The 115,911-nt window shown below is 44.5% G+C and overlaps 4 protein-coding genes across 9 annotated transcripts; 2 read left to right on the top strand and 2 right to left on the bottom strand.

Annotated features, from left to right (window-relative positions):
• Positions 1 to 47,323: 47,323 nt before the first annotated feature.
• RAF1 (Raf-1 proto-oncogene, serine/threonine kinase) lies at positions 47,324 to 85,747 on the top strand. Of its 4 annotated transcripts, none has more exons than XM_083869415.1 (18): positions 47,324 to 47,615; positions 57,200 to 57,255; positions 65,403 to 65,618; positions 66,390 to 66,502; positions 67,528 to 67,630; positions 69,179 to 69,336; positions 70,232 to 70,330; positions 71,771 to 71,924; positions 75,212 to 75,239; positions 75,334 to 75,461; positions 76,475 to 76,592; positions 77,801 to 77,885; positions 78,713 to 78,889; positions 79,998 to 80,044; positions 81,382 to 81,500; positions 82,758 to 82,889; positions 83,440 to 83,574; positions 84,669 to 85,747. In XM_083869415.1, the coding sequence occupies exons 1-18, from the start codon at positions 47,372 to 47,374 to the stop codon at positions 84,807 to 84,809; spliced, it is 2,253 nt and encodes a 750-aa protein (XP_083725541.1). In that variant the 5' UTR covers positions 47,324 to 47,371; the 3' UTR covers positions 84,810 to 85,747. The 4 variants fall into 4 exon arrangements, with proteins under 4 accessions (XP_083725541.1, XP_083725542.1, XP_083725544.1 ...); XM_083869418.1 differs by lacking the exon at positions 47,324 to 47,615 and adding an exon at positions 48,131 to 48,237; XM_083869417.1 differs by lacking the exon at positions 47,324 to 47,615 and adding an exon at positions 55,067 to 55,652.
• A 114-nt stretch (positions 85,748 to 85,861) lies between these two features.
• On the bottom strand, positions 85,862 to 94,801 carry MKRN2 (makorin ring finger protein 2). The gene is made up of 8 exons (XM_083869429.1): positions 94,752 to 94,801; positions 94,161 to 94,289; positions 92,942 to 93,087; positions 91,988 to 92,313; positions 91,032 to 91,246; positions 90,034 to 90,144; positions 88,896 to 89,040; positions 85,862 to 88,451 (listed from the first exon to the last, which is right to left on the bottom strand). Exons 1-8 carry the CDS (start codon positions 94,775 to 94,777, stop codon positions 88,308 to 88,310), a joined length of 1,242 nt encoding a protein of 413 aa, XP_083725555.1. The 5' UTR covers positions 94,778 to 94,801; the 3' UTR covers positions 85,862 to 88,307.
• Positions 94,802 to 94,920: 119 nt separating this feature from the next.
• On the top strand, positions 94,921 to 98,879 carry MKRN2OS (MKRN2 opposite strand; the record flags this gene model as incomplete). The annotated part of the gene is made up of 4 exons (XM_083869430.1): positions 94,921 to 95,117; positions 95,810 to 95,859; positions 96,503 to 96,665; positions 98,623 to 98,879. 4 exons carry the CDS (start codon positions 94,921 to 94,923, stop codon positions 98,867 to 98,869), a joined length of 657 nt encoding a protein of 218 aa, XP_083725556.1. The 3' UTR covers positions 98,870 to 98,879.
• A 764-nt stretch (positions 98,880 to 99,643) lies between these two features.
• On the bottom strand, positions 99,644 to 109,685 carry TSEN2 (tRNA splicing endonuclease subunit 2). Of its 3 annotated transcripts, none has more exons than XM_083869428.1 (12): positions 109,638 to 109,685; positions 108,051 to 108,240; positions 107,230 to 107,311; positions 106,515 to 106,551; positions 104,358 to 104,862; positions 104,190 to 104,267; positions 103,687 to 103,737; positions 102,629 to 102,767; positions 101,595 to 101,631; positions 100,855 to 100,966; positions 100,362 to 100,451; positions 99,644 to 99,912 (listed from the first exon to the last, which is right to left on the bottom strand). In XM_083869428.1, exons 2-12 carry the CDS (start codon positions 108,222 to 108,224, stop codon positions 99,853 to 99,855), a joined length of 1,365 nt encoding a protein of 454 aa, XP_083725554.1. In that variant the 5' UTR covers positions 108,225 to 108,240; positions 109,638 to 109,685; the 3' UTR covers positions 99,644 to 99,852. The 3 variants fall into 3 exon arrangements, 2 of the variants coding, with proteins under 2 accessions (XP_083725554.1, XP_083725553.1); XM_083869427.1 differs by lacking the exon at positions 109,638 to 109,685 and adding an exon at positions 109,307 to 109,355 and having other exon boundaries at positions 99,646 to 99,912; XR_014590901.1 differs by lacking the exons at positions 99,644 to 99,912; positions 101,595 to 101,631; positions 109,638 to 109,685 and adding an exon at positions 109,307 to 109,355.
• Positions 109,686 to 115,911: the final 6,226 nt, after the last annotated feature.

Raw genomic sequence — 115,911 nt, 5'->3', positions numbered from 1 at the left:
AAATGGAGGACGCGGGGCCGGGGGCGCTCCCGGGGCTCCCTCAGCGCCCACAGCCCACAGAACGGACGGGGAAATAAAGTTCTTCGAGTTGCTGAACAGAATTTGCTCTCAGTCTTCGTGCGTACACGAAGCTCAAAAGTAATGTCACCGCTTAGTTCAGCATTCTGAGGATGTTTTAAATAAATCTCTTTGCCTGGGAAGTTTGTAAATGAATCAGTGGCCGGTTATTGCCCCAAACTGCACTCGTGCGTGCAGACTGCAGCAAGTAAAACACACCAGTGTTACCCACAATTAGTTGTTATCCTTTTGTTTAAATGTCTTTCCCTTCCTGCCCATCAGGTACGAGAAACCCCCAGCGAGCCCCCGGGCCCAGCAATGAAATGTGTGACAGATCGTGGAGACACTTCGGATTGACCTTTCCTCAAGCTGTAAATCTAATATTATAGCACTGTTAAGTTGCTTTAATTAGACTATGAGTAACAACGTGTGTCTTTTCCTCCCTGTTAAGTGCAGCTCGTTTAAGATGGACTTGGGTTTATTTGTGTTTTGAGTGCTGTGCTTGCATGTCTGTGTGGTGTGGTTTATAACATGCTGTATTTTCTACAGAACTAAACCCATCCCGAGCTGTGAAAACGGGATGAGCCTCTCAATAAAACAGCAGCATTGCCAATGGGCTTTGGACTCGTAATAACATTTTCCCCAGTTACAGCATTTCTTCGCATTAATTACTTATAAAATCTCTATTGTCATAGTCCTAGTCCAGCATAATTTTCATGGCCTTTGGTTGCCTTGGATACATTACAATCCTGTTCACAAGTAGTCCCACTTTTCGTTTCAATCAATTATTGCTGTTTCCAGGTGATAAAAGGAAGAAAAATAGCATGTGGAGCTAAGGAAGTGCTCAGAGCTTATAAATCAACATTTTTTTTCACTGCATGAAGAAAACCAGCAAATCAATGTCACTCACAAAGGCTGCAGAAACAAAATCATATATCATTTTTTTTTTTTTTCATCAAATCTTTGATTTTTCTGGCTTCTCTCTGAGTCTTTGTAATAGGACTCAAGAATTTCAGACCAACAAATCCCTTGTAATAAAACTTTTCTAATTTCTTGTGTTTTGCTGGTTGTCCTTCTGGAACTGTCCATGAGCCCAGGAAACCCCGAGCTTAGTCTTGGTGGCACCTGTTGATTTACTGTCATAAAAAAGTTTTTGTGACTGATAGAGCTGACAAATTTCCCTGAGCAAATCAAAACTCTTTATCTAAAAGAACTTCAAATCATCCCCTGGACTCTCCCTTACGTGAAGTGGAACCAGGGTGCAACAGTGAGTGAAAATGCTTTACTCAAGAAGTGTTACTGCTGGTGACACATCAGTTAATCATCCTCTCTAAGTGTACTGCCTCACATTCAGCTCCAGTGTTCTTATAACACAGGATATTTTTAGCTATGTTTCGTTATAATGGAGGGAATTCTCCCCCAGCAGATAGTACAAGAGTCTTTCAACAGCATTTAGTTTGTGTACTTGCTTCAAGAATTAATCTGGCTTCTTGTATCTTCCTAAAAATTGTAATTCTTATTTTGTAAGTTTCTCTTTGATATTTAGGCAAAGGATAGTCTTGCAGTTAGAGAAGAAAAGTGAGGAGCATGATGTCTATTCCTGGCTCAGTACTTCCTAGAGAAAACAGAAGAGACAGAAAATAAGGTGGAAATACAAAGGCTTTGCATTTCTTGCACACAAGGAAAATGCAATTTTATGTCAGGTCCAGTGTCTGCCCCAAAAATCCCAAAGCTCAAGAGCAATTTGCCAGTAGCTGTGCTCAGAGGTGCTCCAGTGTCTTCCCAGCTGAAGGTAATCTATTGGTTCAGCAATCTATCCTTCCTAACACAGACAGCTCTTAGAAGTGTTGGACAAAGAGCCAAATCATTTTAAGACCAAATAAAACAACAAATCACGTTTTGCACCCCGTGTTGTTGCATTGTTTTCCTTGGAGCGGTTGGAGCTGTGGGTAGAGAACTGTTCTAGTTGCTGGCTGATTGTCATTCTTTTTCTTGAGAGTGTGTCTATGCTAAATTAGCTATATACAGTGTTCTAGGGCAAAATGAGTCTGGTTGAGGAGAAGCAATCATACTGATTCCAGATGTTTAGTCCTTTTTGATTTGTTATATTTAGGTGATGAGATTTCCAATAATTACGTATTTAGTGTATATAACAATACAAGAGTGATGAGTTAGCTCATGGCTCTTGCACAGATATCCACATTTAGAATCGGGCAAAAAGAACTTGCTTTGCTAACTAAGAACTGCAGCTACACAATCATCCCTCTATTTCTCTAAAGAGATTGAAATCAGTTATTCAGGAAGTCCTGTGGAATAAAGAGCCACAGCTTACATGGTACAAGAGGGGTCCTGCAAGACTCTTGGAGCAGCAGATCTTTGTCCCATGAGGACGGGAAGGTAAAAGTGCGCATGAAGTCACCATGAGGCCATACTGACATAACACAGGCTGAGGCATGCCAAAAAGTGTCTCAGTAAAATATCCTCCAAAGCATATGCTGTGACATGGCAACCCTCCTTGTGCTGGTCTGTTATTTTTAACCTCTGGAATAACCTGCCGGGTACCAGCTGCTTCGGATACTTTTTTTACACCTTCCAGGTGTCATTTCCTTTGGTCACAGGGGCAGTTCAGCTCCCAGCCCAATGCTATGTCTGTTAATTTGGCTACAGTGTTAAAAATCACAGCAGCATTTGATGGTGTGCAAAGACCTCTGCTGCAGGATGACTCTGACACCACACACCCCCCAAATATTTTAGGATAACCTCCAAAACCTGGAGTGCCAAAGGCACTGTGCCACGAGAACAGCAGAGATGTTTATGTGCACAGTGTTGATGGAGTTCTGGTGTCCCTCTAAAATGAGAGATTCGACTAAAGGGGCAGATTTGGTCATTCTGCTGCTTCTATTTCTGAGCAGTGCCCCGGGGTTATCCAGGACAATGTGGAGCCCCGGTCAGGAGGTGCCTGGATTGTCCCCGGAGTGCAGCACTCCCTGGCTCTGTTATCAGCTGTCTGGCCTCAGGCAGCTGCCGCAGTCAATCTGCAGCCCGGGCTCCTCCCTGCTTTAAATGCTTCTCACACTGCTCCCAGCTACTTACACCGGTCATTCCAAAATTTGAGTTTTACTGATGAGGAATTAGTGAGCAAAAGTCTCTATGCAGTGTTTATTGCAAGCACAGTAAAAAAAAAAAAAAAAAAAAAAAAAAAAAAAAATCACTTATTAATTTAACATGATTTGACTCGATGAGCCCCGGCATTCCGTGATGCTGATGACACCAGTTGAATCCTTGTGCCATTCTGTCTACTCTGACAGGGCATCTCCTGAGCTGGGACTCCAGAGGAGGATCGACCCCACAGCTAAACCTTCTTTTTGCTGGACACTCTGACTGGGCTGGGTCAAATTTGGATTTTGGAACCTCCACTTGAGATTCATAACCAGCCCATCATTTATCAGTGTATGTTTGACATCGAGCAGCTGTACCTGGACACCAAAGGCTTTACCTTGCTGAGGGACCATCCCCTCATGACTGTTCCAATTAACTCTGGGAAGGAAAGAGATTCCTAGGAAAAAAATAAATAGTATGTCGAGAGGCAAAGCAGAGACATGCAGGTGCTGGAACAGCTTTACCAAGTTTTCCAGAGCTGGACGCAGAGGAAATGGACTGGTCTAGGCTGACTTGGCTGAAGAGAGTTAAGGCAAAGCTGCCTTGTCCTCTGGCACTGCCGTGGCTCCCAGCAGCAGGTTCCTAACCTGGTTTGGATGCAGCAATCCTCAGCTGGGATCCAACACTGAAATGAGCTCTTTATCTGTACTTGACCAGGCTCCAAGTGATTTCAGTAAGAGGAGGCTGAGTCAGGACTTGGCTATAGGTGGATCAGAACCTTTGCAGTGTTTATTTATTAAATCTCTCCCATCTGGTGTCCTGTTTGCAGCCTGCCAAAGCAAAAAGGATTAAAACCTTGCCCCCCCCCCCCGCCCCAACATCTCATTCCTGAAGTAATGAGTAGAACTTTTTTTCCCCTCTACATTATTCCTGGAATAAGCTGTCAAGCAAGCAGTTGAGTTGTTGCACCTTACCACAACCTTTGCCAAGAAAGATTTAGCAGCATGATAATTTAATGGAAAATATTATAGCCACATTCCTTTCAGACATAAATTCTCTGCAGAAAGATAGATATCTAATGGGAAAAAATCTGTGTTAAAATTACAGTGATTTATCTGCTTTATTGTTTTTTCCAGTGAGGTGTTTGACCCAAAATAGTGCAGAGGATATAGGAGAGTGAGCTAAGTGAGGTTATCCCACCTCAGATTGAAATGTGGATACAAACCTGACAACATCCTTTCAGCTGCATTAAATAATACATAGAAGTACAAAAATAATGATGAGAAATACTCTTTAAAAAGAGTGTTCACCTAAAGCTGTGCAAAGCCATGTTAGGGATATGCCTGTCAGGAAGGAGCAGTGGGAACAACTCACAGGAGAGGAGAAATTATCTAAGAAATGTAAGCATTGCTAACAACAAAAAGATAACTGAATTCCATGGTGATTTCAACCAAGCAACAAATGAAACCAATTGGGCTCTACCAACAGAGATGACAAACAGTTCTGTAGTTCCTAGAATATTTGTACATGCTAAAAATAGGTGTGGCTCACTTTAATTGCACGAGAAGCTACAAGCTGAGGATGAGTAAAAGGTCATAAAAAAGGTGCTGGCTTGGAGGTAGAAAAGCATAGGAACAGGCATATCACAATTCACAGTTGTGACAAAGGTGTGTGTCTGAGATAATGCTGTTAATAGAGTTGCTTTAATTATGTTATAGGCTCAAAGTTGCAGTAATAATGCAGCTCAGGCAGTTTTAAAGGTTAAAAAAGTCCCAGATACTGCAGGGTTCCCCAGCAGTGCAAATATACTGTGTTTGGAATTGTGAAGGTGAAAATTTACAGGTGAAAACTCCTGTAAGTTGCTCTCACTTTGACTCTTTTCATGTCAAGTCCATATAAATTAAATATGGAATGAAACAATTTTCTCCTCATAATTGTATCATCATATAATTTTTCAGTGCTAAATTTACAACGGTAATTGTTATTACAATACAAAACAATTACAATATTTTTCACAATTTTCAGTGCTAGTTGTTTGATTCAGCCAAATACAAAGAATCCTCAGCCTAAATGCTCTTGGTGACAACATCCTAAACACATGAAGCAGCTTTTTCTCCACAGTGCACACAGCTGGGTCCTGCTCTTCTTCCCTTGGGATGTTCTCAAGTTGTTTTAAGGATTTCAGTCCCAGAAATACAAATGGACATTGCAAAACCATACTGAGGTCTTGGGGTTTCACTGGTTTAAGCAAGACTTTTACTTAGGAAGGAACTATTCTCATTCCCTAGGCTTCTCCTCATTAACATGTGTAAAGTTTAACTTTGTGAACAGCTACCGAAGTCTTGAGTCTCAGAAAAGGATTTATTCATGAGCACATATGGCCTGCTATATAAATGCACAGTTCATAATTCATAAGAGGTGTGATCTTCTCTGTATAAATAAATAAATTTCTCCTGTTTTCCAGCTTTTTGAATTGATTACTTATAAAATCTTGTGATGCATTCTTAGGGAATCTAGGAATAGCTCTCTCTGGCACATACACTTAACACTTTCACATAAACTCTGCTTTGAATGCAGAAGGGGCTCCCATTCAACCTCTCAGGATACATTTGCCATTGCTCTACTGTCGTGACAGGTAAAAGAATTATAAAAGAAAGGCCTCAAAAAATCAGTCCTGCTCTGCTAAATTGCCAAAGTTACTTCTTCTGTAATGTGCAAGTTCTGTCACTTCTAAGTAATCTGCAAGTTCCCATGCAAAAACAATCTTGGTATGAAAACTGGTTAGCATAAGCACCTATTCCTGGGTTGAAAAACAAATGCATCTGCAATAACAAGGGATTTGTCCCATGAGAATCAGTAAAGAAAATATGTAAACAATCCAGGAAGAGAGATTTGATGGACAAGTAGAATACCTTTTACTAACCAATAGAGTAATTGGCAAGAAAGCTATTGACCAGTTAAAGTTGCACACAAGGTCTGTAAAAACTGTATAAAATGAGTTGTAATAATAAAAAATTGGCTTTTGCTGCATGAAGATAATGAAATCTCAGCTAACTTATTACAATACTCTGTCACCTTTTTTTTTTTTTTTCAGGAAGGTAAGCTTTATTTTAAAATAAATGGCTACACAAAACCCTACTCCAGAGCATCACCCATTTATGCATGATCCAGGTGATTATGCTGCTGCTTTTATTATTTATACAGAAATTTCCCATCACAGAAAATGACTGTGATTGCTCTCATAGTCCATTGAGGAGGAGGAGGAGGAGGAGGAAGAGGACTATAACCCTCAGACTTCAGAAAACAAGTTTGATGGCAAAAGGCTTCACCCAGAGCAGCCTCTGCATCCACAGTGGGTGAACTCAATGGTTCTGCCCATTTCCACCTTGCTTTTGGGGACCCTGCAGATGCAATTGGTCCCTTTGAATGGAAAATGTAAAACCCCTACCCCCAAATTATTATAACTTTGAAAATAGGGACTCTCAGGCAAAGATATGAGAATAGAAATGACAGTTCTTCACTAGGAAAATTAAAATAAAATGCAGTAGTAGAAAAGACACTGGCAGAGTTAGAATACAACCTGACACCCTGTCAGACAAGGTGTTTTTCCCCAGTGCTTCATCATTATTTGACCAATTTTACACCACTTTGGGCATGGAATCAAAGAATCATAGAATGATTTAGGTTGGAAAAGACCTTCAGGGTCAGGATGTCCAGCCATTAACCCATCACTGCCCCATGTCCCCAGGTGCCACATCCCCAGAAGAAGATAACCAGGGCTTGGTGTATTTGCAGTTTATTAAATTGTGTGTGTGGACTTCAGAGCTGCAGCCACTGGGCTTTCAAAACATCCCTAATTCTTGGTGGATGGTACAACATACATTATACTGGTTTGGAGTTCATGTAAACACTATAAAAGCAGATAGAGTCACCTAAGAGAAGGATGGCGTTTGGTTCCTGCGTTTGTTATTCAATAAAATGGAGTATAAAGCTCCATTGCTCAGAAGTGTGGCTTGTTTTTCCTCACTGCCATACTATTTTGATAATATAGTAGTTAAATATGCAATAACTCATCTGAGACTCATATTATTCATATTATCACCAGCTTTAACAGGCATGCTTCATATTAAAGTCTTATTTAAAAAATTCTTCCTTTAAGATTCAGGCAGCTGGAAGTCTAGTCATCATTATATCATAAATATCTGTCTCCAAGGTTAGTCACACTAATGAAAGGAGTCATCCAGAAGGATGTTTTATCCATGGGAGCCTGAAAATGGCACAATACTGGTGTCTAGCAAAAGATAGGGAAAAGGAGGTTGTGTGTGAAAATAGGAGAAAAATCAGCTGTCCCTGAAAACAGAAGAATAAATAGAATTGATTTTTTTTCTACAGAAGGAAGATGTTATTTTTCAGAAATTATCACTTATTTTTCTCCTCAGTGAACACCAAGATAAAACACATTATCTGCCCTGGCCGTGGTTATTTTCCTGGAAGCAGCTCTCAGTCAGCTCCAACCTGGGAAAAGCGATAGAAGCAATAACAAATGGAAAGTACCTCAAGAATGTGTTTTCTTATTTGGAGTTGGGAATGACCTTGGGTGTTGGCTGCTCCCTCCATTGTTCCCAGGGTTCATGCAGTGAGTAACGTTGACACTGCAGCATTCAGAAACAAACACATCCATTACCAACCTGATGAGCAGGTTTGCGGGCAGGGGAACTCCCCTGAGTAATGAAAACTCGGGTTTTGGGTCGGAGGCAGAGACCTGCACTGCAGGGAATGTGTTGTGGGGCGGCTGGAACCCGCTGCTGTGGCTCTGCTGGGGACACTGGCCCTGATGGCAGCACGGTGCTCCCCTAAGTGGGGCTGGGCAGCTTTTCAGGCTGAAGGAAGAACTGAAATCAAACAGCTCATTGTTCCTCACCTGCTGGCCACGGGGATCTCTTCCCCTATACAGGTATAAAGGGAATGTCTGAGAGCATTCCATTAAATTTTCATTGAATGAGATGGAACCTCCTGCTACAAGGGCAGGAAAGGGGCTTTGGGGCAGTCCATTAGTGCTGGTGAATAAAATTGTTAATTCTTCCTCATACTTGAGCACTGCTACAACTGCAGACTGTTGGTGAAGTGTGTGAATTCTTAGACAAATCTCATCCAGAAAACACAATTATTAATTAGAACACAGATCAAAACTGGGACATGCTAGGGTTAAGTTGGTTTTTACAGACTCGATTTAGGAACCTTGTGGACAGAATTACAACAGCCCTCAGTGAAACAGTTCAGGGCTGCTTTTTCCCCTCCTCCTTGGAGTCAATCAGGGTTGCTTGCTGATGGAGCATTTACCTTGTTGGAAAAGCTGGGAGATGCACAAGGAGACTACAGGAAATAGGAAAGGACAATTTCATGGCTCAGAGAACCAAAGCTTGTCCAGGATGACTGAATTCTGTCCTTGTCTGACAGATCTCAGGTGTGATGCCACACAGGTCACAGAACCTCTTCCCAGCTGGTGGCAATGTGTATGTGCTGCATTTCCAGAGGCTCTGTATGTGACACACTCAGGAGTCAGGAATGACCACAATGGTCAGCAGGTCCTGACCCTGAAGCACAGGAGCCCTGGAGTTACCAGGAAAAAAGTCACAGGAACTTCTTGTGAGCCAAGGCTCATCCTCGGAAATCGCTGAATCAGTTTTATTTGGTTGTCTCAATGTTAACTGAGTGTGTGTCTCACCAGGTGGAGGGACACATATATCTTAAAAAATGTATGAAAATTATTGAAATTTGGGAGATTCCTGAACAACCCATCCCAGAGCCTTCCAGAGGAAAACTTGGGGTAAATAATCCATGGTGCTCTGTCAGTTTTTGGACTGCCTTTAGAGACAGGGGAGCCAGTGGGAGAGATGGGACTGAGGGAAACATGCTGCCCTTCCAGTTTTAAAAAGTGAGACACTGATACAGCACAGACTAAACAACGAGGTTTTAGGGAAGGTAACATTCCCTTAACTTCTCACACCAGGGTCTCCGTGCTGATAATGCCTCTGAAACGGGCTACTCCAGTGCCTTTCTGCCAGTACACATCCTAAACCCCCTTCAGATGTGTGTCCTGCAGCTGCAGGCACTGTTCAGCTTTCTATCTGCTTCCCGCGGTGACACCCGAGTGTCCTGACGCTTCATTCCAAATTCCAGCCAGGGCTTTGACTCACTCCAGCCCAGGAGCTGGAGGGGAGCCGTGCCAAGCCCTGGGCACACCCGTGACATCCCCGGGAGTGACCCTGGCTACAGCCCCATGCCCTGAGCATGTCCCTCCTCCTCCTCCTCCAGCTCCATCTCAGGGCACACTGAGCTGGGAGCAGCCCCTGGGCTGGGCAGCAGAGATCAGTGTTCACAGTCAGGAGTCCTCTGTACAACTCTGATTGTCCACTCTGCTGTGGGGATCTGACAGCCTGCAAAACTCCCAAGTTTTGCTTCGTTCCCCTTTCTTTTCAAAGAATAACTTGATAGAAAAATGGCTCCCAAGTAATTATTGTGGAGCACTTGGACACTGATCAAATGAATTGCAAGTCAGTCTCTGTGCTGCAGTACAAGTGGAAACACAGACTCCTTGGCAATACTAAACTTGTCAAAATCAAATCTAAAACTCCTGGTTTGTTTTTCTATTTGACATCTCTCTTTCTGGGTTTTACACAGAAACTCAGGAGAAAAATACTTGTGGAAAAAGGGTGAGTGAAAACTGATAAAAGATGTTAAGCAGAGCCAGGGGAATCCTTCTGTACAAATCAGCCTTGCTCCTGTTATTTCTCTGAGAACAAGACCACTGTCCACATCTCATGTCCTTATTTTTGCATTGTCTCTGAAAACAAGCAGTTTATTAAACAAAAGAGGACACTGAGATAAAGACTTTCTTTAGCCACTCACTGGCTTCCCCATCTCAAATCAATTTAAACAAACTAAAATCCCATCCTGTTTGAGGAGTAACTTTAGAGAGTTCTCTTAAAGTACAACCCAGCTTCTTTTCATTATTATATCCTAGAAAGCCACTGGTCTAATTTTGCACTTGGGAGTGTGGCTGGATCAGGGGAGTAATTCTATATTTGAATAATGACCAGGCAGAGCCCCGTGGTACAAGATGTGACACTGGTCCATCCATGCAGGAGGAAATCCAGAAAGTGCAAGGGCCCTTCTCACCCCGTCCCTACCACGGAGACCGGGATGTGTGAATTCCAGCAGATCCCATTTCAGGTTAACTCCATATTTATACTCCCGGTGCTCATCTGTTCCACCAAGAAAAGATCAGCTGAAAAATGTGATCCCTGTTAAAAGCAGCTAAAAGGCTCATTCAGCTCATCAAGTGGAGCAAGCAGAAAGCTGCTGGCAGGACCAACAGCTGTATCCCTGACCTTTCCCCATTCCCCCTTTTCCCTCCCTGCACTCAGGACCAGGCTCAGGCATTCCTAGGAGCTGTGTATTTGGAAAAAGAGAGCTATTTTTATTCACCCTGTGGTTTCTCATCAGAGAGGTCTTCAGGAATATTTCCTTTCACGTCAACCCCTTTAAACATTTTACAGAGCAGAGCCTGTTCTGGGAAGTCAGTAAATTTGAATTTGTGTTTTGAAGTTTCATTGTGGCTGGGAATATAACGTGCAGAAGGCAGCCAGCAGGGCTGATGAATAAAGCAAATGCAGGCTGTGTAGTCCTGCTGAAGCTATTACTAGACTATTTTACATTTTCTGTGCACCCAAATTAAACCCTTTACACAGGCAGAGTAATCCAAAACCATCTGGCACTAGAATTTGGGATTTCAAAATACTTTAATGCAAACCATGTGAGCAGGATGTCCAGAATGTCTGTGTCACTGGGTTGAATGTAGGGATGTGAAGAAGATGAACCCTGCAATGGTTTTGTCCAGTTTTCATGTGTCCAGTCAGTGCCTGCCTTGCACCACTGGGGTTGAGCAGGGATAAGCTCTGCATTGTCACCTCTCTTTGCCTGGGACTGAGCACTTCTCTGCTCCTGGACATGGGGGAAAAATTGTGGCCTTCCAGTGCCTGAAGGGAGCTACAGGAAAGATGGAGAGAGATGGTTTACAAGGGATGGAGTGACAAGGGGGAATGGCTTCCCACTAATAAAGAGTTTAGATCAGGTATTAGGAAGAAACTCCTCCCTGTGAGGGTGGGCAGGCCCTGGCACAGGGTGCCCAGAGCAGCTGTGGCTGCCCCTGGATCCATGGAGTGTCCCAGGCCAGGTTGGACATTGGGGCTTGGAGCACTCTGGGACAGTGGGAGGTGTCCCTGCCATGGCAGGGGTGGCACTGGATGAGCTTTAATGTCCCTCCCAACCCACACCAGCCTGGGATTTCTGTGATTCCATACCAGCAGCCAGTACATTATCAATTATACAGTGACTTTACCAGCAATGCTTGCTGGTAATTTCGCAGTTACCTTATTCCAAAATGATTATAAATTCCGTTTGTCAAATGATCGACTTTGGAGTATTTTGCAATTCTCTCTTTATAAAGCCGCCTTTCTAAATGTTCGAACACAGAAACAACAGCCGGGTTCCTGTCCCTGCTGCCGGGGATTGCTCGGCAAAGAGGAATGAATCAGTTTTTGGGGCTGGGGATGCCCGAATCCACCACGAGAGGGAGGACGTGCCCTGTGCCAGGCTCAGCTCCCAGCCCAGGCACACACTCCTTTACACTGAGCTTCTATTTTAGAGCACTGCAGCCAAAATCGGTGCAAGATGTTGGCTGACATTTGTAGTCGAGAGTAAGAATAGCTTATTTTGGGTTGCCATAAACACATCCCCGAGCTGACATAAACTAAACGAAGAGCCTTTACAAAGTGTTTATACCAGTTTCACTGGGCTGGTGGAAACCTCCGTGGGAGATTAACCAGTGGGGCCTTTGTGTTTGGATAAACATTGAGCCTGAAATACACTCATTTAGCTCCGAGTGGGGATGAAAAACTCTGGTTTATCTTCAGAAGTAAACGGTGCACTGCATTCAGCAGCGGCTTCACAGAAAGCCCTGCCTGAAGAAGAGGCTCCTCATCTGTATTCGATTGCTTTTTTGAATATTTTGCATTGATTTTTGTTGTTAGTTCTGCTTCCAGACGGTCTCTTACCACTGGGGCATGCTGTGAATGCAGCCACACGTCTGAGGACAAGGGAGAAGAGATGTCCCAGCACTTGGCTGCTTGAGAACTTTGCGTTTAAAGCCAAATCTGTGGCTGAAAAATGTACTGAGCATTTGTTTCAAGGATGGTGCTGAGGTCTGTTTGCTCAATTGCAGAGGGAAATCACTGTTCGGAGCAGTTCAGGTTTGAAATGTCTGGATCTGTACAGTATCTTCAGAATAATTTTTCCCATCCCTTGCTTCTCTCTCAGTTAAGATCACCTCGTTCCTCCCTTTCACACACTTCCTCCTGGGCTTTGTAATCTCCATTGCCCCAAGGAAATGCAGCTGTCATGATGGTTCACAGATCAAAATTCAGCCTTTAATGTAGCTAAGGCTTGATCCATTAGCCACTTTGAAGATTATGACCAAAGCCTGTAACTGGCATCTGAAATATGAGACTTGAGCAGGAGTTAATGAGGCCCAGGAAAGCTGCACAGCAGCTCTGCTGTCCCGTGCAGGGGAATTAGGGAGAGACAAAAGCAGCCAGCACTGCAGCAGGGCCAGGGACAGCCTCAGACATCCCCAGCAAGGTTAAAAAGCAGAAAATTTAGAAGTGAGAAGGGGATTTTTGGCTACAGTATTAAAAAGGAACAAAGTCTGGAGATAGGAACAACATGACTGTGCTGAGATTGCCAAGTCAGTGTGATCAGGAGTTTCTTCCTGAGAATTTCTTTCTGAGAGCAGTGGAGACACAAGGAGAGGCTGTCCTGGAAGCAGAAGGATGCACAGTGAGATTCCCAGGAGGCACAGGAGGAAGGCTCTGGTGATGTAAATGGCAATAATCCAATTTATACACCCAGGTCGTGTCAGAGGGAATGCAGGGATATAACCCACACTGAGCTGGGATGGAGCACTGACAACCCTGTGCTCAGATCTGGGAGCTTCTTTGGAGTGAAGAAAGATCTCCAGTACTTAAAACTCCTGTTAAAAGTAAGCCAAAGGTGAACCCAGGGTTTTCCTGAGCTGCAGGAGAAAATGAGCAAGAAGGAGCCATCCACAGCATCAATTAAACAGGATTCATTTCACATCAGCATCGAGAGAAGTGCTAAGACCAAGGATCCACCAGAAATAGTGCAATAAGCTTCCACTGAATCAATATTTTCTGATGGAAAACTCAGAATATTCTGTGATTCTGTCCTGTCTGGGAGAGTTGCAGCATCTCAGATTGTTACATTGAAAGCAGCAGTTATCATTTCTCCATTCCATGAATACCAAATGCTCACAGTTGCTGCCTTTTTGAGTTATTATTATTCTAAATATGATCCTGCTGTGACCCATTGGAACAGAGAAAACGGCAGAAAATGCAAATTGACAAAACTTGGAGATGTAGGCATTAGAATTATTCCATTCAGTGTACAAGTCAGGCTTTCATTACAAAAATAACTTAAAATCTTGTTTTCAAATATTCACCTCTACTTGTGCAAGGCAAAGTCAAGTCACTACAACTTGGTTGTGCTCTTCTGTTTTACACTTCACCAGCTGAGTGAACATATTTCCATCTGAATATTAAAGAAAACAGCCTCAAAAGAAAAATAATTAGTCAAAGTTTTGTATTTTCAGTTGGGTAAAGTATTCATGAGCAACCAAATTTTTACCAGCTGATGCAGTGAAAATGGAGATGGCCTTGTTCATACAACTAATCCTAAATGATTCTTCAGCCTTCCCCACTGAGGATTCAGGATTGAAAAAACAACGTATTTGAGGTGGCTCATCCTCACCCGACTGATAAGGAGCAATTTTTCTGGGATAGGAGGAGCCCTGAGCCTGAGTTTTGAGAGATTTCTTTCCAGTTTTATGCCCTAATCTGGGCAATCCTATAGATGGACTCAGCCCCTCAGCTCTAGAGGATGAACTGATCCCAGCAGAGCTGGGTCACAGCAGGTTGGCACTGCCAGAGCAATTACATCATGATCATCCAGGCCATGTGTAACCTTCTGTGCAGGGGACAGCTCCCACATGACTTCCAAGAAATGAAACTCCGGTTTAGAATTGGCTATTAACTGCTTGCTGCTGGTACTTTTGGTTTGAGCAGGTGTTTTTTTGGTTTCATTGTTGGGAGCTCACTGCTGAGTCAGGTTTGGCTCCCTGTGGCTGGGAAGCAAAATGTGAAATGCAGCTGGATTTGGCATAGTGACTTTAGGGGTTTTTAAATTTCTTTGGCTTTGGTGGCTGAAGTTTGGGTGAGAGGTGTAAATGTTTGTGCTGTTTCCCAGGCCTCAGCCCACAGGTCATCACAAAAACACATCCTTTGGGTCATGGACCCAACAGCTCAAGGTGCACAACTGGCTTTGAACAGCATCTGTGTCCCCAAAACAGCACAGCCACTTGTGCCACCACACTGGCTCAGCCCCACAGGCTCCAAAACCATCCCAAAACGTGGAGTCCTCACTCCACCTGCAGCTGTGCTCACTAATGACCTGCAGCACCTCACACCCTCCCAAACCCAGATGCGCATTCTGCTTTATGGCTCGCAAGCACTTGGCTGCAGGAGCTCCCACATGTTCTTTATGTCCTTGCAGTTGGAATTTTTTTAGTCCAGAGCCACAGACATGCCAGCTCCAGCACTCCTTTAGCACCAGGGAACTCAGCACTGGGACTGGGGTTGCTTTGCTTTTGTTTGCTTCAGCATTAACGAGCCTTTGTGATGCAGGATTTGAATGAAGTAGAGAGGGAGCCGCTGACAGAGGGACTGAAAGAGTGACTTCAGATCCTGAACCCCTGAACCTCTCCATCCCTCCATTCTTGGCTTCACAGACAGCCAGCAGAGGAATTTGCTGCTGCTTCTCAGATGCCCCCACGCTCCTCTACCTCTGCAGGTATTTCTTTCTAGCTGCCTGCAGATATTTTGCAGGAGAATTCCCTGCAGAGCAGCAGAGAAATTACAATTAACTCTCCCCAGGCCAGTGTGTAATCTGGACAGAAGGCATAAATCTTGGATTAATGCCAGAACGTCAGTGTTTTGTTTAGGAGCTCAGACAACCAAACCCTCTGGAGCATCAAGCAAAGCCCTTGGCACTGTGGGTGCTCCCTGTGGGAACACTTGGGAGGTTGGCCCAGGCAGGATTTACCCTTCCTGGTGCCCTGTGTGAGCTCAAATCTGAAACTTTGCCGTTTTTAATGAACTTTCAGGCGTGTTTCCAAAAGTCTGCTTGGGCTGAGGGGAGCAGCTCTGGGTGACTCTGGGTCCAGGACTGGTTGGGGCTGCTTTGGGAGACTGTCCCAGCTTTATCGGGGTCACTGCTGGGGTGACACAGAGCCCCGGGGGTTGGATGTCACAATTTCCCGGGGTCAGCCCTCCTGCTCTGCTCGTCTGCACAGACCAGACCCTGCCCCTAGAAACCAAGTATTTCCTTCCTCAAGGTGGAGCAGGAGCTCTCCCCTCGCTGTCTCTGCAGGCCTGGGAGGAAGGGGCATGGGAAAAACCCTGGAATGACCCCGAACCCCACGGGCTGAGCCTGCAAACCTCAGGGACTTTGTGAAGGTCACCTTGGCTCTGGCTGTGGGCATTTCCCTCTGCAAGGTAAACCTCAGCTGAGGCTGCTGTTTGCTCTCTGCATACACCATAAAGTGTCCAGGATATGAAACGTGGAGAGATGCAGGAACACCTCTCACTGGAGGACTTTTCTGATTTAATCCTGCACAAAGGTGAAAAAAGCTTCACTCTGGTGTGGCAGTTTCGCTCAGTACCTGAGTGAGGAATGACCCTGCTTCTCTTCTGGAGCCTTTTGGGCACAGAACTCCCCCCGAGAGCCCCAGAGCTGGGGCTGAGTCAGCAGCTGCCTGTGGCCTGTCAGACAGTCTGGCTGGAGAGCAGGAAAACAGGCAAAGCAGATCAGCACCTTGCCATATCTGCAAGCTCCCTTTATAGAAAACCCTTAGGCGTAGGTGTCATCTGGAATTTAGGCCCGGTGTGAAATAGGTTTAGGCAATAAGTGAGTCAGGGCTGGTGGCTCTGGGCAAGCCCTGTGTCCCCACAGGCTCAGGTGCCTTCAGAGGGCTGGCAGCTCTGCAAGGGGCATTTCCTGTCACAACAGAGATAGACAGCACTCTTGTTTCTTCATCAAAAAGCTGAATCTTTATTGCATAGTTCATATTTTGATAGGAATATTAGAAGGCACCGTGTTAAATCTAATTTGCTGACAGTACTGAAGCTCAGTTCATTGGTTAGAAGGTGTTTGTGTGTGGACATGTGAAGAGTTTTTCTTTACACAGGTGTTTATAGATTTTCTTTATGGATTCTCATGGGGACTTTTTATATTTTACAAGTGCAACTTGTTTTTCTCATAAGAATAGACTGTTATGCAAACTGATTTTCATTCCTAGAATTTATTTCTTATAGAATTCAACAGGCTCACTGTTAATTCAGCTGAGCAAGGCCTGATTTTATAAGGAGTTTATTTTATAGGGTTTTACCTGTATGCAACAATTTTCCATCTCAGGTGTGACTCTGACAGTGACACTGGGGACACTGCTTTGCTTTTCTTTTTCTTGGGGTTCCAAACTGTCTGAACCCCAGCTCTGGCTTTGGAGATGTGGAACTGGGACTCGTTTAACCCCTGATGAAAACTCAGCTCTTTTCTTACTAGAAAACACCTGGCCCAGCTGTGCACACACTGATGGGTACCTTCCTCCCATCTGAGGAGCCTCCCGAGTGCTTGGAGCTGACTGAAGTCCTGCACAGAGACCCAAAGTGTCCCCACTAGGGCAGGAAAGAGGTTTTACAGTTGCTGTCACTGTTAGGAATAACAGGCTGGCACTGGCATGGAGGAATCTAAACATTCAGATTGACCAGAGGCTCTTTAGACCATAAATTGGTTTTCTGCTCTGTTCTTCGAGCTTGGGGAAATCTCATTTTAATCAGTATTTATTTCATTCTTTTCTGGATTTTCTGTTCTCTGTATTACAAACAGCAAGGAATGAGTGAAAAAAGTTCAGTACCTGTTACACATTTGAACTCAAAAACTGCAGAAAGTTCCTATTCTCACCTGTGTACTGCTCTTACAGTGCTGCACAACCTTCTGACCAACAACTGGCTTCACTTCCCACCTGTCTCTGAGGAAAGTTCTGAGCAAGACACGACTCCCCTAAAGCCACACTAAAAAACTCTGTGGCTTTGTGTGGAATTCTCTGGCTCTGGATCTGTGCAAGAAGCACCCTTGAGATGTCAGGGGTGGCTCTGACTGTGAGGGTCTGAGGTGACTGCATGGAATATCTGGAATATTTGGAATATCTGACTCCAAAAAATGAAGTTCCTATTGTTACTAAGTGGTTAAATTCTTCAATCTGAAACTTAACTGCTGTTTTAATTTTGATTAGACTCTCCAAGTCCTGCACAAAGCAAAGCTCCTCAGCTTTTGGAGCCCTCTGTAGAGGTTGGAGCCAGCTCCAGCAACAGGGGAATATTTCTGCCAGCTGATAACAGGAGATGGAGCTCGGGCACTCCTCCCACCTGCCACATCAAACCAGCTCCCAGCACCGAGGATCCAGTTTCAGCCACAAAGCACCGGCTCCTTATCAGCACCAAGGAGTGCCTTTGTTCTCTGCTGGCTCCTGACCTGCAGCAGGAAGGCAAACACGATGCACAGTTGCCTTTCCTGTGTCTGAGGCATGAAGGAACAGCTGGGCCGGTCTGAAGTCCCTGTTCCAGCACAGTTTTCTCAAAATCACAGTGATCTGTGTCTGTGCTGCTGCCCCGTGCACTTGGGGTCCCTGTTTGCCAGGGTAACATCCAATTCTCTTATTATTTGATAAATTAGGGCATCACAGAGAATTCATCCATGGGCGTGGGATGGTAGAGAGAACAAAGACCAGATTTTTTGCCCACAAATCTTGATTTTAACCCAGGTGTAATTATTGACTGGGATACTCCCTTGGTTCTGCCTCTCCTGAGCTGCTCAATTGCTGCTCTCAGGGCAGTTTATAAATCCAACAGTTCGATGCTTCCCGCTGCACTCCTGAACTCCTGACACCCCAGCTCACCCCAAACCATCAAAACATCAGAATTATTCAGGTCATCCTTTTTATGAGGTAAGAAAAAAATTAAAGAGTGCTTTTTCTCCAAAATGAAATTACTTCTGCGTCGTTTTCAGGCTCAGCCCTGTCCCAGACGTACAAAAAAAAAAATCCATTTTCTGCTTAGCAAGATGCTGTGATTGCTTCCTTCTGAAAATGAGAGAGGCTGGTGATACTCCTCAGTGATGTAATGGTCACAGGGGAGTTCACTCCCCTGCTCAGACTTGGCTCCTGCTCTCCAGTGTCTCCTCTATAAAACAATTTATGTTACATGGAGGCTTCAAGGGCGTGGGAGCCTGTGTGAGAAAGGCAAACAAAGTGACAACTATTGCATCATCCTCCAATATCCAAGTGACCAGGTACAGCAATTGCTGTAAGAAACACAGGATTTGGGTATTTTACTTCTAATTTTGTTGAGTATTCAGCTACAAGAATGAAGGCATATTTTAATCAATAGGATTTGTAGTTAAATCAATCAGAAGGTAAAAGATGTAAAAAGAGACCAGCTAGAGTGGCCTGCTTTGATTCTGAAAAAGAAATACTTCTTCAAGCACTGTAATAAACTATCCAAGTAATAGTTTATTATTATATAGAATAGTATAGAATATTATTATTCTATCTATTAATAGAAATACTTCTTTAAGCACTGTAATAAACAATCCAAAATTAATTTATTTGCTTATTTTACTAGTGACATCCTTAACTGCGGGCAGTATTCTGGTTTGCTGCAGACATCCAAGTTGGTACCTGCAAGCACTGGCCTTCCTCTAAGCTCCATAAACAACCAAAAGAAATCAGACCCCAAAACAGAAAGAAACCAAGTGAAAACACTCGATCAAGTCCCAAGAAGCAAATCCAAGTCAGTACCAGAGTGGTGTTGAAAGGAACCTGAGCTACTTCAAAATGGTTTTTGTATAAAAAATGCTTTTTCATCAGTCAACCAATTCAGGTAATTTCCCTGCACACAAAAAATAAAATCAAAAGTAGTAAAAAAGTGAATGTTATTAATGATTGTTCAGTTTATGGATATGTCCAGACCATGAAACATAAAAAATAAAGGGTACATTTCTTGCCATATTTAAGAAAACACTTAAGAAAGTAGATATTTCAGCATTTTGGCTGATGGCACAAGTGACAGGCACATTGTCAGCTGAGAGCTGGAACTGCATATAAAAAATGTGTCAATGAAAACCACAGATTGAGCAAAGCAGCTCAGAGAGCTGGATCTGCTCAACATTTGACAGAGGAGCAATTTTTCTCTTCCAGTGAAACAAGAGAGAGGAGATCACAGCCTCCCCAGTCTGCAGTAAAATCCTCATATTGAAGGAATTAATGTAAAATGGTTTGGCTCTGCTCGTCCTGGCACACTCTGTGCTCAGCAAAAAAGAGACAAGATCTTCCATAAAGTATCTTAAATCAAAATTGAGAGTCCACTTCTCTCCTGAGAGACCCCAAATCAGACAGTGTGGATACTCTCCTCTCTGCTGAAAAACATCATTAAAATTGCTCTCTCTGAAGTTACAGGACCGAGTAAAAACCTTTGGATTTGAACTTGAATTATTCACAATTATCTCAGTGTAACTGGGTTTAAACCCTGCCTTCTGCCCAGTACAGATTCCCAGATTAACGGTTTTCACTATGTCCAAGAAAAAGAAATAATAAATCAACAGAGCAAAGAGCAAAGTGCCTGCAGGGACATGTCAGGGCAGGTAGGAAACAATCTCTTTGTAGACATTGGTTGTAAATCAGATGGTTTTGGTGGCAGCACCATAGATTAGGGTTTGGATAAAATACCCTTGTGTTGGAGAACAGACAGAATTTCTGTTTATACTGATGCACAGGACTCACTCTCTGCTGTACAAATATTTATGTGGCAGCAGCTTAAAGCTTCTTGTGTGTCCTGCACTCAGGGACTCCCTGGTCCGTATTTCTTGCTGAAAGAAATGCAAAAAGTGGATGAATTAATTCTGACAGAAGTGGTAACTCTGTGTTCCATCATCAGCACCCCCTTTTCTCTCCACACCTGCCTCAGGCTGCCCTGTGCATGTCCTGGAACATCTGCCTGCTCTCCCTGCCCAGCACAAACACTTCTGCACATCCTTCACCCCAAAAGCACTGCCCTGCACGTGCAGAGCTCTATAAACACAGAGCACCCTGAACACCACTTTTAGCAAGGAGATTGATTAAACAGGTTGTTATTAAGTTATCTGTTATAAATATTATAATGTTTATAGTAGATAAATTAAATCTATATCCCCCCCCAATCACACTTTGGGTTTGTATTGTGGCCATCCATGGGATTCCTCATGGAATATTCTGATGGAATTATTCTTCTCAAGCAAGACAGTGTGGTGTCCCATATTTTTTATTCTGCTGCTCATTTCTGTTTTGGGGCCAGCCCAGAGGAGGCCACCAAGTTGATGAAAGAGCTGGGATAGCTCTGCTGTGAGGAAAGGCTGAGGGAACTGGGATTGTTCACCTGGAGAGGAGAAGCTTTTTGGGGTGACCTCACTGTGGTGCTCCAGTGCCTGAAGGGAGGATGGGGCAGGATTATTTACCAGGGCCAGGAGGGACAGGACAAAGGGGAATGGCTTTAAATGGAAAGGGAGTAGGTTGAGATTGGATATTAGGGAAAAAAACCCTCTTGACTGTGAAGGAGGTGAGGCCCTGGCACAGGGATCCTGACTCTGCATCCTTGGAAGTGTCCAAGGCCAGGCTGGACGGGGCTGTGCCCACCTCAGGGGGCTCCTTGGTGCTGGATAGTCCAGAGCTGCTCCCACTTGCCCAGTCTCAGCACTCACTGGATTTTCTGCCTTGATCCCCTTCTCCAAGCCCTGTGGACCAAGCTGAGAAATTTCTGAGACAGTTGTAATATTCCAGAGCTCTCTGCCAGCTGCTGTGTCAGCTCACACTCCCTGGCACAGTCTGTGCATCCACAATGTCAGAAACCAGAAAAATTAAAGAGCAGATCAGAAATTCCCTTAACAAATCACCATCACTCTTCTACCACTTAAGAAAAAAAAAAAGAGCAAGGCAATGGGACATGGGCAAATTGCCAGTTTTTGACTCATCGTTGAGCTGAATCTGAAGCACTTTCAAGGAGGTGTCTCAGGCTGCCAGCCAGCAACAGGAAGAGAAAGTGAGGCTTGGGTCACTTCAGGAAAAAACTGGATGAGAAGAACAATTCTATGGAAAATTTGCATCAGCATGAAAGACAAGCAAGTTTTTCACTTCAGTTGTGCTCGATGAGATGAGACACTGCAGCATCAGAGAGGCAACAGCAGCTCCTGAATTCTGATATGCAGCATTGAGGGTAAGAAATGTCACTTTTCTTGTGGCTCCTTTTAGGAGTTCCCTAATTTGGACAAAGGGTTCGTCAGGAATGAGCAGGACCAAGGAGAACCAAGAGGAAATGTGATTCAAAGAGTATCTGAGAAGCCAGAGGATGAGGACACAGGAGGGTGCAGGAGGTGTGTTTTTCCAGGCTTTTCCCAGTCAGTGAAGGCAGAACACCTCCTGCCTCCGTGTGAGGTGACAGCAGGGACAGCTGGCAGAACTGCTCCCAGGTAGGTGAGCAAATACCAAATAATGCCATAACTTTGCCACGGAAACGTGCTCAGGTTACTTAATTTGCCCAAACCAGTTTTAAATACACCAGGAATAAAAAACCCCAAACCTGTAAATTTTATGCAGTGGAGAAAATGGACAGGTCACAGTTGCTCTGTTAAGATCTCTGCTTTCAACCTGTTTTCCTCTGCATTCGTTACTTATGAAGGGGCAGAGAAGCTGCCTTGTAAAAAGTTAATTTTTGAATGAACAATGTCAGTGTCACTGGATATCCAGGAAATCTCTCCTGGCAGCCCAGCACTGCTGCCTCCCCATGTGCAGCTCAGTGCTGTCCCTGTTCCACACTGGGCAAGCCCAGTGCTTTCTGTTTTCCTGGATTTCTCCTCTTTCCTGGCAACAAACACCGAGCCCTGTCAGAGCACAGCACCCAGCAAAGGGCAGGAGGGGAGCACTCCCAGCTTTTGGACTTTCATTCCCTGGAGGCTGCAGCAGGAGCGGTGAGCTGCACTTGGGATGGGCAGACTGAACACTCCAACCCAGGCTCTGCTGCTGCCTCATCCTGACACCTTTGGGAGGGAAAATGCCTCCATGTGTTAGATTATCCCTTTTTCTGACCCAGAGATGGGGTAGCTGAGAGGTGTTTTAAAAACTTTAATTCCATTTTCAGTTTCATGTGAAGGGTGAGACAATACAGATGTTACAGTTCACACCATCACAATCAGAAGCCAAATTATTTCCTAATTACAAAACACTATAAGTGTTTCTTGGGCTATCAGCTTTTGCCACACAATGCTGTAAATGCCTTAAAGCCAATCATCTGAAATTACTCCTTGTGGGTCCTACTACAATGCATCTTTCATAGTTTTATTTCTCCAAAGTACCCAGTCTTATTTGCAAGACCATCCTTTGGAACTTGTTCCTAGTTCCATTTCTCTCTCAACAATGTCTGTCCTATTCCATGGCATTTCTAAGTCAGCATTTTCTATCTGAAAGTTTGCATACAGATGTGAGCCTTCTGTCAAGCTTTAAAAATTCTCTACAAATCCATTTCCCACGTCCAGACACTCGTGTTTTTGTTCCTTGGAGCATTCCCACTCTGTTGTAGACACGTCATCATGGTTACAGATCCTCCAATAGTCAGGATGAACAAATTCTCAACCAGGTAAATTGGCAATCCCTGACTTGGTTCTCTGCCACAGGGCCAGAACAGAAGACTAAAAATTAGGTTCAGGTAAGGTGATTCAGCCAGGTTTATTCCAGTGGTACAGTGTGGAAGGGGAAGGTAACAACCTGACAGCTGGGTGGGAGCTGTGGCCCAGACTGATCCGGATCAGGCCCGGGGGCCGCAGTTCTGTGGGTTTGGAATGAGCTGTGAGAGCTCACGGAGCCGTGCCCTGGAGCTGCTGTCACCTGCTGCCCTGTTCTTATTTATCCACCCAAACCGACCCTGCTGGGGCAGCCCATTCTGGAGGCAGCCCGTGCTCTGTGCATGCCTGGCCTGTTTCTAGAACACTGCAGTGAGATATCTCAGCTTCCCTTCTGTAAACTCCTTCTGCTTTTGGAGCCCAGCTCACACAGACCTGTGTGAGGCCTCTTTGCACCTTGGAGTTTTATTTGCTTTACCCCTGACCCTTCCCAGCTCTTCTCCCCATTCTGGTAAGTCCCCTGGCTGTTTTCCCAAGGCAGGAGCTCAGTTCAGGCTCAGGCTCGGGGGTTTTGCCCGGGGTTTGTGCCGATCCCGCTGCAATCCCCGGCCCGCCGCTCCCGGCGTCCAGTTACACTGCCTGGCGTCAGCCGGGCCCTGCACAGCGCTGCCGATAAAAATAAACCTCCAAAAAGCGCAAACCCCGGAGAGAGCGGGATATTAAAATTCCAGGAAAGCTGTAGGAAAAGCTGGAGGAGGCTCACCGGCGTTGGGGTGGGGGAAACACCAATATTTTGGGGCGGTTTAAATGAAACCTCTCTGTCCGGCCTGTTTTTAGCGCTGTCACCCCTGTGACCCCGCGGGGCCCGGGCCGTGCCTCCAGGTATTTGTGCTCGCACAAGGAATGTGCCGGGGCTTTTTGGGAAGCAGAGCCATCCCCGGTGTCCCAGCTGTCCCCAGGAACTCCTGACCCCAGGTACACCTGGCCCAGCAGGTCCCTTTTGGATTTTCCTTGGATCCGAAGCTCTGGGATGGGACCGCGGTTCTGGTGAGTCCTCGGAGCCCTCGGGGGTCGGGCTGAGGGGAACGGGCTTTTCACAGCTTTTAGCAGCACTTTTAATTGTCTGGAAGGTTCAAACTGCATCTGTGAGTCCGAGCTGAAGGGTCAGGATTAAATGCTTACCCAACCTGCTTCCAAAGGTTAAATTAATTAGTCTGCAATCAGATGGAAAAGCCCCGGTGCTATTTCTAAGGGAAGGTTTGTGAATTTTGTGTGAAGGATTGGGTGGAAAATTCCACATTTTCTGAGCAAAAAAAATAATAATCTAATAATCTTTGAGGTTGTCGTTTTCTATTTAAATATTAGATAGATACAGGGATTAATGTTTACCTCGCTCAAAGCTGTATTTTGAAGTTGCCCTTTCCTGGAGCAGCCCAGCTCCAGACTCTCAGGCTTCCAGCCTGCTTTGCCTTTGACTTGTCCACAAAATCCCTTTCTAGATTTAATCGAAGCCTCTTTATTGCTGCCTCCCTTTTGGATGCTTTGAAACGAGCCCCGCCAGGAGTGTGAAAACGAGCTTTAAAAGCATCTCTGTGTTTGCATAACAATGAATTATATCCACACGGTCCTGGGGCTCCCGGAGTCCATCTGCTCCTTGCAGTGGCTCAGGAGTTTCCAAATGGCGGCTGAGATTAACTTGTGTAAAGGCCTGGATTTTCCAAGTGTGCCACAGTTTAATCCTGGCTCTCGGCAGGGTCCTGTCAGTGCCAGGAATCACGGAATGACCCGGGTTGGAAAAGAGCTTTAGTGTGCTCTGGCTGTGCCCGGCCTGGAGCACAGGGGCAGCCCAGGGGTTGCAGAGCCCGGGCAGCGGCTCAGGCTCCTCAGGGGATGGAGCACTGGGGCCCAGCGCCTTCCCCTGCTGGGCACTTTTAGGGATTTGCTTTGCTTCTTCACCTTTAGAACAGCAGCTGTTTCAGAGGAAAGACGGAGGTGTTCTCCTGCCTGCATTATTGGGGTGTTTGAAACTGCACAGGGAGTTTTAATGGGATCACAGAATATCTGAGCCAGGAGGGGCCCCACAGGATCACCCAGTGCAGCCCCTGGCCCTACAGACCCCCCAAAACCCACTCTGTGCATCCCCTGGCTGTGGTTATGTCAGCCCTGGGATGTGCAGTGTATGATGTGTGTCACCTTCCAAACCTGCCTGGCTCTTCCTGTGCTTCCTGCAGCTCCATCCCCTACCCAGGACTTCTCCTCTTGGTTCTGTTTCAGAGAAATCAGCTCAGTTTTTGTTAAATCAGTTTCCTGATACAACTCAGGTTGTCTCCACATTCATTTTCTAGCAGCAGGTGCAGGGAGCAGCTTCAAGGCGTACCCAGGGTACAGTGAGAGCTACCAAAATCCTCTGGTTATTGGACAGAAAACCTCCACTATTAATATGCAATGTTTACTGACCTCAAGATTAGCCCTGTGTTGATGTATTTTAGGCTCACCTCACCTCTCCAGCAGAATTAGAATTAGCCCTGCAAAGACCTGGCCCAGACTCACTTTTACTGCTGAAGTCATTAATTAAGGTAACAGCTAATTTTATATGGGATCCTTTATTTTTTTTTTTGCTGTATTTTATAGAATGATTGCTGGAGCACGTTGGATGTGTTGCATCTTGAGTATTACTGAGGCTGGAAATCAGCCAGAACAACCAAAGAGCAAAACTTCCAGGCAGTTTTCCATATCTGCAGTAAAACTCAAGTCTGCAGCAAAGTTATCTGAGGAATTCAGGCTGTGAACAACAAATGGAAAAGGGAATGACACAGATATGAAGGGGGAAAAAAAGAAAGTGAGGTATTTTATGATTTTGGACAGCTTCCTGCAGTTATATCACTGCATTGCTATTATTCCTCAGCAAAATCAGAGTGAACAGATTGCACTGGAGCAGCTCCACTCCTATTCTCATTCTCTGGCAGCCTGGGGAAATCCAAGTGAGCTGAGAGAGGTGGATCAGAGGTGATTCCCCACCCCTGCCCATTCATTCCAGAGTGAAATAGCCAAGGAAAGGAGCAGCTGTGGATATTCCCCAGTATTTTAAATTACTTTGTGCCTCATCTTTGGTACAGTTTGTTGAGTATTCCATGGTTTTTCTAAGAACAAGGAGACTGAGCTTACTGTGTTCTGAATGTCAGAGCACATTTTAAGGAGAAAAAAACCCCAACCCATTGCTCCACAAACAGCAAGACTAAAGCAGTTCCACTACAGATTTATGTAGTCTCATCCCTGAAGCACCTCTGCTGTGATAAATAGGAATATCTTAACTGTGGTTCTCATTTCTAATGAGGGCAAACCCCTCATTAGTGCTGGGGCTAATTCATCCTCAGGAACATGGGCACTGACCAGCCTGCTGCAGAAACATGAATCTTTGGTGCCTGAGCTCTTCCTTTCCTTCAGCTGAGGAATGAACGTGGCTCCTTTTTCTGTCTTCAGCTGCTGACTTCCAAGAAACTTTAGAAAATTAATTCTTCTTGAGGCCTTGACTCATGTGTCAAATATGTATGAAATTTGGAGCAAGACATAGACTGGGCCATTACATAAGCTTCCTCTCCTTAGGAAAGCAACCTAATCAAGCTTGTTCCAGAAAAACTCCCCACCCAAGTGACTGGAAATGGAGATTTTTTACAAACACAGACCTGTGCCAAACAACAGCCATCAGAACCCCTTTGCCCAGCGTCCTTTTTCTTGGCAGAGACACCTGCTTGTGTTGGACAATGGAACACATTTTATCCTCTGTTTTGAAAGAGGAGTTTACAAGTTAAATCTAATGTCAAGTTATATCCCCAATCCAAATCCTTCATCAACTCCCATTAATCAGGCTGGAGGAGAAAGAATAACAAAATAGAAATGGATAAAGTTTTTTTTCCCCAAATGTTATATTGCTGTATTTTCCCCTCTCAGCTCCAGGGCCACGCTGCATTTCCCTTCACTGACAGGTATCCCAAACTTCCTCAAAATCTGAAGCAAAAGGTTGGGATGAGTATTTTGGGCATTTTAAGTTGGATGACTGTAGTTAAGGAGTGTAGTTAATGAATGCAGGCTCCCTACCCTGCACTCCCTCAGCTCCTGCTCTTGTAGTTGATGTGGTCTCTGCCTCTTTCATTTCTGCAGCCCAAATGTGACATTTCCCCCATTTTTTTAGACGTTCCTCTGTGCTGCTCCTTCCTCTGCATGGGGAGAAAGCCTTAAATAGGAGCAGAGCTGCCAGCAAAGCCCAAGGATGGAGCAGCATTCCCTCCAAAATTCCCTCTGCCTCTGCACCCACTGATCCTTCCACAAAACCCTGTTGCAGTTACACAGTTCCCCCAAAAAAGATGTGTTCGGGCTTATTTAATCTTTAATCAGAGTGCCCTGGAAGTTTAATTAAATACCTGTTGATTTTGATACTCAGGATGGTATTAACTTTGCAATCAATTGAACACCAGCAGATTCATTTGGACTCTCAGGTTTAAGATTTGCTCATTTCGATCCCACAAGGTGTCCAGGGGTCCCTGCTTAAAGAACCTCATATCTGAGGCTTGTCCCCTCCTGTGAATATTTCCAGCCAGGAATCATCACTCCTTCTCCTTGCCTCAAATATGTTGTTACCCTGGTAGCAGGAAGTGTATCGGGGGTCAAGAGAGAAACCTTTTTCTTTGGACAAAAGTTTCTTCTTCTCTTCTCTTTGGAGGCTGCAGAGAAAGAGTCCAGAATTGTGTCACAAGCTTTTATTCTATTCTGTGTTGCCCCCTTATCAAGAAGAAGGTATAATAGTTCCATAAAGAATGTGGACTTTTATACTTTTTTGGTGCACAAACACTCTGGTATGTGAAATGATTGTTTGCTTAATAAAAGGAAAACAAAAAATGCAGAGTTTTGGCAAGCCCTGGCTTTGCGTGCCCCAAACTCTAGCTAGGCACCTGCACAAATATTGTTTGCATACAAATAAATCTGTGTATACAGAGGTGGAGAAGAAAAAAAAAAATCTAAAAGCTGAAGCACTCTATAGGAGCCAAGGCCCAGCTCTCCACTCTTACAGTATGTAATTACTGAAATAATTACTGAAGGAACTGTATTAAAGGAAAAAGAATAAACATTTTTAATGAATGCTGACAGATTCACACTCTGGGGCTTCACTGGCCTTTTTAACTCGTTGACTGAATTTGAAGCAGAGTATTTTTAGCTGCACCTGTAGGTTGTTTTTGCTTTTGTAAAACGTCTCCACACCCCCTCCAACCTCTCCACCCACTGTCTCCAGTGCTGATGGAAGCACCTCACACACACAGAGTCACCCCACAGACTGGCTGATTTTTTTCTCCCTTTCACTTCTTAGCACATTCATGGGAATAATTTCACTGTTTCACTTGAATTTCTAATCTGTTTGTCCACCAATTCACCAATACCTAAACCAGCTGGCTAAAACTTGAGTATCCTCCCAGAACTTCCAGAGAGAAAATCATTTCACCTTTTTTTTTTTTTTTTTCGTTAGGAAATTTGTAGTGGATTTGAAATGAACTTTGTAGTTTTGAGCACAGGGCAGAGTTTTGGGTAGAGAAGCTTGACTGTTGAGGCAGAGAAAGCAGCGCTGCTGTCTAGATAAAGGTTATCGCAGACTTGGTTACAAATCCTGTCCTTCCTGTGCATTGTAAAGCCAAACCCCAGGTGGTTGGCATTGATTATTTCCCTGGTGTCACACATGGAACAAGGCAGAGGCCACAATGAAGGAAGGGTTTGATATCAGGATGCCAGCAGGGAGGAGTTTCTCAAAGTGAGGGAAAGGAGAGGAGTTGGTATTTTCATATTTCAGCCCAAGCCCTATTTTTGGTGGCCACAGACCCACTCTCACTCTGTGCTGATCTGCATTTAATCCTGCAGCCTCCTCCCCACTTCTCCACAGCCTTGGCCTTGACCAGCTCCTTATGAGCAGCAAATCTTGTCAAACTGAGGCAGTGGAGGATCCATGGGAATGCCTGTCAAGTGCGAAGTGCCAAAAGCAAAGAATAACCCTGATTTTGCAAAAGGGGGAGCAAAAAGTGTGTCAGGCCGAAGGTGCTGAATTGCTTAGCAGCAGCAGTTGCTCTCTGAAGCTCTCCTTGCCTTGTTAAATCAAGTCAATACTTGCTCAATGATCAGAATCTCTCCCAGTTTCAGTCCTGTGCTGGAGCTCAGAGGAGGAGGATCCACAAAGGCCTGGCTGTTCTTCTCCTCTGAGCTCAGAACCAGGGCAGAAATGGAAGCAGGAGGGATCCCTCCTGCCCGGGGATATTATTGAAACCTGGCTAAATCCATTTCTCCTTGGTGCTGGCACCTCCCAGCCTGAAGTCACCTGCAGCAGATGAGGAATTCCTTGGGTGTACCAGATACTTCATTTCCCTTTGGGCAGATAGCAGGAGAAATTACAGCTCAGTGAGGCAGTTCAAAAGGGAGAAAACCCAGGGCAATTAGAGAGCCCTTCATAAACAGCAGATGAATTCCTGCCAGGCTGCATTCTGGGCTGCTGGGATCAGCTCCCAGTGCCAGCAGATGACATCCAGAAGAAGTGCAAGGCTTTGATTTGGAAATTATGCACATAAATATATACACACACACATATGTATTTTATCTGAGGGAAGATTGTAATCATTGTTTAATCAAAGGTGAAGTTTTCAAGGTGCAGAAGCAACTCTGCTCTTCAGATTCTATATTAAAGTTGGATGTACATTTCTAAATCTTGTTTTGTTGTTTCAAAACGTGGGCATGATTTCACTTTTACTTCCAGCACATAATATACTGGTGACTACAAAAATATATGAAAGCCAATTAATGCATGATAAATTTGGGGCTGTGTTAGTTGTGAAAAGCATTTAAATACCACAGTTAACTTTACACATGGACTGGAGACAGCTTTAGTTCTTTGTGTGGAAACACGAGGTAGGCAAGAGACCCTTGGGACAGTTTTGTGTCCCTTTTGAAGGCATTCAGCTCATGGAATAAATAAATAAATAGTGCTTAGAACTAAGCAGATACAGAGGCCTATGTTGAGCAGCCAGAACTGGGGTGTAGTTTTGGTTTGTGCTTGAGATGTTTTGATTTTTTGAAATTCTTTTTTCAAAGAATTTTCTATAAACAAAAGACATGTTTTAGTAACTGTAAACTTAGTTTTCATTCTTTCACTAGGAGGCACTTCTTCTTGATGTCCCTCTGGTCTGACCAATGTCATTGAAAAGGTTTATCTTTGTTTCACCAATCAAACTGGTCTGTGTAAAACAGTATATAAAAGAGACACATCTCAAAAATAAAAGAGTCATTTTCAGCCTTCTGAAGTCAGAGTCTTTGTGTTGTTGTCACTGGGGAGTTTACCCAGTCCCTGCAGTTAATTCACACACCAGGGATGTGCAGTCTCATTGGCTGTTTCAGCTCTTCCTCTTGCCCAAATTAAGTCCTTCCATCCAAGTTTCCATCCTGCACTGAGGGCTGGGTGATGCTGTGGGAGTGTTTGGGCACATGGAACAAGGGATTCCTGCAGCAATTTTATTCCTGAGAAAATGTTACCAGACTCCATTACAGGAGTTCCCATGTACTGAGATTAAAAAAACCTTAATAGATTTGATAATCATTCCTTTCTCCTAATTCAACTGAAGGAACCAGTGTTTGAAAGGCTACCAAAAATGATCAAATTCATTTCATGCTACTTTATTATTCATTTATTATTCTTAGGTTTTCACAGGATTCAGTTCTCTCAGAGGAGTTCAAATCAGTCTAGAACCAGATGAGTGCAGTTTTTTTGTGTGAGTGAATGAAGTAAAAGAATTTCTCTATTCTGTGCACACAAACCTTTCTCTGAGGACACTCTAATCCCCAGGGCTGAGATCCCATTAGAAGTGTCTTGCTCCTGTGTTATTTCCCCAAGGCTGCTCCTGTCTCCTGCACATCACAAGCTGCAGCCAAGGGATGGATGTAGGAGTCACTTGAGCACTTGCTGGGGAAAGTGGCTGCCATCTGAAGGAAATGTTTTTCCCTGGCTGGTAACCGCTCTGCAGACAGTCAGCCCTCAGTTTCTGAACTGAGTTCAGAGTGTCCTGCCCTGCAGGGTAATGCCATGGCCAGGACGAGGCTGTCAGGACCAGCTCGGTGTGGAGCTGTGAAAAACAACCCCAAAGCTCCCTGAATTTCCCCCAACCTCCCACCTCAGCCTCCCTGGCAGCTTCCTGGGCTTCATCACTCTCCATCTCACCAGCCAGTGCCTCCTCCTGGTTTCCAGCACCTTGGTGAATCTGGTTTCTCTCACAGGTTTTGCATTTGGATTCCTTCACCCTTTGCCAAAATCCCACAGTCCTTTCCTCAAACCCTTAAAATTCCAGAAGAAGGCTTTGCTTACCTTTTCCTGGTTCCTTCTTTGACCCAGTTCTACAAACACAGAGCTGGAGGAATGCAGTGACAGCCTCAGCTCTGCCAGGAGAATTTCACCAATTAATATTGGTTCAGGAGCTGATGAAATGTGGATGAGCAGATGCCACTCCAATTCAGAATTGATGTGCTAACAAGGGCTTGTGGGAAATTTATTATTTCACCAAAGAATTACTCGAATTCTTGAGTGCAGACTAATGAAGAACTACTGGTACACAAAGTTTTACACATTTAGGTCTTAATCAGAACCTTGTGCAATGTTGTTTACAGAATGGTCCAGATTCAGATGTGGCTGTTAAACCACTTTTGTTGAGACTAAATAGATGCCATGGCACAGAAAAAATCACTGAGATCTGATCAGGATCACTGGAAATGAAGTGATTACTGACCAAAGTGTTTATTTATGGACAAAGATACACCATGGAGTCAGCAGAACCATCATTCTTTGATACAGCTGGAATGAATCCTTTGTGTGAAATGAATCCTTCCCACTAATATAAAATTTCTTATCCCATGTTTGCCTCTCTTCCTATTTTCCACACCTTTATATTATCAACTACCAATTTATATGGAAAATGTTCCTTAATGTATTGCTTTGTGTCCCTTTGATGGTGCTAAACTGCCCCAAATCCCACCTTTCTGCATCCTGCACCTCCAAATGTGAATGGATGCTCACTCAGCAGGGACATTCTGTCATCAAAAGGCAATTTTTTATCCTCCTGGTTTCAATTACACACTAAATACTGAGATTATAAAAAGATATGATCTCATTGCTGAGGTGTCTCCAACCACCAGAGAACCGAAATTGTTTTTCTTATTCAACAAGCAAAATGCAGCATTTCATAGCTCCTTTGAACACAGTTGTGGAACTCTGAACTCAAGATTAGCAGCTTGTACGCTCCTATTTACAGAGCTGCATTTTAAAAAGGCTGGAGGGGAGATGAAAATTGACTGGCCGTTTTAGCAGAGGTGTGGTGCTTCCTCTTCTCTGCTCTGAATAAGACACAGGATGCTCAAGTCAGGAGAGAAAATTATTGAAGAACTGGGAATTCATGGTGCTTGTCTTGTCCACAGTCACTTTTGTGCAAATGGTGACCAGAGAGCATCCAAGAAAAATGCATTGCCCAAGTCTCAGGGCCAGTACCTGTGCCCAGAGACTGAACTAAGCAGTAAAGTCCATGAGCAGTAATTCCTGAGCTGTTCCTACATCACCGGCATCAAACCTCTCCAGATGCTGCCCTGGAGTTACACATGGAGGGTGTTTCAACACTCCCAGCAAAGCCTCCCTATGTGGAGGCACCTCTGCTTTCATTTTGTTCCATCTAGAGGTCAATGAAACTCACTGGAATCATCTCCAGCAGAAATATTCAGAATATTAGGGGATATGTATGTATTCTATACATTAAGGCTGCTTTCTAAGTTGACCTTCATGATAACTGCTGCTTTAACTTGATCTCCCTGTACAAAACCTGGCAGGGCCATTTTGTGATCACATCTCCTCTTGCAGTGGAGCAGAAATTGTGAGCATTCAACTGCAAAAAGCCTCTTCATGTATCAGGTTTGAAGTGAGCACAAAGATAATACAAAACATTCAGCTTCTCTTGTGTTCCTCTAAATTCAGTGCGTGCTCAGAGTCCCATAAATTATCACTTGATGGGCCCTAAAGATTCTGCTCCAGTGGAATTTATTGGGCAATATCAAAAGCAAGCAAACAAGTTGGGAATGAAACCCAGCTTCCAATCTAAGGGTAGTGTTCCATGCTGAATTGTCCACAGAAATTGTAATTGCTTTCTAGCAGGAAGCAAAAGATGTTAAATCTCTTTCAGAAGTAGAAATTAGTCATGCACAGATCAAAATCTATTCATATGCAAAGACCACTCATCAATAAATTGCAGCTGCCTGAAAATAAGTGCAAGCCAGTGGAGAATGCTTCTGTATGATTGTCAAGTTAATTACTTACATAAAATTGCATCTGTTGGATGACACTGATGAAGCTCAAGATTTTCAAACATTTCTTTGGCCTACAGAGTGATTATTCAAAAAGCATTTATTCAGAAAAAGAACTCATCAGGGATCTTTTTGACAAAATGCTTTTTCATTGGAAAATGAGATTCACACCCAGTTTTGCATGGAAAGTTGAAAGTTTTGCATGGAAACCAATTTGTTTTGGTGAAGCTTTTGTCAGGGAAGGTCTCAGAGTTTTAATGCAAAGTTTCTGGTTTAGATGAGGCCTCCCTTCGTTCCCAATTATCACAGAGTCTGGGCCAATTGCTCGGAACAAAGAAGTTCCAGGATTTTACTCCTATTTTTGTATATTTATACAAAGTAAAGCAGTTCCATCAAGAGAGACTTAAAGACAAAAAAAAAAAAAAAAAAAAAAAAAAAAAAAAAAAAAAAAAAAAAAGGGAAGAAGAAGAATCAAGAAAACCCAGCCCCCAGAGATGTGGGAGGTGCCTTGAGTGGCTCTTCCAGAGCCCAAAATCCAGAGGTACATGGAGATCTCACGGCAGAGCTGGAGGTACCACCTCAGCCTTTCAATGTCACCCCATCCTGTGACTGCCTTGGGTCATGTGAGGATGGGCTTTGGTCTCGTGAGGATTGGAGAAGTTCAGCTCCTCTGGGGATGTCAGGGGGGACAGGACAGGAGCCCTGTGAAATGCTGATTTCCTCCTTGCTGGACACTGCAAGCAGCAAGGCTGGGACAGCGCACAACAACCCAGAGTGAAATGTGGGGCACTGGAAGAGCTCTTGAATTTGAACTGAGAGTGATGGTGATAATGGAGATATCCCCTCATCTTCCAGGCACAGAGGGGAAACCACAAATAGCACTAAACAGAATTATCTAATGTTATTTTAGTGTGATCTCACAGTTCTGATTTGATGCTTTGGAAGCTCCAGGTGGACAATACAATAAATAATCCCTGTTTTTATTCCTTGCTACTTCACACCTTTTCCCAGCTGGTTCCCACTATCACTAACAAAGTCATCTTGCCATTCTTGGAAATCTCTTTATTGCTTTTAACTTCATCTCAGAGCCAGTAAAATATTTAAGATCTGCTAATTTCAATTAACTCCCTTGAGTGACTTGGCTGAGGAGTTTCTGGTAGAGCCACAATTTGAGCCCTTCACTGCTTTAAATCCAAAGCCTTTGTAGTTGTTGCTCATTATAATCTAAAATTTGCCACGATATTGTTGTGTATATTTTTATTCTGTATTCTATCTTAAAACCACATTATTTCCTTATTAACACATAGCTCTATGAAGGGAATTAAGTGGCATAAGGCATCACACTTGAATATTCAGGTAGTCTAGAAAAGAAACCTGGAATTAATGGAGCTGGATAATGAGGGTAACTTCAACAAGCAGGAGCTGTGACAGGTTCCTCAGCCAAAAGAGGCTGTTGCTGAACTCTTCACTGCTGCCATGACGGGGGAGAAATGCAGAATCAATTTCTGGGCTTAATTTAAATTCTGGGCTTGGATTTAAAGTCCAGACCAGTTCTAAAAGACGGACCCTGCCAGTCACGTTCAGCCCATAGCAGACCCACTTCATTGTTTTGGGTTTTTTTCATAAAGGACATTCTAAAAGATTTTTTTCCCCTTTCTGGCCATATTCCATGCTGGAAGGAGCAATACTTCTCTCATGTGGTTAGAAATACCCACTTGGCCAATGATCTCATGCAGCAGGGCTATGGAATGATGCTCTTTGCTGCCATCAGTGATTAACACAGTGCATCCAGCTATTAATTATCTTTAACCAGCTCAGCACTCTGGGCTTTTCCAGGGTATTCTAATGGAAATCTCAAAAGTTGTATTTTTTGAATTACCTTTAACCAGTCACAGCTCAGCACTCTGGTCTTTGCCAGTGAATTCTAATGGAAGTCGCTGTATTTTCTTTCTGGCTTGCTTAGAAATGGTTCAGGATTATATTTTTAATAAAAGCTCTTTGAAATACTTGAGATTTTGGGAAACCTTGTCGTGGAGCAGGTTACTGTGGGAGTGCAGGCTGGCCAGACTGAAATGCCATCACTGTCCTGTGCTGCACCCTGATTTCCTGGCTACCTTTATTTCCATCATAGGACAGAAAAGCAAAATTTCTTTTGTATTTGAGAAGTCATGAAGTGCCTTCCTGAGGGCAGAACCTCAGAGTGGGGTTGCTGAACACTCTATATCCATTCCCTCCTGAGACAGAAGGAATTCAGAGGCCTTGTGATGACACATTTAATCAGAAATCAAGGTGTCACCATCACTTCCATGCAGGGATTTCTCTGTTCTGCCACAGGACACTGGCGGAGCATCAGGAGGGCACAGCTGAACTGCCCTGACCTGGGGAACTGCCCTGACCTGGGTCACTGCCCTTTGTGCTTTTCCCTAGAGATTGGCTGAATATAAATTTTTCAGTTTAAAAAAAGCAAGGGTTTATTCCACGTTTACATGACATCACTCCATGTGACCCCTTGAGGAGTTATTTTTGTAGCCTGTGATGATATCACTGAGTTCCTAGAATCAGGCTGATAAATTTTAGCACTGACCATTTATTTAGTTGAGGAACTTCTGCATTTGGGTTTTTTTTTTTACTGCAGAGTTCCTTATTTTACTTCTCTTTTAAGCCTGGCTTTCTGCAAACTGACTGTTGGGTCGAGTCTGCTGTTCTCTCCAGAATACCTGATGGGAAAATGTTATTTCTCTTTCCCCTCCCATCCTCTCTCTCTCTCTCTCTTTTTTTTTTTTTTTTTTTTTTTTTTTTTCTCCTTAATTTTATTTATTTGTGAGAGATCTGGGATGACATCCCTGCATGTTTCAAACTTGCTTTTTAAAAACACATTGCACACTTTCATGGGGCTTTGTGTTGCCAAGCTCTCTATAAACAAAAACTCTGAGTTCAACATCTTTTTATATACTCTGTGCACCTTCATTCCAGAATTAACACCCCAAATGTTTCTTTAGGATTTAGCTGTCAAGGATTTTCAAGTTATTTGTAGAATTTTTGTAAACAGCACAGCTTCTTAACCCTTCAAATTAAACCACAGGGGTTTTCTGCTTTACTGTCAAAACCCTTGTAAGTGTTGTTATGTCCCATTGGTATTTTTTCTGCGTTGGAGAAATAACTCTGTGTTTATCCCACTGAATTAAACAAAGGTCAAGCATGGCAAAATGTGCTCTCCGGGATTTTGGGAGGGAACAAGAGCATCACTAAAGCTTGAGCCATAATTATTTTGAAAATCCTAGGCTGTCCTGGCTTAGCAGATCCAGATTCCAACAGCTATGGAACATTTAGAGAACAGATCTGCAGTTAAATCTTGTGTCCTAAATACAAGTCCCAGGAGATGCACAAATAATGTATATTATAAATATATTACTTATTTTTCAACAATAGATTATTGATTTTATCAATCTCTGTCTGCATCTTGAAGTGACAGCTAAAAGGATAAAATGCTTGCAGGTTGTTCAGAGATTCAACATGATCTAGGGATTTTTATTAGAAAAAACAAAACTAAAAGGATCTTTCCCTCCAAATCTAAACAGGATAAACAAAGAGCAATATTAGCTGCCAAGAAGTCATTAGTCACAGTGTAAGTTGTTTTTAAATGACAATTTAAAAGCTCTTGGCTCTGCTATTTCAAATATAAAATCATAGCAAGCTGCACACAAATGCCCAAATGGCAATTTAGAGAAATCACAGAAAATTTCAAATGCCCAGAAATAGAAAATCAGCCCCAATTCAGGAAAACCTTTCACTGATTGCAGCAACACTGGAGGTCATAGTGGGAGAAAATTCACTTTTGTGTTTGCTTGCAGCTCCCTTCCTGATCCCTTTCACTGGATTTGGTAGAGAATATCCACAAATACCCAGCACAGTCCCTGTTTTCTGAGTTTCTCCATTTCTTACCCAAATCTTCTCAGTCCCTACAGGATGACTGCATAGGCATGTGAGAGGTGCTTGTCTTATGAAAATCACTTTATTTTTTCTCTCATCCTTTTCTCTCCCCAGCTGAAGAGTCCTAATGCCTTTAGCTGCTTATCATGTGGGAGCTGGTTTGTATCTCTGCAAATCCCTGGTGCTCTTTTCTGTTCCCCTTCATTTTGTTTCACATAAATGGCAGTGCAGGACCAGACCTTCATGCTGCGTTCAAATTGTGGGAACATCCTCAAATTCTACAATTTAGGTTAAAACTCTCTTCTGTTTGTTGCCGTTTCTCTCCTGTCCTAAACTGCTGATGTTGTTTCTTGTTTTAACCATTGCTGAGCACTCAGCTGGCATTTTTAGGGAATAAAATGTAAATCCCACCTGTCTTTATTTAGTTGACAAGAGCTCAGAACCCCTGACTGATAACACAATTTAGATTATCTTTTCCTAGACTGTTGCTTTGCATCCACTTTCATAAGGTGTCATCAACAATTTTTTATTCATCTAATATTGCACTTTTTCAACGTCTGCATTTCAGTCTCAAGTATCTCAAAAATTCGGTTTATCAAAAACTTGTTTAGCAAATTTTCTTGCCTCCCGATTTCCTCCCTCTGTTATTTTTTGTATCGCATTTTGGAGAAGCCACACGGGCTTTCTTCGGGCCGGCAGGTAAATTAATTATAATGTATATTAGAAATTCGAACAATAGATTAAAAAATAATTACCGTCTTGAGCTGTGCCTGCACGTAATGCTATTGCTGCTCATGTGAGCGCGATAAAGAGCTGAGTAAGCAGGGCCGGCCTTTGAGATCGACTTTGCATATGCAAAAGCTGCTCTTTGTGGGATCAGTTTCCAGCTGCTCGGGCTGCACTTCCCAGCCAAGAGCTCGGCTCCGTGGGCTGCTGCCAAATGGGGAGATTCCAGTCCCTGCACACCTCAGCCTGCCCTGGGACGGCGTTAGGCAGGAGAGAGAAATAAAAAATAAAATCTGACTCAGTGAGTGCCGTGAGCGCTGCTCCGGGGTGAGAGGGGCTGCCAGGGGAAAAGGGGCTTGTCCCTGTGACACCCTTGCGATTTGATACCCTTGTCAGCCTTCTCTTACAAAATGTTACCTTCGGTGTGTTCTTATTTTTTGGAAAGACTTGCCAGGTTTCTGCTGCAGCAGGACATTGCCATTTACTCAAGATATGATTAGAGATACGCGTACTGTTAAACTGCAGCTCAGCCCTAAAGCAAAGCGCTGCTCCTGCTTTGTGTCCACAGAGGAAAAGATGAGGTTCAGAGAGTTTACTCAACCCCTGCTTTTCTCCACCTTGTCCTAACCAAAGCCTGCTTTTCTCCGTGTTTCCTTACCCCAATCCTGGTTGTCACGCTGCTGCCGAGTGAGATGGGAACCTTAGACAAAGGCTGTCAGAGCCGTGACTTGCTGCGAGCACATCACCTGGGAGGAGGTTCCCCTCGCACCGCCCGTGCCTGTGCCTGGAAATTAAGCCAAAAAATATTAAAAGTTCTTTAAGGAAATATGAAGCCTGACTCAGTTAATCTGTCTGATCGTGTGAGTCTAGCAAGAATTACTCACCAAACTGTTCTAGCTTAACCCTGTGACTCCTCTGCGGGGAGCCCCAGGTGGTGGGGAGCTCCTGGGTGGCGCAGAGCAGGTGGGGCACTCTGATCCAGGCTCTTTGTTTGTACACGGGGAAATCACAATATCAACAAAGAAATCACAATAACAGATTCAGGAGAAGCTTAAAAATCCCGCAGTTGAGGCTGTTGGGAGGTAGGTGTTGGTGGGACTGAAACAACTGCACGGCGCAGCAACAGCTGCCTGGCTGTGAAGTGAATTATGCCTCACACCGCCTTTCCTAATGACAGTCATTAATTTGAAAATGCTAATGAAGAGCAGGGCTGTTATGCCTTGTAGTGAATAGTTGTGGTAAGAATGGTATCTATAGAGCTTATTGCTTTGAGAGTTTTCTGCTGCACTAAGTTGCTGTGAAAGGGTAATCCTGTATTCTCGCCTTCTGTGATAAAAGTTTTCTTGGAATTGCTGTTCCTTCAGTGAGGAACACGGTGGTGAATGGAAAAAAAACCCCCAATTTTCCTAAGAAAATAATTGTTCATTTCAATAGCCGGCATAAAGGATTATTTACAATGGAGTTCAACTTTGGCTACCTAGGATTTTATATCCTTGTGAAGTCTTTTCCAAAATAATATTTTCAATAATTCTTATTTTTTGAAAGCCTGCCCAGGTTTCTGCTGCAGCAGAACAATCCCATTTACTCTGGATTAGTGAATTCCACAATACCAGCTACTTCCAGGCCCAAAACTGCACAGTAAAGGTAATTAGGACATGGTGGCTCCTTGCCAAATTCCAAAGCAGCCTTCCTTGGCAATTATCATCCCAACTGCTTCATGTGAGTTGTTCCACAGCAGTCCCACTTTCCTCTAGGAAAAGCCATTTTATAGAAAGGGAGTCTGAGCAATTTCTACCTCTTGCCTATTTTATTATTTATTGTTCCATATCACTACCCAGCAGTGGCATATTTTGTGTAAATTCCTTCCATTACTCACAAAGCCACGCAAACAGCTCGGAGCTTTCCTCAGAGAATTCTGAACTTCCTTCAAAAACAAGGAACAAAAAGCTACCAGGAAAAGTAACCAAAGACTTTTAATTGCTTGAGTCTATTTCCTATCCCTAAGAGAAACTAGGATTTTCCACCTGCTTAAGTTAAATACTCAAGTGAATTACCTTATATTAAACTAAATAAATCCCTGATCTTTTATTGTCAAATATGAGAATGGATCCTATTTCTTATCCTTACTCAAAGACTTCCAAGGATAACTCCAGAAATGGCCATTCCTCTTGAGAAGGTCTGTTTTATACAATCTCAATAATATACTTTACTCTGATAGCACTAAAAATCTGAATTTAGGCATTTGGCTGTAATGGAAATATCCTGAACTCTCCTGGTATAAACAAAGCACAAGTGAAAGTTTATTTTATAAGATATTTAATATCTAATAATACATATAACTGTATATTTGAAATATTATTAAATTTGCATATAAATTATGCATTTTTTATTTTGAATAAAACTATGGCTATAACCATCAATACTTCTTTAAGAATAAGTGCAGTTGGCTGATATAAAAAGATAAATGAAGAGGGAGAGGGGAAAAAAGAAGGCAAATAATTTTGCCTGCATTCTTGTCAGCCAAGAGCGTGATCCTACTTGAAAACTTGATACATCAAAATCCATTTCTCGAGGAAATAATTTATTGCTTTGTACTAAATGTTTCACCCAAGAATTTAGTTAAAATAGGTATTTTTGAAATCTGAAAGCTACAAGAAGTTAGATAATTTACCCAGAGACTGCTGGGGCAAAGCATCTGAAGATTGCCTGCACCAACCTAAGACATTTTTGATTATGCTGTTCCTTATTTACAAGGATAAGGTTTTCACAAGAGGAGGGGAAAATCCATCTTGGTTTATTTTCAAAACACAGCCTTGAAAGAGGTGAAATCTGTCAGGTGTGTCCTGGGGAGATGTCTCAGCACTGAAGCTCCCCAGATGGAAATAATCCCTTGGAGTTTCACTCTCCCTGCCTCGGGAGAGCTTTGGCTTTCCTGCAATTCCAGAGCCAGCAGAGAGCCCCAGTGCCTGTGACCCTGCAGCAACACTGCCCAGAATTGAGGTAAAATTCACACTGCATGGAATCCACGTAAGAACTTAAATGGGGGGACTAAAGTCATCAAACCCCAAGCTGGAATTATAAGTAAATACGTTATTATATACTAGCAACAAAACATTGCTATTCCTTTCCATCCATTCCACTTTGTATGTGATAAGCGGGGGGGGGGGAACCTTTTTTTTTTTTTTTTTTTTAATTTCTTGCCTAGGATTTAGTGTGTGAACTTAGAATCATTTATTCCAAGTTACAGATACTTGCTGCATGAAAAGCAAAGGCTTTAGTTTGTTTCAGATTTTGCTTTTTTGGTATTTCTTTGGCCTCACTATCAAATCAAATGGATGCCTCAGCAATGATATTCCAGCAGTTTCTCAAGCCCTTGTGTCACTGTTCCATTTTTGTGGAGGGCAGAAGAAAGCCTTGCACAATTTGTTGCTAATGCAAAGCTTCTGTCTCCACCAGAAATAGGTTTGGTGGTGAGGAATGTCTGAAGAAATGAATGTGAATACCTGTGAGTATTAGATGTGTATCTCCAAAGTATTAAAAGTACTCAGGTACAAGCAGGCATGTCCACACTCATTTCTCTGCAGTTGCTGAGAGATGGAACAAATCTCCTAACGCAGCACACTGGGCTCCTGCTCTGAGCTCCAGCAGGAGACTTGTATGTTTGCATTCCTTTGGCCTGATGTCTTTGCTAATTACTGCTCAAGTAATTTACTTGTTTTGCTCATAGCATTGTTTTGGGTTTTTTTATTATCTTGCAAAAAGAAATTAAAAAAGAAGTTCGTTCCAAAATAAGACCAAAGTGAACATTGTCGTTCATTTAATCAGAGTAGTCAGTAGAAAATTGACTTTTCTATTTAAGCAGAAATATATCCTGATATCGATAATCAACCTGATCACCACTGGCCAGTCTGAGAAATGAATGTGCAACAGCAAAAACGTCCTTAACAAATGAAACATCTGCCCAAAACATCCCCCACCTTTATAATCAGACACCAAATGAGCCATATACATATGCAAGCTTTTAGAAAACAGCAGAGCTACACTGGTGTATGATATTAGAGCTTCCCAGGGGGAATCTCCTGATGCTTTGTGCTGGGACAGAGCAGTGCTGGTGCCTGTGAAGGATGTGTCCATCAGCCCAGAGGGAAATTTCTGCCTGTGCAGCTCTGGAATGCTCCGTGCTTTGCACAGGGCTGGTGAGAACTTCCCCCTCTCACAGCCACCAATCCTCACCAGCTGCAGGACCAAACCCCTGCCCTGCTGGCACATTTTCATGAGTGCACTGCTGCTGAAGGTAGGTGCTTGCAGTGGGATTTTTAATTGTGCTGGCCCTCGAAGCTCCAATTGCTCTGTAGGACATGGAGGACAAGAATCAAAGGCTGGCTGCAGCAGGGGTGTATCACCAAAAGTAATGCAGCCCTTTGATCACCTATCTTTGTTTATCCCAATGTCTGAGATGAACTTGAAAGACAATGGATAAATAGGCTGGAGCTGAAAGCCAGACAGCTTTTTTTTCTTATTTTGCATTGCTTTTTGTACCAGAATCCAGTTCATGAGAGTTGCATTTCTCTTAGGGCAGGAATGCAGGCACATGGCTAAAATGGACTTTTGTCTTGGTGCTGCCTGCATGAACCTTTGAGTGGTGCAGGTATTTATGACCTTGTACCCAGATGTTAATTAGCATGTGTTATCTGGGAATAGCAGTGGGATGGATTCACTGCCTGCTCTGGGGTTCCTTGTCTCTGGAATCTGCCTTTGATGGAAGCCGAGAGTGACGTGAGCAGGACAGGAGAGAGGCTTTCTGTACAAACACATCACAGTGAGAGCACGTTTCTCACCAGAACTATAAAAAAAACCCACTTGGGCTCTTTGATGAAGAGACAGAACAAAAATGATTTTGAAGAGATAAAGGAAGACTTGTGTATTTTTCAGCTACAGTCTGATACCAACCTCCTATCTTACCCTGTCACTACTCATTTCCATACTCACGATTCCAGGCAGAAAAATGAAATTTTGCTGTCATCCTCTACGTTATTACAATGAACAGCTGCAATTCTTCTGCTTGGAGAGAAACTCGGTATTGAGTGGAGTTCAGTGACCACGAGAAATTGTCAATGCACAGTTTAATGTCACACTAAATCAGGTGGTAAATCCTTTATGCAGCTCTCGATCAGGTGTAACTGCTCTGCTGCAGAAGAGGTTTTTATGATATGTTCAGGCTGGGTTCTAAAAATGTTTGTCAGGAAAGAGCTATTTATGCTTTGTTATTTTTAAACTGTAGTACCTAGCTCTGAAGAGATTTTGTTGTGGTTAGACTTTTTCAGAAAGTCAAAATAAACCAAATAAACCAGTTTGGTTAGGTTTCAAAAATAGAATACATGTGTAAATCCAAGTGCTGTATTTATTGTCTCTGCAGTAGGAATGACTGTTCAAATAGACACAAATTATAGCCTAGATTCTTCATTTTAAAAAAAATTTGTCCTCTTTTTGGAGCTCAAATAATGCTTATTCAGATTGAGTTTTTATTCCCTGTGGAGGTGGCATTCATCAGCTCATCATCTCCAAATGAAATTTATAAAACATTATTCTAAAATAATGTTCATGCTCTGATATTTTCAGTATCCAGTGCTACCCCAACTGACCTGGTGCATTTGTCTTGTGCTCTTTGAAACTTCCTATGTTCTGAAAGGGGATTTACCCAGCCTCTCAATCCTTTCCAAAATTATTTGGAATTTAACTGCTATTCCTCCAACACATTTCCAGCTACGGGGAAAACCCAGTTATAGTCACTTAATAAAATACACCTGTACCTGTCAGACACCACAGAGAGCACTTTAAGGCCATATGGCTTTAGGGATATTTTCTGTTTGCCCTTTTCTCAGTTGATTTGTACAAATAAATGGGCAGCAATGTGTGGAACAGCAAAGGATCATGAGGGAGAATTGTCTGTGAGCAGGACCTGCTCCTGACAGCTCAGGTTTCGGAGCTCTGAGTGGCATTCCTGCATGTCACAGCTTCTTGTCCCACCAGGAGAAAGTTAAATCTTGGCCACAAGTGCTGCAAATGAGAATCTCAAATTCAGGAAAGCCACTGAGCTGAGCCTGTCTGCAGGAGAGTGTAGCTTTGGTTTTGTGTTTGAGATGTTTTGGTTTTTTAAAATTCTTTTTTCAGAGAATTTTCTGTAAACAAGAGAAATGTTTTTGTAAACTGTACTTTGTTTTCATTTCTTTTCCTAAGAGGGACTTCTTGATGTCCCTCTGGTCTGACCAGTGTAATTGAAGAAGTTGTCTTTGTGTTCATAAATTGAATTGGTCTGTATAGAATAGTATAAAAAAAAAAAAAAAATCCCAAAAATAAAGGAGTAATTTTTAGCCTTCTGAAGTTCAGAGTTTGTGTCCTTATAGTGTAAAACAGCGTCAGGAGAGTCTGAGAGAACTGGCTGAGGGAGTGCAGTGCCCTGGATTTTCCTAGAAGCAAATTGCATTGCACTGAAATTGGAGAGGCAGCAATGCCCTGCTGCACTGCACAGAACCAGGCCAGAGACACTGCAGAGCCATAAATGACACACAGCAGCCCTCCCAGCACAGCACACTGAAAATTCCAAAAATCTCTCAGTAAGATTATCAAAAAGGGCTAATAGAACTTTATTTTTTCCGTAGGAGATTGTTGTTTACTCTTTATAGAGCTGCACTCTCAGAATTATTTAATTACTGCAAAGCTTAATGAAAAGCCTTCAATTATTCAATTTCAGTTTATATTCTGAAGTGTTCCCACATAAACTGGTATTGAAAATCTACGTAACTGATATTTTCATCCAACATATTTATTGTTAATTTTATAGAAAGACACCCAAGAACCATATAAGTATGAACACATAATAGATGATAATAAAGATTTTCATATTGAAGAGAGAAATTTGGCTCCCAAGATTTGGCTGAAAAGCTGCTGGACAGGGTAAGATAGGCATGGACTGTAACCAGCCCCACAGCAATCACCTTGGGCTGGATATGAATAAAGTAAAAAACTTGACAATTTGTTCAGGACAAAGCAACAAAAATAATGGTTTTCATTCCAGCAAAGCAAGTTTACTGCACTGTTAACAGCTTCATATATACGTTGTCCTGTTGTTGTAAGAAAATTTATGCAATTTAAATTGTCAATGCATGAAAAACCCAAACTAAAATTTATATTTCCACTCCTTTGAACACTTTAGTGACACAGGGAAATAATAAAACCATTCAGCTGGATGATAAAATATAAATAGTTTATGCATCATCCTACAAATAAGAGATGCCTTATTTGGCTTCTCTTTTAGGTTGCTAATGCTTGATTTGTTCAAGGCCACTTTCTTCATGGTCTCTGTATGCTGGACTTCTTTTGTATCTAACTTGACTTAATTTTTTTTTCCTAAGCAATGTTCTCTTACTCAAAAAAAAAAAAAAAAAAAAAAAAAAAAAAAAAAAACCAAAAAAACAAAAACAAAAACAAAAACAAAAACCAAAAAAACCCAAAACAAACAAACAAACAACCCCCCCCCAAAAAAAAACAAAAAACCAAACCCAAAAACAAAAACCAAAAAACCCCCAAAAACCAACAACAACAACAAAAAAAAAACCAAACAACAAAAAAACCACAAACTTATGCAGGAGTAAGAGGCTATTTTGTAGCATAATCAAACCCTGCAGAAGGACAGTGCTTTGACTGTGGCTGGATAAAATGGCAGATTTTGTCTACAGCAATCCTTGGCTTGAGGAGAAAGGGAGGAAGATTTGAAGCCCAAAATTCCATAATAAAGTGGCTATATGCATTTCTTCTTTTTCCCAGCCAGCATTCCACTCCTAATTCTTGCTGCTCATTCTTCTGAGGCTTAGAAGCATTAAGGATACAATTAAGGTTATGTGGTGCCACTTCAAACATTTGATATTTTTACAGAATCCCCAAGTAATGACTGGGAACACAGGAATATTGCACATAGAAAATGGAATCACCACAAATAAGGAAAGGCTTCACTTTTCCATGCTCCTTTCCAGCAGCCAGTGTGAAAACTCCTCTCAACGATGGGGATCATCCCTCCCATTTTGGGCTGTGAGGAGGCCGAGATGGGTTTGCCTGGGTGATAAAACCCACTGGAGGAAAGGGAATGAATCCCCAGGCAGATCAGCCTCACAGCGCAGGATAACGGTGCTGTCACAGCCTAAAGCCCAGTGGTTTTCATTCTCCTCCTAATCGTCCCCCAGGCTGCTTTTTGTGCAGGTAGGAAACCCTCCAGATGGTGAAAGTGTAATGATGATATGCCTGGACAAAGCAAAGTCTCATACCTGGACATTCACACTTTGAATGTCTCACCACAAACATAAACCAGATCAGCCTGGGGAAGAATGCTGACAATTTTCAGTTTACTTTGGAAAGTCCGTTCAGTTTTTGTTTCCCTTCTACTTCAGTGCTGTAATGTTGCAGTTTCCCTGTTTGCTTTTCTGTTTCTTTCTTGCAGTTATTGTCTTTCTTTGCATGTGTTGCATTGTTTAACTCTGAAATCTGGCTTGCTTTCCTCCAGATCTGTGTTTATTTGCTCCATGACTACACTCCTTCACTGTTCCAGTCTTCTTTTAAAAGAAGTTTAAAACTTTATGAAAGGTCTTTGTCAAAACTTCCTCTTTTTGAGGTGGTTTTCCCTCTTTCTTTTCAAGCTCCTCGTGTTTATATTTTATATTACAGTCTTTTAAGATCCTTTTGCATTTTTGCTAAAATCTGTACTACTCCACCATATTACGTGGACATGCTTAGTCTAAAGCCATGTGAATAATTATTGTACACACTGCTTGGAGTGTATTTTTGTATTTTGTATTTTTGGAGAGCACCAGGACCTAAGGACTCTCTTGTGTTTGGGGATTTTTTTCTTATTTGGTGCGTAGGAGAGGCAGACCCAACAGTGCTGCTTTTTTCCTTGTCCTTGCTGTGCCTCTCTGAGGTTTATGTGACTTTAGCTGAACTCAGGTTTTGGTTTATATCAGAACTTTCTTCCTTAGAGAAATCCAAAATAAGGCTGAGAATTTTGCTGGAGGCTCTTTTTTAGAGTAATGCTTATTTAATTAACAATTAGTGCAACTTACATGACTGTAAATACAAACGTGTAATGCTCTTTAAAAACAGTTCTGGGAGAAATGTTTTCCTTTGCTATAGCTACCCTGAGAAGGTGTATTTTGGGGTAATAATTTGTTTACTATTTTGACGTGCCGTTCTGTACATTTTCAAAGCTAAAACAAGTGAGTTAACAGCGAGCAGAGCCCTTTGGTATCCCCACTTTTCCATGGAGGCTGTGCTGAGTTACACACGGATTGCTGCCCGACAGCTGGTCCCTGTCTCCTCCAGGAAAAGAGCTTGCACGCTATTTTTTTTTTTTTTATTATTTATTATTTCTCCCCAGATACCTTTCCCAGCAGCTCACACCCCACCCCTGAGCACGTACCGCCCCTTGGGAGCTGCTGCCCGCTCCGTGCAGAGCCAGGCTTTGCTCTGCTCTGCTCAGGTAGGAGCGGGCTCGCAGTGCCCAGGTAAGGCAGGGCTGGCTGGGCACAGCTCGGGGCTCTGCCCCGCCAGCGCGGCCGTGCCCTCGGTGTCCACGCATCGGGGCTGATTAATTAACTAATTAATGGTCAAAGTCCTGAGGGACTGAGCCGAGGCAGCGCCGTGCGGGTGGAGGGAGGCGGCGGGCTCCGGGAGCTGAGGGCGCCGCCGAGGCGGCAGCGCTGGGTTCCCTGAGGGGAGCCGGCTCCGCCGCCCCACCGGCGCCCGCTCCAGCCCCCGGCGCGGCGGCAGCGCTCACGCCGCGCTCCCAGGCCGGGTCGCGGGCAGGGCTGGAGGCGCAGCGGCGGCGAGATCCCCTCGGGATCCCCTCCTTCCCTCCCTGCTCCCTCGGCCGAGCCCGCGGCGCCTCAGCCGCTCCCAAATGGCGGCGGGGCGGAGCGGCCGATCCGCAGCTCGGCGCTCCCGCGGCAGGCGGGGAGGCGGGAGCGGCCGGGCAGACGGCGCAGGGACGGCGTCGAGCGCCGAGCGGGCGATGGGCGGGGATAAATGTCTGCCTGGGCGCGGGGCCGCCATTTTCTCTGAGCCGCCGAACGAGAGGCGCCGGGCGGGACCGGGGCGCGGGGGACCCGCCGGGGGCCCGGGACACAGGTACGGGTGGCCGAGGAGTCCCCGGGGCGAGCGGGGGAGCCGTTCCCCGTATTTCCTCTCTTTACCGCGCTCCGTCCTGCGCTGGCGCCGCTCCGGGCTCGGCCCCGGGCGCGCTGACCCGGCCGCCGCCTCGGCCGCTCGGCCCCGGCGGACACGGGGCAAGGAGGGGGAAACCGGGCGGCTTCGGGCCCGCGGAGCTTCCCTGTTGGATTGCCCGGGCCGGGCCGCGGGGATCGGGGCCGAGAGGGCCGGGGCGGGGCGAGGGTGCCCGAGGGTCGGGGGGAGCGGGGCTGGGTCGTGGCCGCCGCCTGTCAGCGCCAGCGCGGGGCCTGCGGGTGCGCCCGGGGCGAGCGTCCCGCGGCCCGGAGCCGGGCCCTGGGCGGGGGAGATTGAACAGCGGGCATCCCGCAGCCCCCGAGCTGTGCCCTGGGCAGGGGAGTGTGAGCGGGCATTCCGCAGCCCCCGAGCCGTGCCCTGGGCAGGGGAGGATCAGCAGTGGGATGAACACCCCGCACAGCCGGGGCCGTGCCATGCCCACAGCCGGGGCTCTCCTCGGGTCCCCGCTGTGATGCTGTAGCTTTGTCCCTCCTGCGCTTCCAGCCTGACCCTCCCGTTACTGTGAGCCGTAGCCTGGTGAAGGGGGAGTAGAAAACGCCTTTCGGTGTATCAGCACAACTGAATTCCTTCTGCTCGGGCATTCTTCGGTTCCAATTGCTTGCTTGATTGATTTTTGCAATTTAATATCCGTTAGACATTTGCTGAGAGGAGTGAGATTGTTTCGTGTCCTGGTGCCCTGTCAGCTGTTCAGCCTTGCCCTGTATCCGTGGTGCTCTGCAGAGCCCGGGCTGCAGCCCGAACTGTTTCCTGCCTCTCTATCTCCAGCCTGGCTGCACACACCAATAACCTGCCTGTCCCACTGCTGTCCCTTGTTCATCTCGCCTGTGACAGGACAAATGGCTTGTGTGGAATCGTTTTCCTTCTTAGCCTTGAGGTGACATCCATAAGTGCGGGGACTGTAGCTGGCCCGGTGAGACTGCAGAACCAGTTGCAGTGGGATTGCTGCAGCACAGTTTGTGCTCCAGGTTGTAGGTGTGCAGAACCAGAAGGATCTCCAGTGATGCAAAACTCAAAATCTTTCCAAAGCTGAAGCCAGCTTAAAATATCTGAAGATTTTTTTTATTTTATTTTAATGCTTCTGAAGAACTGAGCTCCAGCTATTGCCTGAAGGATCACTGCATTGTGCCAAACTGGGATATCATTGGAATGGGCATGCTAATTCTTCTGCAATGTCAGTGCAGAAGAAGAGGTTGAGTTGATGAATGTGAGAGTTAATTCCAGGCAATTCACTTAAATCTCTTTTGGGGACACCCACTCAGAATGGAAGTGGCTTTAGTTTGGTTTGTCTTAATGAGAATTTTCTGCAGGCAAACCCTAAGGCTGCAATTAATCATGAAAGACGTGGGGATCTCTGTGTGTGCTCATGAAATGAATATGGTGACTGATTAATGTAGTAAGCAATTTAATCTTAGATTATTAAGTCAGAAATGAAGTAGCATCTTTGAGCTGGGGCAGTGATGCTTTCAGAGACCTGGAATATGTTTTTCATATGGTTTGTTGCTATTCTTAATGTCTTCAGGACTGGACAACTTATTGTGCAACACTGCTGATTAACCTGCTTTGAAGGAAAAGCTGGAAGTGGCAGAAAAAAATGCCTATTTTTTTTCCCCCAAAGAAGATGTAAACTTTTTTTTTTTTTTTTTCAGTTTAATTCCTTTTCCATTTTTTATTCTTAACCAACTGTGCATTCTGTTCAAATTACGTATGAAGTCACTGCTGTCTCAGGGCCTGAACTTACTACATCTTATTAAAATAACTCATTTTCTAAACCACAGACATGACCCACGGAAATCATTGGTCAGCACTTCTTGGTACGCTACATCAGCAGTAATTTCTTCTGGGACATCTACTCCCCTCCTCCCCCCAGATTATTTATGTGGCTCTCTGTGCTGTTGGAAAACCAGGAGTTGAGAAGAAAACCAACTTTTCCTTGTTGGAAAACATGAAATCCAGAGCTGTTGGTTTCCAGGCTCCTGTAGGAGATGAGAACCAAAAGCTGTTAGGTTGAATTATTTTATATAAAGGAGCCTTCAGTCAAGATTTCAGTGCAGGAGTTGAATTGATACAGGATGTTTAAATTGTTTTTACATCGCTAATTAAGTTAGTAGAGCAAATGAGCTTGGGCAGTTGAGTGCAGGTTGATATTTGGGTGTCTCTGTGCACAGTCTGTCCTTCCCTGTGCTGCCAGAGCCGTTCCCTGCCACACCTTTGTCACACCTCCAGCACCCCTCTGCTCCTGCTTTCCTTCGGCTCCCCCAGACCTTTTCCTCCTCCCCTTCCCGTGGTGTCCCGGTTCCTGTCCTGCCTCCCTGGGGTTTGGATCCCTGCCCTGGATTTGGGCTCCTCGCTGGGGATGTGCTCCTGCTGTGCTGCCCTGGCTGATGGAGAGCAAGGAATTCCCCCGTGCTGTGGCTTCCTATCTCTGTATCCTGTGGGAATGCCCCATTCTTTGTGCCTCTGCCTAGCTTTAAAAACGAGAAATTCCCAAGAATTGCTGGAGGAGGGGCAGGATAGTTAAATGCCACCATCACCTACCACCAGTTGCCCAGGGAAGGAGGATAACGGGTTCGTGCAGCCACATTTCCACAACTTTCATGGCAGTTCGGGAAACAAATGAGTGTTTGGCCACTGTGTACAGATGAATGATTGAAAAGGATGATTGTGTTGTAAGAAATAAGTTCCTGGACCATCTTCTAAATTAGAAACACAAAAATCTAAAGGGTGTGTAATGAAAAACAGTATTTGCTGTTCTACTTGTCATAAAGCCATCAAATTGCATAAGTTAAAGTAATCTTTATTTGGGGAAGCAACAAAAGTCATCGCAACAAGATGAAAACTTGTGATTTACCAGATTTCAAGCACTGTGATTGAAGCATGATTTCAGTAAGTTTCACATAAGTTTAATTTGGGAACTGACATTTTTACACCTACATTGTACCGGTTTTGATTGATTTTGTGTAATTGCTTATGCAAAACCCTTCGGTGTTTTCTGGTATGAAATATATCCACTGTATATTGAATAAGGTTGTGGAAACATTTGGTCAGCTCTACTAATTAATTGAAAGAGAAGTTGATGTAACAGTGGGGACTCGGCTAAAAATTCTGACTTTATGACAAATTAACAAGGTATTTTAGCAATGAGCACACCATTGGCTCATGGCTTTTGAGAGAGCGTGAAGTGGATACAATTTATCCTGTATGGGTAACCCGTGTTTAATGATGTTACTTTTTTTCTGCAAAGAAAGTCTCTTTTGGCCCAAGTTCTGTGAAGAATTCTCCGAGCCCCGCTGGCTCTTGCTGCGTGCGCTGTTTTTTTGTAAACAACGCTTTTGCTTTGAAAAGCAGCTGGCGCACGTTTATTCCTTTTAGTGACTTGAATATTGTGTTTGTACTATAAATGTCATCTGTTTTACACAAAGTTGATTTTATTGCGGCACTGTGTACTGACCTTTTACAGTTTAATAGAATATGGTCATCTTGTGTACTGAAATGCTGCAGTGCACGCAGCAGATGAGGATAAACAAAGCGCTGCTCTGGAGTCGTTTGTAAACGAGACGAGCATTTTCAGAGCTAGGAATTAGAACTGATAATTAATAAATAGCATGTTTACATAAGTATCCTGCTGCCAGGCTTTGAAGTGATGTAGTCCATGTGATTGAATGGGAGGTTTTAACACAACTCTGGATGTGTGTGGCACAGCAGGGTGGGCAGTGCGGAGTTTGTTTGCAGGTGCAGGCGTGGCAGCTCTGCCGTTTCTCCTGTGCCGCTCCAAACGCAGGGAGCAGCAGCACAGTTAAAACAGAGCTGTTTCTCTTCAGGCTAAAGAGCTGGGGAATTGCCTTGCAAATCATCTGTGCGTGTGGTGAGCCTGAAAGTTCCTGTGCCGTGTTTGCCGGGCGTTATCTGGAGATCTGCACATGGGACCGGCGTCTCCAGCTCCTGCCACCTGAGCCCCTTTTGTGTCTCTGCCTCGATTCCTGCTCGGCTTTAACTCCGGATTTTGCCCCTGCCATTGGTTTGCCCCCGGAGCGCTGCGGTTGCGAGGAGCAGCTGACAAAAGGGCGTTAATTAATTAATTAATGGGGCGTTCCGATGGCCACACGTAGGATCGGTGCGGCGCTCCAGCCATTGGGGTATTTTTAGTTCACGGGCAGAGGGAGGGAGGTTGGTGCTTCCCTGACTCGCAGCTGGGTGTGGCGTGGGGTTAACCAGATTAATTAAAGCTGGCTCAGAGGTTCAGGCTTTAAGAAATGGCTCTGAGCCCCCATTATTGTCTTCTGTTACATAAACTTTATCACCGTAGAACAAGCTGGAGTTCTCAGAGTGGGGATTTCGAGATTACCAAGAGGGAGATGCAGGATAGTGCAGAATTAGAGGAAAGATGTCTCTAATGCTTTTGTAGGGGAAAACGTTTAAGGTATATATTGAAATATTTTAACATGTGACCAATTTTCCTTTTTCTGTAATGTCTTTTAGTTTGCTTTCAGTATATGTGCCCGTCGTCTCTACCAGTGCTTTGTGTGCTGGCTTTTGCATCTTCCTCCTTCTTGTTCTCAGCCATTTAAGAGTGTTTGCTCAAAGTCTGATCAAACTTTCAGTGTTTTATAGTAGTTTTTCAGTCTGTTAGCACATCACAAGAGGCTCCGCTCTCTTTACCTGTGGCAGAGATGACTAAATTATCATTCTTTTTCCTTTATTTAGATTTTCTTTGTGTATAAGAAACGTGCGATTTTACATGAGAGTTTTTGGTGAAACTGAAGGAGCTTGATGAGGCTGGTGAAGATGCCTTCACTTCCTTTTGTTTGCATGAAATTGTTGCAGAAATGCAGGAACACAGAGGGAGAATCCTGCAAAGCAGAGCGCATGTAGAGGGAACCATTAGACTGGAAGTGTTCCTGGGAGGAAAAAATACTCGTTAATTGTACTTCAAAAATTTTTATTTTAATGCTTAATTTATTGGCACCCAAAAAATGCTATTTATATTGTTTCCAAATCATTACCGTAGAAAATACACTGTTAAAAGTTTCTTGTAAGAGAGAAAGTAAAGTGGATTTTAATTCCACTTAATGTGGAGGTAAGAGTGCCTGTAATTACCTGTGCAGCTTTCACTTGGAAAGATGTATTTTGATACATGGGAACTTGGGATTGTTTAAACTTTAGAAACTTTGTTCTAAAGTTTCTCTGAAAGTTACTCATATTTATGGCACAGGATGTGACTTCACTTTCACAGTCAAGAAAACATTTTTTTTTTCAATTCCTGAAGTTCAGAGCTTATCTAGGAATTGTTAATTCCAAGTCTACTATTGGGTTAATATTTTCCTTATTTTGATGATTTCTGATAGAAATTGAATTCCTTCAGATCTAATCTGTTGTATAGCCCCATTTAAATATTTTTTCAGTTCTTGTCTATTTCTGTTGTGATGTGTTTTAGGTTTTTATTGGTGAAACTTGTGTTATAAAATTCATGCCTTAAAAGTGTCTAAACTCTCTTTACTCCTGAATTTGCATGAGACTGATGCTTAATTTTTAAAATAAACACAGTACAGGGGCCATTGTGTGCAAATAACAAACATCTCTGCTTATCCCAGGACTTGCAGGTTGAAGGCGAGGTGAACATGTTGATGATCAGTCAGTTTTTCTTAGACTGAAGCAGAAAAGTGTGAGAGCATCTGTGCCAGCCCAGTGACCCCCTGCTTTCCCTGAGCTTCCTTTTCCCTCCCCATCTGCCTCCCGTGGCTTTGGGGAGCCGTGTCCAATCAATCCCGTGTGGAGGATGAGCAGGCAGGAACCTGTTTGTGGTGGTGAGATGGGAGGTGCAGCTTTCCCTGGTGCCTAATTAGAAAGCGAAGCACTTCTGGTCACCTGCAAGTCAAGCTGCTGGCTATGGAGCAGAGTCTCTTCTGGTAAAACAACATTTCTGCCTTTGTTTGATCACTGGGCTCGCAGTTGGAACGCTCAGGTTGGGATGGTTGTTATCTTTATGTGGAAAAAACCCCAAACATTTAGAGTTCAGTGCTGGGGAGGGGTTGTTCCAGGCTGCAGAAATGGGATAAAAGGAGTTTTTTAGAGGATGGGTCGTGTGGTTGGCAGAGAATGGAGTAAATTAAGGAGCTTCCAGTGTTCTGCAGCCAAAAGGAGCAACAAAGTGTGCAAGCCTCTAATTTTGTGCTGACATTTGACAAGAAATAGGCTGAATTGTGAGTGACATCATCCCTGTGTGCTGAAGGCTTTGGAGCAGGTCGAAAGCTTAGCCAGGCAATAACAGCAGAGCCTCGGGCTCACAGTGCTGGTGCAGGGGATTGATTTCAGCTCAGAGACAGGGCACAGCTCACTCTTGGATTTCTCCAGCCTTTTAAGCTGCCTGTGTAACTGGCTCTCTGGCAGTGCTGAGGTTATAAAAAGAGAGCCAGCTGATGTTGCAATGTAAGCACTGCCCCTGTAGTGGAAAGACTGTCCTTTGGCATGTTCACTGCTGCTATTTTTACCTATTCCAGTAAGATCTGCCCTTGTGATGTTGAATTACAGGACAGTACCTGGAATGATTTTCTGTTACAAAGTGCTGTATGCACTGAAGAAAACTTTGAATAAAATTGGGCAGATTGACATTAAAAAAACTGTCTTACACTGAAAAATAGTTTTTCTTCTGTCAGCAGAAGAATAATCATGTAACTGTGACTACAAGAGATTCTTTCACTTTTGTTTGCATATTTTATGCCTGGCAGTTTTCTTTTTTTAAAATTTTAGGTTCCTTTGTATATTGAATATTTTGTCTTTCTCAGTTTCTCATGTGGAGACTTCAAATAGGTAATATGAGTTTTAAAGATGGGGATTGAGAGTGTAGCTCCCTCATAAGTGGAGTAGGAGGTTTTGTCCTAATTTCTAAAAGACCAGGCTGATGCTGACTGAGTTTTGTTTTGTATTGCTACCCATTATAGTAAATTAATATTTTTTTTTTTCTGGGTGTAAATGATCAGCACTGCCAGTGACAAAATGCTAGATCTACCCAAATATTTGTAGTAGAAACTGGAGCAAAAAGCAAAAATGCCCTGACAGTGAGACAGGGGGGTTCAGTGGCACAAATATCCCACAGAGATGTGTGACTGCTGAAATGTCTGACGTTTGTCATTACCTTATCTCAAATACAAGGTGTGTTTTCTAAAACCATCCACATCTATCATTCACGAGTGATTGACAACACTGAAACCTGAACCTCAAGCTTTTGTCCTGGCTCTTTGTTCGTTTTAGGAGCAGATTTGGGGCAGAATCTTTCCAAAGCAGTGGTTTGACACTGAGGTGTGGTGAGTGATGAATTTGTGTGAATTCAGCATTCCCTTTACAGGCCCCTGCAGGCCTTGCTCCTTCTCAGAGCACCTCAGGTGGAAATCCTGCAAGCAGGAAACTTCCTCCAGGACAGGGATTTTCTTCTCCCTCTGCTCTGCCATTGTCTAAGGTGGCCAATTCTGCTCAGGTTTAATTGAATCTCACATCTGCAGTAACAGCTGGGCTTTTGGGCAGCTCTTTTATTTCTTAAACCCTCCTTGTTGCCAGTTCTGTTAGCAGATGTTCTTGCTGATTTTTTGTCACGTTTATCTGTCAAGAAAAATAAGTAATTTTTCCTGCCTTAAAACTATTGCTTTGGTGGCAGATAGAAATACTGCACCTGCTTCTTCAGCCCGTCCCACTTGTTTTATGCTGTGCTGTCTCTTCTTGATTTATGCATGAGCTCTCTTCTTGGTGATTTTACTGTAGAAATGCTTTGGGTTTTCATTCTGTAAGTGCAATTTCCCCATCGGTTTTCTCTCCTTTTTTTTTCATGTAACATTATCCATCTTAGTGACTCATTGTTGCCTCTTGCTTTTGGTTATAACTCAAAAAGATCTCACCTTTTCCTCTGGTGTGAGAAAACGAGAATTCCTTCCTTCTCCCCAGTCACCCTGCTTATCTTTTTCCATGATGGAAGGCAAATTTACAATATTTTATATGCCACATTCCTGAATGTTTGTTGGAGACAGGTGTGCTAGGTGTAAGCAGGGTGAATTCACAGTTCACTCTCAGCAGGTTTTACTTTTTCAATGACTGAAAATGCCTCAAGGTGGAGGTCCCAAAGCATTTATCTGGTTCCTTGATAGTCTCTGAGAGTTTGCTGTCTTAAAATCATTGCAGCTTCTTTTTAATTTATTCATTCTAATTTTTCCCCATCTGCTCTGTCCAGAAGAGACAACCAAACCTGTAACCAAAAGTGAGCTGGCAATATAAGGTCTCTTCTTGATTTTTTTCCTTGCATTTCTTATAAAGACATGAGGAAGCTGAGAATTCTTGGTCTGGAGAAGAGAAACCTTTGTGGGGGATGATACCATCAAGATCTCTTCAGCTTTCCTAGGAATTCTTCCTCTTAGATTGGTGCTTTAATGCAAGATACAAAGAGCCTTCAGAGCCTTGGCTGCCTGTTACTGTTTGTTTGTTTTGTCTCCAAGATTTGTCAACATTTGTGAGTCAGCAAGGTGTTTGGGGGAGGAACTGACGCGTGAGAAGGGAGTATTCAACTCCTGTTTAATTCTTACTTCTGTGAGTTTTTAGAAAAGTCTTGTAAAAGATTTTTCTGGGTTTTTGGAATAAGAATGAGATGCTGTTGAGCTGGGTAACATTTGGTTGTTGTGCACTCTGTCTCCTTACACTGAAATGCTGCACAAAATAATGAAAGGTTGGAAGACTCTGAAAAGTCTGAAAGTAGAAGGATGATAATTTATCACTGATGTGATTTTTGTTGTTATTTATTTGGTGTGTAGTGCATGTATATGTTTGTCTATTAAAATATTAATATCCTCTGGTTTTTTGTCTTCCACAGATGATGTGCTTCATCCTTTTGTCATAGGACTTCATTTGCTGAAAGGAAAACTAAAGGTATAAATAACTTTCTCTTGTTATCTTTCCCTTCCTCCTTCTCCTGCCTCATTCTTTCTTTGAAGATGTCTGGACCTTTCCTTCAGGCAGGAAAACTCAGCTCAGCCCAGCTCTTGCACTGCTGCTAAAATTCACTTTTTGTTTTTTGAAAATCAATGTGGAACTCCAGTTGATACAAGATTCGCTTTATCAGAAATGTATATTTAACTTAAGCTCTTACCTGAGTCAGTCTCCCTGGGTATTTACTTTGCAGAGGAAAAGCCCTTCCTCAGTTTAGAACATCAGCTCTTGATATTTGCCTCTTCTCCAGAAGCATTTGCCTTTGCACACAACTGCAGCTCTGTTGGGAATAACCCAGACCTGACATAAATCGTGTCTGTGACATTATCTTCAAACTCTATCTCTGAAACAGAAAGGCTGCATTGGCACTTTGCTAAATACATAAAAACCCACCCAGGCCAGAACTGTAATTTCATGGGTGTATTTAATAAGGTAATGTTCAAATGGAGCATAATTTCTTTTGGAGGCTCTGAGGACAGTAAATGTTTGACAAAGTCTTAAGTAGTTTTTGTTGTACACAGTCTTAAATTTTAAAGTACATTCCGTTTTTATTTGCCATTTTATTCAGGTTTCTTGGCAAATACAGGTGCAGACAAACCATGAAAATAAAGCTGTTCCAGCTGTCCAGGCATTATGTTGTGGAAGGATCTATCCAGCTGTTTCCAGGGGCATTTTGCTATAAAACATAAGGGAGAATCCTTTGTTTTATCTCCTCCAGAAGATCTCTCAAGGCGGTTTCCAGCCTGGTGTCCCTGTGCCCTGCCCTCTGCCCGTCTGGACGATGTTTCCAAGCCCTTGGAATCACGTCATTGACCTCCACGTGGCACTGCAGGCCTGGCACAGAGCCCACGGTTCATCAAATCACTTTATTGGCTGCAGGCTGCCCTGGGTGAGGGCAGGGAGGGAACACCTGGCTCTGGGGCACTGGATTCTGTGGGGATGTGCAGATAATTCAGCCTTGCCTGGTGCTTTGCAGGCTCTCTGTGCAGTCAGATATGTACAGCTTCTTTAATAATCCTTAGGCTGTTCCTCCTTCTCCCAAAACTCTGAATCTGGGGTGTTCTCAGTGCTGCTGTCCTCAGTGTTGCTGCATTTCCTACACACCCAGGGAGGACAGAGCCAGGCATTCTTTGTGTGAGGTTCTCAGTCACTTTTTTGTTTCATCCTTGAGAACTCGTGTGGGAAGGGCATTTGGTGGATTGCTGACATTTGAGTAACTTTTTTTTCATCCTTGCTGTAAAGTGGATGAGTTCCAGGCAACTGCAAACACAGTTTGGGGCTTTCAGGCTGGGAACAATTGGGGCATGGGCAAGTGCAGAATGCAGACAGGCACATGGCTGGGAAGGTATGTGCCCTTGATTGAGAGATCTGGGGGGGGGAAAGGCTTGTCCAGAGTGTTTTGACCATGTGAAGAAAGACAAAACACTTGTAGTCCACTTCTGTCTGCAGTGCAAGGCCCATGTGAAAGAGATCTCTCTGTAAATCTCCCTGCGGAGGATTCTCCTGAGAAGAATTTAACATTGTGGCACAGAAACAAGAAGTCTGAGTGACAGGACTGTCATATGATGTGGTTCTGATTCAATCAGCTATAAAAAACTGTTCAGTGCTTTTTGTTTCTAGTAATGAGTTTGAGTTCACCGAATTAAAAAAGGAGCATGTCTTAAATATCACTTCAGCTCTCATAGTTTTCTAAATGTTAAGGGCACGTGAGATAAAAAAAAATTATGAAATATTATACTAAAGAAAAGTGGAAGTTTTATTCCATGGCAGAATTCAGGTGCTTTGTAAGTAAAACTTGTACAAAATGTATGAGCACTTTCCTTGCTGCTTTTTCCTTTCCTGCTATTTCAATAGCAATTCTATAAAGTTGTTTGTGAATCTAAATAAACTCTGTAGCTGTACTTAAATCCAATTTAAAAACACTCTGACTGATTAGAAACACCTCCTGGATTTTTCTTTTTACCTGGGATTGTTTTTTTGCTTTGGGAAAGGCAAAGCTTTGGATTCTCTATCCCTCTTTTAGATGCAGGATGTTCAGTGCTCCTGTTTCTCTAATGTAGGAATTGTGGTTTTGTAGGGAAACTTAGAGCTCCACATTTGAATTTCCTAGAAACGTCATGTGGAAAGAAATAGGTGACTGACATGGGAATGGTCTGTGTGGAAAGGACAAACCAAACAGATGATCTGGCTGGGAAAAGTGGCCTGGAGCTGTTACACCAACAGAGAGCAGGCACAGGGTGGCCAAAGGTGCAGATTGTTTTGGTGACAAATCCCTGCTAAGCAGAGCCCAAAGTACAGCCTGCTGCAGCCAGGGAGTCTGACTTGCTTTGTGCTTACTAGCCAGAGTTCTAATCTGACAGCAGCTTTTAAATACCAAAAGATAATAATCTTACAAATGGCTAAGTCTGAAAGCAGATTGAGAGTTGTGTTGCTTATGTCCTCCTTACTGTAGGACCCACTTGTTGGAAAACCAGTGTTATTTTTTTTTCCCCTTAAGGCTGAAGTGGTGATTGAAAACAGAATATTTCTGATAAATAAGGAAAAAGGGCAGAAAAGATTGTTCCAAGTTCAGAACAACAGAGGCAGAAATTGTACGTGTTCCAGTTGTTTTTTGTTCTGTTTGGTTTTTTTTCCCTGAACACTGACATTTCCTTCTGTTAATTTTTAATTTTTGTCATTTGTCTTGGGGAGGAGTTTGTTTTTTGGCATTGATCTCTTCAAATGAAGGACACATGAAGGAAAAGCACCAACCCTGTAGATATAAGAGGGATCTACCTGGGTTGTTACACTGGTCCCAACTCATGCTCTGTGTTCATATTTCCATAGATCACAGCTTTAATTAATATAGGAATGGGTCCATAATTATCTGTTTAAAAAATACTGCTCTAGATCACAACAGATTTGTCTGGTTTTGAATTTCTGGTTTTCCCCCAGAGAACTGGTCGCCCAAGTGATATTAGATCAGTTAATTACTGTATGGGAGAAGAAAAGGCTACAGTTAAATGGATCATTGATCTTTTTGTGTCAGAGATGAAAACTTTGCTTCTAAGCAGCTTTTCAAGCTTATATTTACTGACAGAAGTGTTCAGCTTGAAATGGATTCTGGACTTTGTTCTGTGCTGTTCTGTCTTCGTGGGTGTATTCCACGAAACACAAAATTCCATGAATTTGTGTGGATAAAAATGGCAGCATATGTGTGTTGGCAAGGGGAACTGCTCTGACGTGTTTTTAGAAGTTTTGGGTGTTTGTTCCAGAAAAAAGAAAGGACAAAGTACCTAAACTCTGGAGTGAGAGTTCACTTTGTAACATGTGGAATTTCAGCCTAATTCAGTGCCAGTTTTGGCATTTCTTAGGGAGGGAGACTGAAATTTTTAACAGTTCGGCCCAGCATTTTGTCCTGCTCATGTTAAAAATCAGAGTAACTTCCAATACCTTTTGAACTGGACTGAATGGTGTGAATGTATTGATTGTACATGAATGACTGATCTCCAGGAATTTGTTCCTGTCAGATGTGCACATTCCAGAGCTGTTCTGTGCTTTTGGTTTAATACTTGTTCCAGTGCTTCATTAGCAGGATCTGTAATGTTGCAAAAAGCACTAATGGAAAGTGCACTCTTGGTCACAGTATGCAGAATTCCTGGGGGACTTGCAGCAGTAAATGACATTATTTTTCTGCTTAGGCTGAACATTAAATATGAAACCAATCAGTATCAGTTTCCCAGCAGTCCTGCATCTACAAGGGGACTGATGTACTTTAATATCTTAAAATACTCTTTGAATGCTGCTGTTGCTGTTTGTCAGTTGGAGAAAGGCTGTTTGAAGTAATTTTCATGGAAGTGATGAGCTGCAGGAAGAAAAGATTTAAAGAAAATTTTTAGAAATACACATGAAAACAACCAGCTGGCAGTGGATTATTTGAGCATGGCATAAACATAAATCCAGTGTCTGGTAATGATTATGTTTCAGCAATATGCTTGTAATTAATTTAAAGAGAGAAAAGCTTGTTTTTCTGAAAGAGACAAACCTAAGAACAATATAGTTCTGAAGACATCATTGTAAAATCTTTTCTCCTTTCTTTTAAATTCAATTTCTCATTAGAACAGACTTTCAAACATCTTTTCGCTGGAGTGAATTGGTGTGGATGTTGGGGGAGCTGGAGTAAATGAGAGTAGTGAGTAAAAAATGCCTTTAATTGATTATTGCTTGGAGCAAAATACCAATAGGAAATAAAATTGCTGCCAGGGTCCGGGGTACAGGACACTGCAGGGTGGGCTGTGCTCTGCACATGAATTACCTGTTAAGGTGGACTCCAACCTGTGTCCAGAGATGTTTCCACTTCTTTTTTCTGCTGTTGTGCCAGTCCAGGGTTCTCTGAATGAGCCAGAAATGGTTTGTGTGGATGTGCAGTATTAGGTTGTGTCATTAAATGTTACTTTCTGTCAGCTCTAAGCTGCTAAGTTAGGTGCCACATTAATTCTCTTCTCTCATACCTGTGCATGCAGTGAGCTGCTGGAGCTTCAAAGGGATGGTTTTGTATATATTTATATAAAATTGAAGCCAGCTTTCTTTGCACTGGAGGGCAGGAGAAAGGTGTAAGTCATTCAGAAATCACCTCCTAAGCAGCAGCTTTTCTGGCTGGCTGTTCTTCCACGATATTAATCTGGAATGAGGCTTGAGAGGTGAACACGGCTGTCCATGCTGTGCCAGAATTTGAGTGTTCCCACCTCAGACTGTGGCCCGAGCGAAGAGGCGTTTGTGAGGCCCTGGTACCCTCAGAGGGCTGTCTGGGAATAGCTGCAGGAGTCAGCACCAGGGCACTTTGGGTTTCTTCAACAAGCTCCACCTTTCCAGCTGCAAACCCTTGTGCAGTGGATGCCAGAGCAGGTTTAGCAACTTCCCAGCAGGGATTCCCTGTCTCTGCCCAGAAGACTGTGAAGATGTGTTAAACTTCCCTTTCTTCTCCTGTGCCCCTCCACCCTCAGGCCACTTGGCAGGTTTTTGTCAGCTCCGGGCCAGCTCTGACCTCTGTTCTCATCTGTTCCCTTCAGTGCTGGCTCCTCCCTGGGTGCCACCAGAGCCCTCAGGTTAGGGAGGAAGGAAAGCTGGGGATGGTGTGTGGGATATCCATTTTCTAGGAGAAAACCCTCTGAACATCTGTGAGCAAACCCAGACTGCCAGGGACTCAGTCCTCAGCCAGAAGAGATGGCAGAACCCCACTGATGGCAAGAGAGAGCCGAGCATTGCTGGAGGGGAGGACTCGGACCCAGTTCTGAGACTGTCCAGCACTTCCTTAGGCAAAGATCCTGGGAGAGACGGATGCAAATCCCTAATTAAAGATAGAGCTGACATTTGGATCTCCAGAAGGCTGGTAGCAGTTGCTGTCTGTGTTTTCCTATGAGTGCAACAACCTTAAAATACATTCTGTGATCTCCCCTGGTGGCTGTGCTTCAGTGTGCAGTGTTAGGGAGGGAGAATACCCCGAGAGCAGGGAAGGAACTTTGTGGCAGTGAAGCTTATCTTTTGTCAAAATGCGAGTTTGAATTGTCATTTCCTGCTTTCTCTGGAATTTTTCAGGAAATGTTAGCAGCATATCAAAATATTAAATATAAGGGCTCTAACTTTGAGGTGTTGTCAGTTTACATCAGGAGAGACAAGGAATTTTCATGGCTGTCCTGCTGTTCCTTAGCTCAGCTCAGCAGAAAAATCAAGTGGAGCTCTTCTTTTTTAGTCTCATCTGATACCTGGAAGGGTGAAACAAAGGAGTTTCCCATAGGGGATAAGTTAAAAGAAACTCTCTGGGTTTCATCTGTCCCCTCTTATCTAACAGTTTATCTCAGTTTTTATTGCTGCCATCTCAGTAGTTACTCTTTCAGCTGCCATGTGCATTGTATGGGTGTTGTAACTGAACAGAACTTGTTTTTCACCTTTCTGGTGCCTGGGAATTGTGAGATGTTGCTGGTGCTTGTGTGATGAACTTGGTTGTATTCCTCAATTTTATCTCTCATTTTTCAGAATGTCTCAGTGTCTTCCTATCTCTCATTTTTATCTCTCAATTTATCTCTCATATTTCAGAATGTCTCAGTGTCTTCCTATTCCTTTTTCACTTTTTACATCAAATATAAAACTCTTGTAATTTATGCATCATAGACTTAAAAAAAATCCAAGTATCTCAATCCTGTTAGATGATTGGGCATGGAGTTTAAATCTTACTGACATTGAAATATTTGAACCTTTGGACAGCTGGACCTGATGGATTGAGGAATGACAGGGATTGGCAGGAGGGAAGGTGAGGATGTGTTGTCACTGTGTACCTTGTTGGTGAAGGAGATACTCAGGAACTGACTGAAAGTTCCCTTTGAGGCTGAGGGTTCTGCTGCTGAGGGCTCTGTGTGTGGTGATAATGACTTCACCTAAACCAAACCTTTCTCTGGAACTTTGTTGCTACATTTCCTTTCTTGGCTGCTGGTCAGACCTGGGTTTAGGTCTGGACCAAAGCTGCAAATCTGTTGTGGCTTTTCAGAGCTGTGCTGTGAAGGAAAACACTGAAAGTCAGCTTATCCTTCTGGGCACCCCAGAGTGGACACTTAACATTAGTGGAGTTCTTTTTTTCCAAAAATTCCATGGCTTTAACTTTTCAACTGAAAGAAACACTGTTGGCTTTTCTCTGACATAAACATGAGGAAACGTATTGGAGGGTTCAAATAATTTGTAACAAAGGAGGTGCAGGACCACCCATGAAATGAGGCTTGAGCGGCTGCTGACAGGTGTTCAGTCATGGGGTGTTGGGTGATCTGAATTAGGTTGTTTGATTTCAGTACAGCCTTTGGTTTTGCCTATTTTTGAATAAGATATTTGAGTATAATTTGGAGTTTAAGCTGCATTGCAGTTGGGATAGCTGGGGAAAAAATCCAGTGATATCTTTATCTTTGTCTCTGCATGTGCAGAAATGTGTGCAGGGGGTTGTTGGTGTCCTTGCACTGGGAGGTGTTTGTAAAATCATAAAATGATTTGAGTTGAAAGGACCTCTAAGTCCATCCAGTGCCACCCCTACTCTGGGCAGGGACACCTCCCATTGTCCCAGGCTGCTCCAAGCCCTGTCCAGCCTAGCCTTGGACACTGCCAGGAATCCAGGCAGGGCCTCATCACTGTCACAAGAAGGAATTTCTTCCCAATATCCCATCTAAACCTACTCCCTGACAGTTTGAAGCCATTCCTTGTGTCCTGTTAATTGTAAATAATCTCTCTCCATTTTTCTTGTTGGCTCCCTTCAGGTGCTGGAGGGTTTCAGTTGGGTCACCCTGGAGCCTTCTCTTTCCCAGGCTGAACAATCCCAGTTCTCCCAGGCTTTATTTATGCTGAAATATAACTGAGCACAGTGGGTGTGAAGGTTGAGAATTTTTTTTTGCTATTTCACACTATGTAAATTGTGATAGTATTAAAAAAAACCCCAATAATCAATGCCTCAAAATCAGTGATAAATTAGATTCCTTAATTAATTCTTTCTATTGTAATTCCTGTTGATTCTCCTTTCTCAACAGTCTGGGCTGATGCTTGTGTGGCACATCTGGTTTACAGGGCTGTTGTGCTGGCCTCCTACAGAACTCTTTACTCTTGTGACCAGGGAAGGTCATGTTGGATATCAGGGAAAGGTTTTACTGCAGAGGGTGCTGGGCACAGCCCCAAGGCTGCCAGAGCTCCAGGGATGCCCAGAGTGGGATTTTGGGGGATCTGTGCAGGGATTGTGATGATCCACACAGGTCCCTTCCAGTCCAGGGTATTCTGATTCTATAACCTGGCTGCCTTTCTGAAAACCCTCAGACACTAATTATGTAGATTACCCTGATGGTGAAGTGCTCCTGTGACCCTGAGGTGCAGTGGGAGCAGTCACACATCCATTGTGCTCTGTTTATGTGTGGGAAGTCCAGTGCCTTGAGGAGTCAGGCTGATGGTGCAGCTGTGGGTGAGCTGGAGGCTGATCACGGCACGAGGCAGGGCAGCTTCAGAAGCTTCCAGAAAAGGCTGAGCTTGGGCGTGTCAGGAAGGGTGAGGGACATCACCATTTCCCTGACTCTCCTGATCCTCCTCAGGCTGCATCAATGGAGCACATCCAGGGAGCTTGGAAGACCATCAGCAATGGGTTTGGGCTCAAGGATTCAGTGTTTGATGGCCCCAACTGCATCTCCCCCACCATCGTGCAGCAGTTTGGTTACCAGCGCCGCGCGTCCGACGACGGCAAAATCTCTGACACCTCCAAAACCAGCAACACCATCCGTGTCTTCCTGCCCAACAAGCAGCGCACTGTGGTGAGTCTGTGCAGCCCTGGGCTCAGAAATGCTCCTCTTCCCACTGTTGACACTGCCTGTGCATCTGGAGTGACAAATGGCCCTTACTGTGATGCAGTGATGGGCAGCAGCTGTTTGGTTTTAGAGGATTTTTATGTTTAACATTTTATTTTAAACGTGAGCTGTATCTGTATTTTGAGAAGCTGTATTGCTCTGCCTCAGTGCTGTGAATTTTTTTAAGCACATGAACATATTCCACTTTTTTTGTCATTGTTGGCTGCCCTAAGCAATGATGCCTGCATGACAGTTCTGTCATTTTCCTCTCTTGGATGACCACAGTGAAGTGTGGGGGTTAAAGCCACAGTGAAACTTTTTGTGGGATCACTTCTGTTCAGTTTCTTGGAGCTGGTTATACCTAATAATAGTCTTACCCAAAGTTCCCTGAAATCTAAATAAAGCCTTTTTCTGTACTTGAGGTAACTCCATTTGCCTGCATTTCTGTTCCTGCTATAGGCTGCCTACTTGTGTGAAATTCTGTTTCATAGAAACTCAGTCATTGTAAGAAACTGAGAAATAAACTCCCTCATAAGTGAAGTAGGAGCTTTTGTTCTAATGCGAAGTTAAAGTGGCTTCAGAACATCCTTTGCAGGAGTGCACACAAGTGCACTTAGTGCCGTTTTCCTGGAATTTCTAAAGAAAATGAGAAAATGGTCTTCTACTTTTGGAAAAACTTAGAGGAAGTGTGCAGTCACTGCCTAAATGTTTTGTTGTTTGTTTTCCCTTTGGTCACAGGTGAATGTGAAGAATGGGATGACCTTGCATGACTGTCTGATGAAGGCACTGAAGGTCAGGGGTCTGCAGCCAGAGTGTTGTGCAGTCTTTCGACTTCTTGCTGAACCAAAAGGGTAAGAGTGAAACTTCCTCCCAGAGAGTGTAACAATCTTGGGTTTTAAATAGCAGCAGTCATGTTTTCTTCCCCTCTGGCTAATTTCTTTTAAAAGCAGTTTGGTTGTGAACATTTCGTGTTGCTTTCTTTGCCCTCTTCCAGGGTAACTCCGTCAGCTTCCTGTGTATTGGCAATTTCATTATTTGTTTTAAAGCTGAATATTAAAAGTAATTAAAATGGAGGGGTTCACTCAAGTGCTTGCCAGCCCCTTAGTGAGGATTTTGCCATACTCTCAATGAAGTGATGCCTTCCTTCATATTTGAGGTGCATTTCTGTGCTACCTTTGTAAATTCAGTGATTCTTACCCCACTTCCCTCATCTGTGTGCTCAGTGTTGAGGCTCTGCATTCCTCTACAGCTTCCCAGTGTTTGGATTTCACTCTCACTTCAGATATTCCTTGTTTTTTTTGTAGGACCAGGGATGCTGCTATTAAATACCAAATGATTGTTTTACAAGCTGAGGGCATGAAGATATCTCATGGAGTTAATGCACTTAACTTCACACCTCCTAAGGCTTGGGCTTAAAGCTCCCTGTACCTCAGGCATTTGTGGGGTTACATCTCTGAGCAACTGAGGCCATTCTGGGGTCACCTGTCACCTGATAATGGCTTTTGTGTCACTGAGTCTCTCACTCACAATTTCTGTTACATTTATCAGGGTATTTCTGTGCTCCATTAAAGCCTCCAGGTGCTTTATGTCAAATATTTGATAGTATTTTATAAAAATCAGAGGAAGTATGCAGTCACTGCATGCTAAATAAGATGTTAAAAATGAGTAGAAAAAGAGGTGACTTGAAATGTATTCCAAATTGCTTCTGATTTTTTGAGTGAGAGACCCGGAGATCCATCCAGCTCATTGTAAGAGGTTAGCCATGCTTTTTTGGGTATTTATTTTCAGTTTACCCAAGAAAACCGACAGAACATAACTGTTGCTGAGGCCAGACTTATCTCCAGAGTGATTTTGTTGTTCCTGTTTTCTCTTTCAGAAAGAAAGTGCGTCTGGATTGGAACACAGATGCTGCCTCCTTGATTGGAGAGGAGCTGCGAGTGGATTTCCTTGACCATGTCCCACTCACCACACACAATTTTGTAAGCTTTTCCTGCTCTCTGTTCTGGTGGGAGTTTATCAACCACAGATTTGGCCAAAGAGCGTTCTGGGCATTAGACAGCTTTTGGCTTTCTGGACACAGGGATTTTCAGAAGTTGTGGTTGATTCTTTCACCACTGTTGCACACAAATTACATTCCCTAAGTATCAGTTTGCAGGGAAATGCCAGAATTGTATTCATTACACTGGTGATCTCCAGGTGTCGAAGCTCACATTGTGCATATTCTTCACAGATCTGATGATTGCCATTTTTATTTTATATAAATACCCATGTCTATAACTGTCTGGTAAGATACCTGTGTCTTTACAGTCCAGAAAAGGGGGGAAAATTTGCATTTTCAGTCTCTGGCTCATCAGTTAAAAAAAGACTGAAGAAGTTCAGCAGCTTTATTGGACTGATGGTCCAGTATATTATTTGTACTGGATATTCAGGGTGCTGTTAATTCTGCAGTTCATAACATTTTGTGAGTTAATGCTGCCTTGTAATATGAGTATTCTATGGGGGAATGAAAGGCTTTACTTTGTAGCTCCTTCTCAAAAATGGATTATTTATTCCATACAAAAAATAAGTAGAAGGTAATTTTGTGCTTTGTGGATTTTTTGATTTTTAAATTTTTAAAAAATTATTTATTTTTTACAAAGAGATAATGCCCAACTCCAAGAGTTTCACCTTGCATTATTGTCTTCTCCCTGGGGAGGAACTCCTTCCATATTTTAGCTTTTTTCTTGTTTTGTTCTAGAAATACATTGTGGCAATCCTAAATCCTAAAGCATTGTCATTTACATCCATTAGAAAGGTTAGGATTGATTTACAAAATCTGAAACCCACTTTACTTCTACATTGAATTTTTAAAAATATACAGAAAATATAATCTACAGTTGGTCAGCAAAAAATGAATATTTTTCTCCAGATCTGGAAGAAGTTGAAGTTGAAGCTTTCCTCTCCAGTGGGTTCTGGTGGAAGAAACCCCTTGGTTCATTTTAATATTTTTTCATACTTCAGAATCTTTAAAAAAAAAACAAAGTAGGCTGCCACTTAAAAAAGTAGAAATTCCTTGGATTATTTTGATTGCTAAGGAATTTATTTCTCATGCAAGGGATATTGCTTAGTCATAAGCACCAAGAGTTTTGGCTATTTGAAAAAAAAACCTGAGGTGGGCCTTCAGTCTGATCCTCTTTCACCTCTTGGGTGCTGCTGAAAACAAGCAAAAACCCAGCTCTTGGTTCTCACAGCTCTGTCACCTTGCTGAGCAAAAAACCCACTTTTGCATTTGACAGAACACTTGTCCTTTTTTTAACTTGTTTGGTTTTTGTGTAAATAAAGCCTTCAGTGTTTTTAAACTTTCCAGATTTCCAACCCAACTGGAAATCCATGCTGGAATATTTGACTGTGGTTTTAAGCTCAGTAGCAACCTGGGGGCTCTGATGGCATTTTGGCATGGTTATTTATTTCTGTCGGGCTCTGAAGATCCAAATCTCAGTTAATGAAGAGGTAATTAGCTTGGATTAATCACTTGCTGTGCTCTCCAGGCTCGGAAGACGTTTCTGAAGCTTGCCTTCTGTGACATCTGCCAGAAGTTCCTCCTCAATGGCTTCCGGTGTCAGACGTGCGGCTACAAATTCCACGAGCACTGCAGCACCAAGGTGCCAACCATGTGTGTGGACTGGAGCAACATCAGGCAGCTCTTGTAAGGACTGCTCCTTTTTCCTGCCAGCACCACTTCTGGGTGACACTGGGCTTGTAGCTCTGATCACAGAGATGCTTCTGGGTTGTTGGGAAGGCAGTCCCTGTGATCAGCATGCAGGATTGTGGATTGATCTTGTGAAACAGCCAGCAATGAGTGTCTGTTCCCAGGGGAGAAGGCCGTGCACATCAGCTGCATTTTGTTCTTGCTCTGGATTTTAATACTCTGGACAAGCAAACAAACACTTTGGATGAGCAGGCAGTTGCTCCCATGACCTCTGTTTGAACAGGGGGACAGCAATTCCTCTCACACAACACACATTAGGGATAAACCAGGCCATGATTCAGTTGGAATTTAGCTGTTCACCTGTTCTACACCTCAACCTCTGACACTGCTGAAAATGGTGAATGGTGAGAAAACAGATGGAGGATAATACTTTCCTAATACCAGTTACAAAAAGCTGAAAATTATTATGTTAGAAGTCCTTCAATGCAAAACTGTGAAAGCCTGTAATTGTTTTTTTGTGTGTCTTAGCAGTTGTATTTTTTATAACTAAATTGGTCGTGTAGTTCTGCATTTTCTCAAGAGAGTCAGGATGACTTGTGCCACTTGGCGCTACCTGGCTTTAATAGAACTTAATTGTGTCAAGGTCCCTTTCAGGAAAATCTGAAGTCTGATATAAAAAGATTTGGAAAGAACATGTGGAACTTTTCTTTGGGAGTCTGAAGGCAGGGGTTTTAGTTGTACCCAGAGGAAAGACATGATGTAAAGATAGGAATGTGTTCATGAAGTTAATCATGCTGCAAAGAAAGAGCCCTTTAAAACTTCAGCTTTCAAGAGCATTGTACAGGAGGTAGTGTAGCAGTTGAAGTTGTAATTGTTTTTGTTGATATTTCAGATTGTTCCCAAATTCAAATATCAGTGACAGTGGTGTCCCTGCACTACCTCCCTTGACAATGAGACGGATGCGGGAGTCTGTCTCCCGGATACCTGTTAGGTAAGCTTGTATTTCCTGTCATTCCTCTTTTGGGAAATACACTTCTTTCAAAACAATCAATCCAAACTAAAGACCCCCCAGCTCCTCCAAAGCAGAGCAATCTGATAGAAGGTTGGGATGAATGTGCAAGGCAGCAACACCACTTCATCACAGATGATCCTTCCTTGTTCTTAGATCCACCAAAGCATTGATTTGAGATTTCAAATTCTCAATTTTTAGCCTTAAAATTTTAAGGTAGAGTATTAAAGGCTTTTTGGAGACCTTTGTTTTCCTGCCTAAGAAAATCCAAGGCTCCCTTTTGGTATTTTTGTGAATTAAGTATATTTTATCTGATCAGGTAGTGTGCATTGAGGGTTCGTGTCTCATGGTGGATGATTCACATCCATAACTAAATTAATGTTCTGATATTATCGTGACAGATAGGAGTTTAAATAGAGAACAGTGGGAATTGAAAATATACTCCTCTTCAAGAAAATTCTGATACCTAAAGAGAATATTGCTGTAGTTTTAAGTGCTGAAATGAAACTTGTGTCCCTTTCCAAGGGGCCTGTCCCCTGACCCTAACATGTGCCTGTATTCTTTCCCTTGAAATTCTAGAGGCTGAAGAGAGCAGGCCAGCTTTTGTTTTTTCTGCACCCATTTGAAAAATCTGGTCAGGAATGAGGCACAGAGCACGTAGCTGACTTGTAAATGGTTCTATGTATTTATTTATTTCTTTTCATGGGAACTGCATCAGGAATTGATCTTTGCCATCTTATTCTCATTTCCAGTGTTGTTGAACAGTGACTTATTAACTTCATAGATGTTTTGAAGGGTTTTGTGAGGGCTGGCCCATTGCCATTAAGATACATTTGTGTTTTGGGGATCCTTATGGTCTGAGTGGCCTTAGCTGTGATTTATAACTCTTTGTTGAGCTGGATTTTAGTCTTGGCCTCCTTTGAACTGGTGTTGGGTTTCATGACTTCCTTGCTGGCTGTTCTGTGCAAACCATTGAACAGTCTTGCAAAGCTTTACAAATTCAGGGCTTAGCTCTTAAGCTGTGCATTTAACAGGCTTGAAATGAGCAGTTTGTTTAATTTCACAGCCCTGAATTCATCTCTGAGTCAGTATTTTGTCAGTGTTATTAAATGTGATTTGATGGGGATTGAGGTGAACTGTGGCAAAATTTCTAACAGCAAAAGCAGACCTCAGCTAAACACACTAATGGAGTATGTGAGCTGACAAGATCATCAAGTTTTGCAAATTTATTTCTTAAATTAATTGAACTGGGCATGGTTCAGCTGACCAAATAGTTTAGTTGATGTGTAAATCCCAGCTTTTTCTCTGCTTGGAATTGTGTGTGTATTGCTTTTGGACAGGTTACACTGAACAGTGTTTTTCACTTGCCGGAGGGGAAAAAAAATAACCACAACTCTCCCTTTGTCTCTCTTTCCTTCTCAGCTCCCAGCACAGGTATTCTACACCTCATGCCTTCACTTTCAACCCATCCAACCCTTCCTCTGAGGGCTCTCTGTCCCAAAGGCAGCGCTCCACATCCACCCCAAACGTGCACATGGTCAGCACCACGATGCCCGTGGACAGCCGGATCATCGAGGTAACACTGCTGGGGACTCAGAGCTTAGCTGCAGCTGCCACTGCCCAGGCACAGGCACTGGCTGCTCTTCCTTCCTGCCTCTCTCATTTGCTCACTGCTTGCCTCAGTTGGCTGAGTGGTGAACAGTGTAGGAGACATATCTGCAAAAGAAGTTAATCATTAATTATTGCAGTCTATCAGCTTTGCTGGAGTAATTGGTAAATTCTAGGGGTGTGTAAAGATGGAGTGGAGCTTTACAGTTAAGCTCAAGTTTTGTGAAGAAATTCTTTTTAGACATGTTTAAAAATGTTCTTCTGAATTTAAAAGTCTGTGGGTTTGGGGCGAGCTGGTGTTAATTTGAAATCAGACTAAAGGCGTCCTAAGTCTGGGTGTAGTTCTTTGACTTAGAGTGCTCAGCTCAAAGCTTCCTGGTGATCTGTTTTGTGTGTCCCTGTATGTAATTCATGACAATTCTGGGTTTGTGGGCTGAAGCCAGCTCTATCTGAGACTATTTCTGCTATTCTTGCCTTCAAGCACCTTTTTCTTGTATTGTCTACCTTAGACTGGCAGTGAGGAATAGTTCTTGGAAATCAGGCCTGAAGTGGTTGGGTTTCTTTCATTTTGTTTTGTGACAACCTTAACAGACATGGCAGGAAAGGCTGGCAGGAGCAAGTGCTGAGTTGCAGGACTTGGAAGAGAGAGCAAGCACTGTTTGTTGCTTTTGCCTCTGGAGTAGTTTAAAATCTCAGGAGGCCAAGCAAAAGCCTTTGCTGGGTTCACCTGCGTCTCCAGCTGGTGATTTATGGGCTTCTGTGAAATGTGAAGATGCTCTGAAGGGAGTTAGAGAATTCCTCTGGACCTTGGCAGCAGAGCCAAAGTGCCCTGCAGGCCCAGGAAGCATTTCTGGTCAGAGGCTTTGTGTCAGCTGGGTTTATGGGGAATGGTGTTCTCCCTTTCTTTCTCTTTGGGTTTCTTTGTCTCCCAGCCCTTTTTGCTGCCTCAGAGGCCTGGCTGATCATCTTTGATGGCACAAACCACTATGAGGCACTCAAGGAAATCTGAATTATTGACCTTGGTAGAGTTATGAGTCTTTAAGGAGACATTGCTTGCTTTATTCTTTATGCAGAGCAGTAAAGACAGAAATACTTTATATTCTGGCTCTTCACATTATCATAAAAATAGTTGTTAAGTCCTAAAGGCTTTTAAAAGGCCCCAAAGCAATGGAAGAAGAAAGTAGCAGAGACTTTCTAGTGCATCAGGAGAAAGACCATCATAAAAAAAAAAGTGGTTTACCCAAGGATAGATCCTAGTGAATCTCTGGATTGGAGCAGCAATAATGACTTAGATTTTTTACTGCACTTAATTATATTTTATCAAGCAAATTAGGTTACTTTTTTTTTCATTTAGCCTAACATTTAATTTTTAAAATACTTTTTTATACTTCCTCTGTTCTTTTCTTTTATCTCTTACTGTGTTGGCCTAGAATAACAGCCTGAATGCTTCTCCCAGCTCCTGGTGCAGACGCTTTTGTTTGAGGGGAAGAGTAGGTATTTCCTTGGTGCCTTTTGTTTTCTTGTGATTAACAGGATTGCTGTAACTTGTGAGCCATGGCAGTGTCCACGTGAAGTGTTTAATCTGGAGCTGATGTGATGAGAATCCTCCCAGCATGTTTATACTCAAATGTTGAGGCTGTTAATTGGAAGAGGCAAATTGATAAAGAGCTTCATGTTTAGTTGAGCTGGCTGATTTCATCCTCCTCTGAATTTGAATAGGCTTGGATTAAAATGCATTGGGTCACACAGCCTTTAAAGCAAAACATTCTCAAAACACACCCATTGTGTGGCTTTTCCCCTCTGGAAATGGTTTTTATTGACTGTAGCCATCCAAAGCCCTGAGATTAAGAACAAGTTGTACTGTTTTTATTTCCCATCAAAGTAAAGTTGACAGACTCCAGCCCTGGGGATGGTGTTATTTGTGTTGTAAGGGCAGTTCTAAAGAACAGGGGGTTTGGTTTGTTTGCTGTTGAATTCAGAAGCAAATAAGCAAATATTCACATCAGGATTGAAGCAAAAAAAAAACTTTTTCAAAGTAAGAACTTCATATAGATAAGCATGAGAAACAATTTAAATTCTTTAGTTATCCTTTGCCAGCTTCCTTGAAAGCAGTTACATTCTCAGGCTGATGTACAAAACCAATCACTCGTTATTCAGGTTCTGAAAGGATTTTATTATCCTTAAAATGAACAAAATTAATACATTGAGGAGTTCTTCGTTGATTGTTCATGCAGATTTTAATCCACTCAGGTGTGGAGCAGTTGCAATTTGCAAGAATGCTTTCCTTAGTCCAGCCTGGGTGAATGCAACTAATGAGCTAAAACAATTATTTCATAACTGAATCTTTGCTGAGGATAATCCTAATTTAAAACTGTGGAGTGGAATGTGGGCTTGTTCTGTCCTCCTGTGCAATCTTACCTTTATTATTCTACTAATTAGTTAGTTTGAATTGACTTCTGTTAACTTTGACAGTGTTTAACCTCTCTGTAGTGCATGTTCTTGCTTTGTACTTACACAGTCCCTGGATATTTTCCCTTTCCTGTTTGTACTTTGGGATAATACAAATGGCAGGTGAGAAAAGCTGTGCAGTGCTGTTTGTCAGAGCTTAGTTCTCTCTTGTGCATGGCTGTAGAGTTGTGTTGTGCCCGTGGCATGAGGTGACACTTGTGGCACTGTCCTGGTGACCTGTGGGAAAACTGCTCAAATGCCCAATTCCCTGTGGGAATGTGCTTGGAAGAGGAGAGGGGTTTGTGTAGGGGCACTTGATGTGACTTTTCTTGGGGCTTGAAGTAGTATGTAGAGTTATTTCACAATGGATATGGAGTTGGAATATTTTGGGGGGGGTTTAAAAGTCCTACTTTAACCCAAAAGCTGTTTGGGAGTTGTCCCCTGGGGTCAGAGGCCACCCCAGGAGCTCTGTCCACACCTGGAACACGAGCATGAGGTGCAGGGGGAATGCAGACAGTATTGCTGCTGGTTCTTCTTGTTTTGTGTCTTTTTTTTCCCCCCTCTTTCCTTTTTGGTAGTCCTTTCACTATGCTGTGAATCTCTTCCTTGTTTTGTAAGAATTCACCAATTGCATGGGTTTCCTGCAGGATTGGTGTGATGAGCAAATCCCCAATCCTGGAGCTGTTGGCCAGTGATGTATTATTGCACTTAACCAAAACTGGCCAGCAATTTCCACACCAGCCCTGCTTGGTCCTTGCTGTGCTCTCTTACATTTATTAACTTTATTTTCCACCTTCTCTGTTGCAGGATGCAATTCGAAGCCATAGTGAATCAGGTACGCTTTCAAAATTAAAACATTTTCTAGTATGATTACCTTGGGTTGTTTTTCTTGTTCATAAACTGTTTTTTCTTGTATTTCTATCTTAAAGCCTCACCCTCTGCTCTGTCTGGAAGTCCTAACAATATGAGCCCAACTGGCTGGTCTCAGCCTAAAACCCCAGTCCCAGCCCAAAGAGAGAGAGCCCCTGGGTCTAACACACAAGAAAAAAACAAAATTGTAAGTATGGTCACATTTATTTTAATTAAAAAAATTAGTTAAACTATGCTTGGAGGAGTGGTGTAAATTTGGGATAAATTTCTGCACTAAAAGGTGCAGGTAACCTTGGATTGCTCTGCACTGTGTATACAGGAGCAGTTTAATTGTAATTAATTTGGCAATGATGGCACGATTGCCTTGGGTTATAAATACTCAGAACAAAGTGTTCTGGGTTGCAAATTAATTTCAGGCAGTGGTATGACATTGTCAGTGCAGGTCCAGCCTTTTAAATCTTTAGAGGTTTCATCTTTTTGATTCAGTCTTAATGTATTTTAAAATTTGCTTTATTGGCACTATTTGAACTGTGTTGTTTCTATAGAAAGTGGATATTGCCAGTGCCTTCATTTTCATTGGAGAAATGTCTCAGGGCAAAACAGATTTTACAAAGTGCAACTTTTCCCTCAAAGGTTTGATTTAAACTCAGGGATGAGGGGAAAAAAAGAAGAGTTAGAATAATAATTGATAATATCTTGACATTTTTGGAGGATTCTAAGCTTTCACAGTGAAAATACAGTTGCTTAATGAGATTGAGAGTTTGTGCTCACTTAGACATTTGAGAATTTTGCACTCATCTGTTTGGCTTACTCCATTTAAATATGTAAGAATTCCAATATTTTAGCATTGTGTTTTGAAGAAACCACTTCCTTAAATATTTCAGCTGCTGTAAAATAATTGATCATAAAACATATATTCCTTTTGGGATCTCAGATTAGGGTTTAATTTTCTAGAGCAGACCTTCATGATAAACAGTTCAAGGCATCCAAGAAAATGTGATTTATTATTTGGGTTGTTTTGCTAAAAACCCCCACCACCATCCCAAACTGAGGAGAAAAACAAAAACCCAAACTGCAGGAGAAACCCTTCGAAGTTTCAGGTCATCTTGAACTTGTGTGAAGGAAATTATTTGACTTTTTTTGTGTGTCTAAAAATTAAAAAGCAATTAAAAATGAAATCCTTGTGAATTGTTGTTTCAGAGGCCTCGTGGCCAGAGAGACTCCAGTTATTACTGGGAAATAGAAGCCAGTGAAGTGATGCTCTCCACCAGGATAGGCTCAGGCTCTTTTGGGACAGTTTACAAGGGCAAGTGGCATGGTGAGTCTGGATCTGGGGGGACACAACCCAGGGAAAAGGGATTTAGAGGTGCTGGGTACTCGTCTGCCTCCAAAGGCACCAGGTAGAAACAGGAACTGCTTTGTAGGAGCAGCAGTGGAATTAAAGCAAAGCACAGACACCAAAAGCTGAATTTCACAACTGCATCTCCATTTTCACTCCACTGATCTCTCCATTCTCACAGCAGCTTGCTTTCTGAAAAGGGTTTATTTTCTGTTAGCTGGGAAATTCCACAACCTGCTGATAAATTATATTTACCTTCTCTTAAAACCTTTGTGGTTTAACTAGCTTGCTTCATTTCAAGGTGGGATGGAAAGGAAATCAGCATAAACTGTGGAGTTTTTCCAATGAAAAAATGTTTAATGTGAGATCTGTAGGTAGTGGGAATATTTTGAAAACAGGCACCCTGCAGAGTTGCAGAATTTGTTTCCAAATTCATGGCTTGTGATTTTGAAAAGAAATACATAGAAACCACTCCAGCCCTCATTTAAGCAGCAGTATTGTCAGAAAAAAAAAAGCTGAAACTGGAAACTTACCTGCTGCTCTCTGTTTTTAATGAACGAATACTTGCATGTCTCAAAGCCCAAATACTGTCAGCAGCAAGGGAAGCACTATTGTTACACTAAAAGTAATGAACAGTTTCTAATTTTCATTATGGAAATGAAATGGGGAACAGAAATGAAGAGGAAAAATAAGTTCACAAACATTTTCTAATAAAAAATAAATTAATATTAAGATTTATCTTAATAGAACATTCATACCTCTTCAAGTATTAAGAATTCAATAATTAAAGGAATTCTGCATGAAGGAGAGATGTTGGGTTTTCTACTGTGCTCAGATTTTAAGTTTATGCATATAAACACTTCAATATTTAAATCTGATAATAAAACCACAAAGGTGTGTGTACATATATCCTGCAAAGAGCATTCTGACCAAGCATAGCCCTTAAAAATAGAAGGGAGGTGTATGAATAATTAATTAATGATTTCCTCCATTAGACTGAAATTCAACTAAATTAATTGCTTGATACCACAGAAATTTGTCTGCAGGGAAATCTTGACCTTTGGACAAATTAGAGGTGTGCTGTGCACTGATGAGGAATTTTTATTACATTGTTCATTAATGATATTTTGAAGATGAAAGTTGCATTTTTAGTAACTTTGGTGGTAATTTTATGTTTTTATTTCCAGGGGATGTAGCAGTGAAGATCCTAAAGGTTGTAGACCCAACCCCAGAACAGTTCCAGGCTTTCAGGAATGAAGTGGCTGTCCTGAGGTGAGCTGTTTCCCTGTTAAATCCTGATATCCCAGCCCTCCTTGGAGCATTCTGGCCCAATAGTCTGTGTGTGATAGGCACAAAAAGCAGATTTCCAGAGAAGAATTTAAAAAGACAGTCATAATTCTGAGTATTTTTGTGGTCTCTCAACACCCACATCATTCAGGCCACACTGGGCAGTAAAAGGTGAGGATTAATAAATTCTGCCCTGATTCTCACCACCAGTTACCACTTGAATTTCATCTTCAAATTGCAGCATAATAATTTTTTCCCTTAAGCACATGCACTGATCAGTGTAACTGTTTTCTGCTTTTCAAATCCTCAGGTTTTCTGTGTCTAATGAAGTGTCTGTGCTGTTACTTCTGAAAAAGAGCCAAGCAGATACATAAAAACCATCTCCTCATTTGATAATTCCTTTAGGGTTTATATTATCCTTTGGTTTTCTCTTGGAATTCAGTCTTCTACCTAAAGCTGGCTTTTTTTCCCACCTTCCAGAGCGATGTCTGTCATTCCAATATCTTCCATTATCACTTGGAAGTGTGACTTGCTTACTGGTGTCAAACCATTCGGATTTTCAGCCATCCTTTTCTTAAACATTGATTTTAAATAACTAAAAGGAATTATTGTAACTAAAAACCAGAAAAACAGCTGAAATATTTTTTTTAAAAGGCAGCTATGGTATATTTTAATGATTTGTAAGCCCAAACTTGACTCACACATTGACCCAGGGTTCCAAAGCTGCAATCCATTCAGCCAGGAGTGCATTTTGAAAAACTCAAAAGGTTTTTGGATGCAGGCGCTGATTTCTCTTGGTGCTCCTCCCTCAGGAAGACCCGGCACGTGAACATCCTGCTCTTCATGGGCTACATGACCAAGGACAACCTGGCCATTGTCACACAGTGGTGTGAGGGCAGCAGCCTCTACAAACATCTGCACGTGCAGGAGACCAAGTTCCAGATGTTCCAGCTCATCGACATCGCGCGCCAGACCGCACAGGGCATGGAGTGAGTGGGCTAAAACACAGGGCTGGAGTGGGACTGGTTCTGCCCTCAGTGCTCTAGGGTCTGCTTGGGCTTCTTTTAGTTATTTTTATACTGATTTAGGGTTTTTTTATTGATTTGCTTTAGTTCTTTTTATATCGATTCAGTTATTTTTGATGTAGTGTTGATTTAGTTATTTTGTTAATTGATTTGATTTAGTTATTTTAATGTCACTTTAGTTATTTTGGATGTAGCTTTGATTTAGTTACTTTTATACTGATTTACTTATTTTTTATTGATTTGATTTAGTTGCTTTGATACTGATTTAATTATTTTTTATTTGATTTAGTTATTTTTATATTGATTTAGGGTTTTTTATTGATTTGATTTTGGTTTTTTATATTGATTTAGTTCTTTTTGATGTAGCTTCAATTTCATTTTTTTTTCCCGTGGATTCTTGCCTTTGGCTCATGTCTTTTATCATTTCTATTTTCTCTAGTTTATCTGCTTCTAGATATAGTATATATAGATACATTTTTTTATCTAGTTTTATCTGCTTTTATCTGCTTGAGGTCTTGCTGTGGTGCAGCAGATGAAATCCTGTTGTAAATACAGAGTGAAGGGGCTTTTCCTCCCCTGTGTTACTGCCCCACTGCAGTGTTTGACACACACTGACTGGTTCTCTGTGACATGAGGGGTGGCTGCTCTGCTCCAGATGTTTTTGGAAGCATTTCCAGCTGTGTGAGTGGCTCCAGGCCCCACCTCTCTGCTTTCAGCCCCTGTTCTGGTGTTGGGAGCACAGGAGCAGCTGCCAGAGCTCGTTCATTTTGTAGATCAGGGCCCAGGTTTGCAGTCAGACACCACAAAACTGGGCACAGTTAAATGTTTGGAGCAGCACAGGATACAGATTCCATGGCTATGAGGACAGCCCCAGTTTTCCAGGGGTAATGGAGCTTGTGCCACTCCTTCCTGACATTTCCTGCACTGAGCACAGCTCCATGTCTTTGTTCCCAAAGTAGACTCTTGGGAAGGCAGAGGTGTGTGGAATAAACTGAATAAACTGTCTGTGGGGACTGAAAATGCCTTTTGTGAGCAGCCCTGCTTAATGGCTCTTCTGCTTTTCCCTTCACAGCTATTTACATGCAAAGAACATCATCCACAGAGACATGAAATCCAATAGTATCCTTCCTGAATCTGGATTTTCTGCTGGGAGGGGGGGATTTATTCTTCATTCTGTGGGGGTTGCAGTAGCTATTTTAAACATATTTATATATATATATAACTACTAATGGGCAATCCCTATGGATGAGCTAGCAAGGATTTCCACAGAACATCTGTGCTTGTTTGCCACACTTGGGATAAAGATGTGTAACAGTTGTGCTCCAGAAGTCTCTTATTTTATTTAAATGGGGTTTATTCAGTGCTCTGGTACCCAAATGCTGCTCTCCTCATTGATGGGAGCTGTGTGTGCACACATGGGTTTGTTTCTGTTTCTTGTGTATTTTTAATATATTTAAACTCCTCTCGTGACTGGCAGAAATGAAGCCAAAAATCTTACTTTAAACTCCAGAAAAGGCAGCCTTTTACCATTATATTTCGTGCAAAAATATCTATTTAGTAACACATCTGGAGTGAAAATGTGAGCTGATGTCTTTCACCTTTGAAATGCTAAATTTTGGAATTACCAGAACATACCAGCAGGAATTGGGGCTTCCTTCCATCAAATGTGAGCAGGATGTTTTGGCAAATTCATAAAAAAAAAAAAATCTGCCAAGTTCAGTAGTTCCAGAATGTCAGTGGATTCCATTTCCAGTTAAACTAAAAAAAAAAAAAAAAAAAAAAAAAAAATAATAATAAAAAAAAATCCCAATGATTTTATTGTATAGGAGGCCAGAAATTTGTGATTCCTCTTAAAGACGATAATTTCTGTGGAATAAATTAGCTCTGCTCCTGACACAGAAATGAGGATTCAGTCATGTTTATATTTCTGAATTCTCCTTCTGAACTTAAAAGATACCCAAATGAAATCATTAAATGTTATCTTCTTAAAATAACCCCAGCAGAGAAAGTGCTGGTATCAATAACAGATCCATGAAGGAGATAATTGTAGATAGTGTGGATGTATTTCCAGTTAAAATCATAGTTAAATCTCAGGAGCTCTGCCAGAGAACTTGATTGAAATAGATTTTATTTTGTTACTTACTTATCCTTGTAATTGCTTTTTTTAAAAATTTCTGAGTTACGAGACCTGTGTGCTGTTTCCCTTTCTCAGTTATTTAAGGAGCTGCAGCCAATGAACTGCTGATTTCTGTCCTGGCTCACCATAAAGATAAATCTACAGATAATGCTGCAACATCTGCTCTGGTTTAGTGTTAAATGTTCATTATAAAATCCCTTTTCCTTTGCTCCACACGCAGCTCCCAGCAGGTTTCAATAAAACAAGCAGCACTTGCTAATCAGGTCAGAAAACAGAAATATTGACTGAAGTCTTTGCAGTTTCTTTAACAAAACCACAGATATATTTCTCCATGAAGGCCTCACAGTGAAAATAGGAGATTTTGGGCTGGCAACTGTCAAATCCAGGTGGAGTGGATCCCAGCAGGTGGAGCAGCCCACGGGCTCCATCCTGTGGATGGTGAGCAAATCATTCCCTGCTTTGAAATACTCTCCTCATCCTCCTTGAACACTGTCTGGGACATCCAAGTCTGTCAGTGCTGTGTAGATTTTTATTCCAGCTGTAGGACAAGTTAAAATGGTGCAAAGTAGGCACCAGGCACCCATGGATTCTCTATTGGGCTTTGTGAGTTATTTTAAATATTTAGGGCTGCCAGAATAGCTGGAAATCCGTATTAAAAATATTGAGATGCTTGGTTAAGACTTGTAAAATCACCTGAAACAAAGTTCCAGAAGCAGAAATACTCTTTTCTAGAAGAAAAAAAAAAAAAAAAAAAAAAACAAACAAAAAAAACTGTACAAAAAGCCAAATTTTTGAAAGCTTTCTATAAAAGGGCTTAAAACTAAGTTGCCCAATGCTACGGTATGTATTTGTGTACATTCAACAGACCTTGGGGAAAAAAAACCCAAAAACCTGCATATTTATTCATTGCAGGCTTTAAAAATAAGTATTTATTTTAGTCAGTTACAGCCCATTTTTGCTGAGCTGTCACAGAAAGGGGAGGTTGTTTCTGTGATCCCTTATTGTGGTTTTTATGCTTGTGTGCTTTAGTGCTCTGCTGAGTAATTCTGAGGGAATTCTTTAGGAGGGAAAAACAAGTCTTAGCCAATGGGAGAGTTCTTTTGATGGTTCACACCTTGTTTTGTTCAATCATCTGATGTGGTTTATTTTAAGAAGCTTCATAATTTTGCAAATATGTTAAAATATTCTTGCATTTCTCCCCTCACCTTCAATGTGTGCTATTTTGTGTTTGGCTTCCTCATTCCCTGTCCATGTTTTGGTATTAATTTACAAGAGATTTGAGTTTTGTATTTTTCCCCTTTAACCCTGAGACCCGTTTAAGAACGGATGGTGAAACTCAGGCTCAGTTCTGTGTAAGGTGTAACAGGAGTCAATAAACATTGCTAATCCAAATAATATTTTTTCTAATGGCAAAATGTTTGTTCAGTTAAGGCATTGGGTTGGTGGTTTTTTTTTTTTTGTTTTTTTTTTTTTTTTTTGTGTGTGTGTGTGTGTATGTGTTCTGAACTGTCTTGATATTTTTAGTAAGATGTGGAGTAGCCCTGAACTTCTCCAGAGCCTTAGGTGAACTCATCAAAGATTTGGGGGTACTTTATTCACTCATTTCTAGCTGAGCTCATTGTCTCTGCCTCCCAAATCCTTCCCCTCCACTTGTGCATTCTGGTTTTGTTCAGAATTTGTTTTTTCCCCTGCCAGGCCCCCGAGGTGATCAGGATGCAGGACAGCAACCCCTTCAGCTTCCAGTCAGATGTCTACTCCTATGGAATAGTGTTATATGAGCTGATGACAGGAGAGCTGCCCTACTCCAACATCAACAACAGAGATCAGGTGAGGAGCCCTGTGCTTAGGGTTAGAAATAAACTCCAGTTTATTTCTGGCCATGGCAGAAATGCAGGGTTAAATACAAATGCAAACCAGCTGAAGAGGTGCTTTGCTACCTGCTTTGTTTCAGCAGTAAATGTGTAACAATGTTCACCTCAGTATTGACAGTGCAGGTACTCAAAGGAAAAAAAATTCCTTGAAGTGCCTTGTTAATTTATTACCAGATTACAGCTTTTGCTACACAGTAAAATACTGGTTTATACATTTGTAGTTATGGGAAATTCCCCTTTTGGTGTTAAATGTGCTTCTGGTACATCAGGAAGATTAGATTTGGTGCTTTTTACTAAGGGGGAAAAAAACCCCAGTAAACTATAGTTATTGAATATTGAACTTGGAATATTGAATATCTATTTAGTCTTTACTGAGCTGTTCCCCAGCCAGGCCTGCAGGGCTCTGTTGGGACTGGGTTTCATCCCCTTGGGGGGCACTAAAGCTGCCCAGCAGTGCTGAGGCCCCTGTGTAACTGCCCTTTGTGCTGTTGGTTGTTGTTGTGCAGATCATTTTCATGGTTGGCAGGGGCTATGCTTCCCCAGACCTCAGCAAGCTGTACAAGAACTGCCCCAAAGCCATGAAGAGGCTCGTAGCAGATTGTTTGAAGAAAGTGAGGGAAGAACGACCTCTGTTCCCACAGGTGAGTGGGTTGTCCTGAGGGTTTCATAAAGAGCCATCAGCACACTCAAGGATCTGCTCAGATAGAAATTCTGGTTGTTAGAAGTGCAGCCTGTGTCCTGGTGTTGTCTTTATTCATAGTGCAGCTCTTCTGGCAGTTTGTGTTTTGGTTGGACTTGTGGTTTGTGTGAAGTTCATGAAACACAACCTGCACCATGTGCAGGCTGAGGCTGTACTGGGCCAACACCAGAGCGGGATTTCAACTCCTCAGCCGTGTAGAGAGTAGTAGTAACAATGTCTCTGGATACCCATTTTATTTTAGAGTTGGGTTTAGGGAAATGAGAGGCCACTCCTCCTTTTCTTGCCCACAGCTCTGAACAAGCAAACCCCCTGAGGGATGTAAATTCGTGTAACCATTTCTGGTGTTTTACAAGGGATGCTTTACCTTTTCCAGTCACTATGAGCATGGGGCAGGTACTTTCTTATACTCATTAAATATGAATAATTAATTAAACATCAGCAGTTCTGAAAAAATAACTTCTTGCTGTTTCAGTCAAGCATTGTTTAGAAAGTTCTTTGTAAATGCCAGGCAGAAGATGCAGTTCCTTCTTGTTACTCTACTGGAGGATGGTTTAGATGCTTATTAATTGATCCTAATGTCTGTGAAGTGATGACAAACACCTCCCATCCTCTGGAAGTCCCTGAGGCCCTCACAGTACTGACAGTGGTGGACAGACACCACAAAACCGGGCAGTTAAAGGAAGGCAGTTGGTTACAGCACAGGATGCAGATTCCATGGATATGACAGTCCCAGTTTTTTCAAGAGTAATGGAACTTGTGCCACTCCTTCCTGACATTTCCTACACTGAGCACAGCTCCATTTCTTTGTTCCCAAAGTAGGCTCTTGGAAAGGCAGAGGTGTGTGAAGGGCTTGGGTGTGGAATAAACTGGGCAGAATTGGATTTTCAGTGCCCCACGGAGCATTAAAATAAAACTTAGTAGTAATTGTATTGGGTAAGAATTGAATGAATGAGTTAATGATTGAATGAATGAGTGAATGGAAGCAGAGGGAGCTGCTGGTCCCACAGGGCTCTCTAAGCTGCTGTTCCCCCCTAGATCCTGTCCTCCATCGAGCTGTTGCAGCACTCTCTACCCAAAATCAACCGCAGCGCCTCGGAGCCGTCCCTGCACCGCGCCGCCCACACCGAGGACATCAACTCGTGCACGCTGACCTCCACCAGGCTGCCCGTGTTCTGAGCTGTGCCCTGAGCTGCTCCTGCCCTGCTCCCCTGGCTGGAGCAGCAGGAGGAGCTCCCAGCTGTGCTTCCCACGCCTGCCGTGGTGTCCAGGCTCCTCCCGCAGGATCCTCCCAGTCCCACTTGGACAAAGAAGCTGCTGCGGCTTCGTGCAGTTCTCAGCCTGCAGGGACATGGCTCCTCATTGCCTTTGCTACCATCTCTTGTTCTGGGAGAGGTAACAGACTACAAATCAAGAGATCTATTATTATTTTTTTAATAGATGCACTTGAGCCTTATTTTCCCCCTTCCCAGAAGCGATGGCTGTTTGTTTGGCAGTGGTTGTGGCTGGGTTTTTTGGCTCTGAGGACAGATGATTGTTCTGGTGCTCTGACTGCCCCATGCCAAGTGCCACCTCACCCTGGGGAGAGTTTGTGCCTGCAGTGGGAAGAGGAAATAACTCTGGAAATCAGCTCCTGCCTAAGAGCTTCACCAAGCCAATGAAATAAGTTCAAAATGCTAATTCAACAAAAAAAAAAAATAGTTTTGCAATAGTTTTGCACATAGAAGAAAAACTCTTGCAAAAAAAGGATGGAATCTGTTGTGAATTGTCCTGCTCAGAGAAGGAGGTGAGCCAGTCCTGCTTTGGTCACCTGGAGAAGCCTCCCAGCTGCCCTTGGTACTATGGACCTGTTCCTGCAGCCCAGGCAGGGTGAGTGAGTGAGGAATGCTGGGCTGGGGGCTGCAAAAGGCTGGTGAGGGATGTTCCCACCTCCTGCAGAGGAAGCTGTCGTCCAAGAGATGCACTAGCAAGAGGAAACTGAGCATATACAGTTTTTCTTGTTGATTTGGGTTTTAATTTTGTTTTTATTGCTCCTGAGAAAAAAAAATGCATTTATTGTAAGCCAAGGTTCCTCTGATTATCTTATTTTAATAAAATAAATTAAATTTTAGGTTTAAGATTCAATGTCATCATTTTAATGTAGCCATCCAGAGTTCTCAGTGGGACATCTGCATTTGGAAAACTCAAGGAATGACATTCTGAATGATTTTTTAAAAACTAACTGATAAATAACAGCAGTGCAAGTAAAACCACACTTGATAGAACAATCTCTACATTTCTAGTCACACACGACAAGACAGGTTTTCTCTGCTGTAATGATCTTCCAGCAGCAGCTGCTCTGGACACCCACCCTGATGTGCTCTCAAGGCTCTTTCCCTGCACCACTTCTGCTCTTTTTTCTCTTGTTTATTGAGGTGCAAGTGAGTTTTTTGGTGTTGGCTGAACTCCATGGAAGAGGTGGATAAATCTATGGAGACTGCTCCATATAGTTCTGCATGGTTTTTAATATTATTATTGGTATTTGGGATGCAACTCTCTCTAAACATTATTTATTTCTAATTTTCACTTCATTATAAAAAGCTTAAAACATGGAAGAAAAAAAAACCCAGAAGAGGTAAGCTGCTTCTACTTTAACTCTGATTTCCCAAATGAAACCATTATCCATGAGTTTTAAACCAGATCATGTGTCTCGTGAAAAAAATTAAGTATTTTTGATAAATAGGTTTATTTTAACCAGCACTTGATGTCCAATTAAATGAAAGGTGCTGAATGAAGACCTCAGACATGGTAAGTCCCTGGGTAGCTTTGAGATACAAGTTATCTTTTTAATTTCAGACTATTCCTCGTGCCTTCTTAGGGCAAAGTAAATCAGGAATGTCTTGTTCTAAGTAAAGAACATCCTCTCCATTGATTTTTTTTTTTTTTTTTTTTTTTTTTTTGGTGTATTCCTGCCAATATTTATTTCTGGAAAAAAGAAAATTGATGTGCAGGGGCAGATGGAAATGAGCTTCAATGGGAGGGTGAGGGCAGGGGAGTATTCTGGGGTAGAAAAGGTGTTTGGGTGCCCTTGGAACATTGGTCATAGTGTGTGACATCCCTCTTAGGGATGATTTGCCTTCTCCTTTGTAATTATTGCTGAGCAATTACACTGATGGGACTTACAACCTTTTCTGTGCCAGTTTTACCAAGAAACTGGGAAGTGTTGCAGACACTGTCCAGGCCAGACCTGACTGTGCAGTGAGCACTGCTAAAAATTAACTTTAGGGGGGAATAATGATGGGAAAGTTCAATTTCCAGGTCAGAAGAGAGGGCACAGCTGGCAGGGGCAGAGGCAGGGAGCTCCTGAACCAGAAATGCCACAGCAGCTGAATGATAATTCTGCAGTCACTGCTCTGGTGCCAGTTAAAGGTGTTAGAAACCCAGAGGAAGGTTCCTGCTGCTCCCTCCCAGCAGGGACCCAGATCCTGGTGTCACACCCCAGGGATCCCAGCACCTTCCTGCCCAGGGCTCTGAACATGTTTTCCTTCATCATTTCCACCCCTGGTGGAGCAAGACTGTGACCATCACTGCTCCACAGATGCTCATTACAAACCTTTCTGCTCTTAGCTTTTCTTTCTTTCCTACACATTTAAAATCATTATTTTTATGCTTTTATATTGCTATAGATAAAAACCAAACCAGTTACACACCTGCCTTCCATTGCAACCAAACTGTTCTAAAATAAACCCCACAACTCTGTGTTTACAGACACTGCTCAGTGTCTCACTCCAGCCCCAAGTGATTTACAAGGACCTGAATCAGTGACAGCTCATGCTCAGGGCTGTTACTCACTGAATTCTTGGTTTAACTGCAGAGTTAATACAAAGGACTTGGTAGAATTAATTCTAAATAATTCTGGTACCAGATTTCACAATCAAACTGCCTTTGCCACACCAACAGAAATCACATTTTTACCAAAACCAGAACTCGGTAACAGTTATGTTAAGTCAGCAGAGCTTTGCATTACTTAATCCCTCAGCCCTCCTGGGGAAAAGGGGAATGGGGACACTGAGCTGCTGCAGAGCCACTCCAAGCTCCAGTTTGTGCAGGGAGTTCAGGAATCAGTGCAGCTGCATTTGCTTTGCAGCAGGAGCCACTGGAGCTGGTGTGAAACAGGGCTGGGAACATGGAGAGCCAGGCCCTGCCCAGCCCTGTCCCCACACCCAGAGACTTCACCAAACTCTGAACTCCAGGTGCTATTTGAGGTAAAATGTACCAGCTCCTTTTTAAGGAGAAAACCCTACACTGACCATTATTCCCAGTGGCTTTTGTAGTTACACATTTAGCTGATTTAGTGGAGAAAAAAACCCAAAAGCACCCAAACTCTATTTAGCAACAGTTTTTACCAGCTTAAGCTTTCACTGGACCTGCATTTACACTACCACTCAGCTCACAACACAGCATATGTTAGGCCAGAGAGGGAGAAAACCCTCCTGGGATTAAGGGATTTTTTTTCCATGCAGCCAATTTATTATTTTTTTTAAAATATATTTTAGTTTCTTTTGTTGTTGTTGATGTTGTTGTTGCCATATAAACACTATCTGCCAACGTTACCAGGACTGCACGAGTAACCACCAGGGCACGCTTTGTTCTGGGTGTGCTGAAGAGAGAAGAGCAGGGCTGGTGGCCCTGCAGGGCTCAGGGGGCAGCGGGGGGATCCTCCTCGGCCCCGGAGAGGTGCATGAACAGCTCCCCCAGCTCCGTCACCTCGCTGTCGGTGCCCGGCGCGCTCCGGCTCTCCCTGTCCTCGATAAAGTCCCACAGCCGCACCGAGTTAAAGAACTGCAAGGGAGAGAAAGCTCTGAGCACAGCCCGGCCTGGGCAGGCATTTCCTCGGGAAAAACCAGTCAGAAAAATCCCAAAGCTGGTTTGAGCTCAGGGTGATAGCCAGGCTCTCCTGTCCCAAACAGGCACCGAGGGGACACAGCTGGGGCAGAGCCCCCACCACATTCTGAGGTGTTACCCTTTTCAGCTGCCCTCAGTGCCAGCACAGGAGAGGAGCTTTGGGTACTGTGAGTGAAAGCTTTAAGGGCAGAATTAGACTGGTTGAGAAAACAAGGCAATGATACTTTGTAGTTAGAGGTGCCTTCTGTCTCCTTCCAACAACAAAGCTTTGCCCAAGGAGCACTAGGAGGTGTTTTTTCCCTTGTCCTGTGTGGCAGGAGCCATGCCAGCAGCCCAGGTGGCCCTGAGGGGAGGTTTTGGGGACAGCAGGGCCCTCCTTACCCGCACTGTGCCCTCGGAGCTGAGCTGCTTCCGCGGCTTCTCGGGCTCGGCGCGGGTCCCATCGGGATACGCGTGCAGGTACAGACACTTCCCTCCAAAGGGACACGTCCCTTTCCCTTGCTCAAAGTACTTGCAGGGCTTCTTCCTGAGGCAATTAGAACAGAGAGTTAATTGCCTTCAAGCTGGAAGGGAAGGAGATGCAGTTCAGTCCCCACAGCCTCAGTGATGCTCTGGTAACACAGTCAGAGCATTGGTCTCCCATTCCCCAGCTGAGAGCAGTGAAATAGAGGGCGAAGATCATTAAAGGGAACAAAAACACAGAAAAACCCCCAGCATCATAAATCAAATACAATGGAACTGCCTTAAGATGTGGAAAGTGAAGGATGTTAAAGAACATCACCGTGAGCCAAGCAATTACTATTTTCCCAGCCTGTGTTTTCTCCTGCATTTCCTGCATTTTACAACCCGATTCCTCTCCCCCTCTCCTTTGCCAGGTCTGTGCCAATACTTCATTAATTCAAGTTTCCCTCAGCTCTGCTGATCACCCCAAGCCGTCCTGGCTGCACAGCAGTTCCAGGGTGGGTCCTTACACAGGGCCTGGGGCTGTTGGTGGGTTGTTCTACAATTAAATTGTTGTACAATGAAAAACGGCTGAAGAGGAAACTGCAAGCCCAGCTGTGCCTGTTCAGCCTGGAAAGAGGGAGCAGGAGGGAAGTTTCTCACTGCTCTGGGAAGCACAGGCCTCACACATTCCAGCCAGATTGCTACTGGACAACACAGGGAATGCAGGCCTGGAGCATTTGCCATTTCCAGCAGACATTACAAAAACGCTGTGAATTTTTATCCCACTGATCCATTTTCCTTCCCTGTTTGCTGAGGGATCCACAGAAGCCACACAAAGCCAATTCTGGCAAGTGAACTGAAATAGCTTCAGCATTTCTGAGCACAGAAAGGAGGCTGAATTCCTGAACTACACTTCCACAGCCACGGAGTGAAGCAGAAGTGTGACCAGAGCTGAGGAGCTCTCTGCAGAGTGGTCTGGAATTACATTAAGTTTAAAAATAAAGGCTCAGCAATTGACTGAGCCTTGGAGCAGCTAAAGAACAACATGAGGAGTGTGGGTGGTTGCTGAACTTACCCCACTCCCTGCTTGAATGCTTCAATCAGCTCATTCTTCTTCTCCTGCTCTTCCACCCAGTACACGCTGGGGATGACAAACTCTGAGATCACCCGGCACTCGGGGCAGGACCTGGAGCGACAGAACAAACAAAAAAAAGGCTCTGGTACCTCCCCAAATCTGCCACAAGCAGTGAGGATCCTCCCCAGGGGAATCTCTGTCACCTCAGGCAGCACTTTGTGTGCATTCCAGTTGGAATAACCCAATCCAGGGCACCCGGGGCTCGTGTTTGTTTCTAGACTTCAGCAAAAGCAACAGGGATTTTATTTCCTCAATGTGCACCAACAAAACATGTTCTGTGAGTGCAGCAGGAAGCCAAAACCACAAATGAAGGTGTCTCAGCCCTTTGAAATGCAGGGAGCTGATGGTCACTTCAATGGAATTTGGTGTAAAAGTTGTGCAGGAAAGTCTGGTTTGGTAGGAGACTGAAAATATTTCCCACCTTCTCTTCAGCACCTTTGTAACTTTAGAGATCCTTAAAGAAGGAAACTTCCCTAATTGGATGTTTTAAATTCTGTCATCTGAGGGGGAACATGTTTGGGACACATTTTCTGTAGAGGTAGAAGGCAAAGGCATTTACTGAGACAGATAAAGGAGTGGTTAGTGGGGCATTTACCTGGAGCAAGCTGTAATTTAGGAAAAAACCCCATCATTAAGCACAAACATAGGACAAAATAGAGTTCTTGGTTTTGCAGACAGGCCAATGCAAGGGGCAGAGCTTTGCAAGGTCCCAACTGTTCCAGAGTCTACTCTGCCGACTGACCCCACAGTCAGAGAGGGCTGAGCTGCCCCTCTGGAATTCCACGGCCAAACTTCCCAGACAGGGCCATGAATTCAGGGCAGTGGTACCAAAGGACGCCCAGTGCCTCCTGCTGCTTGTGCAGGCAGCTCTCAGCCCAGCCTGGGCCTGGCCAGCCCCTGGAGCAGCTGAGGCCCTCTGAGGCCATGGCAGAACTCACTTGATGATGGGGTTCTCAAACTGCTTGGCACATCTCCACTGGCGGATGCAGGACAGGCAGTAGGTGTGGGTGCAGTTGGACAGGATCCCAAACCTCCTCTCCGAGGCTGAGGGTTTCTCATACACCACCTCCATGCAGATGCTGCACACCTTGTCCTGGCTGGCCTGGATGGCAAAGGCTCTCTCCATGTCGTGCTCAAACGTTGCCATGCACATCTGTCAGGGCAGAGAGTCACTGTCAGTGCCAGCCTGTCACAGCAAATGCCCTCTGGACAGGATCTACTGCAGGGGAAGCATGGAACACTCACTGAGGGCATCATTCCCACCTGTCACTGTCAGAGTTTAATTTAAAGAACATTAAATTCAAGCATGTTATTTCAGCCTTCAGTGTTCTCTCAGCTGTGAGAAATAAAGATGCCAGGGGGCTTCATTTCCTTTCTGCATCTCTGTCAGAGAACTGAATTATTTGATGCTTCAAACATCCTCAAAAAACATCTCACTGAATAGGTGCCAAACTCAAGGTGGTCCTCTGGTTATAATTAAGGCCACATTCATTCACCAGAGGCTGATTTTTAACCAGTTGAGAAATCAGTCTCTTATTTCAGGCTTTCCTCCAGAGCTTTTCATCCCAGCAGTGACAATCCACAACCCATCCCCACTCCCACAGCACTGCAAGGTGAGCTGGTGACTCACTCAGAGACCTCCCAAAGACATTCCCCTGGGAGACTTCCAGGCTGCTGTGGGAGAAGGCAGCAGACAGCCTGTGATGAGGACAAAATGGGAAAACCCACCAGCTGCTCCCTGCAGCATCACTCATTGCCAATTCAGCTCCAGAGGCTCGAGCTGACCGCTCTTAGCACCGCTCTCCTGGCAAACAACACAACAGCAGCTCTTTGGGGGAAACTCTTGTACAAAGCCCATCTTTAGAGCACACAGCGCCCCCAGCTCCCCCTTTACCATCTCGTGGGCCTTCCTCTGCTCCTGGTCGAAGGGGTGCAGCACCTGGAGGCCGCAGATCTCGCAGAGGTCCCCGTGCAGGTACAGGCAGCGCTCCCCAAAGTGGCAGGTGCCGGCGGCAGCGTAGGGACAGAGCTGATCCACGGCCCCAGGGCAGCCCCCGGCCCCCTCGGGGCAGCCCCCGGCCCCAGGCTCCTCCAGCCCGCTGCAGATGGCCTCCAGGTACGAGTGGGGCTTGCCCTCCTCGCTGTCCCCAGGCTCACTGCAGCACACGGGGGCACTGGGGGCACTGGGCCGCTGCTTGTCCTCACTGGAGCCGCACAGATCTGCGGGGACGAGCACAGGGAGCTGCAGTCATCACCCAACAGCTCCTTTCCCCCCAAATTTCAAGTTTTCTTCCCATCTCTAAGCCCTTTCTTGGGATGTTTCCTGAGCTGCCTACTGAAGGTGCAACTGCAGAGTTTATTCAGGTGTTTTCTGGTAGCAAATAGACTCAGTCAGTCACAGAATCATTCAGGCTGGAAAAGACCTTGAAAATCATCATTTGACCAACCCCCACTTTATCACCCACATCCAGTTGTCCCTTGGACACCTCCAGGGATGAGGACTCCCTTCCAATGCCTGACCACCCTTTCCATGAAAAAATTCTTCCTGATGTCCAGCCTGAACCTCCCCAGGCTCGAGGGATCAAACAGTTCCTCCTGTCCTGTTGCTGATTGTCTGACATTGCCCCCACTCCACCTTCCTGGCAGCAGGGACAGAGCACTCCTCTCTCGTCCCTCAGGGAGCAGGGTGGAAGCAGCAGTCACTTCACAGAGCCGTGGAAAAGGATGCCAGGCAGAGGGAGGCTCCAGGAGGGAGTTTTGCCCTTGAAACTCTGATAATCACAGCAGACATCACCTCCCTCCCTCCCTCCTGCAGCCCCGGGGCCGAGCAGAGCAGCCTCCCACTCACTCCTGTCCCGCAGCACCAGCGTCCTCTTCTCCCTCCTGCTGCCGCGGGCGGGGCCGTGCTCGGGGGGCGGCCGGGGGCTGCCCGGGGCCGCGGGGGGCGGCGGGGCCGCGGCTCCGCCCGCCGGAGGGAGCCGCACGTGGTCGTACCTGCGGGGGAAACCGGGATCAGCCGGGCACCGGGATCAGCGGGCACCGGGACACCCGCCCCGACCCTGCCCTGGGGAGGGAAAGCTCCCAAACATCCCCTGGGACTGCGGGGACACTCCAGGGAAACCGGGGAGACAATCCAGGGAAACCGGAGAGACACTCCAGGGAAACTGGGGAGACGCTCCAGGGAGAAACTGGGGAGACGCTCCAGGGAAAAGCAGGGAGACCCCCCAGCAGCAGATCAGGAGCACCAGGGGAGCAAAGAGGCTCTGTGGACACACCCAAACCCTACAGTATTTTCACAGAACATTCTGTGAACTGTTCCCAGTCTGTTTCTGACCTGGACACGTGCACTGAGAGCCCAAATTCCAGCCCAGCAGGTGGAGGGAACCCACAGAGATCCTGCAGCCGTCCATGATCCCGGCCCATCCCACAGCAGCCATTCCAGCTGATGGAATCCCTGATGTCCAGCCCCGAGCCCGGCCTGGCACACGGATCAGGGAGGGCAGGGGGCTCTGAGGGGAGCTCCAGGCCCCTCAGCCCACAGGGATTTCCTCCAGGAAGGGTCCAGGGGCTGCCCTGGGGCACAGCCCTGATGGATCAATGCCCAGCATTCCCTGCAGCATTCCCCTAGGAGTTTTAACCTGGGGACTCCAGGGAAAGCTGTGGAGCTGCTCAGCCTTCCCACCAACCCAGGGGTCATGAGGAGAGCCCTGAAAGTCCCCAAAATTGTGAATAGGACGAGCAGGAGGGAGGCTGGGAGCTGCACCAGGAGCTTCTGGCCTCTCCACGGCCTTTCCATGAGCACCTGCAGCTCTGACTGCAAGAACTGCATGGAAAACACATGGAAAGCACATGGAAAACCCAAGGCTCCATTTCTATAGAGCAAAAACAATCCCTGAAACTGAGCCAGAGCAAAACTCCACCACTGGAGGAGACAAGTGCTTTAGGCTGCAGCAAAACTCGCATTTAATGAATGATTCCATTCCCCTGCTCCTCTCTGCTCACTCTGTGACTCCCCGGGTGCAGCTGACGGGACAGGAGCCTGGGGGTGCCCGGAGAGGGTTTGGTACCTGCAGCGGGCGCCGTAGGCACATTGCCCCTTCTGGTAGTACTTGCAGACGGTGGAGGACTTGCTGGTGGCCAAATCATGGGAGAACAGGCACTTGTTTCCCTCCCGACACACGCCCTGCAGGTAGTACCTGTGGACAGGTGGGGTCAGGTTTGGGTTCTTTCGTTTTCACAGAATCACCGCGGCTGGAAGAGCCTCCCAGCCCATCGAGCTGCGCCCAGCCCAGAGCCCTCCACGGCCACCCCCAGGCTCGGGCACTCCGAACCCCCCCGGGCAGCCCCCGCCACCGCCCCAGCGCCTTTCAGCGAACACGACTTCCCCGAGGAGACCTGCGGGAGCCTTTCCGTGCTGACCCCGCTGGTTTCCCGGGCACCCCGCGGGGCCGGGACCCCGGGCAGCCTCCGGGGCAGAGCGCAGGGCCGGGGACAAGGGTGGCTCGGGGGGCATCCGCCACCGCCGGCTCGGCACGGGCCGGCCCCGCACGGAGCGTGGGGCCGTGAGAGCGGAACGAGGGGGCTGTGAGGGCGCGGCCCGGGGGCTCGGGGGGCTCCGGGGGCAGTGAGGGCTCCGGGCCCGGCCGGGCCGCGCTCACCTGCACGTCACCTGCTTCGTGCTCATCGTGCCGCCGCACCGCCGCGCCCGGCCGGCTCCTCATGCCGCGCACGGAGGTTCCGCGGGGCGGGGAGGTGGACACGCCCACGTCCCTTCCCCGGGCCGAGCCGCGTTTCCAGCCGGACACTGTTTAGCGGCGCGCCGGGGCCATGGCGGTGCTGCGCGTGCGCCATTGCGGCGCGCTGGTGTACTGCCGGCGCGCGCCCCCGCGCTGCCCCGCCTGCGGGGGGGACCTGCGGCGGGCCGGGCTGACAGCGGCGCCTGTCCGCCTGCACTGCCCCTTCCGGCACGGCCACAGCCAGCCCCGCGCCTTCCTCATCAGGCCCAGCCGCGGGACCTTCCTGCAGTAACCGCTAGGGGGCGCACCGGGCAAAGGGGGCGGGCAAAGGGGAATGGGGGCGGGCAAAGGGAAGGGGCGGGGCAAACAGGAAAGGGGCGGGGCAAAGGGGAAGGGGCGGGGCAAAGGGGCAAGGATGGTTATAAATAGGTAATATTGGGTGGGGAAAGAAGGCGGGGAAAGGGGCGGAAATGGAAATGGATAATGAGAGTGGGTGGGAAAAGGGGCGGGGAAAGGGGCTGGAATAAGACCAGGTAATGTTCTTATTACCTGCGGGAGTGGGAGGGGAAAGGAGAGGAAAATGGGAATGGGAGGGGAAAGGGGAGTGGGAGGGGATGGAAAAGGGGCGGGCACTGAAAGACGAAGGGAGTGGGGAGGGAGAGGGCAGGTAAAGGGAAAGAAAAGGGTAAGGGGGAAGGAAAGGGAATGGAAGGCAAGGGGAGGGAGAAGGAAATGAAATGGGAAGATAAGAGAGAGGGAAGGACAGGAGAAGGAGAAAAGGAAAGGGAAAAGGAAATGAAATGGGGAGAAAGGGGATGGAAAGGGAATGGGAAGGGGAATGGAAAGGGCAGGGAGGGGAAATAAGGAAAGGGAAAGGACAGGGCTCACAGGTGCCCTGGGGTGGCAGTCCCCCTGTGCAGGGTCAGGGGAGCTCTGCCGGGCTGTGTGGGGTCAGGGCTGTCCCCTCTGCTCCCTTCCAGCGACTACGACGGGCACAGCGACCTCCACGTCGGGATCACCAATTCCAAGGGTAACTCTGGGGGTCCCTGGGGGTCCCTGCCAAGCCGTGTCCCCTCCCTCCCACAGCCCACAGGAGCCAGCTCAGCCCCGTGTCCTCCCCGCTGTCCTGGCAATTCCAGGTCAGAATATCCTGGGACTGAGGTCATTGGGAATATCTCACACCTTGCAGCAGAGTTCCAGAGCAAATCCAATCCAAGAATGGGTTAAACAGGCATTGAATGGGACAAACAGGTGCCTTCCAGCCCTGGAATGAAAGGCTGGGCTGGCTTTGAAGGAATTACAGTTTAATTGAGTTTAACACTGTTTTTGTTAGTTCTAAAAACACCCATAATTAAAAAACATTTTTAAAAGCCACATGAAAAATCCTATGAGGTTCTAGCTAGAGCAGGCCTACCCTGCAAAACATCATTTCAGATGTGTATTTAATACTAAGCCAGTCTCCTTTGGGGGTTAAAAATGAAGCCTGATGGTCATTAAGTTGTTCTGATTATTAAAAAAGCTAAACTTGTTTCCAAACCATGCTGTGACACTGAGACCAGGTTTTTGCTGGAAGCCAGAACTGCACTTCCTACTGGGCTGATGGGAAACCGAGTCAGAAAAAATCCCCAAAAAGGCTCAGTGTGTGTTCCCCAGCCCCAGTGCTGTGTTTGCAGGTGTGGTGTACCACTATGACCAGGAGGGCGTTCACAGGGCTGCCAGTGGCTGGGAGCAGAGCATCAGCATCCCCCTGGTGCAGCCAGACATGTGGGAGCTCCTGCAGCACTGGGACAACCTCCTGGAGGAATTCTCCTTGGAAGAGGCCTGGCTCCCTCACAGGTGTGTAAGGGACAGCTGGGGTGAGGTTTGGGGGTCATTCAGAGCCTGGAGTCCTTCAGGACACACATTCCTGGCAGCCCAGCCTGGATCACCCTCAGCCTGGCCTGCCTGCACAGAATGTTCTCAATTTTAAGTAAAATTAAAAGCTGCAGGAACATAAAAGCTCTAAAGCAAGAGGTGGCTTTAGGGAATTTTGCATTAAAAGCCCATTTCAGTGAAAGATGAGCTGTGTGCTGCTGAGTGCAAAAGTCCAGGCACAATTCCATAATTACTTCTCATCAGCTTGAGGTGTATTTGCATTCAAAGGCTGAGCACAGTGATGCCCAGTTGTTGTTTTGGATGTCAGTGGTGAGAAATGGAGACCAGGCTGATTTCCAGCTCTTGTGGTGGCAGAGCAGCTCTGCAGGACACCACCAGTGCTGGGACTGTCCCTCAGTGAGAGCAGCTGTAGCACACAGCTTGCCTGGCTATCACTGAATGAATGTAACCATCATAGAAAAGAAAAAATCCCATTAAATCAAAAGCATTTTTTAAGCAATTCTCTGTGTGGTGAGTATAAAATTTCAGGGATCAAACATTACTCCCCTAAAGGAGATGGAAAATTTGATTTAGAGCAGAATTTTTAGATGTTTCCAGAGCTAGTAAAGCCAAAAGAATTTGGGTCACTTTTACGGTTCCCAGTAATACTAAAACCGCCTTGACATAAAAAATCACTGGCAGGGGGTCAGAGATGTCTGGATCCCTTCTCCAAGCTTTCCCTGGTTTCCATCTGCCTTCTCCTGACCTTTTTCCAGAGCCACACCACTGACATCTGAACTGAAAACAACTCTTTTAATTAAATCCTTTGCTTACATTCTCAGTGGACAGGAACTGCACTAAACTAATCCTGTAACTCCTCTGGCTTCAGGCCAAGCCTAATTCTGGTTTTCTTGATGGCTTTTCCCTTACTGAAGGGTAGTAGAGAACATCACTGATAGAAAGATTTGAAATGAGCTCTCACACACCTCTGGGGCTGCAGGAAGGAGTTGGTAATAGAGGAAGGGCAAAGGTTAACAAGGTAAAATAAGTGTAAAAAAGTAAGAACTCATTTTTGTCAAGCCTTGCAGCCCTCTCATTTTTATGTTCAGCGTTCAGACTGGGAAGTACCACTTGTAATGGATATATGGAACCACTGGGATCCAGGGGAAGTTCCTGGAGAGCGTTCCTTGAGTGAACACTCCCTCAGGAGTGGGGATGAGTGGGAATGTCCCTGCTGAGGAGGGGTTTGATGAGTGGGAATGGCTGAGGAGACGTTTTGGTGAGTGGGAATGTCCCTGCGGAGGATGTGTTTGTTTGGTGAGTGGCCGTGCTGTGCTGAGATGTTTTGTTGAGTGGCAGTGCCCTGCTGAGAAGGCATCTCGGTGAATAGGAATGTCCCTGCTGAGGAGGTGTTTCCCAGCAGGTGCTGAGTGCCCTGCTGAGGAGGGGTTTGATGAGTGGCAGTGCCCTGCTGAGGAGGGGTTTGGTGAGTGGCAGTGCCCTACTGAGATGTTTTGGTGAGTAGGAATGGCTGAGGAGGTGTTTTGGTGAGTGGGAATGGCTGAGGAGGTGTTTGGTGAGTGGCAGTGCCCTGCTGAGGAGGTGTTTTGGTGAGTGGGAATGGCTGAGGAGGGGTTTGATGAGTGGCAGTGCCCTGCTGAGGAGGTGTTTTGGTGAGTGGGAATGGCTGAAGAGGTGTTTGGTGAGTGGCAGTGCCCTACTGAGATGTTTTGGTGAGTAGGAATGGCTGAGGAGGTGTTTGGTGAGTGGCAGTGCCCTGCTGAGGAGGTGTTTGGTGTGTGGGGATGCTCCTGCTGAGGTGTTTCCCAGGTTGCTGAGTGCCCTGCTGAGGAGGTGTTTGGGTGAGTGGCAATGTCCCTGCTGAGGAGGGGTTTCCCATTTTGCTGAGTGCCCTGCTGAGGAGGGATGTGTTTCCCAGGTACGAGGAGCAGCAGCACAACTGTTTCACCTTTGCCCTGGCCCTGGTGAACCGTGTGCGCTGTGGCCGGGGCCGGCAGCCCCTGAGCAAGGCTGAGTTCACAGAGAGGTTCCTCCTGCCCCACACCACGGCGGCCGCGCGATACCTGCGCCTGCACCGGCACCTGGCCCACAGCGACGTCCTCATCGTGCCCCTGCAGGAGCAGCAGCAGGACTGTGAGCCTGCAAAGCACAGCCTGCTGGAGTAGCAATGGCAGGGGAAGGGCTGAGGCTCCACTTTAAGATTTAACGTGGTTAAAACCAGCATTAACTGCACCCTGCACCTCAGGGTAACACACACACAATGTACACAAGACAGAATTTCCATGGGAGCTGTGGAAAAATGTTTTCTGATTTAGCATTCCCCGTGTGCTCTGTTCTGCAAACCCACTTCACTCCAGAAATCAGAACTGCTGTGGAATTCAGGGCTTTACAAATGAACTGTGGCAACCTCAGCAAACCAAAATGGCCTTTTCCTGTCACATCTGTTTACTGATGAGTGAAAAAAAGGGAGCACATGCTTGTGTGCTGCTGCAATCCCAAATCCCTGACTGTTAATTGTCTTTCCTTTAATTACTAATAAACATACCAGCAAATAAACCCACCCTCTTTGCCTGTCAGATTTCTTTTTCCATTCTGAACTTCATGGCAAAGAAGCCAAGGTGGAATTCAGGTACCTGAATGTGAAGCTGCAAATCCCAAGGGAAGAAACACATCTCACCCAGATGGGGAAAGGTGCCCAGGCCCCAGAATAAATTTAAATTCTGGGAAGAATTCCTCAATTCTGAGCCATGATTGTAGAAATAATTCCATGGTCCCAACTGCAACAATCAAACCTCTCCCCAAATCCAAATCTCAATTCACCAAGACACTGAAGTCAGGTTTGTGCTGCCATAATATCAGAAATATTGTTCCTAATGACTAGTGTAGCCACCACTCAAACATGCACCTTTTTATCTTTTTATATTTTGGGTTGGGACACAGCTTTAATTTTTTCCCTTTCATCTGTTCCGTTACGTTTTACAGTAAAACATCTCCAGTAAACATGATACATCTCGTTTTAAAACAGCATTTATACCCACCAAGTGAACATGTTGGTAGAAAATGTTCTGAGGCAACAGTTCATCAGCAGATCAGGTAAAAAAACAACAAGGAATAGTTTTTAAAAAGTGAGGTTTTCTTGTGGAGTCAGTTAAAATTCATCCTGCTCACTGCGCTCACGGGAGGAAACCCAACGAGTCACAATCAGCTCCTGAAATAAAAACAGTTGAAATAAAACAATTATTATGGGGAAAAAAACCCCCAAGGCTACAGAAAATCAGTGAGGGATGGGGACTAGGCCTGTAAAATTGATGTGTATTATGTGACCACTGAGATATGGTAGTAGATGACTGTGTTAGTTCCTGAAGTGAGCTGAACTCACTTTTCCCCTCCTATTTCTGACCTTCTCTTAGCCCTGCCATCTCCACAGGGTTTTTAGAAATTCCTATTTCCCCATGCAAATGTTTACATGCACAGCATCAGCAACATCCACGTTCAGATTAGGAGATTTTAAGTTTATAGAGATTCTGCAATGCACTTCTCATGATTAGGGCATGAAGTAATTTAATTTTACTGCAACCACGTGTGCAAAACCCAAATGAAGCCAAAGAACAAGGCACAATTCTCCCCAGGATCTGCAAAAAGGCAGGAACCCCTCACCTGAACCTTGATTCTCTTCATGCACTCTGGGGTTGCCATCTCCTCTGCAGTCATGTCAGAAGGTCTGATCAGATAGCACAGCATGAGCTCCTGTGGGCAGCCGGCAAACAGGAATTTCACTGGATTGTGGAAGCACCGTGAAGCTCACACAGAAAATCTCAGAGAGATTTCAGTCTCACTGCTCAAAAGAAAATCCTGGGAGGTGGAAAGGGCTTTAAAACCAGAAGTGGCAATCAGGAAACAAGCATCTCTTGGGTCTTTTTGCTGTTCCTCACACGACTTTTAACATTTCTACAGGTGGCAGAACTTTAATGATTATTATTTAATAATAATTCTTCCAGGATTCACCTGCATATTGACAAAGGAAACTTCTCTCCCTGCTGGCAGATGAACATATTGTTCAGCAGGATTCTTTTCCCAGCCTCACTCCAAGCCCTTGCCCTTTGGAGCCAAACTTTATCACCCCAAAGCTGTTTTTCCCTAGCACTTTTACCTTAGAAGCATTTGCAGTTGTCCTGTTCAGCCCAGACAGGGACATCCAGCTCAGGGGTCTGCGAAGGGAACCTTCAAAATTATCATCCACCAGCTCAGCAATGACAGAGTAACTGCAAAACACAGCAGGCAGGACCAGTCACAGAGAGCAAAGTGGCATCTTCTGAAGACAACTCAAGCTAGAGGCTAAAAACTGGCATTAAACAATCTGCCAGCTTGCAGGCTGTGAAATTGAGTCTTTTTTCTATAAGGAGGAGAAATACTGAAGTTGTGGATGTGCCCAATGGAGCCTTCCCTCCCCACGCTCCTGATGTTTGCAGCGTTCTCTTTGTTGATGCCAAGCTGACATTTATAACCAATTTATTGTCTAGGAGTTCAACCTGACTACTCAACAAATAAAGACAATTAGCACTCCTTTGAAAGTTCTCCCAAATTACATAAATTACACAGACCATGTATTTTTCTAAGTCAGTATTACAAAATCCAATTATTTTCCTGAGTGCACCATCAGATGAGTACTGAATCCACTGCAGCTTGTCATTTTTAATGCCTTTTATTTATATTCAAAGAAATGGTGTCATTTAGCACCTCTACTAAAAGGATTTTCACATTTCAGGTGTGAACACAGCTGGCAATGTATTCTGAGTGATGAATATGTGCTGAACCAGTGAAGATGCTAAATGGGTGTGAGTGAAATTTAATTTGAAGCAAAGGAATGAGCCAGAAACAGGAGTGTCAAACCTGGCATGGTAGAAGGGGGGCCCTTTTCGATACAGCACTGAAATGAAAGAGAAACACCTCAGTTACACCAGAGTTCCATGAGCTAAATTCAGTGAGTTTAACACCAGGGCCCGTCAATATTGTCAAATGTTCTGTAAATTTTAATTACACAAGACAAAACTTCAGCTCTTCTGAATTCTGCTCAGAATTTGGTTGTCCCAGCAAGTGGAGAGAGGAAAGAGCAGCAGAGTGACTCAGGCCAGGTCAAAGGTAAGGCAGGAGAACCAGAGGAATTAGCAATTGTTGTAGGAAAGAGTTTAGGATGGAATTTTTTGCAGAGATGATGAATTCAGCCAGAGCTACACACTGACCTAAAGGACTTACTCAGCACAACCCCTAAACTGTGTGTCACCACTTCAGCAGCATTAAAACACCTGCTGGGCCGCTCACATCCCAAAATATCTCCCTTTAATTAACATTCTCCTGCAGTAACAGGCATTACTGCACTGCTTATGTTGACATGAGCTAAGTGGAGTTCTTGAATTCCTTAGCAAGGACATCACTAATTACTTCTGTAATATTAAACCCCCAAGCAATAATAAAAAAAGCCAAGTCCATTCTCTATCTCCCCCCAAACCCCACAGAATGGAAGTCTTAGCAGTAAGTTCAGCTTCTCTTATATCGATAAGCGAGGTGCATGAACTTTAATGTGAGTTGGGATCTGGATTCAAACCTGTTATTCCAGAGACTGTCATATTAACACTGCAGGAGACGTGTTTAGAAGGGGACAGAGAGAGTTGGGAAGGGAATTTCAGGACAATCCTGTAGGAATTATCAACCTCATGAAGCAAACCAGACCTTCCAAGCTGTCTCCTCACCTACTGCATATGGGATGTTCCTTTCCACTCAAACCCAAATTCACTGCTGACCCCAAATGTCCTCTGCCAAAGGCCACTGCAGTCCTGCAGCTCCTCAGTGAACTCCTCTGTGCCTGGAGTCGTGCCCTGCCCGGAGGAGGGTGAGCAGGAAAGGATCCCATTTTGGGGAGTACTCACAGAGATCCGTGCCGTACTTCAGCCCCACCTTGGGCACCCAGCCCTTGCCCCTGAAGTAGTGGTAGGCCATGTAGGTGGTTCTGAAATCAGGCTTCACCTCACTGAACACCTCCCACAGCTTCACGATGCTCAGGGGCTCCTGCAAACCACACAGCAAAGGCATTGTCCTGACACAAACCAGCCAGGCCTGCTACAGCCAAATGTCAAATACCACAGCAACCAAATGTCACACCAGCCAAATTTCCAATACCACACAAGCCAAATTCCAAATGTCACAACAGCCAAATTCCCAATGCCACACCAGCCAAATTCCTAATACCACACCAGCCAAATTCCTAATGCCACACTAGCCAAATTCCCAATGCCACACCAGCCAAATTCCCAATGCCACACCAGCCAAATGCCACACCAGCCAAATTCCCAATGCCACACCAGCCAAATGCCACACCAGCCAAATTCCCAATGCCACACCAGCCAAAGGCCAAATAAATCTGACAGGCTGCTGCACAGAGCATGGACTGCAGACAGTAAAATACAAAATCCCCAAATTCAAGTGGTGCCCCACTTAGTGGGTTTTTTAGTGAGTGTTAAAGGAAAGGGTGATAAATCTTAAACTAAAAGCACAGGTTTGAATTATTGATCATTATCAATATTATTTATCATTATCAATATCATACTATTATTATTATCATTACATGAATAATAGCTTGATAGAATTAATATTGAAAACTCCCAAGGGATTTTGCCATCTCAGGTGTGTGATTATTCACCATACTATTTCTCCTCCATTTCCTGCCTAGAGTTACAACAAAAATCCTTTCTCTGCAGACAGACTGTATTTGTCTTGGTAAACTTAAAGCTTTCAGACCTGTATTTCCTAAACAGAAATACCATTGCTTGTAAGAAAATCTTCCCAATTCCTGTGTTTGGGAGTTATTTCCCAATTCCTCCTCGAGAATTACACAGCACAAGTCACTGCCATACAGGTAAAGATTCACACCAAACCATATCCAAAGGAAAAGCATCCCCAGTAATCCAAAATAAATCCAATCTCTTACCTCCCCATAATAAATACTTAAACATCCCAGAGCATACACCAAGAAAAAAGCCTGAAAAAACAAACAGAGTCAGTTTAACTGCTAAACCACCTCCTGTAGTTCATACACAAAGCTTTGCAAGAACAAAGGCTTCACTGATTAATTTCCTACACTGTCATCCCTGCTGAAGGCATGGTGTTAGAACTAACACAGAAATATATTTAAAAGCAGCAGAACTGAATCAGGATTCAGATAAATGATGTGTTCCTGCTATTTCTATATTTAAGTGCTGTCACTGGTCTCTGTGTCAGTGGGATTACTCACCTAAAGCAAACAGGATTGATTGGACTCTTTTTTTTAACCATCTCATGTAATTATCACACCTTATTAAAGCTAAGTTTAAGGACTAAGACAATCCAGGTACTTAGGAGACACAGGAGGACTCTGTCTTTCAGAAACATGTTTTAAATGGTTTACTTTTTCAGATGAAAAGCAAACCAACTTGCACTGTGCTTGACACGTACCTCTTCCAAGCTGAGTTGTAAGTACTCAAAAATCCTAAATGGGTTTTTTCTGCAGACTAGTACTTCCTTTTTGACAAGCTGCAAGAAAAATTGACTATTGTTAGAAATGGAAAAAACACTGAATTCTGAAAGTAGCTTTTCCTAAAAGATTAAGACCCTTTTTCTTACATTCTCTTGTGCATGAGTGGAGTCATCTTCAGGACAGGAGCTTCCTTCTTCTTCCTCTTGCACCAACACATATTCTGGAGCACATTCCCTTGAGTTCAATCCCTCCCAAGGCCTCTGCTCAGGGCTCTGCTTCACCTCACAGCCACAGAGGTCCCTGTGGCAGCACCCTTCAGCCATTTCCCTGGAATTCTCCTGTTCCTGGTGCCTGGAGCCACCTCCAGCATCCAGGGCAGCCTCTCCTCCCTCCTGGGAGCCCCCGTTCTGTCCCTCAGCACTTTGGGCTCCTTCAGTGCCAGCAGGTTTCCTGCTCACTTCTGCATTTCCTGGCTTTGGGCCCCCTCTGGGGCAGCTGTCCCCAGTTTGAGGACAGTCCCCAGCCTCATCCCCTCTGGAGAAGGGCAGCCCCAGGGGTTTGGTGTAATTCTCCAGGACTTTGGTGATGGAGCAGTCATCAAGGCCCTGCTCCTGCAGGACACTTTTAGCCCACTGCACTCGGCGCTGGTACCTGGGGGACACAAAAAAGGAGAAATTCTGGGGATTCCATCCTTTATTTCACACTTTTAAACCCCAGAGGGTTCAGCACAGTTCACAAACACCCCCCAGCAGCTGCTGGGCACAAATGTGATTTTTTAGGGAGCTTCATGAACATCAGGAACTGCTGCCTCCTCTGCCTTTGTCTGGCCTTTTGAGTTTCTCTGGCAGCAAACACTTTTGCTGAGCCCTGCACCAGCTGCAGCTTCCAGGAGCAGCAACTTCACCAGGCACAAAGTTCCTTCTCTCATGGAAGCCTCAAGCTTGAATTCCCTCCAAAAACCCATGCTGGAATTGCAGGATTCAAACATGGAACAAGAGCCCTCCCATTCAGCTTTTACACAGCCAAGGGCTGAGAGCAGGAGCTGCAGAGCTCTGCTTTAACTGCCTTGGAAACACCAGTGGGAACATCTCCAGCAGGAACCACCTTTTTGAACCAAACCCCTCAGTTACATCCCTGAGAAATGACAATAATCCCATCACTGAGGTATTTACAGCTTTTAGCTACTGTTTCTAATATTTTTCAATCATGACTGAGTTTTTTAGTGCCTTTTCAGTCCCTTCTATTGGAAAATAACATTAATATCCAGTTCAAACGTGACTCTTCACTCTGTGAAAGTGCAAATTTCATACAGTATTTTTTATTTTCCTGAACAAAATCCTCAGGCAGCAATTTCAGCCCAGGTAACAAAGACAATTAAATGCAAATTCCATGTGTCAACACAAATACAAATTCCCCTGCAGGCTCCTGATAAAGCTGGACAATTCAGTGCTGTGCTCTTTGTGATATAAAAGACACTCCTCTTTGTCCTATTATTTAATTTCCATTTAATTTGCACTTGCAGGTCTCTACTGAGGCAGAGCATTTTGTGCTCATCGCTTTTATTGATGCTCAACATCTGCAGGCAATAGTAACTGTAGTGGCATTAGTAATAAAATGACTCATTTTTTTCTTACCTGAAAATGAGGGTTGCAGGAGCACAATTTTCAAATTTAAGTGAATTTTTTAACTTACCATAAGATTCAAAGAGCCAACTGAGTGACTCACCTGCACAAGCTTAATAGTTTATACACTATTTAAGCAGAAAAAAAAAAAAAAAAAAGTGGTCCAACATTCTGTTTTGCTAAGTGTACAAATGACCAGTGTTAACTGATACTTAAAAAAAAATGATATTAACGTATTGTAGAAGTTCAAGAGCTGCTTCAGCTACACCATAAAAATCCCATATGGAAATGGAAAAGATATTTTAAATAGTCTGCCCCAGAAACTTCATTTCCTGCTCCTCACCTGAAGAATGTTTATGATGCTTGTAATAATTAACTGTTATTAATTAATATTTAATTGTTATTAATTAATTACCCATTCTTTGCATACACTCAGCCTTAGCTTCTATTCAGCAATCAACACCTACAAGCTTAAATGGAAAACTACCCAGAATATATCATCCCCTCCCCTATTTCTATTTCTTTTTCTTCTAAACTGATTTATAAATGAAATAATGAGAACAAACAGAAGCAAGACACCCTCATTATTTATACAGCCTACAACCTGAACCCCAGGAAGAGAAATATAAACCAGAACAATCTGTTTCCTAAAAACACCAAGAAAAAGGCAAATTCACTTACTTTTGAGATGTAATAATGGGCATGTTTGTGTCAATACCTGTGTAAAGAAAAAATCATACATTGTTTCAGCAGTATAAAGATGGTTTGGTGTGATTTTTGATCACAGGGGTGGATCTGCAGCCTAAGAATTGTCCTTATTTTCAGTCCTCAAAGCCATTTTGGTCCCACTTTTACAGCAGGGACATGGCAGAACCAGGAAAGGCACAAATATAACAGCCTGCACATAGAACTAAATTCACTTTTTTTCTTCAGATAGTTATGGAAGGACAGGATAAAATCCAGGGATGACCACTGGGACTTCACTGTTGTGGGAGAGGTGAGTAAAGACTGAGTTTTTATATAAACAGCCAAGAGCAGACTGGGTGTGACTGCTACAAGCAGACTGAAAACTTCACCAATCCTTCCCTCACCATTGCAGAGACACCAAAACCTGCAGATTAAACCCCAGGAAAATTAGGGAAAGAAAAGCCTCAGGATGATCATTTTAATTCTCAAGCAGCAACTCAATGAAGGTTTGGGAGAATGCACTGAGGAATTGTCCACCTGGATTTCATACTGTTGGATTTTTCCTAAGCACAAGAGAGGGGAGAGAGATTCCTCCACCTGATCCAATCCAACAGATTATTCCTCTGTATATAATTTATAAAAATGTACCTTCAATGAGTGAGGAAAGAGCTCCCAGAGCAGTGCTGAGGTACAAAGAGCCCCCCTTTACCTCTCCACTTGGCCACCAGCAGAGGATCTGAGATGCTGAACACTGGCCTGCTCCTGGAAAGGATCCCTTTTCCAAAATAGCCCTGCAAAGGACAGGAAAAACCCAAATTAGGGCACAAAAATTAACTCCTTTATGTTATAAAATGTGGGATGGTGACATCAGCTGGAACAAACTCCTGCAGCATCTCAGCTTTGCCTAAAGCTTGTTTAGCTGCTGGTGACTGGTTCAGTATGAAAACCCTGATTTAACCAAGTGTTTAAATCCCATTTAGCCTGGAGAGGGTTGGGTCTTTTCCCTGAATTCTAAATATTTGTCAGTCAACACCTCCCAGTAAATGTTTGAAAACAACACCTGAAACCAAGGAGAAACCACTGCATTAGATCACTGCTGAAACGAGCAGCATTTCAGACACAAAAAACATAACACAGCTTGCTTTGCACAGGAATAAATCACTCTGAATGAAAAGAATCATACAAGCATTTCTAAAACATTAATATTTCAACCTCCTGAGCTTTAAAAACAAGAAAATGCTTTGAAAAGTTGCATGAAATGTTGAAAGGGAGACATAAACATGAAGGCTCTGCAGCTGTTTCTGAGCTCACAATGTCACTTCATTCCAAACTTGCTTGGATAAGAAAGATTTTTCACATTTGATACAGAATATATTTTTTTTTTGGTACTGATTTCAGGAGAGAAGGGAAATACAGAGAATCACAGGAGGCTGAAGGGGCAGAAAAGCCTAAAGGCAGCACATTTGAACCAGTATTAAGTTTTACCTGCATTTAAAACACTACAGATATAGTGCAAACAGGGTGCAGCACCTTGTTGTAAAGCTGTTCAATGTCCTCGGGGTTCCTCACAATCACGTTGTTGTTAATGATCTCAGCCTGGCACAGCCTGAAATCCTTCCCTCCAACATCCACAGGAAAGGGAGCCTCGTAGGACTCAAAAACTCTTCTTTTCCTTCTTGGGGGGTGAAAAACTGCTTCTGCCATTTCTTAATTTATCCTCCTAAAAAGTGGAAAAAAAAATATTTAACCCTCCGGAATTATGGCTTACCCATTTTTCTGTGTTTCAGCAAAACCCCTTCTACTACAACAGGAAATTCTCCCTGGATCCTGCAGGGCAACCCAGGTCAATTCTGTAACTTTTACACCAAATAAACACGGGCAGAGATGTGCTGGAGATCTCTGACCTGGCTCTGGGGCATCCCCTGCACAGCAGACAGAGATGCTCCTCAGCCCGGGGTTTATAAGGGAAACTCCAGTAATAAAGGAATAAAACACATTCAGGAATAAAGCAGAGGAATGAGCTCAAAAGCAGAAACCATACAAGTGCCTAAATAGGAGCCATTCTGAAGTGTGAGCTCCAGGAGCACAGGGGGCACTGGGGAGTGTGTGCAGGGCCGGGGTCACCCCGCGGGTCCTTCCGGCGGGGACATTCTCTGATCCTCTGTTTATCAGGAACACATTCCGTGTCTCTGACATCAGGTAGCACTTTCCGCAGGAATCCCCGGGCCCGGCAGGATTCCCTGAACCCGGGGAGCAGCTCTGGGGAGGGACGGCGGGCCCGGGATCCCTCAGGGCGGCACCGGCAGCCCCGCCAGGATGGGCTGCAACAGCCGGTCCAGGAGTGTCCCGGTGCTTTCGGGGGCACTGTCCGGTCCCGGGGTGTCCCGGTGGGTCTGAGGGGCAGTGCCCGGTCCCGGGGTGTCCCGGTGGGTCTGAGGGGCAGTGCCCGGTCCCGGGGTGTCCCGGTGGGTCTGAGGGGGCAGTGCCCGGTCCCGGGGTGTCCCGGTGGGTCTGAGGGGCAGTGCCCGGTCCCGGGGTGTCCCGGTGGGTCTGAGGGGCAGTGCCCGGTCCCGGGGTGTCCCGGTGGGTCTGAGGGGCAGTGCCCGGTCCCGGGGTGTCCCGGTGGGTCTGAGGGGCAGTGCCCGGTCCCGGGGTGTCCCGGTGGGTCTGAGGGGCAGTGCCCGGTCCCGGGGTGTCCCGGTGGGTCTGAGGGGGCAGTGTCCGGTCCCGCTGGGCCCGGGGACACCGAGCCGGGGCCGTTCCCGCCACCCGCGCGCGCCACGCACCGTCACTGTCACCGTCACCGCCGCGCCGCCACCGCGCCTGCGCACTGAGCCCGCCCGGGAACGGCCCCGCCCCGGCCCCGCCCGGGGGTCCCGCCCCGTTCTGGTCCCGCCCCGCTCCGGCCCGGCCCCGCGCCATCCGCGGTCCCGCTGCGTTCCGGCCCCGCTCCGTTCCTGGTGCCGCTCCATCCCCGGCCGCAGCCCAGCCCCGCCCGGGGGTCCCGCTCCGCTCCATCCCTGGTCCCGCTCCGTTCTCGCCTAGGGGTTCGGTCCCGCTTCCTCCCAGCCCAGAGGGAGCTCCGGTCCCTCCTGAGGGGTTCTGGTCCTGCTTCACCTGGGGCTGCGGGGCTGTCCCCCCGGGATGCGGTGATGTCCCCCCGGGATGCGGGGCTGTTCCCCCGGGATGCGGTGATGTCCCCCCGGGATGCGGGGCTGTCCCCCCCGGGATGGGGTGATGTCCCCCCGGGATGCGGGGCTGTTCCCCCGGGATGTGGTGATGTCCCCCCGGGATGCGGTGATGTCCCCCGGGGTGCGGGGCTGTCCCCCCGGGATGCGGTGATGTCCCCCCCGGGATGCGGTGATGTCCCCCCGGGGTGCGGTGATGTCCCCCCGGGATGCGGTGATGTCCCCCCGGGATGCGGTGATGTCCCCCCGGGGACAAATGACCCGGCTGTGGCAGCTCCGGCGTGCCCAGATGGGAGAGGCTTTTGGATGAGCCGTCAGCTCCAGGGGGGGCAGCAGACAGAGATGGTATTTTAGCGGTGTGGGGACACAGGACAGGGCTCCGCTCCTTTGGCTCGGTGTCCCCGGGACAAGGCAGGGCTGTCCCAGCGGGTGAGGCCGATCCTGCAGCTCACAATCGGGGCGTGCTCCTTTAACTATGAAATAAAAGCACCTGACTAAAACACAAAGCATTTTCACCATTTAGGACCCGGCATACCTTTTTCTGCAGCTTGAGCCTCGCTCACTAAACCCACAGGCACCTTCACCCCCGGCACACCTGCTCTGCTTCGGGGTTACCCTGGCAGTGCCACGGTCACACAGAGAGCATCAGAACCGTTTGGCTCCAGGGACACAGGCTGCCAGCAGGGAATTCTGATTCCCAGCAGAGACCAGTGAATTCCCTGATGAAAAGTTGTAATAATATGTCCTTCTCAGGAGGTATTTTATCTCTCATTCCTGTTTTTTTATGGTGAGCCAAAGGGCAGGCAATAGTGGTTACAAGGCCAGACAGGAATTATTGCACAATAAATGAGAATACTCAGCTTGTGTTCTTGCATTTATTGCCTATAGAGATTCACTTGATACACCAGCTCTGGACTTTTAATTTGCTTTGATGTTGATTCACATAAAAAGTGCTGAAGCCAAACCTCAGAGGGGCCTGATGTATTCCTGTCCCCAAAGTACAGAGATGCTCTGGTAGCTTCAGCTTCATTCTCAGAGCTCTGCCCTTAAAACACCCAAATTAAAATATCCCAGGCAACAAAATGAAAGTGAAAAGAATCACTCTGATTCAAAATTCCTTTTAAACTGGTCAAATCAAGTCTCACTTGAATGAAAGGAGGGTTTATCTCTGCTTGCTGTATCTGTATTTTCGCTTTATGCAGACACATTTACTATGAGACGTTCACTGCAGGAAGGAGCAGACAAAACACGAGGAGCTACAGGCCACTCACATTTCCTTATCTGTGTGCAGCCTTGAGAGGAGCCCACAGCCAGACTCTCAATTAACTCACTCACACTCCAATTTCTTCAACCTGATATCTGCTCCTGTTCCTGATAAGCCCAGATCGTGCTGCAGCCAGAACTGGCTGTCTGAAGGACAAGTTTTAGATGAGTCACGTTTCTTTCTTATCTGCCAATTTATTCTATCAATAATTGTCCAGACACTCTCATAAATGTCTGCAGGCTCCCGTTCTGTGAGGAGCAGGCAGCACCCCAGTGACAGCTCTGCACTGCAGCCCTCAGGGTCACACTGGGTCCAGGGGGGTCAGAAATGTCTCACTGCTGTCAGGGGCCAAGGGGGAGAGGGACAAGGCTGAAATAACCCTGTCTGAAATGGTAAAATGCACAAAACAGACCTGCATTGGCCTGCAGGGCCACTGGAGTATGGGAGGAGCAAAATGTGTTGCAAAATCACATTGTACCTGTGAATGAGGACAAGGCTGAGGATTGTACTGTGTCCATCACTGGGGAACAAACACCTTTCAGGAGCAATGCAAATAAAACTAATCCCGCCTCGAGACACGGGGCTGCACTAAAAGCACCGGAGATCCCTTTCCTGGGAGTTTCCAGGGTTTATTTCCCCTCCCGGAGCGTTGGTGCAGTGCCTGCGGTGCGGCAGGGGATGGAGCTCTGCCCTGCCCTGCCCTGCCCGGAGCTGGTGCCGAGCCATCCCTCCCCTCATCCCCCCTGTGCCCCGGCCCCTGGGAACACACAATTCCCCGTTCTCCCTGCCTGATTCACTGCTCTAACGCAGGCCATTCAATTGCCTACTATTTCTTGATACTGAGCTGATTTATTGCGTTATTAAATTAAGGTCCAAGCTGATAGACTCTTCCCCAAATCACTGTGGCTGTAACCTTTCAACCCTGGCACAGTTTCCTTTGCTCTCTGGTTTTCAGCTGGGCTGCCTGGCTCTGTGTCCCACTGCTGGCACTGGCAGCCCCAGGAATTCCAGACTATATGGGATAGAAATATGGATGTGTTATGGCATCCCTGTCAGATCAGCACGTCCATAGGAACCCCTCTGAACTCCCAGTATCTTTCCATACAGGGGAGATGCTCCTCTCTGAGCTGTCACAGGATTCCTCAGGCCCTGCTGGAGGAATAGAGCTGAAAACCAGTGGCAAGACATGATCTTCCTGCCAGGCTCACTGAGCTCCTCCTGTGACCACACAAGTGGTGATTTCCTTTAAAATCTGCACAACGTTTTTGCAAAGCCTGCCTGTGGTTGGTGTCCTTCCACAAGCCCTGCTTCATTGCAGGGACCATCTGGAACCATTTGGAAGAAATATTCCATTTATTAAAATAGGAGCTCATTTTATATGTTATGAACTAATGTTTAACAGCTAATATTAACTAGTTACTGTGCTCTGAAGTTTCCACCCCAGTAAAATGGAGTTGCCATGTGCAGGAAGGTGCAGGGGAGTTTTGTTATCCAAGGTGGGTTTTTTGAGTGTTTGGGGATTTTAGAGGCAGTTGGGAGTTAATTCTCAGTCCTACCTCAGCCAAAACACACAGGCCAGGTACTCCTTAAATACATATTTTACATGCTTAGGCTTATTAAAAGAAACAGAAATGTCGGCCTGTAAAACTATTTGCCCATGTAGAAAGCTACTCATAAAATCATAAAAGAATGATCTGTTCTTACAGTGTCTTTAGGTAATTTTGGAATCCATGCCAAAAAAGAAAAGGGTTTTGCATGGAGTCCCATGAAATTCAAGTCACGATTTGTCATTGTAATAATTTCTGTCTGGCTTTGACAGCACGTTCCTGTGAAATGTTGTTATCCCATCTGAGTTGTAATCCACCAAACCCCCAGGATGACACTCTCCTTTCTGAATAAAGCCCTTTTCTTTCTCACAAGGTGATGTGGACAGCAGTGGGAGGATGGGCTGCAGTTATTTACATTAGCCAGTTCCAGTTTCCCCAGACTGACAGAAATTCCCATGGAAATTCTGGTTACATTAACTTTGACAGAGATATGGGACTGTTTTTGGAAACTTAAATAAAAAAACAAACCCAACTAGGGAATACTTTTCATTTTTATTAACGTGCAGCATCTTAATTTTGTTTATTAAAGAAATAAATCAAGGTTAGTCTCTGCTTAGTTTCAGATGGTTTTCACAGGAGACAAAAAAAGAGAAGTCAATTACTGGCCAAGCATCAACCCAGTGAGGAATCCCATAATAGCAGCAATCCCGAGGTGGATGGCAGTGCAGGGAACAGCATGAGAAAAGAGGACTTGAGACATGAGTATGTCATGAGTATATTTACTGCAGACATGGACAGTGATTGTGTGTTCTTGGAGATTAAATGCACTTGGATGTGGAATTTTTGTAGGATCCATCCCATCCCATCAGGGCTCTCTGAGGGCATCACAGTCACTCCTTGCCCTCAATTTCTATTCTAGAGGGGCTGGAAAATGATGTGAACATTAATTTTCTCTGCATCCAGTCTCCTCAAAGCCACTGCTTTCCTTCTCCCCCTGGAAACAAATGCAAAAGCTCTGAGCTGGCCATTCCAGGGGGAATTAAGGGCACTTAGACACCCTGGTTTTCACCCAGCCCTGGAGCTCCAGCCCCAGATTTATTTACCTTTAGCTGAAGAACCATTTGTTTCTGCGTGGCTCATTAGTTTTTCTGCTCCATCAGTCCCCTGGGTGAGCTGTTCAATGAGGCAGAGCTTCTGTTTGGCCAAATCCTGCCTCCATCACCTTCACCTCGTGTGGCTCAGCACTGTGGGCTGGGCACAAACCTCCCGCTTCCAGCAAGAGGAGAAGGGGAAGTTCATTTTTTTGGGGTGTGCATTTCTGTTGGAAAGAGCCCAGTAAGCGTCGGGTGTCTCCACTAGGTGTCCATGTTTCAGCAATTTTCATTCCGGGCTCCACTCGGCCCCGGGGAAAATGCAGAGCGTTAATTCTGCTCCACTGCGAGATGGGAATGGGAGAGAGGATTTCACAGCAGTCCAGTGTGCACCTGGGCCCGCGTCTGAAAAGGCACAGAACACTCAAAACCACCTTTAAATCGCACATCTTAGACACTCAAACCTGTCCTATAAGGGCTGGCAGACTTTTCAGATATTGATTATCGCATCTCCTGCTTTTTCTAATGTTATTCAAATTATTACATGTTTTGTATTAACTTGTAGGAACAAACAGGAGAAGCTTTCCAGATTTTAAGTGTTGTTGGGTTTTTTTTGTTTGTTTGTTTGTTTTTATAAATCTTTTTTGTTTGACTTCCAGTTTTTCTCCTTTTTTTTTGCATTCAGGTGAGCACAGAGCCCCAAATCAGCAGCTCAAATTTTTAGAAGCACCTGCCTAATTGTTAAATAACTGCTTTGCTCATTACATTTCTCTTCAAATATTGATGCCTAATATTTACCTACTTTTCCTGGGTATCTAATGGATGCTGGAAGGCAGAGTTTTGTGCACTAGGTGGGCACATGGACTTTTTCATGCTCCCAATTTTAAATGAGCTGTAGGTAGCAGCCTTTGGGCCTGGGTGCTCATTTATTGATGTTTTTCACTGTTTGTTTTTTGTGATTTGCAGCCCCATTCATTATTAAGAGGTCAGAGAGCAGTGATTTCACTCAGATACAGGGAATTCCAAGGAGCTGAAAAGAAGGCCATGTTTAACATTACTGGATTCTGTTCTAGGAATAAGCCAGCAGATTCTTTTTTTTCTTTTTTTTTTTTTTTTTCTTTTTTTTTTTTTTTTTCCCTGTTTTTCTTCTGGTTTCCCAGGCATTTTCAGTTTGTTAAACGTAAGGCATAAAATATCTTAGAATTTTAGGGAATGCTATGTGCCAGACCATTTGGAGGCAACATCCAGGAGCACATGCAAACGAGGCTCTGGTGATTTCTAATTCCCACAGCTGTGAGTGTAACGTCTAAAACTGACTTTGGCTCCAAAACTTTTACCTCATTTACAATGCTAAGGAAGCAGAAGAGGTTGTTCTATTATAGAACAAAATGGAAATCTGGTGTCACTCCATGTAGTTTGGAGTGTGCCTGATCCAGGAATGTGCTGGAAGATTTCTGCACAGGAGCAATCCTGGGGAAACTCAGATTTTACCTGAAACGTGTCTCAGAGCTCATCCCAAATGCTCTCTAGGTTCATGTGTCACAGCTGACACAAGCACAAAAAAACCAAGCAAATCAAGAAAAACCCCTAAATCATCACATTCTAAGAACTGAAAGAAATAAACCAACTTGCTGCCAAAGGTATACATGTTTTTAAATACCAAAAAAACCACCCCAAACCAGCCAGAACATCCTCTTATGGAATATATCCCAATCTGGAATATTTACTTTCCGTTTGTTTAATAACAGGAAAAAGGCTTGTTGCTCTTTTGTTGGGTTTCACGTGTCAGCATCTTAATATTCCTCTGGTATTCTTGAAACTTTTACCAGGAAGAAAACAGTGCCATGGCCTATACTAGGAAATGTTCTGTTTATTTGAAATGCCTTTATGAGCACACAAAGGCAAACAATTACTGTCATAAACCCAGGGAGCAGCTCCTGATGGCCTGGTTGTCTCATTTGCACTTCTTTGTGCAGCTCCTTGGCTCCTTTGTCCCTGCCCTTCCCGTGTTCTGCTCCTCACCTCTCTCTGCACCTCCTGAATTCCAGGGCAGGTTAAATCCCCTTTTTCCATTTCCCCATTACCTGCTGGGCTCTGCTGCTTTGGGTATGGGAATGTTGGGGGGAAGGTTTATCACCCCTCTGCTGCTGGATCCACTTTGGGTGATCCTTATGGGCCCTTTCCAGCTCAGAATATTCTGACAATATTCTGAATATTGTCACAAACCTGGTACTGAGGGGCTGTTTTTTAATTACACAGTCCTGGGACTGAACTCCAGAAGAAATAATGACAAAGAGCTTT

Source organism: Zosterops lateralis, assembly GCF_965231275.1.
Source record: "Zosterops lateralis genome assembly, chromosome: 11".
Classification (NCBI taxonomy): domain Eukaryota; kingdom Metazoa; phylum Chordata; class Aves; order Passeriformes; family Zosteropidae; genus Zosterops; species Zosterops lateralis.
The sequence above is the reverse complement of the archived record's forward strand: the minus strand, read 5'-3'. Positions and strand labels throughout refer to the sequence as shown.

Coding starts and splice junctions, on each gene's coding strand:
- RAF1 (XM_083869415.1), top strand. CDS start 47,372: ATGGAGGCTGTGCTGAGTTACACACGGATTGCTGCCCGACAGCTGGTC. Junction 66,503..67,527: donor CTTCTTGCTGAACCAAAAGG/GTAAGAGTGAAA, acceptor TTTCTCTTTCAG/AAAGAAAGTGCGTCTGGATT. Junction 82,890..83,439: donor ACATCAACAACAGAGATCAG/GTGAGGAGCCCT, acceptor GTTGTTGTGCAG/ATCATTTTCATGGTTGGCAG.
- MKRN2 (XM_083869429.1), bottom strand. CDS start 94,777: ATGAGCACGAAGCAGGTGACGTGCAG. Junction 93,088..94,160: donor GCCTACGGCGCCCGCTGCAG/GTACCAAACCCT, acceptor TTTCCCCCGCAG/GTACGACCACGTGCGGCTCC. Junction 89,041..90,033: donor GCATTCAAGCAGGGAGTGGG/GTAAGTTCAGCA, acceptor TAATTGCCTCAG/GAAGAAGCCCTGCAAGTACT.
- TSEN2 (XM_083869428.1), bottom strand. CDS start 108,224: ATGGCAGAAGCAGTTTTTCACCCCCCAAGAAGGAAAAGAAGAGTTTTT. Junction 104,863..106,514: donor CCCATTATTACATCTCAAAA/GTAAGTGAATTT, acceptor TGTGTCCCCCAG/GTACCAGCGCCGAGTGCAGT. Junction 99,913..100,361: donor TGAAGAGAATCAAGGTTCAG/GTGAGGGGTTCC, acceptor TTTTTATTTCAG/GAGCTGATTGTGACTCGTTG.